The sequence below is a fragment of the Podarcis vaucheri genome (assembly GCF_965113315.1).
Source record: "Podarcis vaucheri genome assembly, chromosome: 7".
Lineage (NCBI taxonomy): Eukaryota > Metazoa > Chordata > Lepidosauria > Squamata > Lacertidae > Podarcis > Podarcis vaucheri.
The window spans coordinates 91,308,301-91,452,479 of NC_138765.1; the positions used below are offsets into that span (position 1 = coordinate 91,308,301).

The following is a 144,179-nucleotide window of genomic DNA, read 5'->3' on the forward strand; positions in this document are numbered from 1 at the left end:
GGGGGGAAGGAAGAGCTATCGAAGCCTCCGCCCCCTGCCCCATTGCTGCCTTCCTCAGGTCAAGGAGGGAAGTGATACATCTCTTTCCAACCTGTAAGCATTTTAGGGGTATTTATTAATGGTCACATTTAAAGTAAGTGGCTGGCTGTGACAAGATTATTTAAAAAATACATTATATAAAAAAACTTGCTCCTTAAAAAGTGAGGAAGTCACCAAAATAAAGTTGAGAAATTGAATTTTTAAATACGTGGGGTGGGTGGATGAGGGAATCTTAAAAACAAAATTGGAGCAATTTTTTTAAAGTGTTGGGGTTTTACTTTTTCTTCTTTAAATGCAACTGGTTCACATTCTGGGATGTAATGCCATCAAAACCAGGCAGCAATTTACCACTTGAGTTACAGAGGCGTTTTAACCATCTCGTGGGATGATGGGATTGAAATGCCTTTGCTTAAGTGCTGCTGGGAGCATTCTTAATAGTTACCTTGTAAGGAAAATAAATAAATCACACGTCAACCTGGCTTATTTACTTGGCAGAATGGGAGAGGGGCACAGCGGGTGGGAAGAGGGTGGCTTGGAAAAGGGGTGATTTGGTGCATTGCGAAGCCTTTTTTTGTGTCTCTCTGGCTGACAGCTAGAGGGCAACCTGAACAGAATGTGCCTAATCTGCATTCCCCCCCCCCCCTTTGTGCAACACTCCCACAAATCATTTTAAATACTGTGGAGGCTTTTTTTAAGACACACCTAAAAATGTAAAGTGTGGTTGCAATGCATGTGCAGCTATGCTGGTGTAGGAAACAATAAGGTGTGGAAGTGCAGAGGTCCAAAACAGCCTGCCATCTGTGCTGCTGCTGGCACCGTCACCCTGTGTGAGTAGGCAGAGCGACAATCCTCAAAGTTCCCTGGGAAGAGGGATGGATGGTTCAACCTCTCTGAGAATTGTAGCTCTGTGAGCAGAGCAGCACCCTTAACAATCTACACTTCCCAGGATTCATATGGGGAAGCCATGACTGTTAAAGTGGTGTGATAGCATTTTAGTGCAGATGTAGCCTAAGCATCTTATTGACTCTACTGCCCATGCTGGGCACAACATGTACGCATTGTTACCTTCCTTCCCATGCTCCTGTAACCATAGTTCATCCCAGATGGTAAAGACTGCTGAATAACTTGGGTTCCACCTGTTGATAAGCCCAGTCGGCTCTTTAGTGAAATTCTAAAGGGGTTTTGATTTAAAGAGAAAGCTGTAACTGTGTAAAGGATCTTGTCAGATGTTCAAATGAATATGTGAATGTCATGGGATGTCTGGTCTGATGGTAGCTAATATGACCAGGTAACTATCAACCTGTGAGCTTGACATCGATACCAGGAAAGGTCCTAGATGAGATAATTCAACAGTTGGTCTGTGAGCACTTAGAAAAGGATGTTGTGATTACTAAAACCGAGCATGGTTTCTAAACAAAAAGTCATGCCAGACGAAACTCATTTCTTCTTTTGATGGAGTTACAAGGGGAATGTTGTGGACATAGTGTATCTTGATTTCAGTAAGGCTTTTGACAAAGTCCCCCATGATATTCTCACGAGGAAGCTGGTAAAATGTGGGTTCAATGAGGTAACTGTTAGGTGAATATGTAGTGACAGAACCCAAAGAGTGCTCATTAATGGATCGTCGTCATCCTGGAAAAAAGTGACAAGTGGAGTGCCACAGGGTTCTGTCCTGGACACATTGCTGTTCAGCATCATTATAAATTATTTGGATGAAGGAATTTAGGGATGATCATCATGCAGTAACAATCACAGATATAACAAGCAGCAGAAATTACCTTCTTACACTACTGAGGTCATTTTCTCGGCTGCTGCAAATGCTCGTCTCATCCTGAGGGTCAAAGTATGCAGAAGGTGTTTTGGTTGATTTGTGTTAGCTGGCAAATTCCTCTTTCTATTACTATGGGCATTCTGTAAAAATCCAGGGGTGGTGAAAATATATTGGAAAGGGATGCATGAGCGTAGGGTTTGCTTTTGCAGGGCTATTGCATATAAAAGTTATCACAGAATGGATCAGGTTCCTATTGTTCTTGAATTGTTCCAGTCTTTCTTTACCACTGGTCTGGAATACAAAGATGTTGTCAATCTCTCATTATCACCAGATGAGTGAGTTGTAGATGGGATTTTTAAGGATGACTTGTTCAAGTCATAAGATGAAGACAGAGGAATGAATCCAAAATGTGTGGGAGGGAGCAGGACTCGCTGCTTACTCAGAGATCAGTGAAGGAAACACTCTGAAATTTCTCTGTTCATTATTACGTACCTGTTCTAGGTTGCTGCTTGCTTCTCATCTGGGCCATAAAAACACTGGCTGAAATGAAGCCTCTCTCTGTGTGTGGAGCACCCAGCTTTCCTTGGTTGGTGACAACTTTTGAGAGCAGCCTACATTAGGAAGGGCTTTGCATACTCTGCTTGTGATGAATTTGCTTCACAAGAAAACAGATACATGTTCTGTTTATTTCAGTTTTCCAATGGAGTTCAGGATCCAGCAGGCTCAAAGCACAACCTGAAGCAGACTTTCCCAACCTGGTGCCCTGCAGACCTTTTGGATCACGACTGTCCCATCTGTCCCAGCCAGTATGGCCGTATGATGCTAGGGCTGATGAGAGACTGGCCATGCTGGCTGAGGCTGATGGGAGTTGTAGCTGCAGACAGTTGGAGGGTACCATGTTGGGAATAGAGTAGTTGCTTTGGAATACGATAATCAGGCATCCAAACAACATTACCAGTCCAACAAAGTTGATGTTGAAGAATCATTGCTTTGACACTGGTGATCTTTGCTTCTTCCAGTACGCTGGCATTTGTTTGCCTGTCTTCCCAAGTAATATTTAATTTTTCGGAAACTCTGTTGATGGAATCTTTCGAGGAGTTGGAGATGGCGTTTATAAGTGGTCCATGTTTCGCAAGCATACAGTAAGGTTGGTAGTACAATGGCTTTGTAAACAAGCATTTTGGCTTCCCTGTGAATGTCCCACTCCTCAAACACTTTGCACTTCACTCGGGAGAAAGCTGCACTCGCAGAGCTCAGGTGATGCTGGATTTAGGTACTGATGTCAGCCCTTGTGGAAAGATAACTGCCCAGGTAAGAAAAATGATCAACATATTCCAACGTTGCACCATTAAGCTGGATTTGTGGCACTGCAGAGGGGTTGTTTTGTGCTTGTTGGTGCAGCACTTTGGTTTTTGGGGTACTGAGCAATAGGCCAAGCTTTCTGTAAGCTTCTGTGAAAATATTTAGAATGGTTTGAAGGTCATCCCTTGACTGTGAGCACACTACGCTATCATCAGCATACTGAAGCTCTATGACAGAAGTTATGGTAACCTTACTCTTTGCTTTCAGCCTACTCAAGTTAAATAGCTTTCCATCTGTTCGATATTTAATTTCTACCCCGGTGGGGAGTTTCCCTCTGATGAGGTGTAGGATCATGGCGATGAAAATAATGAATAAGGTTGAGGTGATAACATCCCTGTTTAATGCCTGAGCCCATGGTGAATGATTCACTTTGAGAGCCATTATTCTCCGTTATTCTTTGAGAGAGGATATCCCAGCAGACTTTAGACATGCCATAATTATCAACCTTTTCAAAAATGGTGATAATACAGATTGTGGAAACTATCAAGGCATTTCTTTATTAGCTGTGGCAGGCAAAATCCTTGCAAGGAGTTTAGCAAACCATCTCCTAACTATATCCAAGGATATTCTCCTTGAATCCCAAAATGGTTTTCGACCTTCTAGGGGGACAGTGGACGTGATATTTACTGCTTGACAGCTTCAAGAAAAATGCAGGGAGCAAAACCAGCCTTTGTACATGGCGTTTATTGATTTGACTAAGGCCTTTGACACTGTAAATCACACTGCCCTGTGACCTGTCCTTCTGAAAATCAGTTGCCTGGATAAATTAGTATACATCCTGCGGCTCCTCCATGATAATATTATAGCAACAATCTGCCAATATACCTATATCTCTGTGGGTAATATGTAAATGTGTACCATTATAACAAGCCAACGTTCAATTGAAGTGACAAAGAAGCCCCTATTCAGTAAAGATAAACTGCTGCATGCAGGGGCTTATGAGAGCTGCATGGAACTGATGGAAACCCAACTCTCCAGCAGCACCGGAGTTGCCCTTCAGAGAGGAAAGACCCCTGAATCCCAGTGGTACGATTGTAAAATCATTTTTAAAAATTGGTAAATGATATAAAATGAATTGAAAAAAATGTTTAAAATAACTTTTGTGGGAAAACCAGAAGCCTCTTTTTTGTTAGGTATTCTAAGACAAGAAATGCCGAAGAAAAACAGGACATTATTCATGTACGCTACTACGGCAGCAAGAATCCTAATAGCACAAAACTGGAAGACTAGAGAAATACCATCTAAAGAACAATGGCAAGAAAAATTGATGAACTATGCAGAACTGGCAAAATTAATGGACAAATTGCATGAAAAGGACAATAGTGACTTTGGAAAAGAATGGGAACACACTTGCAGAAACAAAAACAAAAAAAATGGACTCGTTGGCAGGATTAAAATAAACATTTACAACTTTATTTACAGAGAACAAGAAATATAATTAGTGATAACAGAACATTATGTATAAACAGCAGAATGTAACATTTGGTATAACAAACAGGGAGGGGAAAACTACAAAATGGATGTTAAATGATGATACTGAATAATTGTTATGAGAAAAGAAAATCAATAAATATTATTATTATTTTTTTTAAAGGCCCCTGAATCCTAACTGGAGTTGGAGGGAGCAATGGATGACCCAGGCCTGGGAACCAAGCAGCAGCTGAATTGCCACAGATGGCAGCCTTTTGAAAACTGTCAGTGGCTTGGACTCTATTTTGATAGGCATGACATCACTGGTGGGGATGCAGCCTGGGAAGTGACAGGCATTTCTTGATAGGGGAGAGTTGCTGTAGGTCCTGGAATTCCCGGACATGTCCTCTTTTGGGGGTCCTACATGCAAATGTCCCAGATTTGAAGTTTCAATTTGTGTGTGCGCGCAGGTGGGCGGTTCTGGTTCTGGCATGAGTGTGGTCAGATCTGGCTTGGCTCAACAACGTTTTGTGTCTGGATTTTTACCTCTTAAGACACGGCAACCCAATTACAGGGCTTCAAGTAGCTACACTTGAAAAGAGGTCGCTTCTTTATGAAATAGCTGCTACGAAGGGCTTCTAACGTAGGCATCATCTGCACCAATTTCCTACCACTCATGGTCAACTCTTTGGGCTAAATACAGTCAACTCTCAACTTGTGCACATTCCGAGGGATTGCACAATATGTGGAGCTGGTTGAGGGGGCATAGGCTCAATGCCAAGACCTTTCTAATTCCTGGAATAGTCAGGTTAGCTTCCTGGTGAGGTAATGGGCCATTAAGGAAAAAAGGGAGTGGCTCTGTGCTAGATAGCAAATGGGTGCCCCTCCCTCAACGGGCTGGTAGTTAGAAAGACAGGCGAGAGGGAAATTATGTGAGCTAGAAGGTGGCAGCAGCAGGCTAGGAAGCCAGAGAGACAGAGCAATGCTTGGTTTTTGTTTGAACCCAAGGCTGCAGCTAAGGGAGTATGGGGTGTTAATGCTGTGAACCCCTTAATTGTAGGCTCTGCTGTCCTTCATTCCAAAAGAAAACACGCCTGGAATCCCTGGAACCCTGCACCACTGGGAGATTGGGGTGCTGGGCAACAAACATTAACCCAAAATTGCATACAGTCAAAACAACCCCCAAAACTCACCGCACAACCATCTCTACGTTTCCGGATCTGGGGCCCTGAGTGAGCCTTCCTTGCACAGGCTCTGTGATCATGCGGGTTAAATGACTGCAAGTTGGCAGTTGACTGTATTGAAGAAGATAAAACTTCCTAGGCCTTCTTGTCTTTTATTCTTCCGTTATTCCAATATCACACAGGCAGAGTCTGCAGCCCTGCAAGGAACCATGCGCCACTCTGACCAGAAACAGAGACTGCGTTCATCAGTCAAAACAATTTCATTGCTGCAAAAATGTGTGCCAAAAGAAAGCTGGAGAGTTTACAGGGCAGAGTTCGTGCTTTTCCAGTTTCAGCCATCCATGCCAATGTTTGTAAGTAACAGAGAGAGCATCCTTAAGCGTTTCAACAACTGGTTCGTAATTTATTTTTAACTACCAGCTTTGCATAAACTGCCTTGAAGATGTGAGAAGGGCTCCTTCTGTTCTCCTAAAAACAGGAAAGAAGAGAGAGAATAAATTTCCACACGTCTTCTGCCTCCACCAGTGCTGGGGCTCAAATGGAAAAGGTGATATTCAATGCAAAAGACAGAACACCACGATTTATTTGGTCTCTGTCTTTACTGCATTTAAAATTACTTTTTAATAGTTTTGCATGACATTGTGATTATGAGTTTCACTAAGCTGTCCTGCTTATGGCATAGGCCCTAGATGGGTGGTATTGAATTTTTATATAAATAAAGCTATTTTTTAAATTTATTTTTAATTTCATTCAAATCAGCAGGAAGTCACAGGCACACAAGTCATATTGATCTTTCAGTAATTCAGGAGTGGCAGTTTTTGTTCCCCCTTCTGCAAGAGAAAATTGTATTTTGAAGGGCCTGAAGTCATTGCCTTTTGATTAATTGTTTAATGCCATTACACAGAAACATAATATTTAAAAACAAAAGTGTGCATGGTGGGGGGGTGTCTTTGTATAGAGCTGAAATGGCCATTTGCAAATATTTAAAAGTTACCTAATTTTCTGACATTGCATCTCAATTTTTGAAAGTAAAATCCTGCATTCAAAATAAAATGAGCATTTTGATTGCCAAGATAATGTTTACACGTGATCTTGGCCAAAGATATGAGCAATGCTCAAATGAGCAGTTATTTTAAAAAAAATTAAAAACATTTCAGCATTTGAAATGTAAGTGCCTGACAGCAACTGTTCCTAGCTTCCATAGGCATGACATGGGAGCTTCATAAGCTGATGGTCATCAAATATTGTTAAATACAAAACATCACAATGTGTCATCAATCCAATGCAGCCAAACATTGCATGTTAACTATCAGATGCTGCCAGCTATTACATTATCAGATGCATGCCAGCTATAGCATTGCATGTCAACTATTAAAAAACATCAAACATTATTACATGCCATCTATCAAATACTGACAGTATCAACCATTGACAGGCTGTCAAATCTGGACATCACATATTCAGCAGAGATTTCAGTACCATTGGACATCAGCATCTGCAGGGGAGAGTTATCAGGAGAATGGTGGGTGCAGACATGGCTCTGATCCTGTGAAATCAGCTGTAAGGAGGTTTTAGGTGCTTTCCTCTTGACGTGCTCTAGCAAGGGGAGAACGCAGCAGTAGCCTAAAGAGAGCTCACTGCACCATAAATACTTCTGTGCAACTGAACTGTACGGACGAGCAGGCAAGTCTGTGGCTGCCTTCACACTCCCATTTCCTCTGCACTTTCTGCATTCCCCATCCCTCTACCATTTCTCCAGTGAAAATTTGTTGTTGTTGTTTAGTCGTTTGGTCGTGTCCGACTCTTCATGACCCCATGAACCAGAGCACGCCAGGCACTCCTGTCTTCCACTGCCTCCCGCAGTTTGATCAAACTCATGCTGGTAGCTTCGAGGACACCGTCCCACCATCTCGTCCTCTGTCGTCCCCTTCTCCTTGTGCCCTCCATCTTTCCCAACATTAGGGTCTTTTCCAGGGAGTCTTCTCTTCTCATGAGGTGGCCAAAGTCTTGGAGCCTCAGCTTCAGGATCTGTCCTTCCAGTGAGCACTCAGGGCTGATTTCCTTCAGAATGGAGAGGTTTGATCTTCTTGCAGTCCATGGGACTCTCAAGAGTCTCCTCCAGCACCAGAATTCAAAGGCATCAGTTTCTTTGGTGATCATGTGATCTTCCCAAAAATTGGTGCTGATGGTGGAGCGGCTTCTGCACCAATGATGGATGCGGCAGACAGTGTGGAGCAGGCAGTGGCAGAAGCAAGGATGGTGCTGGTGGGAGCAGTGGCAGAGCAGCACTTCCCATTTCTCCTCAAGCGGTGAAATGGGACACACCACTCCTGCTGCCTTGGGTGGCAGAATCCACAGACCTCCAAGGAATGATCCACAGACCTCTAAGGAATGCACCAATTCTGATCATGCCTCTGCTGTGGTAGCACCTATGGCTGCAGTGCAGTCCTTGAAGACTGGATCTGCTCCCTCCTCAGCAGTGCCTTCCCCATCCTGTCTCTACAGCTGCCTCTTAGAATCATAGAATTGTAGAGTTGGAAGGGAACCCAAGGATCATCTGTTCCAACCTCCTTCAATGCAGGAATCTCAGCTAAAGCATCCATGACAGATGGCCATTCAACCTCCAAGGAAGGAGAGCCTGCAACCTCCCGAGGGAGACACCGTTCCACTGTCAAACAGCTCTTACTTTCAGAAAGTTCTTCCTGATGTTTAATTGGAATCTTCTTTCTTGTAATTTGAAGCTCAGGTCTTCCCCTCCAGAGCAGGAGAAAACAAGCTTGTTCCATCCTCCATGTGACAGTCCTTCAGATATTTGAAGATGGCTATCATATCTCCCCTCAGTCTCCTTTTTTCCAGGCTAAACATACCCAGCTCCTTCAACCACTCTTCATAAGGCTTGGTTTCCAATTGATCATCTTGGTTGCCCTCTTCTGCATACATTCCCACTTGCCAACATCCTTCTTAAATTCTAGGTGTGGTCTGACCAAGGCAGAATAGAGTGCTACTATTACTTGCCTCGATCTGGACACTAGACTTCTGTTGATGAAGCATTAGCTCCCCCCCCCTGCTGTATCACACTGGTACATGATGCATGGTAAGTTTATGATCCAGTAAGACCTCTAGATCCTTTTCACATGTACAGTCATACCTTGGAAGTCGAACAGCTTAGTTCCCAACATTTTCGCTCCTGAACGTCACAAACTCAGAAGTGACTGTTCCCATTTGTGAACGATTTTTGGAAGCCGAACACCTGACAGGGCTTCCATGGGTTCCAATTGGCTGAAGGAGCTTCCTGCAGCCAATCAGAAGCCGCACTTTGGTTTTCGAACATTTTGGGAGTCAAACGGACTTCCGGAACAGATTCCATTCGACTTCCAAAGTATGACTGTACTACTATTAAGTCAGATGTCCCCCATCTTATATTTATGCAGCTGGTTCTTCCTACCTAAGTGCAGAGCCTTACATTTGTCCCTATTGAAATTCATTTTGTTAGTGTGGGACCAGTTCTCCAATCTGTTAAGGTCATTTTGAATCCCAATTCTGTCTTCTGTGGCATTAGCTACCCCTCCCAGTTTGGTGTTGTCCGTATATTTAATGATCATCCCTCACCAATATGCTGATGACACTCAGCTCTATCTGCTGATGGATGGCCACACCGACTCGGCCCCGGACACACTGACCAGATGCTTGGAAGCTGTGGCTGGATGGTTTCGTGGGAGCCGATTGAAACTAAATCCTTCGAAAACAGAGGTCCTATGGCTGGGTCGGGATGGTATGGGGATGAGGGACCAACTCCCTTCTCTTGAGGGGGCCCACTTAGTGCCATTGCCTTCCGTTAAGAGTTTGGGTGTAATCCTTGATGCCTCCCTTTCCATGGAGGCGCAAGTTACAGCAACAGCCAAGGCGACATTTTTCCACCTTCGCCGCATCAAGCAGTTGGTCCCTTACCTTTCCCGCCCCGACCTGGCCACAGTGATCCATGCGACAGTCATCTCCAGGCTTGACTACTGTAATTCGCTCTATGCGGGGCTGCCCTTGAAGCTGTCCCAGAAACTCCAGCGGGTACAGAATGCTGCAGCGAGGCTCCTCACGGGGTCTCTGCCATGGGAGCATATTCATCCAGTGCTTTACAAGCTGCACTGGCTCCCGGTGGAGTACAGGGTCCATAAATAACAACACCCTAGTGGTCCCAGGCCCTAAGGAAGTTAGATTGGCTTCAACCAGAGCCAGGGCCTTTTCAGCACTGGCCCCAACTTGGTGGAGCCAAGACAGAGTTGTTCCGCCTGGCCTTTGGCTTGGAGCCAATTTGATTCCCTCCCCCCCATTTTCTTTTTTCTTTTCCTTCTCCTGCACTGAGGCTACATTTTAATATTTTAATGTTCCATTATTTTAATGTTGTATTTTATTTTTGTTTTTAAGTTGTAATCATTCATCTTGTTTTTATTATTGCTTGTAAGCCGCTCTGAGCCCGGCCTTGGCTGGGGAGGGCGGGGTATCAATAAAAAATTATTATTATTATTATTATTATTATTATTATTATTATTATTATTATTATTATTTCCTTCATCCAAGTCATTTATGCGGAACAGCAACGTGTCCAGGACAGAACCCTGTGGCACCCCACTTGTCACTTTTTCCCAGGATGACGACAATCCATTAATGAGTACTCTTTGGGTTCTGTCACTACATATCCACCTAACAGTTACCTCATTCAACCCACATTTTACCAGCTTCCTTGTGAGAATATCATGGGGGACTTTGTCAAAAGCCTTACTGAAATCAAGATACACTATGTCCACAGCATTCCCCTGATCCACCAAGCTTGTAACTCCTCATGAACAGAAGGTTCTGCAGAAGGCTCCCCGCCTGTTCCTGGTGTAGATCTTTATTTCCCTGTTTCCCTGTCTGGGGAGGTGGCATTTTGTGGTTCACCTCAGGTGCCAGATTGTATTGGGCCAGCCCTGCAAATGAAGCGCTGCTCATGTGAACAGTTGTGGGGGGTGGGGAAAACTATGAAACACGGGGCGGAACTGCCCTCTAAGGAGGTAATGTGGACCCAGCCTGTGCTTCCCCACCCCCCACAGCTGTTCACATGAGCAGTTTTGCCTACTGTTGATGGCAAAAATGAACAAGCTCCCCGCAGCTAGACACACATCCAAGCTCGGATGCGCTGGGCTGCAGGGCACTTTGTTATTTTCCCTCAGAAGGTGCTGGAGGCGGAGGTTGTGGAGGGTGGGTCTGACCGTTCAAACAAGCATTTGATTTGCTGGCATGGTTGTCTGTCATTTCAGCTGTGCAAACAGCATCCTTGGAAGCCCCTTTAACACTATGCCTGTATTCTGCCCCTGTTTGAGAGATGAAAGTTAGTCTGGACAGAGCATCAGCTCCTCTCTCTCAAATTTCCTAATTGCACTCTTAATATTTAATGCACATCTTGCAAAATATTTGCGTTTTCTGGATGTGTCTGGCCTGACAAGAGAAAGGATGCCTGATGTCCACCAGGGAATGCTGGTCACGTTCAGGCTCTCATCTCATTCAAAGTTGCGGCAAGTAGCAGAGCGTTTCAAGCCTTGTACTGCTCTGCAGAGTTCTACAATGCTGCCTTTTTTCTTCATTTTTTTGCAAGTCCAGCACCCATCACTCAGGCCTAATCTATTTACCTCTTAATCTCCCACTGACAAGTTCATGATTTCCACCACCACCTTTATAGGTGGGTTTTCATCTTGATTCAATAGTGAGTTTTGATGGCGGACAAACACATGGCTAACACTTGGCCACAAACACCTGCAAGATTATTTTATTGGGCTAAACCAGACCCTTTGCACGCACACAAAAACCCTGAGTTATCATATTTGGCCAGACATTGGTCTTCCTTAAAAACTTTCAGGGTGTCGGTTTATACTTTTTGAAATATGACATATGACAACCCTACCAGTGGGTCAAAGGTAAACTTTCTTTTGAACCTGGTTCTACTCTGCAACCTCTCTCTGAAAATTCAGCCGGCATCTCGAGTCCTCACTCCTTGCAGCTGTGTTTCCTCTTGGGCTGTGAATGTGCCATACTGAAAAAGTTCGTCTGATGTGGCCCGAAAGCAGAGCCTAGAAGTAAGGACCCAAACAGATGCTTTAATTGTGTAGCCAGCTGTCAGGGGTTCAGGGACAGAGGCACAGGTGAGGGGGGAGACGGAGAGCGATGGGGAAGAAACCCAGGACAGTGAGGAAGAGGATGACAATGACTTGAGGTCTTCCATGAGTCTCTCAAGTGAATCGGAGGATTCCCAGAAGGGGGCGCCCCTGGTCAAGCCAAGGGGGGTCACAGGGGGGACTTGCCAGGAGCAGGGAAGCAGCAGGGAAACCCCGAGTGGGAGTGGGAGATCGGGGTCGGCTTCCCAGGAGGAACGGAGTGAGAAGGGTGGAGTTCCCAGTGTGACACACGGAGCAGAGCAGGAAGGAGACAGGGGAAGGAGATCGGGGCAGGACGTCCTGCCGGAAGGGGCGGAGAGTAGTACAGGGAGTAGTGTAAGTGTCAAAAGGAAGGTCAGGGGTAGCGAACGCGCGCCAAGTTCAAATGTGGAGGCGCGCGGAAATGCAGAGAGCCCGGAGGAGGAGCCTGGCCCCAAAGCACGAAGGAGGGGGGAGCAGGCATCTGAGGGATCCGCGTCAGGGGAAGGCAGGAGGGAAGGAACCCAGGGGGGCAGAAAGACCCTGCGGAAAAGAAAGGACAGGAAGAGGTGGTCTAGCACAAGCCTCTTAAACTGGTGTAGAGGCGGGACCGATTCAGAGGGGACTTCAAACGTCTAGGCTAAGAGACGCGGGGCTGCGCGCCTCGGTTGTGGAACCAATAATGAACTGCAATAAACATCCTTGTATATAAGAAGAGCTTGGCGTTGGTCTTTTGTGAGCTGAGACCTGAGGCAGCCCCTGACACCAGCATACAAAGCAAATCTTTAAAAAATGTAGTATAAACACCGACAACAGGGAAACACCGGCCTGTGAGCGCTCTAACTGGAGAATAACCTCTACCAAAGGCACCGTGGATTTTGAAGAAGCACAAATTCAGGACGAAAGGGAGAAATGAGCTAAGAGGAAAGCACGTTTGGCAAAGCCTCGTTGTGATCTACTCCTGCCCAGAACCCTATGACCCCACTGTGGCAGGATGTGCGGATCCAGAATTGGCCTCCACAATCAACTACAGACACACTGGTAAGGTCACATTCATGGAAGACAATCTTACTCGGCTACGAGTGATTGCCAAAGAAGAAGTTACCATGAGTTAAACAGAATATGATACAGGCTCTTCCAGACTGTTGGTGTTTCTGGGTAGGGAGTTCAGTTGGCACAACTTTAGTTGATGGGGAGGTCTTGTGCAACAGACCTGCTTCCCCAAAGTAGCAAACTTTTTACAAGAAGTGTCGGGGAAATGCACTGGTGTAAGGTAAGACTTGCTTTGATGCAACATCATCATCTAACATCCTTGCAAGCAAAGCAGACTGAATGCTCATTAAATGGCCCACATCATTTAGTCTCCTACAAACAAATCAGGATGAATATTCAATAAACTGGTTGTAAGTATGACAAAGGCAGCAATCAGGTTTTTAAAAAAATATTTACACCAAACTTGGACTAGAAAGCAGCAGAGGGCTACATCAAATGGAGGAGTGTCCTCTGTAAAGTAGAACATATGCCCACCTCACTCTGTCAGTATAATAATAATAATAATTTTTTATTTGTACCCCGCCCATCTGGCTGGGTTTCCCCAGCCACTCTGGGCGGCTTCCAACAAAGATTAAAAATACATTAAAATGTCACACATTAAAAACTTCCCTGAACAGAGCTGCCTTCAGATGTCTTCTAAATGTCAGATAGTTCTTTATTTCCTTGGCATCCGAAGAGAGGGCGTTCCACAGGGCGGGTGCCACTACCGAGAAGGCCCTCTGCCTGGTTCCCTGTAGCTTTGTTTCTCGCAGTGAGGGAACTGCCAGAAGGCCCTCGGCGCTGGACCTCAGTGTCCGGGCAGAACGATGGGGGTGGAGACGCTCCTTCAGGTATACTGGGCCGAGGCCATTTAGGGCTTTAAAAGTCAACACCAACACTTTGAATTGTGCTCGGAATCGTACTGGGAGCCAATGTAGGTCTTTCAGGACCGGTGTTAATATGGTCTTGGCAGCTGCCCCCTGTCACCAGTCTAGGTGCCGCATTCTGGATTAGTTGTAGTTTCCAGGTCCCCTTCAAAGGTAGCCCCATGTAGAGCACATTGCAGAATCCAAGTGGGAGATAAGTAGAGCATGCACCACTCTGGAGAGACAGTCCGCAGGCAGGTAGGGTCTCAGCCTGCATACCAGATAGAGCTGGTAGACAGCTGCCCTGGACACAGACTTGACCTGCGCCTCCATGAACAGCTGTGAGTCCAAAATGCTCCTAGGCTGCGCACCTGGTCCTTCAGGGGCACAGTTACCCCATTCAGGACCAAGGAGTCTTCCACACCTGCCTGCCTCCTGTCCCCCAAGAACAGTACTTATGTCTTGTCAGGATTCAACCTCAATCCATTAGCTGCCATCCATCCTCTAATCTATATGATACCGTATAGATGATACTGTCATAGGTGGGAATTGGTTTGGATGATGCCTGTGCTTCTGTGACAGCATGAGTGTTGTTTTGTAGTTGAAGGGACTGGTGAAGTGGTCAAATCAGCACCCTCTCTTTCCATGTAAAAGAACAGCTGGTAAAGAACAGGTGTGTTCCCACAGACACAGCTGGGTTGTGATGCTCATTCAGGACCCTCCCTGCCCCCAATCACCAGGCCAAATGCTCCACCATCCTAGGGCTGGGAAATCAAGTCGCTGAAGAGCTCGCCTTTGTTTTTAGGCTGAGTTGATGCTGGAACTTGGAAAGCACTTATCTGTGTGCTGAATCCAGAGCCCTGGCTTTGGGAACCCTTCTTGAAGCCTAATGGGAAAACAAGATCTGCTAGAACAGTAGTTCCCAATTGGTAGTCAATGGACCCAAGGAAGTTAATGTAACCCATCCAGGGATCCGTGACACTATTCACATAACAAAAACTACCATAGAGATATCAAAAAAATTAAAAGTAGGGGGTCCATGGCTTGGCTTTTGAAAAACAGCCCTTAGCTAATTGGGAACCACTGTATTAGAATGTTTAGAGATTAGGGTGCGTGCAACAATATTGAATCTGGTGGACTAATGTTCTGACTCAGTAAAAGGCAGCTTCCTATATCCCTAAATATATTTAAAAATAAATGTGTAAAATTGGCCAGATTGAAGAATTAATTAGCTCTTATCATGCAGTGAGATATACAGATATAGATCTATTAGCAGAAACATCTCCAATGAATGTTATCTGCGCCTGTGCTGGTTAGGAATGAAGAAAGGGAAGACATTTGCATACATTTTCAAGGACTGAGAACAAAATGGGAGGGAGGGTGTTGCTTATTCCTTTGGCTAATGCCAGCAGTCCCCACCCCTCTTAGCGAGCATTTTATTATCCAATACATAGACTGTGTAAATTTTCAGCTACTCTTTGCACAGGGCAAAAGAGAGCTATAAATAAGTATATTTTTTCTGGCAAACGTTGTTGCAGCAAAATGTGGGTTTTTGTTTTCCTTCGGAAACGTAACTTTGGAAATGTAACTTTGGAAACATTCCTTTGTATACCTGATGAAATAATATGAACACTGAAAAATTAAATCTTACATCAAAATCACAGCTGGCTCATTTCTAATCTACAAGGAAAACACTCCGATAGAATGTGCATCAGTAATAACACACCAGCCAAGAAAGATAAAGTGCCTTTCAGAAATAGAAAACACTCTGCTTTTGCCTTTATTTTCAGAATGTTGTTGCATATTTGCATCCTAGCTGTAAAACCCATAAAATAGGCAGCACTATAGGAGGAGGAAAAAGAAGAAGAAGAAGAAGAAGAAGAAGAAGAAGAAGAAGAAGAAGAAGAAGAAGAAGGAGAAGAAGAAGAAGAAGAAGAAGAAGAGGAGTTGTTGTTGTTTGGATTTGATATCCCACTTTATCACTACCCGAAGGAGTCTCAAAGCTGCTAACATTCTCCTTTCCCTTCCTCCCCCACAACAAACACTCTGTGAGGTGAGTGCGGCTGAGAGACTTCAGAGAAGTGTGACTGGCCCAAGGTCACCCAGCAGCTGCATGTGGAGGAGCGGAGACGCGAACCCGGTTCCCCAGATTACGAGTCCACTGCTCTTAACCACTACACCACACTGGCGGTCTGGTCTAATACAGCTGCCTTTCCCTACCTGGTGCCTTCCAGGTATTTGAGACTACATTTTCCATCAATCTGCTGTGAAAAGCATACTAACCAAATTCCGGTTCTGGCCTCAGTTCCAATCAGTTGCTCTGTAAGAACCAAACTTGCTCCAAGCTTCCTTTCTGGCCAATGAGAACAAAGGGATGTGCTGGGATGACTGACAAACACTTTGCATTTCTTGAAGCTCCAATAAAAGTAATGAACCATCTGTTGGAAATATAGCTAGCAAGCTTAGGGCTAGTTAATGCATGCAGGGGTAAGGCGACAAAACTGTATTCCTAGATTCAGCCTACTCCCACCCCTCACCAGGAAGGAAGGAAGTAAGTTAGTAAGTAAGTTAGTTAGTTAGTTAGTTAGTTAGTTAGTTAGTTTCCTCCTTTGTTCACTCTTTCCCACCATGTGAACCCACCCAGATAGGATGTACCTGAGATCAGACTGCATGTTTGGAAATCTTTCACTATATTTTGTATCCCAAGAATTTCTACCAGTGTTCTTCTTGCTGCTGCATGAAAAAAGCTATCTACATTGTATAGGTGAGGATTGCATAGGATCTATACTACAGGTGATGGGGATATGGAGTGGTGTTGGCAAACAAAGGTAGAACCCCTAACCCCAGTGGAGAACTGCATTAAGTGCAAACTTGCAATGGCTTTGCTAATGCTATCAATACAGTGTCCAGACAAATGGAGGCAATTGTATTGCTGTATTTCTTTTATGAACAGTATGTTACAATAACGAGGGAAGCTCCCTGTTAGAATCAGGGCTTTGCACCTGATCCATTATTTATGCAGATAGATAGGATCAAAAATCCTCTGTAGCTTTGGTAGCCAAATCAACCGAAGTAAACTCAAATTTAGGGTAAAGGTAAAGGTAAAGTTACCCCTGACCATTAGGTCCAGTCGCGGACGACTCTGGGGTTGGGGCACTCATCTCGCTTTATTGGCCGAGGGAGCCGGTGTTTGTCTGCAGACAGCTTCTGGGTCATGTGGCCAGAGCAGCACACGGAAATGCCATTTGCCTTCCCGTCGGAGCAGTACCTATTTATCTACTTGCACTTTGACGTGCTTTCGAACTGCTAGATGGGCAGGAGCTGGGAACGAGCAACGGGAGCTCACCCTGTCACGGGGATTCGAACTGCCAACCTTCCGATTGGCAAGCCCTAGGTTCAGTGGTTTAGATCACAGCGCCACCCGTGTCCCTAAATTTAGGGTAGACAAGTCCTATATCTGGAGTCTCTTTTCTTTAAGTTCCCTCTTTAATCAAAAGGCTCTTTACAAAAGATTATTCTTTGGTGGAACAGTAGCATGAGACAGTCCTGTAACCAACTCAATGGAAATATTCAAAACAATGCTTTCTTCAGGTCTGAAGAAGCAGGTTGTGAACTCAAACTCATCATCATCAACTCACACTCAATTTTTTGTATGCCATATTGGGGGCAGGGGTTGCACTCTGTTTTCAAAATTATTTTCAATCAAATCTGAATGCCTGTTTGGAGATCCAAGTGTTCAGTGAAAATTGGAATAACTGTTTCCACTGAGCTCTAAACTGAGATCTAATATGTTTTCCCTTAGCAATTATTTGGGCCATGAGGGGAAGAAGGATCACTGCCTTGTTCTGCTGAGAAGATTGTCCTCTGGCTGGAAAAGGTTCACCATGCCTGGGCTAGGTACTACTTTGTTGCGCAAGGGCACCCTCGAGGCGAAGCTGGTCAGCAGACTGCCCACCCGGTGGAGAGGCACCGGGGTCTGTACACAACCTTGTCTGTCTGCCTGACCAATGTGCCGCCATGCCCCCTGTGCCAGAAAACCAAAACTAGAGAGCGAAATCCCTGACCAATCGCTGAATACAAATGAACAGATGAAGTCAAGGTCTAGATGAACAGACTTCTTCCTCATATGTTTGAAGAATTTAAAAACTGTACCAAAATTAGATCCATGGCTAGTAGCCAATAGAATATGCAATGATTACCAGATGACCTTATGAGACGCTGCAATGTTTTAGTACAACTACAGCATGTGTTTTCACAGAAATTGGTTCTGAGCTCTAGCTGTGGTAGCTAAATATGTCTTTAAATGCCACAGCACAACAGGAGAGAAAGGTGTTACCATCCAAAGCTTTGAACTCTAGGATGAATAATGGTTACACAAACTGCATTCCAAATGATGCATCTATTTGAAGGGCTTCTCCTTGTGCATGGACTAAAATATTCCGTTCTTTAATACGTGAAAAATACTACTGTGTGCAACCCGTATACTGCCAGGGGTGGGGATCCCAAAATATATTGGTGTGATCAGATGCATTGATATATCAAGATGCTTTCTGTGCAGACTTTGACCTATGCATATGGGCATATGACAAAACCATCATAGCCCAAAGCAGTGATGTGATTGTACATAAAGTTTATTAAGATTCTAATGCACACAAGTGTGTGTGAGTATCATATTTGCTATCCCATCAAGACTGGGTTTTTCTTTTTCTTTCGCAATGTTTCATTGATGCAAACATCTCATGTGCATTGATATTCAGGAAGAAGAGAGATACAAATGAAATAAGGGATCTGAAATTGGTGCTTGTTGCAATTCCAGATTTAATTTTAGCAATTCTAGTTAACCTGGAGTTCAGGAGCAATAGAGTAAATAAAATGGATGGTGGCGGGGGAGGAAAAAAGGGTTGGAATGAGATGCCTCACATAATGCCTTATCCTACAGATTAGGCTGGAAGCTGCTATCTCTAGCATCCAATATTCCTCACTTATAGCCACTCATGATAATTAACAGCTATGTGCCTTGTTAGGAAGTGGTATATGTGACAGTTCTCAGAGAGCCACTGGCCCGGCTGAACAGCTGTTCGCCAGTACTAATTGGTTGTAATAACAGAGTCTGCTGCTGAGTAAATTGCCTGTGTACACAACTGAAAAATCAGCTGCTGACGGCACTCTTGTTAAAGACTTGAGCATCACCAGCAAATATCAGGACCTTGATATATGACCCTTGGTGGAAGCAATAGAAGAGAATGTGCTTGCAGCTGGATCCACTTTTAGAGAGTGGGGGTGGGGCGGTCTGCAGCCTGAATAGATGTCACAACAGGGGCTGGCCCACACCAGACCAAAATCTGGATCTGTACCAGCCTATCTCCCCATTTGGTGCCTGAAAAATACTGTTCCTGCTAACCCTGGGATCATCGGATAGAACATGGGCAGGCAAACTAAGGCCTGGGGGCCAGATCCAGCCCAATCACCTTTTAAATCTGGCCTGCAAATGGTCCAGGAATCAGTGTGTTTTTACATGAGTAGAATGTGTGCTTTTATTTAAAATGCATCTCTGGGTTATTTGTGGGGCATAGGAATTCGTTCATTTCTTCCCCCAAAATATAGTCCAGCCCCCCACAAGTTCTGAGGGACAGTGGACCGGCCCCCTGCTGAAAATGTTTGCTGACCCCTGGGATAGAACAATGTTTTTAATTGAAACTGATTTTAAATGTTTTTAAGTGTAATTGTTTTTAGAATGCTGTAACTGTTTCAGAATGTTTTTGCTCTGTTTTTGTTTTTAAGTTGTGTGCTGCCCTGGACTCCTTGGGGAGGAAGTGAGGGGTATATAAATCCAACAAACAAACAAACATATAAGTGCAGGGGTATCCACATTATGGCCTTTCCAGTTCCAGTGGTGTCTGAGACCTTTCCCTCTTTAAATGTAGGGGTTTTTTTAAATCCTAGGAAAATCCAAAATGGCCAGGATTTGAAAAACCCACATTTAATGGAGAAAGGTCCAGAACAACGGAGGAATGTTGGACTGGCAGGTTAAATGATGAATTATGCAGAACTGGCTAGACTAACAGGAAAATTAAGATAAAAAAAATTCCTTCCAGTAGCACCTTAAAGACCAACTAAGTTAGTTCTTGGTATGAGCTTTCGTGTGCATGCACACTTCGTGTGCATGCACACGAAAGCTCATACCAAGAACTAACTTAGTTGGTCTTTAAGGTGCTACTGGAAGGAATTTTTTTTATTTTGACTATGGCAGACCAACACGGCTACCTATCTACTACAGGAAAATTAAGAGATCAGGACGAACAGAAGTTTCAAGAAAATTGGAGTAAATATTTGATGTATATAAGAAACAATTGTAAATCTTTGAAGACACTGGTAGGGTTGGAATAACTCTTTCAGCGTATGGTAGATAAATATGTAAAATACGAGATTCTAGAATTTATTTGATACTTACCAAAGGAATGGAGGGAAGTCTGAGGCTCGGCAGAGCCTAGTTTAAATATGTAACTTATATATGTAATATATGAATGTATGTATGTTTACTAAAAACTAATAAAAATTATTCTGCAAAAAAACACACACACACAAAAATGGAGGAATGTGGTCTATTTTTCCTCCGGTATGGAAAGCTCTCAGTTGAGGATAAGGAACATAGGTAGGAGACAGATGGTAGCTTCTAAGAAGCGGGGAATCATTTACTTAAGTACACATATCTTGATCAATCCATCTCGCCACATTGTCATCTCTGCCTCACTTTTCAGCAGTTGCCATTGACGTGAGAGAGAGACCCTTTTCACATGTCTAAAGAGTTGGTCATGTCTAAACTGCAAGTAAGTACAAGTGAAAAAATATATATAAATAAAAGTTATTCCAGTTTGGAAGCTGGATATAAAATGTGTACTTAACGGTGTCCTCTTCTTATGCGACCCCCAAGCCAAGGAGATAAGTAACTATGCAACCTTTAGAAGACATCTGAAGGCAGCCCTGTATAGGGAAGTTTTTTAATGTTTAATGTTTTATTATGTTTTATATATGTTGGAAGTCGCCCAGAGTGGCTGGGGCAACCCGGTCAAATGAGTGGGATATAAATAATAAAATGATTATCTATTATGGAATAGGAGGAATGTTGGAGGGTATGTCCTTGTACTTCAGGTGTGTTGCCATAGCAACAACTGGTTAAGGACACCTCCTTTCCCTCCCAATGACCTGGATGATCCTCACATCCTATGGATAGAAGCACAATGGGCCAGGGAAAAGTCTGAGCTGGTCTCATCTGGAGATGGTAGCCGGGAAGGCACAAAGACTTGCTCTCTGTACAGAAACCAAAGGTTTGGGGGAGTCTGCCTTCCTCCCCTAGAAATCTTGGGAGCTTTTAATGCTGTGAGCCCTTCCACCTTATGCGCAGGTTGTATATATGTGCAAATAAGACCATATATCAAAAAGACACCACAGTCTCCCGTGACCTTCATTCCAAGAAAACTGAAACTGAAGTAAGAGCAGGCACTCCTGAAGTCTCCCACCACTTGGAGATTGGGGTCCTCATAGCAGTATGAAAAGCGAGAATGGATTTTGCACAAGTGGGAGGGAGGAAAAGATTTGCCAAGAATGCATAACGACAACCCACCACATCCCTTGCTAATGAGCCATTTGATAACAAAACTCTCCCAGTATTGGTTTTTAGTAGTTGCACTACAGGAATGCCCGAAAGGACTGCCATTTAACTGATTACCTGGGATCACAACAAAGTGGGTGGGGATTTATTGTTCCCCTGCCTTGCTGAAAGAAAAACTCATTCCTTTTCTCCCCGCCCCCCACCCCCTTCAATAACAAATGTGATTCTATTCCACCTGAACAAAAGACAGGCAAATAGCACTAGGAATCTCTGCATGAGATTCAGCATACAAACCAATTCCCCACCCCCACTGAATTTCTTAATGTTAATGAGTTAACCATTCTGCCCTTATATTGTGGGAAAGTATGCAGAGAGGGATTTCCTGATTCATCACCAAAGCAGGCCTCTTTGAGCCTAGGCTTTCCCATGGGTGTTCCTGTGAGGTGGGGGCACCACCAGATTTAGGGTCATGCAGGTGATTCACCTGCACAGGGCATAAGCTGGGGGGGGGGGAATTGAGAAGACCCACAATTGAGAAGATCCAATTGGGAGCGCCAAATTTTGGCATTGCTTAGAGGGCCATGTTACTAAAGACTACCCAGGTTTGCCCCTGGCCACGCAGGACATCATTCCACCAGGCACTTGAGAAGAGTTAGAAGCAGGCTTGGTGAGAGGGAAATCGCCCAGGGAGAGGCCTGAGGGCCAGACAGTGAGTCTTGGAGGACCACACTTGTCTCCCGGGTCAGAGGTTCCCCAGTTGCTGCACTAAACCATGGTTCACAGCTCAGTGCTATGTGCAAACTGAGTCACATCCTGTTTTTTGGCAAGCCTCACAAAGCAGTTTACATAGAAATGGTAAACAATAGTCATAAGTTAAAACTAAATGAAAAAAGATCAAGTCAACCTATGAAAGAAATATCTTTTTTGAAGCCCAGATCTGTCCTCCGCTCTGGGTAAGGTGTTTCTCAGAGAGTTCTTTGGTGACGTACTGCAGAGAGAGAGAGCAGCTCAGGGAAGTGAGATGCTGGGCACCTCTCCTCCTGGCTGTTACCTCTCCTCTCTCTACCTCTGTCCTCCCTCAGAAGGATGGTGCCTGAGTAGCCTGGAGGTAGCCAATGGGGTACCCCCACAGATGTAATGACCTACAACTTTCATCAGCCCCAGCCGGTATGGCATAGCAGGGGCATGGCCCTGGGCACAAAATTCTGAGGGGGCTCAACCAAGCGCCCCTTGACAGGCTCCCTCCTCTCCCTCACTGGGCCAGAGCTGCACTCATGCTGCACCTTTGGGGCTGGGGCGCTGCCACCGCCTCCTTCTCCTCATGGCCAGAGAAGGAGTGCCTGCACGTGCCCCTGGGCCAGCCGAGAGGGAGGGAGAAGGGGGGTGCTGCCGCTGCTGCCGCTGCCCACCAAGGAAGGAGGGAAAGCACTGCCAGAACCACGTGCAGTGCCCCAAGTGCCTCGCTGCCAAGACAGGAGGGTGAGGTGACACAGGAGGGCTCCTGGCCTTGCATTTTTTCTCTGCCTTATCTCCATTCCCAAGTTGGGGTTAGTTTGCATGGAGAGACTCCTTTGATTAGACACCTGCTGCCCAGTCCACGGGGTGTGTGTGTGTGTGTGTGTGTGTGTGTGTGTGTGTGCAACACCTGCCCCGCCCTGGGTGCCAGCAACCCAAGCTATGCCCCTGGGCATGACCAGTGGTCAGAGCTGATGTGGAGCACCAGGTCAGCTAACCCTGCCTAGGAACTGGCATCTCCCACACCAGCCATTAGTTTGCACCTGAGACATAGACCACATGGTTGTTGTTTAGTCGTTTAGTCGTGTCCGACTCTTCGTGACCCCATGGACCAGAGCACGCCAGGCACTTCTGTCCTCCACTGCCTCCCGCAGTTTGATCAAACTCATGCTAGTAGCTTCAAGAACACCATCCAACCATCTCATTCTCTGTCGTCCCCTTCTCCTTGTGCCCTCCATCTTTCCCAACATCAGGGTCTTTTCCAGGGAGTCCTCTCTTCTCATGAGGTGGCCAAAGTATTGGAGCCTCAGCTTCACGATCTGTCCTTCCAGTGAGCACTCAGGGCTGATTTCCTTCAGAATGGAGAGGTTTGATCTTCTTGCAGTCCATGGGACTCTCAAGAGTCTCCTCCAGCACCATAATTCAAAAGCATCAATTCTTCGGCGATCAGCCTTCTTTATGGTCCAGCTCTCACTTCCATACATCACTACTGGGAAAACCATGGCTTTTACTATACGGACCTTTGTTGGCAAGGTGATGTCTCTGCTTTTTAATACAGGATACAGGAAATTGAATGCAGATTTCCAAAGAACAGCAAGGAGAGACAAGAAGGCCTTCTTAAACGAGCAATGCAAAGAAATAGAGGAAAGCAACAGAATGGGAAGAACCAGAGATCTGTTCAAGAAAATCGGAAATATGAAAGGAACATTTCGTACAAAGATTACCATAATAAAGGACAAAAGTGGTAAAGATCTAACTGAAGCAGAAGACATCAAGAAGAGGTGGCAAGAATACACAGAGGAATTATACCAGAAAGATATGGATGTCTCGTACACCCCAGGTAGTGTGGTTGCTGACCTTGAGCCAGACATCCTGGAGAGTGAAGTCAAATGGGCCTTAGAAAGCACTGCAAATAACAAGGCCAGTGGAAGTGATGGTATTCCAGCTGAACTGTTTAAAATTTTAAAAGATGATGCTGTTAAGGTGCTACACTCAATATGCCAGCAAGTTTGGAAAACTCAGCAGTGGCCAGAGGATTGGAGAAGATCAGTCTACATTCCAATCCCAAAGAAAGGCAGTGCCAAAGAATGCTCCAACTACCGCACAATTTCACTCATTTCACATGCTAGCAAGGTTATGCTTAAAATTCTACAAGGAAGGCTCAAGCAGTATGTGGACCGAGAACTCCCAGAAGTGCAAGCTGGATTTAGAAGAGGCAGAGGAACCAGAGACCAAATTGCAAACATGCGCTGGATTATGGAGAAAGCCAGAGAGTTCCAGAAAGACATCTACTTCTGCTTCATTGACTATGCAAAAGCCTTTGACTGTGTTGACCACAGCAAACTATGGCAAGTTCTTAAAGAAATGGGAGTGCCTGATCACCTCATCTGTCTCCTGCGAAATCTCTATGTGGGACAAGAAGCTACAGTTAGAACTGGATATGGAACAACTGATTGGTTCCAAATTGGGAAAGGAGTACGGCAAGGCTGTATATTGTCTCCCTGCTTATTTAACTTATATGCAGAATTCATCATGCGAAAGGCTGGGCTGGATGAATCCCAAGCCGGAATTAAGATTGCCGGAAGAAATATCAACAACCTCAGATATGCAGATGACACAACCTTGATGGCAGAAAGTGAAGAGGAATTAAAGAACCTTTTAATGAGGGTGAAAGAGGAGAGCGCAAAATATGGTCTGAAGCTCAACATCAAAAAAACGAAGATCATGGCCACTGGGCCCATCACCTCCTGGCAAATAGATGGGGAAGAAATGGAGGCAGTGAGAGATTTTACTTTCTTGGGCTCCATGATCAGTGCAGATGGTGACAGCAGTCACGAAATTAAAAGACGCCTGCTCCTTGGGAGAAAGGCGATGGCAAACCTAGACAACATCTTAAAAAGCAGAGACCACATGGTTACAATTACAAAAAAAGGAAAGGAAAGGAAAGAGAGTAGATTAATCAAATCTGAAGTCTGCCCACCTTTGGTATAACATATCCATGGTAGGCCCATAACTTGTGTGGTGGTGGGGTGGGGAAAGGCCACATATGGTGAAAGGTTGCAGGTCGGTTGCAGAGCACCTGCTCTGCTTGTAGAAGGTTTCATCTCCAGCTGGGAAAACCCCCTGCCTCAAAACCGAGAGATCCCCATCCAGAGCTGATCAAAGTGCCTGTCAATCACACAGCGTCCGTCTTAAATGCTTTACAGGGTTTATGATGCCCTTGGGGTACCTTACATACCTGGGGTACTATCAAGGCCCACCTTCCTGCAGAAACGAAACTGGTATTGTGCGAGTCCACATTAAGGAGTAGCTTCAGTTGGAAAGTTTGGTTCATCAGGAGAAATGGTAATATATGCCTAGCAAAGTGTTTTAAAAAGTATTTTCCTTTGCAAATGTTCCTCCACTTTAATCTGCAATTCAATCTCTCACACAAAAGGCACTTGTTAAAAATGTCAGAGAGCTTTAGAGAACAAACAAAGACTTCCCATGTTTGCCGAAGCCTTCAGATTCACCACGTATTGGAAAACGCTTTACATTATCTTAGGTCACCTGGTATCTAAACATTGTTCTGCCTGATGGGGGGGGGGCACAGATCCTGTAAGAATCTTTAAAAAGATTTCTTAAGGAGAAAGGAGAGAAAAAGAGGAACCGGGGGAAGCAATCGAGATGAACCCAATGTCCACATGACTTTCATTCCGCCTGTCCCCTTCTCTGCAATGCATGAAGCGTAACCTTGAAAGGTCTTTTAAGAACCAGGTTTGTCCCACACCCCTCCATCTCTTTCTCCCTTTGGAGAAACACCACTCAGTAGCCCTGATCAAAGAGGCAAAACTGCTCACATAGAAGACACAAGTGGCTGCCATTTCTTTCACTGTTTCTATTTAACAGCTCCTTAAGAGTTCTCAGTTGGAAATTTCTTTAATTCTCACATGACTTGACAATCATTAAAAAGAAGATCCTTCATTTACTGGAAGCGCAGAGTGATTTGGAGACTGACATGTTCATGCTGAGAAGAATAGGAAGGTTGAGAGGTTATTGGCATCACTTTCCCAAAGACATGCATTTAATATCTCTTCATCCTGCTCTTGAGCCAAAAAAGGCCTCCGCCCCACATTCAACTAGGCTACCAAAAGACATTACCTCAGTTCAATGACTAACCCCCAGCCAGGGTGCAGAGCAGAGGCAGAGAGGGTCATGGCCTTGTGAGTCTCCCAGGGAGCAGAGAGAAAGGTACTTGCATGTGACAGAAGGGTGCTGTGCAGAGAAGAAAGGCAAACGCGGGTGGAAGGGAATTAGCCTGAGCCTCCCTGCTCTTTCAGTTTCGCTGGGTGTGAGATAATTACACAGTTAGCACACGTGTCTTGTCCTCAGTGACACTTTGTTGTACTGAAGCTGATTAAATTCACACGGCATCCACAGCACTGTAATCAGCTTCATTATTTGCCGGCTTTGTCCCATTTATTGCTTATGAAATAACACTTATTAAGCCAGAGGAACAGAATGAGAAAGAACAACTCCAGGAGGATGGGAGTCAAGCAGAGGGCTTGTTAGGGCCCCCGCAATGCTCCTTGGCACAAAAGTTCAATCGCCTTGCAAAGCTTAACTGAGCAAGCAGCTTAATAAGAAGCGCCTGGTGGCCAATGTCACGGAGGGCTGAGAGAAGACACCAGAAAAGAAGCTAAACAAGGACCTGATTACCTCTCTTGGACAAGAACAGTGGTCCATAAATCCAGCTATCAGCAGCCCCCAGCAAAGCCATCTCAGGGATCTCCAGAGTGCCTTCCTGCGTCATTGGTGTGACTGCCGCTAGGACAGCCTGGGCAAGGAGGGGTGGGGGGAGCTCCTACAGAGCAGTGTTTATCAAATTTGGGTTGCCAGCTGTTGCACTAAAACTCCCATCATCCTTAGCTAGCAGGACCAGCGGTCAGGGATGGTGGGAGTCTGAGAAACACTGTTCTATAGCCCCTTTTCAAAAGCTGTTCCCCTTCATGTGAGCCCCAGCTCGAGGGCAGATTCACATCATGCACACCCAACACACTTTTAAAGCACATGGCATCCCTCAAAGAATTCTGGGAGCTGTAGTTCCCCATTGCAGTGTTCTTAACAAACTACAGCTTTCAGGATTCTTTGGGATGTAGTTTAATGTATTTTAAATATGTGTCAGGTATACTTTGAATGCATGGTGTGGATCTGCCCTGACAATCACATCCTTCTTGCTGAGTTCTGCCGTGACTCACATTGGCAGAGGCCGTCAGGATGATTTTGCCAGTGTTTAAGGCTGCATGGGGAAATCACAGGGGCTTTGCTCCTCCGCTTGCTTCTGCTTCTGCTGGGAGCTTAACCATGGCTGAGTATCACATCTGAACAGAAAATGGTGGCTCCCCTCTTGGCAAGCCAATAACAAATGGCTTGCTTGGAGAGAGCTCAGGTTGGAACTTTGGACCATGCCTTGTTTCATGGCAGCAGAGCAGAAGCAGGGAAAGAGCAAAGCGCTTTGATTTTAGCCCTGCACACCAGCATGCTAAATGCTCCCCTTCAAACCTCAGGTTAGTATAGTGATGGTTTAAAGTAGGGCTGGGGGACCTTTCTTGTCTGGTGGCCAGATCTTTATGTCCTCCAGCCCCCATGGGCCAACTCTGACCACCCACACCTCAATCATCTGATGCCACAATGACATTAGGTGACGGGTGGGATGTCCCAGCCACTTGTCAAAGTTGACCTGTGTGTTGTGGAGACAGATCAGCTTGGCCAGACAAAACAGCCCATCAGCTGAGCCCCGGCTCCAAGCCCTGGTTTAAAGGGCCTGTGTATCAGGCCATACATAAAATGCATAAAGCCCAATGCTGTCATGAAGCAAATGATTCAGCAGCACAAAGACCACCTTCTCTAGCTCTGCCATCTCCAAAGGCCTGCTGGGAAATAAAGGACTTGACATTGAAAAGCTGTTGACAGGGAGCCGCCCAGATCTCCAGTGGGAGGGAGTTCCACAACTGGGGGGGCCATAACAGAAAAGACCCTCCTCAAGGTTTTCACGCTATGAACCGAAGCCCTTGATGGAACTACAAGCAAAGCCTTGCTGACAGAACGTATGTCCCAGGTTGAGGTGCTCCCACAAATACTAGGTTCCCCAAGCACGATTTCTGATCTTCTTGCAGCATGGGGAACTGTCTTGTGCCCCTCAGTGTGGAAGCCTCTTCCACATAATTAAAGCTGGGGGGAAAGGTAGTTTCAGCTAATCGCTGGCTGTCAACATGGGAGTTCCTGACAAGCCTGACTGACAAACTGCCCATCTGAAAGCTTTCAAGAAGACAAAGCACAAGATACACCTGATGTGTAAATAGACCTTTCTGGGGGTGTTACAAAGGAATATGAGAAGCTTTTGGAAAGGAACAATGCCCATCTAGAGGTAAAAGTGGTCACAGAGCACCAGGCACAGCTTGGTTTCTCGGGGGAAACTGGTGTGGAAATGACAGAAGCCGAAAAATCACAACTTAATTGAATCAGAGGGAGAGGAAGAGAGGAAATGATTGCATAGCAATTTTAGTGGGTTGCAGCAACTGAGAATCATTGCTTGATGGCTGAGGTTGTGCTTCATCGTTGGCAGTGCTGACTCCGTTGTGCAACCAAAATGGGAAAGGGCTAAAGCTAGAGCGTTTCTACACCCCACACCCAGTCTGGGTCAAATCAAAGCTGGTTTTGGGGGGAAACACATCAACACTAAAAGACAGGATACAGCATAGATGTGCATTGTGGTTAACAAAGGGCATCCCCACACTGCGTGATAATGTGCATTCAGTGCTGGATGCAGGGACCTTTTTGAGGTGCTGTACACACAATGTCACTCCGCTGTCATCTGTGTCCCACACTATTTGTCAGTCTAAAGCTGGAACAATTGTGATATGTTCTGTGCCACTGAGAATGCATTTCTCATGTGCTTGCAGCAGAGATGTGTCCACCTTCTCAGGTCACATCCTTTGGGGCAGACCCATGGACTTTTGAGGGCTGTGCCCTTTCACCATGTGCAACTGGCCTATGGGTGAAAGAGGCAAAAGAGGAAAGTATACAAGCTTAGCTGCCTCAGTATACCAATATATATCCTTTGAATAAATTCCTGCATTGCAATTCTATGTTTCTATGACCAATTCCACAAAACCACAATGTAACAAAAGCATTTCTCATACACTAGTCCCAATAGTCAAAACATAAGTTGTTTTTTTGAAAAGTAAATTGCTTCTTGGCCTAGTCTGTTTAGGACCAAACTAGATTTCACAAACTAAATAGGTCTTTGCAAGTTTTAGAAAATCCAAAGAAGCTGATAATGATCCACATCAGATCTCCATGCGCCTCCCTTCCTTCAAAAGCAAAGAGGGGAGCTTGCTGGGAACAGAAAGACAGGGTCATCACCAATGAAGAGCACACCAGTGCCTTTCAGAACCAGATAAACAAATTCCACAGCAGAAGCAGATATAAAAGCCCTTGGAATAATTTAGTATCACTGGAAAACTAGGACAGCAGTTAACAGGCTCTAAAATTTCCTGCCTCGTCAGCAGAGGAGAGAAAAAAGTCTAGGGAAGCCCAGGTCTTTCAGAAGACAGCCCTGCAAATCCAGTCTGCTCGCGTCACTCTCTGTGGAGCCAGCCAGGGCCAGATTTGCTGGTGGGGAGGGGGCTTGTGGGGGGGAGCTCTCTCTTGGATATTCCAAGTCCCTTTCCTGAATATGCAACACTCATTTAAACAGAAAGCCTGTAGCTGCCAGCTGACATCTAATTTTTAACATAAGCCAAATTTCAGCTAAGCAAGTTCTGAAGGACCAACTGCATAAAGAACATCAGATGAGCCTGTTGGATCCAGTCCAGAATTCTCCTCTCAAGGCGGCCAAGCAGATGATTCAATGATTCAACAACAAGTGTGTTGTTCTTGTATTAATAACTTGAGAATCCATCGGGGTGCCAACTTGAATAAAACGGGGGGGGGGGCAGGTAAGTCCCCACGGCCCTTAGATGTTGGCTCCCATGAAGTCCATAAACTTAAGGTAAACCTTTTAAACTGTTTTCAGAATGAGAAGTTTCTGCTCAAAAAATGCATAGCTTCTCTGTTGCTGAATCATTTCCCTGCCCAGAGACCCTTCCAGTCTCACCTGGTTCACTTAAGCAAAACCCACTTAAAGTGAAAGGGTCCTCACAACGAACAGGACCGGAGTAATTTGACAACAGGCCAAAGGAAAAACTCAACCGTTGTTTGCACTGGAAGAGAGAGCTCTCTGTGTCTCAGCTCAGAAGAAAGTGACTGAAACATGTTTGTTAAGAGAGGAAGTCCTTGGGATCAGGACCCATGTTGGGGTGGGGACATATGAAGATGTATTTGTGCCATCCATACCTACCCCTTTGCCCTTCCTCAATGGCAGTTGGTGTGGTTGTGGAGCATAACTTTGCATTTGTATGTATATGGGAAGAAATACACTACATCATTTTTAAAAACCTGTTAAAACAATACTCAATATCAAGACAATAAAAATTGTGAAAACACACACACACTTAAGCCCCGAACATAACAGGAGGTGCTTCCAGATGGGGGCTTAAGACTGGGTTATTGAGGTATGGCAAATTGGGATGTTGACAACAGTTACCAGAAAGGGAAGGTTCAGATTAAATGGCAGGGGGCGGAGGACACAGGCTGGCATTTTGATGCTAACAGTGTTGTGTGGACTCTTCAAATTAATAAATAATACAAATAATTTTTAAAAATGCTTGCCTGAAGAGCACCCATTCCACAATCAACACCCATCTGGAACCACCCAAGGTCTTTGCAGCAAAGTCTTTGGCCTCACCCAGACCACATTTTCAGATACCTGGAAAGAGAATCTGAAGAGTCATTAGGAACTGAAGGTGTTCAGCACCATCCAGGACAGAGCCCAAAGATGGTGGGAAGGAGGAGAAAGAAAACCTGTAGGTGGGGGAAGGAGATCAAAGGGTGCTTTCATCTGACTTTCTCTCTCCCATTTAACAATTGAAAGATTGGCTCTGGCGTCCAGCTGGGGTCTAAGTCCTGCCTTAGGCACTTATCCGTGACAAGCCAAAGGCAACAGGAAATGGAAAGGGCTGCCAGACCTGAGAGTTCATTTCAAGTGTCTCCCTGCCCCAGTGGAGACTGCTTCAGAAGCCAAGATCAAAAGGGGTTTTGAAGTAGCAGAGAGCATTCTGAAGGCACAAAAGTGACTTTGAGGCTGAGGGAAGGATGCCCAAAGGAAACAACGGGAAGGCTCAGAGAAGTGTGTGGTGAAAGGTAAGAGAGGCTGCTCCTGCTTTATTAACGTATTAATTATCTCACCTTTTCCTCCAAGGAGCTCAAGGTATCATTACTGGTTCTCCCTGTCCCCAATCCCCCCCCCAACAGCCCTGTGCAGGAGGTAAGGCTGAGAAGCAGCAAACGACCCCCAAGGCCACACCCATTGAGCTTCATGGCCGAGTGGAGCGAAGCCTGATGTCTCCCAGGTCCTAGCCCAACACTCTAACCACTACACCACACTGGCAAGTGTTCGGAAAATCCTTAATGATCCAGTATATCTGGCATTAAAAAGGATGCTTGCAACTAGACGCACTGTTGCTGATAAAGGGCAAGCAAGAGCAGGTGGACAGGTTCTAGAGTGACGTGCTGCCTGACCTGGTGACAGGTCCATCTCACAGTCTGTAGGATAAGCCCCCTCATATAACCAACTTGCTTAAGTCTAATTAGCTTATGAGAGGGTTAATACTATAGAGGAAGCTGCTTGGATAGGCTTAGCTGTATCACTTCCCTCTACTTGGGGAGGAAATGGGTAATCAAGCTTATTATTGTAACCCCAGTTCACCCCAGAAACTCAGCATGTGGAGAGGTTTGAGCTGGTTGCTCCAGCTCAACCACAGGGCTCTCACCAGCTACTCTTGAGTTCCTATACCAATATTCTAGGAACTTTAACCACTTTGTAACCAAGCTAGGTTTTATTGCCTGTGCAACTTCTCTGACAGATGTATGGGAAAGCATATGAATCTGACCTTTGGAGAGTTTGTAAGTAGACTATTTTTAACTTCCCAAATGTGTGGTCTTTTTCTATGCTTGGGGAAGACAGAAACTTTGGAAAGAAACTTTTTAAGGGGAAATTTTGGAACTCACTCGGAAGGACACATTTAAAAGTCTAACAGCTTATATTTCCACATTTTACTTTGCTGCATATTTTGTGACTTTAAATTTGTGCTGGGGTTCTCTCACCAAAGAGTACAGTGGAACTTCAGTTTTCAAACGTAATCCGTTCCAGAAGACCGTTTGACTTATGAAATGTTTGAAAACCAAGGATCAATAGGCAGTTGGCAAAATCCATTGGAAAAATGGAAAAACATGCAGCAGAAGCCGTTTGACTTCCGAGGCACATTCGAAAACTCCGGGTTTTCAGCTTTCAGGTTCCGAATTGTTCGGCTTCTGATACGCTTGAAAACCAAGGTTCCAATGTACTTGGATCTTGGCATCCGGGAATTCATTTGCAAAAAATTATGCATGACTGCAGTGTCCTCCACACACAAAGTTTAATCATTCTATAAGCCTCCGGATGCACATTCATTTCAATAACGAAAGACTCAGTATAGAAAACAAATCGGTCAATGGTAGCAATATGTTTCTTTCCTTTGTGGATAACCTGTGGCCATCCAGGTGCTGTGCTGGCTGCACAGTGGGATTTGGAGTTCAGCAACATCAGGAGCACCTACAGTTCCTCACCCTCAGCTCAGTCCCATGGAAAGACATCTAAACATTAGCCATCAATTGCAATTTTCATTTGGCATCTAAAGTCAAACTAGCTTCTAGAACCTTCCTGATGTCTATCACACTCCTTATGCCTTTTGCATATTCCCGTTGCTTCTTAAAACCTCAAAAGGCAGATCAGGGGACAGGGATTTAATTTGTGTGCGTGGTCAGAGGGCTGATGGGAGCACATCGGCACTGCCTGGGGCTGATGGGAGTTGTAGTCCAAAACATCTAGAGGGCACCAGCATGTGGCATAGGCATGGAGCTATGTAGCCTGCTAGTGGCTCCCTGGAATCACCTAACCTTGGTCCTGAGAACAAGACGATTCTTTTGAGAGTCTCTCTTGAACTGCCTGCAAGTCTGCAGTGGCCCCTGACACATCACCCAAAAAGGGGGCAGGAGGGGGCAGAGAAGACACAGAATTGTATAAAAGTTGCATATGCTGAGATGCAACTGTAGCAGTAGTTGCTATGATAGAACTACAAGACACCCACCGTAGTGGAAAGGCTCTGACCAGGTGACAACAAGGATCCCTGTGCTGGTCTGCTGTTCCAATGCTGTTGAAGGCCTCTCCTGTTAGCCCTTCATAGGGTTACTTCTATTGAACATGGACTTGAAACAGAGATCCCTTCGGTCCAAGACTTCCTTCAAATGCATGACTGCCCTTCATAAAGCACTTACATGACGTTCCATGCTGTTTCCTCCTTCTAGTGCAGGGAGCAAGGAACTGGTGTCAGGGGTTTAAGGTTCCTGCTCCACGCTTTGCAGTGCCCAACACCCATATATTCTTTATTTTTCCTTTCTCCTCCTGTGATGACGCTGCGTTTTAATGTTTTTATGTTGTATTTTAATCTTGTTTTTTAGGTTGTATTTCAATCAACTTGTTTTTTATTGGTTGTTAGCCGCCCTGAGCCTGGTCTTGGCTGGGGAGGGCGGGGTATAAATAAATTATTATTATTATTATTATTATTATTATTATTATTATTATTATTATTATTATTATATTCCACCATGGGCTGTGAGTAAATGGCACTCCTTGGGCCTCTGGGTCCAGTGAGCTGGATTTGGCACAGTGGCCTCCAGTTGTTGATCCCCACCACAGAAGCTAATCAGAAATATATTATGGGGTCTTCTCTGCTGCTGCTGTTCTGCATTTTAATCAGTGTTTTTAATTTACTCATGTCTTTAAACTTTTAAAAACTGTGTATCTTATCTGATTTTTAGACAGTTTTATTATATTAATGCTTATGAGTCCGTGCAGATTATTTCCTGCTGTGACCTTTCTTTCTGTTAGTTGCCTTGAGTGTTGTTGTTATTTTATGTGGAGGTGAGGTATAACGGGCACAAATGGACGCAGACCCTCCAACATTTCTCCAATGAAAATAGGGACATCCAATTCCATAAAGATAATTTTACTATGTATACCCCATAAAACTTACTGGGTTGCCCCAGCCACCCTAAGCAGCACCCAACATATGTAAAAATGTAATAAAACATTAAACATAAAAAACCTTCCCAATACAGTGGTACCTTTGGATGCGAACGGGATCCGTTCCAGAGCCCCGTTTGCATCCAGAAGCGAACACAACCCACGTCCACGCGGGTCGTGATTTGCCACTTCCGGGCATGTGTGTGACATCATTTTGACCATCTGCACATGCGCAAGCGGCGAAAACCGGAAGTAATGCACTCCGTTACTTCCAGGTCGCTGCAGTGTGCAACCCGAAAATACTTATCCTGAAGCTACTTCAACCCAAGGTATGACTGTACAGGATTGCCTTCAGACAACTTCGGGGTTGGATAACTCCATACCCTCCAATATTTCTCCATTGAAAATAGGGATATCCTAAGGAAAAAGCCTTTGACTGTGTTGACCACAGCAAACTATGGCAAGTTCTTAAAGAAATGGGAGTGCCTGATCACCTCATCTGTCTCCTGCGAAATCTCTATGTGGGACAAGAAGCTACAGTTAGAACTGGATATGGAACAACTGATTGGTTCCAAATTGGGAAAGGAGTACGGCAAGGCTGTATATTGTCTCCCTGCTTATTTAACTTATATGCAGAATTCATCATGCGAAAGGCTGGGCTGGATGAATCCCAAGCCGGAATTAAGATTGCCGGAAGAAATATCAACAACCTCAGATATGCAGATGACACAACCTTGATGGCAGAAAGTGAAGAGGAATTAAAGAACCTTTTAATGAGGGTGAAAGAGGAGAGCGCAAAATATGGTCTGAAGCTCAACATCAAAAAAACGAAGATCATGGCCACTGGGCCCATCACCTCCTGGCAAATAGATGGGGAAGAAATGGAGGCAGTGAGAGATTTTACTTTCTTGGGCTCCATGATCAGTGCAGATGGTGACAGCAGTCACGAAATTAAAAGACGCCTGCTCCTTGGGAGAAAGGCGATGGCAAACCTAGACAACATCTTAAAAAGCAGAAACATCACCTTGCCAACAAAGGTCCGTATAGTAAAAGCCATGGTTTTCCCAGTAGTGATGTATGGAAGTGAGAGCTGGACCATAAAGAAGGCTGATCGCCGAAGAATTGATGCTTTTGAATTATGGTGCTGGAGGAGACTCTTGAGAGTCCCATGGACTGCAAGAAGATCAAACCTCTCCATTCTGAAGGAAATCAGCCCTGAGTGCTCACTGGAAGGACAGATCGTGAAGCTGAGGCTCCAATACTTTGGCCACCTCATGAGAAGAGAGGACTCCCTGGAAAAGACCCTGATGTTGGGAAAGATGGAGGGCACAAGGAGAAGGGGACGACAGAGAATGAGATGGTTGGATGGTGTTCTTGAATCTACTAGCATGAGTTTGATCAAACTGCGGGAGGCAGTGGAGGACAGAAGTGCCTGGCGTGCTCTGGTCCATGGGGTCACGAAGAGTCGGACACGACTAAACGACTAAACAACAACAAGGAAAAGTGGGACATTCCGGGATCAAATCAGAAACCGGGACGGCTTCTCTAAAACAGGGACGTCCCTGGAAAACAGGGATACTTGGAGGGTCTGACTGATGCAATCATAAAATGAACCAGAAGGCTTCCACTGGATTTGGGGGGAACGTGAAGTTATTTGGACGATCTGCGCTGCCAGATTCAAAAAATGTGTGATTAATATTTCCTCTTAATTAACCTCTCACAAGCACTTACAGTCCCCAATTTTGTATGCCAAGATATAAATAATATACGAGAAGAGGAAGGAGATAACCCCAGGTCAGGAAAAAATATTGCCTGCTTAAACTGGAGGTCAGCTGAACTCAGTCTCAGGGGCTGTTAGGAGCAGGGCTGTTTATGTCAAGGCCAGAGAGAAAACAAAATCCTCAACTTGTCTCTCCAGCTAATGAGAGCAGTTGCTCAAGACAGACAATTCTGCAGCCAGCGATTTGTCAGAGACTTAACAACAGATAAGTGACTGCTTAACCCTGGCAGTTTTGCAATGATTAATCACAAGTCTTAGTTAGCACCAGAAATAGTATTACAGGCAAGATAAAACAAAACAAAGAGATACATGCACTTTCTTCCAAGGCTGGGTGTGCCTCCTGAACTGGAAGTGACTATCATCCCACCCCAGGACAGATTATTTTATTTTAAAATAGCTTTAAGGCCATACTTTGGACTGTGCTAAACCTGAGCGATGGAGGGACGTCATTCTTGACAAATTATTTAAGCAGCAAAGGCCCTCCGTCACTTGCGTGCATTGAAAAACAGAAACAGTCCTGGTGAGCCCCCTCCCCCCATTTGTGAAGTGAGGAACAGCTTTTTGGTGCCATTGTTATAAGAATTTAAGGTCTCAAATATATAAATTAAATGTTCATAAATGTACAAGGCAAACACGTACAGAAGTATATAAACCACATGTCTGAAATAGTATAGGAGAACAATCGTGAAGCCATTTTGACTCAGATATTTCTCTGCAAGGAGGAAGAAAATGGGAAAGCCTCCCCATTGTCTCTTTGCTGTCTTAAGGGCATATCTGTGTATGAATGAGGTGAGCCTGTGACCTGGATTCAGGAACTGAGCATTTACCATCACAACAGAATGGCCATGATGCCCAGGTAAAAGCAATCAGTGATCATTATCAGGTATCCTGGCAGAGAGGATTCGGCTGTAGACTGCCTCTTCTGTGATGTATGTATGATGTATTTGGGGGGGGGGTCTTGGGCTACAGGGTGGCAATTTCAAAAATCCATATAAGGGCTTGTACCTCATTGTTCTGGGTTCAGTCCAGTCAGACTGGACTATGGGGTGTGGCGCTCATCTCGCTTCAGGCCGAAGGTGCCAGCTTTGTCCACAGACAGATTTTCAGGTCCCGTGGACAACATGACTAAACCGCTTCTGGCACAACAGGACACCGTGACGGAAACCACCATGCACGGAAAGAAAGATGTGATTAGGTAGTGTGATTCCCTTCTAATGTGACACTCTGACTCTGTCCTCTAGCACCACCTTCACCAACCTGGTGCCCTCTGACCGTGCTGCTTAGGGCTGATGGGAAGTGTAGACACCATCTTGGAGAAAGCTGAATTGTGCAACTGGGCTGAATTATTAACTAGCTTTGAGCCAGGAGTAGTCAGCGTGGTGCTCTTCAGATGTACAGTGGTCATGGAGGATGGAGGTCATGGCCCAACAACATCTTGAGAGCACCATGTTGACTACCCCTGCTCTAGGATGCAATTTCCAGAGGGGCAATTAATCTGTGGCAGTAAGAAATGAGAAAACCGTTCCTGCCCTGTGATATCTGAGGCAGGGATGCGGAAAGTGTGATCTGATCCTCAAGATGTTGTTGAACTCTGTCTCCCATAAGCACTGACCATATTAGCTGGTCTCATGGGAGCTGGAGGCTAGCACCATCTAAAGGGTCATATCCCTGTTCTAAGGATAACCATCCCTGGCCTGCCTTAAACTCCCACTAAGGTACCAAGGCAAGACTCTCTCTTGCTTTTGGCTGAGTTCCACAGGGTGGAGATGAATTATTATCATTGTTCTTTAAATAGCCCTTCATTACTGCTTTTTGTTTCCCTTTGGGCTACTGCTTTATGTAAGGAATCATGCCTGACACCACTGGATGTCCCAGTTTTGATTTTGCTTTAATCAGTTGGCAACTGAGGTAGAAGTCTGACTCAGACCATTCCATGTATTTTAATTTATTTTCCTTGTTTGAACAAACCCAGAGATTTCTTTCCTGTTGATATCAGATCAGCTTAAATAAAAATATACATTTCCTTATATGCTGAATGATGCACTCTCCCTCTTTCCCAGTTATCTCTGAAGGGCAGAAGGACTTGCTAGATATCAGCAGCTGCAACTTTCCAAATCGGCATTTGCTGAAGTAACACACACATGGGGGGCGGGGCGGAGGGAGGAGCTAATGGGGATGGAGGAGAGAAGTGCTTGGCACTTTCCATGTTTGCCAAGTCTCCTGCAAATAACACCAAGGGTGGTTCCCCCCACCTAAGCTGGGCTAAACAACCCTGTTTTTGGAGCTCAGCCAAGGAAAGCTCTGAAATGGCAGGAGAGAACCAGACGTTAGGTACTCATCCTTCTTCCACCCACCATGTCTCCCATTCAATTGCCCCTTCTAAGTGTAAGAGAAAAATTGGGGGTTAATCCTCATAAAATTAGTTTGACATCACATGCATTAGCTTTATAAAGGAAAAGTGACAGCCTATAGAACTGATATATGCCCCTTGTGATGTGAAGAGCTGTCTTGAGGATTCAGGAGCAAAGGTTCCCAAACTTATTAGGCCTACCATCCCCTTTTCAGAAAAAAAATTACTCGGTGCCCCCTGGAAATCTGCCTTCTTTAAGTGAGCAAACAGTGACAAATTTATGTTCTTTTATGTATCTCTATTTCTCCCTACCTCCCACAACGGAGTAAAGAAAGATGTTGTCAATAAGACACGTTGAAGCTTGCAATTATAAAATTATTTATTAGAATCAACCATAGTAACATTCACATTACACACAGAAAATTAAGATAACAAAGGATAATATTAAAATAAAAATCATGAATAACATTAAAAATAATCCTAATGAGAAGGACGAACCTGGTGTGCTGCTATTTATTCATCTTTGGCTCTATTTTTGTCAGCAGCATCAGTGTGATTAGCTATTTACCCAACAGATGAAACACGTATGGATGGTTTTTCAAAACTGGACATGGAGGTGGACTAGGCCCCGAGATTAAAAACCCATGGGGTGGACCAGAGTGAAGCCTGCCAGCTCAGTCCAATCCACCCCAGGGGCGGGGCCAGCACCATAGCCCACCTGCCATTGGCCAAATAGGCAAGCAAGCTGTGATCCACTTCCTGGGGCTGGGTGAAGCGAAAAGGGTTTACCCAAGCCCAGGAATACCCCTCACATCCAGGACGACCACTGGATTCGGGGGAGGCGTTGTCGCCATCCCACAACGATACCCAAACTGGCGGGAAACATCATTACACAACAGATGAAACATGTATGAGTAGTTCTCCCATTTCTTCTTCTTTCTTTATGCTTCCACCCCCATTATTTTTACTCAACGCCCCCCATTGTACCCAAGGCTAATACCACCCCCTTGGATTATTCCAGCGCCCCCAGGGGGTGGTATCACCCACTTAGGCAAACACAGCTCAAGAAAGTGGTGGCTCACCTGTGGCCCTCCAGACATTGGTGAATTACAACTTCTATCACTTCTGACTAATGGCCATGCTTTGATCATTTTCAAATGCTCTATCTTTCCTCTTTAACTGATGGAGAATTAAAAAATGCTGAAGAACTTTTCACACCCACAAATTTTCCGTGACCAGGCTCTTCTCTTAATGATGCAATCACCAGACCACACAATGTTGGGCTTCTGTGGGTCTTCAGATACCTTTTCCTGAATTATTCTCAGATGTGTTCAGCAAAGAAGGCCTTCTGAAGGTAGATATGGCCCATAGCTAGCAAGCAGGGGCACTGACTTGGACCCAAGTTATGGGTCCCCAGGGCACATGACATGATGTCATGATGTCACATTGCAACATGACATCATGACGTCACATGCCCCGCAGCCTCAGAAGTACCAGAAGTCAGATTCCAAGGTCTCGTAAGGCCTTGGACAGCATCTCCAAGGTCTTGCAAGGCTCAGATGTGACTTCCGGTGCTTCGCAAGGCACCAGAAATTGCATTGGGGGCCCTGTGGTGCAGGTACTGAGCACCCACAACAAAAATTTTGTGGGCGCTCGGTTCCCCGGGGCCCCTAGGGATGGTGCCCCTGCTAGCAAGTATAAACCAACACACAAGAGAGCCAAGTGTGAGTAGTTGGGAATGCTTAGTCAAGTTAGTGGAGTGCTCATGTAAGATACTCTAGGGTGCAATGGTAAGGAGCGGAAATAAAAGCTTATTCTAAATGATGTTTTATTGAGAAAATATTTTAAAAGATTAACTTTGAGGGCTTCCCTGCAAGGAACAAAGAAAAATATAGGGCAAATCATGGTGCAGTTTTGCAGTGGAACGTTGGGATAGAGGAGACAGAAGGAGTGGGGTTTACAGTCAAACTTAGAAGAACATAGAAATAGAGATTTCAAGAAGAAAAGGGAGAATTGTTACCACTCTTTATGTCCTGCCTGAAACCTAAAGACAGGGTGCAAAGCTAGATACACAGCAGGGAGCTCATGAATTTTGCTCAGGGGTAGAGCATCTGCCTTGCATTTCTAAGGCTGGAAATGATGAAAACTATTGAAAAACATTTATTTATAAATCATTTACGTTGTTCATCTAAATGGTGTATGTACAACATAACAACAATAAACAGTATCATTATAACAAAGATACACCACAGAACTATTTGGGGAACTTTGTAACATGTCAGCAATACCTTTCTCATGCTGTGTTTAAGCCTCAAGCTGAGCTTTCTTTTAGTTCGCTTGCTTTGTTCTGCTTTGCTGGTTTTAAATCTTCAGTACATACAACCTTGTTTTTATTCTGAAAACTGTTACAGAAAAGGGGCGGGGGATTGCTTTGTCAGTGCTGTCAGATAAGAGATGTCCTGTGGGTCCTGCTGCTGTGATTCCTCTTCTTGCCTTCAGCAAGGGACTCTGAGTCAGGGTGACTTTGGGCACAGTGCCTCGCAAAGGGGAGGGGAGGTGGCACAAACTGAGGGGTATTTTGAGTGTAATCACAGGCACTAGTCTTCCCTAGTTCAACTTGGAACCTCGGTGCCAATTGTCTCTGAAACCATAAAGCAGCTTTTGCAATCCTGGTGTCAGGGAACTGCCACCAGAGGCAAGAGGAGAGGTAAGACGCTCCAATGATGCAGGGGAGGGAACTAGCAAGGAGAGAGAGAGAGCTTCCGCTGGGGAAGGAAATCCAGGGGACACCAGGGAGAAAGGGGAGGCTGAGAGTACTGCGGAGGGGAGGCTCCGAGACTCTTCCAGTGAAATCAGCGGAGAGAGCACAGGACCTCCGCTTGGCACGCCCACGCTGCGCAGAAGGCTTCCGCGCAGAGAATCTAGGAGGAGACTTGGCGTCAAAGAATTTCTATGTTGGAGGAAGTTTAGGAGACGCCCACTCACGGATTCTGCCAGTGACTAAGACAGTCGCGTTGTAAGGGCTGCCAAACCAGGGAAAGGGTTTAGCTATACGACCAGCTTGGAGCAGTTTGCAGTTTACGCACAAGCAACCCCAATTCCCATTACACCTGGTGTCCTCCATATGTTTTGGGCCACCACACATCAGCTTCAGTTAGCACAGCTGGTCCCATGATTCCTAGCAGCAAATGCATAGCATACAGATTTGAAAATAAGGGATCAGCAGCCAAAATAAGGGATTTTCCGGGCACAGGTATGTTCAACTTCTGAGCCCCTCTGAGCCAAAGGCAGAAAGCCCAGCCAGCAGCCAAATGAAGCTTCATCAATAAGGGACAGCAGCGGGACATGGCGCTGGGATAAGGGACTGTCCCGCCAAAGAAGGGACACTTGACAGCTATGAGCAAATGGCCGTGCTATCTGAGGCTGATGGGAGTTATCGTTCAAAACATCTTGAGTAGGGTTGCCGTATTTTGAAGAGCAAAAAAGAGGACACTTTGACAGCACTCAAAGCAAATAAATGCAATTTGTCTTGCATTTTACCCCTGAAAAAGAGGGTGTGTCCTGGAAAAAGAGGACATGTGACGATCCTATCTGGCACCAGGTTGGAGAAAGTTGCCCTAACAAATATTTAATTTCCAGAGCTTGCACCAGGGCAGAACAAACAGCATGCATGTCATGAGGGTGGTATCAAACCATTTTGTTCCTCTAAAAGCTCTGCATTTGTCTTTCCCCCAAGAAGCAAATCATTCATGGCTAGGAACTCCCTGTTCAGGAAAGCCATGCTCCTCCCGCCATCTGCCTTCATGTCTCCAATGTGCTGGTTCCAGTCTCCTCTCAAAGATCCATGTCTTGAATATACAGATGCCAGAGGGTCAAAATAATATAGTGGCTCTAGTAAAAGTTGTTGTGGTTATGGAGGTAATCCAAAGACGTGAGATGGATACAGAACAGAACTGTGCAGTCTCCTCCATATTAACAATGCAAAACTAGATGGAAGGCATTTTCCTGGAATCAGGGATCGTAAACAGTGCCTTGTGTTCCCTCTGACCAACAGCCAGCCATCTGCCGCGTGGATCCCTCCTCGCTCTGCTCCTTTGCCTTTCAGGCTGTGGCCTAATTCTCACTGACGGAGTAAATTTGTGCCATTGCTGTATGAACCAAATGCTCATACAAAATAAAATGCCCCTGTATATAGAAAACTGGCACGTCAAGGGAATGGTTAGGCTGAAATTCTCCCTGGCAGGCTATGCAGAGGTTGCTCCTTGTATGGAGAAGCAATTCCTCCTTGCAGTGTGAAGTATCAACAACTCCTGAAGACTTGGGGCATTTTTGGCCACTGTTTTTGAGTGGGATTCAGACAAATCATGGCAAATTCACATTGCACAACTATAGTTGATTGGGAGGCTTTGTGCAACAAACCAGCTTCCCAAAGATCAGTGATAAGAAAATGTGCAGGAAAAGTGTAGAATAACCCTTGCTTTGATGCTGCAGCAGCATCTAACCTCCCCACAAACAAATTAGAATGAATGCATGCTTGGAGCTGATCTGCCAGACACCTGAAATGCAACAGGAAGGCAACGGAGCGTGGCCCTCTCACTAGCTGGGAACTGAGCTCTCCTGTTCTTACATTTCTGAACATGAGAAAGAACTCTTAATCTGAGCTTTTTGAATCAGAAACAACATAATTCCTTCTGCTCTCCTTCTACCCAAAGCACAACAAGCAGGATAATCTGTCTCCAATGGGAAAGGCTGAATAGGTAAATAAATAACCGAGAAAGCAATAAATAAATGAAGAATAGAATACAGAATAGAGTAGAATCTTATTTATAAAGATGATTGTGATGCATTTAATCACAGCAACAGCCTCATCTTGATGCACAGCTTTAATTGTTGATTATTTTCGCTGTATTGAATTACCTAACTATTCCCTATGTGCGCCTGTGTGGGTTTTTTAAAGAAGTGAAAAGCAGCAACAGAAAGGGAAAGCAACATACAGTAGTACCTCAGGTTAAGTACTTAATTCGTTCCGGAGGTCCGTTCTTAACCTGAATCTGTTCTTAACCTGAAGACCACTTTAGCTAATGGGGCCTCCTGCTGCTGCCGTGCCGCCGGAGCACGATTTCTGTTCTTATCCTGAAGCAAAGTTATTAACCTGAAGCACTATTTCTGGGTTAGCGGAGTGTGTAACCTGAAGCGTCTGTAACCTGAGGTACCACTGTACTGTATTAGCCAAATGGTGCTTTTTGCTGGTGATTTTGAGAGAGAGAAATCCCCAGAGTGGAATACAGAGAAAGGTGAGCCCTATGCAGACCTTTTCTATGCATATAATAAACATTTGGATAAGAATGAAAATGCGATCACGCCACTGGCCCCTTAGTGTTATCCATGCCACAATCCCCACTTCCTCAACAGCTCTGCATTCAGCACAATGCCTTCAAAGGGCAGCTACTCATGTAGCTGGATGCACACAGGGGCTTCATGAACTCAGGGCTCCTGATCCTGAGGGGTGCCCAGGCACACACAACTGCAGAGAAGCGGGTGGCCCTTTGCAGATGTCACCTTTAGGACACACAAGGAGAATATCTGAGCAGATCAACCGTGAAGCCAACATGAAGCATAGGACTGCCACCCATCCCCTCTTCCATTTAAGTCTACCTTATGAATTCTTTTTAATCAGCTGTGGGGCTGACCTGAAACCCAGACCCTCCAAGTGTCCCTATTTTCAAGAGACAGTCCTGGATTTACAGAAGTCATCCCAGTTTCTGATTTGATCCCAGAATGTCTCGCTTTTCCTTTGGGCATTCCTATTTTATTAGAGAACTGTTGGAGGATATGGCAGGGTGTCCCTATTTGAAGTTATGTGATCTCCGAGCCAAGGAAATAAGTAACTATACAACCTTTAGAAGGCTCTGTGTAGGGAAGGTTTTTTTAATGTTTAACATTTTATTATGTTTTTATATACGTACAGTGGTGCCTCGCAAGACGAAATTAATTCGTTCCACGAATTTTTTCGTCTAGCGAATTTTTCGTCTTGCGAAGCACGGTTTCCCATAGGAATGCATTGAAAATCAATTAATGCGTTCCTATGGTCAAAAAAAGTCCAAACAAAGCCAAATTTGGTACAACAAGAGTTTATTAAGTGCTCTTTAAAGTCACACATACAGTAAAGAGCATTTCAAAATTCAAACCCAGAATTTTTTTTAAAAAACAGCAGAGTGGCCCAATGGTCACAGAAAATCATAAAAATGCAGAAAAAAACCACAAGCTTCCAGATTCTTGCAAGCCCCTTCCCAACACCAAGTCCTTGAATTCCAAACACCCCAACCCAAAATCCAACCCCCCCAAAAAAAAAAAGTTTTAAAAGCTTAACTTACCAAATGGCTGCAAAAGAAGTTTTGGAAAAGCTTCAAAAATCACCAAAGTCTTTAAAAACCTCAATAAAGGCTACTATGTACACTGCGTTCTATGAGTTGCTCCTCAAAGTCAAGTCGCAACTGTATTAACAGTGTTAAGAAAAAGGAAACAAACTTGCAAGACGTTTTCGTCTTGCGAAGCAAGCCCATAGGGAAATTTGTCTTGCGAAGCAGCTCAAAAACGGAAAATCCTATCGTCTAGCGAGTTTTCCGTCTTGCGAGGCATTCGTCTTGTATGCTGAAAGCCGCCCAGAGTGGCTGGGGTAACTCATTCAGATGGGTGGAGTATAAATAAATAAATAAATCATCATCATCATTAAATAGGGTGTCCCTATTTTCATTCAAGGAATGTTGGAGGGTATGGAAACCATTTAGTGATTTTTGTGCGAACATTTTCAGCAGCATCCAAAATGCCTTCTTTTCCCAACAATTTTGGGGCCCTCTTCCTCTCTCAGAGCTACAATTGCCAGGGTTCCCTGGGGAGAGAGACTGACTGTTAAACCACTATGAAAATTGTAGTCCTAGGAAGGGATTAGGGGGATCTCCTAACAATTCTCAGCACCTTTAACAAACTACAGCTCCCAGCATTCTTTGCAGGAAGCCATGCTGGTTTCAATAATGTTTCAGATGTATGCTGTGAATCTGGCCCAAGTCTGGTTTAAACATAACCTAAAGGAGGAGAGCAGGTAATGTGTGCTGATGTTTCCCATCCAAAGTTAGCAGCACCTGGACAGCAGACTGAGCAGGCACACTGAGGTCACCTGGTCACAGTCTTGCCCATGATGGCCAGATGGATTGCATTTCTATTTCAATTATGGTTTCTAAATTTGCATCTATACATATTAATTAGTGCATGCAGACCAGCATCTTATTTTTTGGCAATGCATAAGTAGCCGCTCTGGGAAGGACTCAATAAACCTCCCATCTTCTTTCTGGAGACTGCGATAAACCAGGGGAAATGGCCGAGCACCTGTGAGGGCCCCATTGATAGGTTGTGGGATGCCTTCAGATTAGCAAGTCAGAGAGCAGGTGGAAGCCATTGTAAAACTACCAATTAAAAACATTATCCAAATGAGACAAAAGCGTGTTTGGAACACTGTTCTGTACTGTCTCGGCTCCTGAAAAGTTTGCCAGTATTCATTTATTATTGAGATTCCAGACAGCAAGTGAGATGACAGGAGAGTAGGGGGTTGCTAAGAAATTGTTTTGAAAGACAAAGGCATTGGGAACTTTGTCCAGATGAGTAAGAGGAGACTTACAATTATGCAAGAAAGCCAGTAAATGTACATTGACTGGGGGCATTTTCCTGGGCCCGGATCCATATTGCATGTGTGCTGGCCTGGATGCAGTCGCCTCAGCTCTCCAAACTGATTTGGAGTTATCTTAGCTATTGTCTGAAGAAGTCTTCTCAATGGATATTGATTGGTGGAAGAAATTTGCTGAAATCTAGCATTGTGGCTTTTGATGGCAGGAGGCCGATGACACTTGCATGCCAAAGTGTGGCGGGGTGTGTGTGGCTGCTCTAAATGCCTACTGTTGGGGGAGGGGCTTACCATTTCTTGAAAGGTGAACCCTTCCACTGATGCCCCCTTTTCATTCCTGGAGGGAGTTTTATCCATGGTTCAAACAGTGAAGCACGTCACCCTCAACCTACAATCCAAATTGGTATGGTCCTAAGAAGATATTTAGCCCTTGATGCTGCTGATTGTACAAACCAGCCTGAGAAGAATAACAATTCAGAACATTTGGGTTTCCCCAAAGCACACTAGGTCTAGGCTGTTAAAAGATAAAGCACATAATTTAAGAAGACAGCCATTTCCTCTAGAATTTGGTCTATCACACTCAGGCTTGTTAAGATGAATTGCATTTCATTTTAATTGTATTGCAGTGAGCAGGTCACATCTCTGTGTTTACCCCAATTGCAACGAACCTTAAAAGTTAATTGAGTTTTCACCACCATCCTTCCCTGGATCAATATTGGTGTCCTGGTCGGCTACCATTTGACAGAGGGACAATATTAACCTTCCTGGTAACCAGTGTGATTGGCAAGTGGAAAAAGGAGGTCTGTCACCTTTCAGCCTCATTCCCAGACGTGTTGCCAGGAGGTCCACGTCTCCTGAAGCGCAGGAGCCAGCTGTCTCCATCAACCCACAGTTTAATAACTCCTAAGCACTGTTCTCCAGAACCGCTTTCATGTGCAAGGAGCTCAAGACACATAAAGCAACTGCAGACAGCTGAACTGTGGCTAGAACACAAGGACCATCTGCCAGCTCTGCTTGTGTTTGTCGTGGCCAGACTGGGAGGCAAACAGCAGCTGTTTCTTTATTGGTTCCAGGACAAGGAGATCATATTGTTGTATTTTATATTTTTATTGCACACAGATTTGGAGGCGTCTTGTTGTTGAAGCCATTTACAAATCTGAAAAATTAATATTAATTAATTAAACAAACAGGTTTCTTTAAAAAATCCCAACTTAGGAGAAAGGGGATTCAAGGCAGCAGCCCAATGATCAGCATCATCCGCACCTTAGTTTTCAAAGGCCTGTCTGAGCAGAAAAATAGCAGACTCTTCAATATCTGGGAGAGCTCCAAGGGAAAGCAAACGTTGATCCATCAAAGTCCAAAACTGGGGAATTCAAAGAGGAAGCTCTTCATCATGGAGTCATGCACGGTGGTGTTGAACGGCCTTGGACTGCGACCTTTGCCTTCTGCAACACAGACCTCTAGGAGAGTGGGCAGCCTTGGGTGGTGGGTGATGCAATTCTACTGCTTAGGATTTTGAAATCTGGTAAATTCCTCCTCCTCCTCCTCAGAGAGGCCCCCGAAGAATTCACCTGATGACTCTGGCCTGGCCAGTTCTGGGGCTGTGAGTGTTCCTGGGCCGATGATCCTGGGCCTAGATCAGCCACTCTCAGAGGGGTCAGCCGTCTGGGTGACAACACCCAAAGGTGGTGCATCATTTTAACTGAGCTCCAACTTTCTTTCACCAACAACATTCCTTCCTAACTGCCATTCTTCCACAACATGCTCTTAAAAATTAAAAACCTCACAAGTCGTCGTCCCCCTTTCTCCTACCTAATATGCTCCATGCTGGTACTTGTCAAATATATAGAAATGCATGAGCAGGATGCCACCCTGAGGTCCTCATGACCAAGACAAGGGGAGTATACGAAGCAGGGTAATTCAATTTCCAGACAGAAGCAGAAAGAGGGAGTAAGGGAGAGCAGTATTGCCTAAGTGAGGGAAAACGTAGGAAATTACCTTCCAAGATAATGATATTTTGTTTTCTTCAGACATCAAGTTACTCCAGTTAGACCCTGGGGGCTCTTACTGAAGTGGTGAATCAGAGCCTGCGGGAAGAGAGACCTCAAAAGGGGCCTCTTTAAGAACTTGCCCCAGTGGAAGACTTTTGGGTATCTGGGAATAAACATGGGAGTGCTCAGGGGCTCAACCTGGGACAATTCGTTGCTGGGTCCCAGTTCCAGCAAGCTGAGTGAGTCACTGAACTGTTGGCCCAGACCTTTTGCACCCCTCCCTTTGACGCGGGTGGAGCTATAGCATTGCTTGAGGGTGTAGCTGCCAGTTGACTTACACTGAACGCTCTTAATGGATAGTGATTGTGCTTAAAGAGGAAGCAAAGGTGAAAAGAGTCACGTGTATCTCCCTGTTGACACTGGAAAGTTCAGAGCTGTCTCGTCTTTGTACTCTGAGCTTTCATTAGCTTTTCCTTGTCTCCAGGCAACTCAGCCTGGGAGCTGCTTTTCTGAAACAGAGCATCAGAGCCCGGCTGCTAGGTCAGGCCTGAAAAGACAGAGATGTTATGTGGCCTGTGTTTTCAAGTCCGGCAGTTGGGAGAGCCAACCTGCCCTGGGTGCGGTTTCTCTCCCCTGGAAGGAGCAAGTCTATAGTTTGGGGATGCTCCTGGATTCCACATTGTCATTGGAGGCTCAGGTTAGGAGTGCCTTTTCCCGCCTCTGGCTGCTTCACCAGCTACAGCTCGCTTCAGACAGAAATTATTTGGCCCCTTTACTCAATGCTCTGGTAGCTTCCAGAGTGGATTATTGTAATGTGCTGCACATGGGGCTCAAGGCCGCTGGAGGCGCCACTGCTGCATTCCCACGGCCATGCAGCTGCTGCTACCTGCCCACTGGCAGGTCTGGTGGTCAAAGGAGGCCAAAGAGGAGCAGGTGACGGCAGGTGCGCAGCAGAAGATGGGGAGGTGAGTGGGCAGCAGCAGGCGGGCAGGCTGGGGCAGTGCCAGAGGAGCTAAGCTTCTCAGAGGCTAGATCTGCCACACCTCACAGCTGCCCTGAGGCAAATGCCTCACCTCACCTCATTGACAAGCTAGCATTGACAGAGCTGCCCTTGATGACTTCAACTGGCCCAAAATGCAGCCTCCCCTAATTCCCAAATTTTCAAAGATTTGCTGCCCCTAAAGAAAAGTTCACCTCTTTTTCCAGAAAAAAAGCACTGCCCACAGGTCTCAGTTTTTATCACAACATCAAAACCCAAAATACATAATAAAACCCAAAACAACCCAATAAGCCCCTCTCCCATATATACAAAATCTAGTCATGGGAAAAGATTGTTTCTTTGGGTTTAGCCAGTGTTCAAAAGGCAGCACACCTCTAGCTGGCTCTGGCCTCCCATGCGCTGGGACTGGCCTTGAAGAACAAGACTGTGGCTCCAAAGACCTTTGTTGCCAAAGACACGGTGTCAGCAATGAAGGGCTTTTGCCTGAAGGCCTTTGCTGCAAGAGAGAGAGAAGTAAACTCTCCTACTTTAATTAATAAACAAAAAGCATATGAAAATAGGTCAGTTGAAAATGCACAACTTGGAAAATGAGGCGCTCCATTGGGAATAGACATCACACTTTCCTTTCTTCCTTTATCAGCCTACAGCTGCTTCAAGTGCTCTATAACTTGGAAAAACTTTCTTCTTCTTTTCCTTTTTAAAAATATTTTTTATTTGAAAATTTAAATCTAGATTTTGAAGTTAGCTTACAAAAGAGAACCATAAACAAATATACAACAGATCAAAAACATTAGAATAAAAGCAATTATCGTAGCAACAATAAAAACACAAAAAGCAGTACTGTATTGGCCCGAATATAAGCCAACACAACACCCCCATGGCACAGCTTTGCTCTGGAGCAGCCACTGGGAGGGATTAAAATAGTGTTGAAATTTGCTCAACACACCTTGGGTGGCAAGGATGAAACCATTCCTAATTCTGTTTGCAAGCCCAATTCCAAGTGCTGGCTTTCACCTATAAAGTTATGTATAGCTCGGGACCCAAATAACTTTCAGAGCAGTTCTCTTAAAGGGAAGAGCTGAATTGTTCAGGCTGACTTGAAAGGAGTGCTAAGTTTTCATAACCATTCTCAGCACCACCACCAAACAGCACCAATCATTTGGTGTTGTGTAGTTCTTCGTGGGAGCAGGAATTTCTGAAGGTGAGGGCAGTGACTTCTAAAAGCTACTTCAGTCAATCTCAAACCTTTATTGGCATACAGACAAACTTCTGAAAGGTTCAGTACAATAAAATAACTCAGCAAAATCTGTATCTAACAATAAAGATATTATTGCAAAACATTCATGAATCCGAATTGTGTGTTGCAGAAACCTGGCTACGGTACTTCATTTGTGTGGTCAACTCTGCCTGGCTAATCCTGAGATTAGTATCCACTATCATTTACTTCCTTGTGATCACTGGCAATTGCAAAACAGGGAAACACAGTTTAGATTTGCAGTGTCACAGATAATAAACATGTGATGGATTAACCTGCTTCAAAAAGTGTAGTTATTATTATTATTATTATTATTATTATTATTATTATTAGTCAAGATTGGAAGGTTTAGAAACTCAAGCAAGACCAATTTCTATAAAACCATACACAAACTTTATTAAAACAAGACTCTACAAGAGAGAGAAACTTCAACAGATTAAAACTGCTCAGAGGCTAAAAATAACAAAAACTGCCTTATCTAGCTAGTTAACAGAAAAACTTACACAAAAATCTTACCAGGCTAAGCAAAGAAGCAAGATATCTTCAAAGGTCTGAGTACTGTAGGTGCTGGCCTTGGCTGCCCAGAGTTCCCTCCAATCCAGGTTTTAAGGTAAGACTGACTATGGGCGCTCATCCCTTCCACCCAACGAAATTAGTGCCTGCTCCCTTCATATTGTTGTTTAGTCGTGTCCGACTCTTCGTGACCAGAGCACGCCAGGCACTCCTGTCTCCCAACATCAGGGTCTTTTCCAGGGAGTCTTCTCTAATTACCTTTCGACATTGGCCTTGAAGCCTTAATGGCAGACAGCTGTGTGTAAGCTCACAGGAATTCTGGCAAATTCCCACACACCCCACAAACCAATCTTAAAGGGATAATATCACCACAAAACACTATACAGATTTAAACATAAAACCAGGTATAAAATTAATAATGCAAAATGAATAATTGAGCAATAAAAGCATCAAATGACAAGCTGGCCTTTAAACCTCTGAGTCAATATGGTCCCCATAATCCATATAATCATATTTTGTGGAGCAAACTTGTTTCTAACCTTTTGCACTTCCAAATGCAAATATTAGATGCCATATGAGTCACATATTTATCCCCAGGAGGAAGATTATAAACATTTTCATAGCCCTCCTATTTTAGGCTTTCCATCTTGAAATTTTGCCAATTTTTTTGTTAAAGGGTAGTGCATAATGAGCAGGGAAACAGGAGCTGGACAAGTTCATGTACCTCCTGAAAGTCACAACCACATCTGTACTGGAATTGTTTTTCCAGATTTTTAAAATCTCTGATTCGCCACCCTTTGAGAGAACAGTGGGATATGTTAGTTAGTTAGTTAGTTAGTTAGTTAGTTAGTTAGTTAGTTAGTTAGTTAGTTAAATCAGTCAATCAATCAATCAATCAATCAATCAATCAATCCCTTCTCAAATGGAAAATTCAGTTCAAATAGATATATTGCAACTTCCCAATCTGATTTTCTCCTTGAGAGAATCTTATTAATACAGGATTGTAGCAACTTTATTCATATTCAGTGTTGACCTATTGACATTAATGAACATAACATAGATCCATTCATTTCAATGGGTCTATCTTGAGTACAAGTTCATAGGATAAAACCCATCATATTTTGCTATGGTGATTTCTGTAATCCAGAATTTAACTGGCTTTGTATCAGTTCAGTCGGCACCCTTCAACTCACAAACCATACACATTATTAACACACTGCAGTTCTTGAAGCCCAGAGGCTGCACTCAGAGTAACTCAGAAGCCCAATCTGCTGCAAATAGCACTCTTCTGGTAACCTTGCAATTAAGGGCTGCTGGGGTGGCTAACCTGTGGCCCTACAGATGTTGCTGACTCTAACTCTGTTTTTAAGCTGATCATCTGCTGCTCCGGGGGCTACTTGGATGAGTGGGGGCTGGGGCCCATTGGGACTCCAGGGGTGGAAAGCAGGGAGTTCCAACAGGAGGTGTAGGAGCCAGAGGAAATAACAGCCAGAGCCAATTCATGCTAGTTTTGTGCCCATCCGCCTCTCTGCTGTGTTCTAAGGGACAACATGGAGACAGAGGAGGAGGAGGAGGAAGAGGAAGCTGGTAGGCAGGATGACACCCTGGACTGCTTATAGATAAGAGGAAAAGCATCATTTAATTCTCACAACAAACCTGTGGGTTAGGCTAAGAGTCCATCACTGGCCCAAGTGAGCTTCACTGCCAAGTGGGAATTTGAAAGCTGGTCTCCCGGGTTGTAACGGCTTGGTAACAGTTTGTGAGCATTTCTGTAATTCTAACTGCTGTTAAGCCACCCTAAACTCTTTTTTCTCCTGACCCTCCCCACCCACTGTAGAACCTTAAATCACAACTCTGGTTCTGCCAAAGGTTTTTATTTTCAGATTAGATTGGTGCATATTGCACATTACAGTTTGGAATAATTAGCAGGTGCACGAGATTAAATGCATGGCTAAGTGTGAGCTAAGACCTGGGTCCAACAAACAACACCCCCCTCCTGGACCTTCCTTGTTAAGAGCAGGCAGGCGGGTGGGCACAGCTTTCATACAGCAAGCGGCTGGAGTGAGTGGGCACTCCTTTGGGTGGGCTGGCCTAGTGAGGTTTGCTCACCCTGGTGTCTTCATGTCTGGGTAAAGGACACAGATACATGGCCGGCCTGCCATCAGGCTTCCTGCTGGCCACATCCCCAGAGGATTTGGGCTCCTGAATTGCAGGAGGAAGCACCAAAGGCAGTTCTCAGCAAGAAGCATCAGCGTAGCATTGGTTGCTGGTGCCCGGGGTGTGCGCGCACACATGCGCCATGTAGGGGTACATCAGCCCAGCCCTTATTGCTGATGCCACCAGAGTAACCCCCACCCTCACCAAAGCAAAGCGGGGCCACGCCAAGCCACCTGCTTGCCCACGCAGGGGGGAGTCTGGCTGGCTGACGTGGTCCTTGGAGGACGGAGGGGAGCGCCAGGCTGGGCTGCGCTGGGGGAGCCTGTGAGGGGGACACCTAATTTGTGCACCTCAAAAATTGTGTGCCCAAGGACACAGTCCCCCCGGTGCCCCCTTCACTACTCCTCTGGCAAGAAGCGAATGACTAGGTGTCTGCAGAGCAAGCAGGGTGGAACGGTCCTATGTTTAAAAAAAGGTAAAACCGTAAAGTTTTTTGAGAGTCTCCTCAAGAGCAGTATGTAAATAGTTAAATATTTCAAATAAAAATAAATGAATGGGTTGCTGTTGACATTTGCCAGTCCCCATATGTCTCCACCATAAATCATTTGAGCAAGTAGTTTAGTTTCAAAAAATCTTTACAGCTGAAAGCACTTGCATAATTACCTCCGTTAGATATTGCAAAGTCCTTAATAACGTTCGTGGATTTGAGAGCCTGGAGCCTTCTGGACTCACCGTGGCCCAAGAACGCTGCTTATGAAATGGGGCACCAAGATATTTAAACAGCCAGACCTGTTCTATATCAACAGTTCCAATTTAATCTGAGGGTTTTTTCTTTTCTTTCCAAATTCAATAAATTTGATTTTAGGGTAATTTCACAATAACTGTTCTTTCCGGGGGGGGGGGGGATCCCACAGAGTTTTGAACAGCCAATTCTCTCCATTAAAGTTGTGGAAAGCAGGCCCATGACATTCACTTATAAGAGAACAGTTTGCAGTTGAGGGGGGAGGGAGGGAAGCACTCCAACTGCAGGCGATATATTTCATCAGAAAAATGTAGCCTGCTAAATGTGAAGCTTTGGTTTGCATTTCTTTTGGTGACCTGATCTCCCCCCCCCCCCTTGTCCTCTTAGCTTGTATATTGTAAAAAAATGAGGGAAGTGCTTTCTAGTTCAGTTCAGTAGTGGTCTGTTGTGTAGGACAACATGCTCATTCCATGCAACACAAGGCATGTTTGTCCAAATTGGGCTGAGACTGTGTCTTCTTAGAGTTCTGTTTACCCAAGAGTCACGACATTATTATCCATCCAGCATGGGATCCCCAACTGGCTGAGATTGACCCTGCAACTATATCCAGGAAGACCACCCAGTAGACAAAGGCGAAAATGGCACTGATGCAGTAGAAGAATAGGGAAACTGTTGGAACAGAATAAATGGTGGAGGTGCAGTTTATTTCTGGTAGAAGTGATGGGGATTCTGGGACCAGATGTGGTGCAAATTACACAGACTGTCCTTTAATGCTTGCCCTACCCAAATCAGGATGTTACTGAATTTGGATAAAAATGGACCAGTTTTACAAATCAGATTTTGCTTTTCAAAATCTGACATCAAAATTCAATATTCAGAAGCTCTAACTGAAATTAGATTTCAAAATATAGCAGCTTGGGGTTCATCCCATTTTCAGTGGCATTATTTCCTGATTGGTTAAAATTCAGCTTTTAAGTGAATGAATTACATCAATATAAAAATGTATTAAATCCTGTTGCAAGCCAGCTGTCAGATACTGTGGAATACTGACCACCGTTGCATGTCAGCTGTCAAACACTGCTTGTTGCTGCATTCCACCCGATTAGATGCTACTAATAAAAAATTGAATGCAAAATCTACTGGTGCTAAATGTTAAATATTCACAAAAGAGAATTGGGCTGTGAGGGGTTGATAGAGAGACATTTATTTCAGTTCTGGCTCACCCGTTCCTGAATACATATCACTGTGTGCCTGGCAGTTCTCACGCTGACTCTGCAACCTCTGTCCATCACTCTTTTCTGCAGCTGTGTGTCCCAGATGCTGGCATGTCCCTCATGATGGACTGGACTCAAGCCACCACTTCCTGTGTGCTCCAGTCCATCTCAGGGGATGCTCAGCAAGTGGAAAATATTCCAGAAAGCGTTGCCATGGAAAACAAAACATCAGCATTTTATTCACACCCCCAGATGATTGTTTCCTTGTAAGACATGTTGATGTAATTAGATCTGTTGTAGCTACTTAGCTCTTTTACTGGGAGGCAGATAAAAATGACTGAGACTTCACCCAAAAGTTGACAACGTCCAGCCTTCATTTCAACCTCCTTAACTCTCAGCCTCTGCCACATCCCCAGAGAGCCAGTGTGGCCTGGGAGACCAGAGCTGGGACCCACACTTGGCCATAAGCTCACGTGGGTGACCTTGCGTCAGTCGCCATCTCTAAGCCTAGCCTAACCCCAGAGGGTCATTGGGAAATAAAACGGGGGTCGGGGCAGAAATCAGGCATGTCAGCTTGATCTCCTTGGAGGAAAGGCAAGATAGAAATTACATCTTGGTTATGGGTGGATTTAGAGCAAAGGCCAGCTCTGCTGAGCTGGTTACGTTTTCCTCATTTCTGCTTGTCTAATACAGTCAATGCTTCAGTAAATGGATTATTCCAAATTAGGTTCTCTACTTCCCTTAGCCAGGGCTGACAGGGTGAGGCAGTCCCCACCAGGCAATGTAATCTGGGTGTCATGAAAGAGCAGCAGCAAGTTGTTGCTTATTTAATTTATTATTACAAAAAAAAATTAAGCCAGGAAAGGGGAGAAGCGCTTCTGGGATTTTCTGCCTCAGCTGCCAAAATAACTTGGCCATCCCTGAGGACTAAAATGCATCTTGACTTGTGAATGCGAAGCCCCACTTGCAAGCTGCTTCAGGTGGCAAAATGTCTTTCTTGGGGGTCCTGCCCTGAGGAGAGGGAAATCTGAGGGGCAATATTTTTAAGTTTCCTTGAGAGAATAGAGCATTGGCAGTCCCTCCAAATGTCCTTTATATTGAGCATGAATCATGATTTTTGCTCACTATGTGATTAGGGTGGTTATACACAAACGGGCTTTCATCACTTGTGCCTGCAAGGTTTTGGGAATGGCTGTGTTGCTTCATTTGCAAAGGGTACATGTCCCATGGCTGGTTTCCTGCAACTTTTTATTTACTTATTAAAAAACATGCTGTTATGTGGACACTGCTCAAAGTGGTTTACAACAAAAATCCATAATACCATATAGTGGGGGGGGGACCCATATAAAAAAGTTAAAAACAGACATCAATTAATGATTGTGGAATGACGTTAATTGCTTTTTACTCCTGAATCAAGAATCATCAGCACACCAAGAAAGCAGGGATGGTGTCTCCAAAGATCCACCAGCCATCATCAAGCGAGCATCTTCTAGGTACTTGTGACCCAATGAGGAAGCATCATTACTAGCTCATCATGCCTCCTTCAAAGCATAGAAGAAAAGTCAGCTGCAGACTTTACATGAATGTTGCAGGGCAGCTGCTGTTGTGTGAGCAAAGAACTCATTGAAAATAGGGCTGAGCAAAACGCTTTGACGAAAGCACCATCAACTTTTCACAATGCTCCCCAAATTTTCAGAATACTATCAGGAATTGAGGGGGAAATAATATTTTACCTGAGTGCTAATTTTGACTTGAGGGTTCTCCCTCCCCCCTAAAACGCCTTGCTCAGCCTCCCACTTTCCCCGCCCTGATTCTGGGGAGATCTGTTATCATCCATCCTCATAGCCCCATCAATTCATCCTTTCTCCTGCAGTGGCAAACAACATCACCTGCTCTGTTCTCTTGGGAATATACAAAGAGTTTCCTTCTCTTGCATTGTCAGTCCTCCTTCCAGTAAAGATTAAACTAATTATAGCAACAGCACAGACAATAAAGGAAGGAACTAGGGGCTCTACAAATGAAACCAATATATTTATTGGTTGGCTGAAACAGAGTTTAATATCTCTGTGTGTTTACGCTAGACAGTGGGCTAGGGAAGCAGGTAACTGATGTCTATCTTCTCTGACGCCAGCTGGCTCTGCCAAAAACCACATGGACAGTCTATCAATTGTAGGCTAAATCCCCCACAGAGATCAGGGGCTGCTTGAAAGTCTGATATGATTCTGATGAGAGAGAGAGAGAGAGAGAGAGAGAGAGAGAGAGAGAGAAGATGATGATGTACTGTAAATTCTGTTTAAAACCTAGCCAAAGATCTCCTTCCAGGATATAAATAATTGTGCTATAGTTGTTAGAATGTTCTAGAAGTGGACAGGAATATGTTAAAATCCACACACAGCCATGAAGCTCACCGGGTGCCCTTGAAATATATAAGAAATATATAAGAAAATAATAAAAAAAAATTGTCCAAGATCTCTCAACCTAACAGTTCTAACCTATTCCTCAGGGTTGTAATGAGGATAGAATATTGGGGGGGGGGGGACGACGACGACGACCATGTATGCCCCCCTGAGTTCCTTGGAGGAAAGGCAGGATATAAATGAAATAACAAATAAAAAAAGCAATTAAAAACAAACTTTTTGTTTTTACTTTAGTCTGCAGTGACCACCAGGCTTTCAAATGGAAGAATTAGAGGTAGGTTTTGCAGCTGCCCTTCCGAAACAACTGTCAGCAAAGTCCGTATTCCAACTTGACAATGTTCTGCAGTTCCCTTGCAGCTAATGATACAGAGCGGAGGAAGGAGCTACATTGGGGGGGGGGGCAGACAGAGGGGCTGCTCAACAACAGCCTCTGTGGTCTTTGTGACATACCGTAGCTGAGTCTCTGTGGCTCAGTCTCTCATTTGCAATATGAGGGCAACAGCAGCAATCCACCTGCCTTAGAGGGCTGCTGTAAATGGATAAAAAAGACATTCATTTCTTGGCAATCTCTGTAAGGAAGCACTTTGAGCCCCCTCCAAAATCTCTATAAATGTGAAATATTGTAATTAAACTGGGGGAGGGGTGGGGAACTGTCAAGATGAAAAGCTCAAGTTCTGGTTTAATTCTGTTGTGCAAAAAGTTAATGGTTTTCTGACTTTCCATCCGCAACTCTTTCTTAAAACTTCCTTTAAGTCGAACTGGGGGGAGGGCATTAAAAGCAAGCAATTAGCACCTTTATTTTTAAAAATCAACAGAAAAGGATGGTAGCATATTCAGGCCCTGACCCTAATCAGATCTCTCTCAGACATCCACACACAAAATGTTTCAAATTTGCAAGTGCGACCCTATGTCACTACTTGCAATTATAATCATTCAGCGAGGAAACCAACCAACTTCTTTTAAAAATAAAGGAACTAGGTAATTGCCAGTGAAATCTCACATCTGGAACTGCGGGTGTGTTCTTCTAGGCAGGAGGGAGAAATTGTGTTGCTCCTGGGTCATGTTTCTTCCTGGCTCCTGATCAGCCCCCTCCTTAACTCCTGCCCCTCTCCCCAGCCGCCTTGACCTCTTCATTGCTCTCCTTCAACGCTCTCAAGAAAGGGAGGCCAGGAGAGAAGGGAGGGCCCCATCAGCAGCATGGACAAGATGTCTCTTGAGAAATGGTGCTTTACCATTCCCAGGTCGTCTCAGTTTAGTTTCGAGAAAAAACAAGGAAGAGGTGACATGACAAAAGTTCATAAAATTATGCAAGGCGTGGAGGGAATAGAAAGAGAACACTTTTTCTCTCTTTCTCATAACACTACATATCACAGACAGATTTAAAAGAAAGTACTTTTCCACACAGCACATCTTTAAACTACAGTGGTGCCTCGCAAGACGAAATTAATTCGTTCCGCAAGTTTTTTCTTCTTGTGAGTTTTTCGTCTTGCGAAGCACGGTTTCCCATAGGAATGCATTGAAAATCAATCAATGCGTTCCTATGGAAACTGCCTTTAGACCAGGTCCGGGGACAGTCTGTCCCCCGACCTCTTCTGAAGGCTGGGGGGGGGACAAGGGCTTTTCTTCCCACCGCCAGCCTTCAGAAGGCTGTTCTGAAGGCTGGCGGTGGGAAGAAAAGCCCTTCTCCCCACCTCCCGCCCCGCAAGCTCCGGGGACAGGAGGGCTTTGCTGCCGCCCACCAGCATTTTAAGATCGTCCGGGACAGCAGAGAAGTTTCCGCTGCCCCGGGGGCTTTTAAAATGCTGGGGGTCGGCAGCGAAGGTTTCGCTGCCACCCACCAGCATTTTAAGATCGCCCGGGACAGCAGAGAAGTCTCCGCTGTCCCGGGAAGGAAGGTGGGGGGGGAGCAAAGACTTTTGCCCCCCGCCGGCCTTCAGAAGACCTCTTCTGAAGGCCGGTGGTGGGCGAAAGTCTTTGCTCCCGACTGCCAGCATTTTAAAAGAGGTCCCCAGAGATTTCCCTATGGGCTTTCTTCTTGCGAAGCAAGCCCATAGGGAAATTTGTATTGCGGAACGACTCAAAAACGGGAAACTCTTTCGTCTTGCGAGTTTTTTGTTTTGCGAGGCGTTCGTCTTGCGAGGTACCACTGTATGGGCCTCACTTCCACAGGAGGCTGTCATGGCCACCCACTTGAATGGTTTAAAAAGAGGACTGGACAGATTCATGGAGGAGGAGGAAGCTACTGATGGCTACTAGCAACAATGGCTGAGCAATGTTTCTGAATCCCAGTTGCTGGAAGCCACAGCTGCTTGTGGGCTTCTCACAGGCCCCTATGAGAACAGGAAGCTGGACTAAGTGGGCTTTTGGTTTGATCCAGCAGACTCTGCCTATGTACTTAGCCAAAGCAAGATCAAACTTTAGTAATATGGACAACGCTCCTTTTCTTATTTTCACAGAAATTCCTTTTTCTAAAGTCGCTTTTAATGGATCTTCTCAGTAGCTACCCATATAAATATAGGCTGTTACTTCTATTGCTATTGTTTTGCACCCCTCTGCTTGGCACCCTGTATGGGGGAACTGCCCTCGCTGCCCTAAATCTGGCACTGGCTACTACATGCATGGCTTACATGGGAATTTGCCTTATACTGGTCCACCTAGCCCAGTATTGTTGCTACTGGCTGGTAGCAACTCTCCAGGGATTCAGGCAGGGGTCTCTCCTAGCTCTAGCTGCAGATGCTGGGGACTGAACCTGGGAGGACCTTCTGTATTCAAAGGAGATGCTCTGCTGCTGTCCCAAGAGCAGTTCTTGAATTGGGTGCAGGGGCCATCTCAACCCAAGGACTGGATTGGAAGAAGGGAATGGAGCAAAGGGTTACTGCCCAAACATGTTTCTTATTCAACTGTGGCTTAGAACAGGGATAAGGAACCCGTGACCCGCCAGATGTTGCCATCAGTACCAGCCACAGCCAGCTTGGTCAATGGTAAGAGATGATGGAAACAGCAGTCTGACAACATCCCTGCTTCAGAATGATGTTGCTAAAGTCAGATAAAGAAATATGAACCTTTGGAACTGGGTACTAAATAGACTGTGACAAAGTTATTAAACATTAAGGACATTCTATTGTATGTAGATGGATCCTAGGGGAATGAAATTCTAACGTCTTCTGTGGAGGGCAAGGAAGAGTATGAAAACATGGTGTTCTCTTTCCTGCTCCCCCAACCAACTTCCTTTCTCAGTGGCTGTGCTGCAGATTGATCCTGAAATTAAACAGGACTCTTGGGGATATTTATATCTTCCCAGGCACTTTAGTAGCATGCTTAGAGATAACCATATTACCTCCAAGGGCCTCAGGCAAGTCAAAGCAAGCTTCATCCTCATTATTTGCTTCAGAGCAAACTCAATACACCCTTGATGCAACGCAACATGGAATACAGTGGTACCTCTGGTTAAGAACTTCATTCGTTCTGGAGGTCCGTTCTTAACCTGAAACTGTTCTTAACCTGAGGTACCACTTTAGCTAATAGGGCCTCCCGCTGCCGCTGCCACGTGATTTCTGTTCTCATCCTGAAGCAAAGTTCTTAACCTGAGGTACTATTTCTGGGTTAGTAGAGTCTGTAACCTGAAGTGTCTGTAACCAGAGGTACCACTGTATAAGAAAAGACAGCATAATATAAATGGTACACACACCCATCCCACCACACACACTCCACCTTAGTTGGTCAAGTTGTGAGTTGCCATAACAGCTTGAGTCCAACATCCCTAATGTTTGTTCTATTCTGGAAGAGCAACCCCTTAGCTACCACCTGTGCTCAACTGAGGCTGCTTGCTCCAAGTGCCAGCAGGCAGCAAAACAAAAACAGTAGCAATGGGAGGATTCCTGTGTTTCTTTCCCCATCCCACATTTTCAAAAATGTTTCTCAAGCAGCTTCCTTATGGCTGTTCTGCATGGCCAGCAGGCAGCAAAATGAGCAATTCCCACACTTCTTCCCCTACCCCATTACACTTTTTTTTAATTAAAAAAAATGGCTCTCAAGTAGCTGTCTGCCTCCTGCTCCATGTGCCTGGCAGGCAGAGAACAAAACAGAGCAGCAGCCAGGAGGATCCAAGGGCTAGAATGTGAGAGCAAAGCAAGAAAAGTGTGCTGGAAGAGGCAGCCCTTTAGGATCCTATTGCCTGGTGTTCAAACAACTCACTTATATCACAGCTCTGACTTCACACATTGGCAAAAAACACTGAGAAACAGGAGCAGTCAGGCTGCTTCATTTCATAGAATACAGTAGTACTTCGGGTTACAGATGCTTCAGGTTACAGATGCTTCAGGTTACAGACTCCGCTAACCCAGAAATATTACTTCGGGTTAAGAACTTTGCTTCAGGATGAGAACAGAAATCACGCAGCAGCAGCAGGAGGCCCCATTAGCTAAAGTGATGCTTCAGGTTAAGAACAGTTTCAGGTTAAGAACGGACCTCCAGAATGAATTAAATTCTTAACCAGAGGTACCACTGTATGCTTAGAAAGGCACATGCATATTTTGCTTCACAACTTTATTTCTTTATTTCTTAAAATGACAGCTCAGAGCCTGGGCCCAGTGTCTGGAGGCACCAATGAAGGCTTTGTTTGGCAAACCTGGCTTAACAAAATAATAATAAACACTCAGGATTTGCTCCAGACTTAGGCTGTGTACACACCATACATTTAAAGCACTTTTCCTCTCTGCCACAAGAACCTAACCCTTAACAAACTGCAGGTTTCAAGATTGTGTTGTGTGTGTGGTGGGGAATGTGCTTTAAATTTTATTTATTGAATGATGTACGCAGTTTCAGTCATGCCTTGAGTAGATCAATGGGTTTGCTTTAAGCATGGCCAAGTCTGGATCCAATGTACTGCTTTATCATGTTAAAGGTAAGGGGACCCCTGACTTTAGGTCCAGTCGTGACCAACTCTGGGGTCACGACTCTGGGCTCATCTCACTTTATTGGCCGAGGGAGCCGGCGTACAGCTTCCGAGTCATGTGGCCAGCATGACTAAGCCGCTTCTAGCGAACCAGAGCAGCGCACGGAAATGCTGTTTACCTTCCCACTATAAAGTGGTACCTATTTATCTACTTGCACTTTGACGTGCTTTCGAACTGCTAGGTTGGCAGGAGCAGGGACTGAGCAACGGGAGCTCACCCCGTCGCGGGGATTCGAACCACCAACCTTCTGATCGGCAAGCCCTAGGCTCTGTGTTTTAACCCCCAGCGCCACCCGCGTCCCTTGTTTTATCATGTTACCAACATCTTAACCCCCACTTTTTATCCTGCACTTCCAAGGGTGGCCTAAACAGGTTACAAATCTCGCCACAGTTGCTGAGCAAAGAGAGTCTTCAGTGGTCAGCAACTTATTTGTTTCACTTATTTCATTTATATCCCACCTTGGTCTCCAAGGAGCTCCAGGTGGCAGACATAGTTCCCCTCTTCTCATTTCATCTACCCAACAACCCTGAGAGGGAGGTTAGGCTGAGCGGGAGTGACTGGCCGAAGGTCACCTTCATGGCCGAGTGGAGATGTGAAGCCTAGTCTGCCAGGTCCCGGTCTGACACTCTAACCACTACACCACACTGGTTCTCCGGCACAATATTCCTCCCGCTGCAAACAAAACTGTTCTGGAGCCAGGGTTGTTGTAGGTTGCTACCAATAACAGCCACAGGGATGAAAGTGATTTTTCTCCAGGAGAAGGCTTTCAGATCATCAGATAATTTCCCCTCATTAAGTCTGACATTTCCTACCCCGATATAGTATTGCTGTTAGCAGTCAAGCACATACAAACCCCGCCAGGCTTTCATTCCTCCTCACATGATGACTACACCTGTTTCATAGCTTTTATTTCAGCAATTTCTCTATTGATTTGGCCCAAGCCCTCTGCCTCCAAACTGCTGTGCGAATGAGAGAATTTTGGAACTACTACCACAATAATGAGGCCAAACTCTTATCACGTGTGGGCCCCATGTTGTCATGCCACTGACATGACAATGGCCATGCAAGCTCTGCTTAAGAACCTGTAAGGGAGCCCACCACCTCTCCATTAGGGCTACTGAAATTATATTGGAATGGAAGTTGTCCCAAATCCAGTTCCACTGTTTCTTAGTTAGTCTCTGATCCAAATCTTGCAAAAAAAAAAAAAAAGTTTCGTTTTATTTTTCTGTGAGTTTGTTAAAAGAAAAGAAAATCTTTTCTACCAGCCTCTCTTTTGCCTCTCACTAACGACCGAAAGTGAACAATCATAACAGATGCTGTGACTGGAATCTCCAGTGAGCAGGAAGGAACATATGACAGCAGTGGTTTTCTTTCCAAATGAAAGCTCAATGATTCCATCACCTTAAACCACTGAAATTTATTAACACCGACCACAATCAACTAGGAAGTTGTCCTGTGAAAACTTCACTGAAATGAACATTCGTGTTTTGCACAGCTCTTGTTCCTTTCATTAGAGGTGGCAGAAAAGAACATCCTGATTGAATGTGCAGCACATCCATGGCTTACACTGGGCTAGCTTTAATGGCACCTATAACCCATGACTAGAGCTGGCCACTTCCCCTTTGCCCAATGATAGGGCCGCTGCTGTGCCATGGGAGTGGGTGCATGGCTCAGTGAGAAAAATATGCCCTGCACTGATGGGAATACATTAATGAGAGAACTATAGACAGGCTGACAGACAGACAGACAGACAGACAGACAAGCAGACAGATGAGGGAAATGGGCTTCCAGTTCCAGAATTTTTACAACGTTTGTTAATATGTTGTCATGACAACAGATGTACCATTTAGAGTAATTATTGGTGAATAACAAAACAACCACAAGTGATGAGAGATAAAAGGCTAGTGAGACATTGTTATTCACAGCTAAAGCGCTTTTTGAATTAAACATGTCGGTTTCAGTCAGCATTACTAAGAAGGGGCAGCAAAGGAAAAATAATCTTGAGTTTGGGTGGTGAGAAAATGGCTTCATTCAACTCATCATAGTTCACCTAGAACAGAGGTTTCAACCTTTTTGAGATCATGGCTCTCTTGACCAACTACATTTCTTCTGCGGTTCCCCTGTGTGGAAACACACTTCAAGCCTCAGAGGCCCAGCTATGTCCCCCCTTGTCTACAGAGCCGGCAGCCCCTCACCCCTTTTTAACCCCCTCCCTTGTGGTGTTCCCTCAGCCTCCTCTCCCCTCCCCTGTCCAAGGGAGTCCTCCAGGCAGCAGTTGCCACCACCCCTGGTCTCTGAGCTGCCCCTCTGCTGCACAGCAAGGAGCCTCCTCATGTGGTCCCACAGGGGCCTGGAAAGAGGATGCCATGTGGGAGGCAGCTGTGGCGGCAGCAGGCGCCGCCAGGCTTGCATGGTGGAAAGGCTCTCCTTCGGTGCCAGACACTCAGCTCCCAGGCAGGCATTGCACACAGCAAGCACAAGAAAGGCTAGTGCAGTGTGTCCCTGCCTGCCTGGCCTCCCACTTTCCTGTCCATTCCCAACAGCAAGGGCTGGAGGACTGGCTAGCTGGGCTTCCTTGCCCGCTTGCTTGCTTGCTCCAAGGCTGCCTCAGGTCCCAGCAACCAGCACCCCCTGGCCAGCCCCAGAGACACCATTCGCCTGGGGAGCTTGTAGCCAGGGCTGCTGCAACCAACAGTCGCACAAGCCTTTGGGAGGCAGAAACATGGCATCCAAGGAAGGAGGGAAGGAAAGAGGGACAGAGGCTGGTTGAAAACAATTGACCCAGAAGGATCCCTCAAGTGTTGAATAAGACTCAAAGTTGTGGAGTTTAGTGAGGTTCTCTTTTAGTGCCACAGAATGTGGATTTGTCAGGCCTCAGAAGTAAACCTGGGAAGAACATGTTATGTTTCCATATCCAAGCAGCAGTGAGGACACTGACCCAGACTTGGGGTTCTTGCATGTGTGTTTGTATTCAGCAACATGTCATGGATTCAGTAATGGTGAATTAGTGCTGGATTTATATTGGGCCCGAACGGGAGCAAATAGTATGGAAAGTGGGATCGCTGATAACTGCCTCAATATGATCAAGAAGCACGGATGGCCACCAACTTGGGTGACTTTGAAAGGGGATTAGACAAATTCATGGAGGACAAGGTGATCAGTGGCCACTAGCCCCAGGATTTCAAAGGCAGAGCTTTGTTGAGTTTTTGTAAAAAGCTCAACAACTTTTTTGGGGTGTCCTGGTTTTTACCTTTTGAAGTAAATACCAGTGATTCTGTTTTCCATACAGTGTCAGAGGCAGTATGCCTCTGCATATCAAGAGAATGAACAGGGTTGGGGGAACAGGTGCCAGAAAATACCCATCAGAAGCCTTCTCTGAACCCTAATGGCAGCTCAGGGACATTTGGCCACTAGAGGCACCCCTCCTGCTGCCCCTGTGGCCTGCGGCATGCACAGGCCTGCTCCACCACCCTCACTCCCTTGCCCCTGCCCCCTTCTCCTCTGCAGGTGTGTCCCCACTGCTGGGAGTGGGTGGGGCAGTGGGAGAGGCCTGCAGCAGTAACACCCACAGAGGAGGCAGGGGTGTAGCAGCTGGGGGGCACCTGTGGCTTCAGAGGGGGCAGTGGGGGGAGCCCACAGAGAATAAGGCAGCCGTGCAGCCATGTAGGAGGCAGTGAATGGCATGGGCCCAAATCTTCTGCCTGAGGCTACCGCCTCACCTTGCCTTATGAGTGGGCCAGCCCTGCCCAGGGGAGTTTTCAGTGGGGCAGGGGGAGTCACAGCTAGGGACAGAAGAGTTAGCTCTCTCCTCCTAGCAACCCTCTTGAGTCCCCTTTTGAGAAGTCCATGTGCTGGAGTGAGCCCATCTCAGATCAGCCACACCATACAATTGGGCAAGATGCAGATTCCTCTTCGGTGCAAAACTGTAGAGGAAGAAGCTGTACATCAAGGGATTCTTGCCTCCTTCTTGCAGGAACAGAAGGAGGATGCAGTGCTCCTAGTGTGGGGCTCTCAGAACCCTTTCTGGTAGGAGTAAATGGCTGAGAAGAGGGATTCGATAGGTGCCCCCTGCTCCAAAAGGCATTATGCCTTCATTCTCCAGTTTCATTTGTCTTTGATAGTAGGTCAGAGTCACATGCATTGCTCTGCTCTCACTTGCCTCCATCCACACCCACCACTGTTATGTGGCCATCAGAAGGTTCTACACAAAGGGCTGCAGCTCTTGGGTCAAAAAAAGGTTCCTTGCCCCGATCTAACCTTACTCTGAATTGCAAGGGCTCCGCAAGGTCCCAGCAAGAGAACAGGCTTTCCAAACAGCTGCTACCTGACTTTCTAGCTGGAGATGCCAGAGATGGAACCTTCTGCATGCAACACATGTGTGCTGTGCCACTGAGCTATGACTCACAGCCTGTACAACTGAAAGCAAAGCCTTTAACCGGGACTCAAAGCTGTGTTTGTGCTGCTGGTATGCCATTATTAGTAGCGTTATTTATCAGCATTAATTACAAGATGACAGACACAGAATTTGTTCTACCATGAAATGTGAAGAAAAGTGCAAAAAAGACAAGATGTCTGGTAGAAATGCAACATCCACCCAAGGAAATAAGACTGTTGTGTTCCTTCTTACTTTGCATTTAAAAACTGACTGCTTCTAGGGCTGCATTGACACTGTACGTTTAGGCTCTATTGATACCACCTGAAACAACCAAAGAAGTCTGAGATCTGTAGTTTATTAAAGGAGCTGAGAGTTGTTAGGAGGCTCCCATTCCCCTTCCAGAGATACAATTCCCAGAATTCCCAGTCAAAAGGGATTGGCTGTTAAACTAGTCTGAGAATTGTAGCTCTAAGATGGCACTAGGTGGTCTCCTAACAACTCTCAGCAGGGACGCGGGTGCTGTGGGTTAAACCACAGAGCCTAGGGCTTGCCTATCAGAAGGTTGATGGTTCGAATCCCCACAACAGGGTGAGCTCCCGTTGCTCGGTCCCAGCTCCTGCCAACCTAGCAGTTTGAAAGCACATCAAAGTGCAAGTAGATAAATAGGTACCGCTCCGGCAGGAAGGTAAACGGCGTTTCCGTGCACTGCTCTGGTTCGTCAGAAGCGGCTTAGTCATGCTGGCCACATGACCCAGAAGCTGTACGCTGGCTCCCTCGGCCAGTAAAGCGAGATGAGCACTGCAACCCCAGAGTCAGCCACGACTGGACCTAATGGTCAGGGGTCCCTTTACCAACTCTCAGCACCTTTAGCAAACTACAGCTCCCAGAATTCTTTAGATGAAATGGAATCATAGCCCCTTGAATGTATGGTGTGAATGCGGCTTAAAACCAGGAACCTATTATCCCATAGCATAACAGTCCTGTAGGGTAAAACAATAAAACCATCTGTCTTGCCAAATGCCAGGTGGTTCTTCTAAAATGAGACTCAGAAGTAATACAAAACACAAGTGAGTGAGAAGATCAAAGATTTTATTCTAAACAGCAAGCAATATATACATACCAAGCAAGCACCTCAAGAAGTGGCGAAGTGACTCCCCCAGGTAGCCTCAGTTTACACGGCTCTGCGGCCGTCAGTCCGTGCACAAGCTTCTCTCTAAACTCTGCCCAAAACCATCTGATTTATAGATAGCTAACCTGTCCACCCCTTCCCAATGTCTCACTTTCTCAAAACAATGTTCAACATCAAAGATGATGCTCATCACTCCCTGAAGCCACTCAGGTTATGACTTCCAGGCAAGAGAGTGTTTCCAATAAACTGAGACCACAAAGGTTTATGAAACAAGATAAAAGAAAAGTTTACTCAAAAGTTACAGAAAGCCAGCAAATTTCCCAATCGAGCAAAGTATCAAAATAAAGTACCGTACTATAGACTGAAATGCTGTCCCTGAACTTAAACATCCTCTCATCTTCCAAGACCCTCAGAAGCACCTTACTCTCAAGTAGCAGCCCTTTTGCCTCTTTCCCAGGATCACAAAGCTTCTTCTTATCATGCTGAGATCCCCTTGGAGCTCTTCTTTCTTTCTTCTTTGGTGATCCCTCGTTGCCAAGTAAGATTGTCTTCCATAAACACGGTTTTAACAATGAGTCCGTAAGTGACTGTGGAGGCCAATTCTGGATCCACACGTCCTTCCACAGTGGGGACATTGGTTTCCAGGTGGGAGTTGATCACGGGTGTGGATTTGCCAAGCGTGCCTTCCTCCTAGCACGTTTCTCCCTTGCGTCCTGAGTTCAAGTGTCTTCAAAGCATAGCGGTCAACGTTTTCCTTTTTTTAAGAGAAATTCCCTTATTCCAAATAGGATTCCTCGCAAGAAAAGGGAAAAGTTGACAGCTATGCTTCAAAGTCCATGACACTTTTGGTAAAGGCTGTTCTCCAACTGGAACACTCACAGGCCAGTGTTTCCCTGTTGTCGGTGTTTATACTACATTTTTTTAGATTTGCCTTGAGACAGTCTTTAAACCTGTTTTGTTGACCACCAGCGTTACGCTTTCCATTTTAAAGTTCAGAATAAAGTAGTTGCTTTGGAAGACGATCGTCAGGCATCCGCACAACATGACCAGTCCAACGAAGTTGATGTTGAAGAATCATTGCTTCGACACTGGTGATCTTTGCTTCTTCCAGTACACTGACATTAGTTTGCCTGTCTTCTCAAGTGATGTGTAAAAATTTTTGGAGACACCATTGATGGAATCTTTCGAGGAGTTGGAGATGGCGTTTATAAGTGGTCCATGTTTCACAAGCATACAGTAAGGTTGGTAGTACAGTAGCTTTGTAAACAAGCATTTTGGTTTTCCTGAGAATGTTCCGGTCTCAAACACTCTGTACTTCAATCGAGAGAAAGCCGCACTCGCAGAGCTCAGGCGATGCTGGATTTCGGCATCAATGTTGGCCCTTGTGGAAAGATGACTGCCTAGGTAGGAGAAGTAATCAACATTTTCCAACGTTACACCATTGAGTTGGATTTGTGACGCTGCAGAGGGGTTATTTTGTACTTGTTGGTGCAGCACTTTGGTTTTTTGGATATTGAGTGATAGGCCAAGCTTCTTGTAAGCTTCTGCAAAGATATTTAGGATGGTTTGGAGGTCATCCTCCGAGTGTGCACACACTACGCTGTCATCAGCATACTGAAGCTCTATGATGGAAGTTACGGTAACCTTACTCTTTACTTTCAGCCTGCTCAGATTGAAGAGCTTTCCATCTGTTCAATATATGATTTCTACCCCAGTGGGGAGTTTCCCTTTGACAAAGTATAGGATCATGGTAATGAAAATAATGAATAGAGTTGGGGCAATAACACAACCCTGTTTAACACCTGATCCCACTGTGAATGGTTCACTTTGAGAGCCATTGTTATCTGCAATTGTTGCTGTCATATTATCATGGAGGAGTCAAATGATGTTTACAAATTTATCTGGGCAGCCAATTTTCAGAAGGACAGTCCACAGGGCATTAAGATTTACAGTATCGAAAGCCTTAGTCAGGTCAATAAATGCCATATACAGGGGTTGGTTTTGCTCTCTGCATTTTTCTTGAAGCTGTCGAGTGGTGAAAATCATGTCCACTGTCCCCCTAGAAGGCCAAAAACCATTTTGGGATTCAGGAAGGGTCACGGATATTGTTAAGAGATGGTTTGCTAAGATCCTTGCAAGAATTTTGCTGGCCACAGCTAATAGAGAGATGCCTCAATAGTTTCCACAATCAGTTCTGTCACCTTTTTAAAAGAGATTGATAATTTTGGCATCCCTAAAGTCTGCTTGCTGTCTGTGTTATCTGACAAAGTTTGTATATTCCATGTTCCAAAGTTCAATTGTCTTTTACAACCACTAGGTGGTGACCCCACTGGGTGTGGCAATCCAGACAGGGAAAAAGGGACGCAGACTATGTTTAGGGCATCTTTTCTAGTCCCTCCCCCTTTTTGGGGTAGCAGAATGGATCCTAAAAAGGGCTGTTCAGTCATGGATGCAGCTGCCAAGCTGCTCAACTGCCTCATTCCTTGAGTCAGAACAACTGAATCTGTATCCACCGCCCATGTGCCGGTTCATGACTAGGGGCTTCCAGATTTCACGATCCTGCCCCCGTTACCATTTGCCAATCACCATGGGACTTTTGGGGTTTGGTTTTTGGAAGACGCCTATGTGTGAATTTGTTTTATGTATGTAGATCAGTTCACGCTGACCAACGCACAGTCTTCGCAGTAGGGCTCTGTTCCAATAGCATGAAGTAGTCATGACAAACCGGTAGATTCCTATCTGCTGCAGCCTTCATCCACCTTCACAGCCGTTGTAACATACCGCTTGTTATCATCCGCCTGTTCTGCCATTGAGGACTTCTTGGGTCATTCTTTGTCTAGCTCCTTCCCTTTGACCTTACCGCCTTGGGTGACCCTGCTGGGAGTACGAGATTCCCGACGGATTCACTCACAAGAGCCATAGGAACATGCAAGCCCACTCACCATGACAAGGTGATGATCCAGCAAGTAGGCCCTTGGATCTACCTGCATCTTCCATTCTTAGGCAAGGTGATTGAGAAGGAGGTCACTACACCTCCCTGCATCCTCCAGGCATGTCTGGAGGATGCAGACCATTTGGATCCCTTTCAATTGGGATTCAGGTCCCATCATGAAACTGCCTTGATCACACTGGTCAATGGTCTCCAGCAGGCTAGGGACAGAGGTGGAAGCTGTTTCCTAGTTCTGCTGGATCTCTCAGTGCCCTTTGTTACCATTGACCATGGTATCCTTCTGGACCATCCAGGGCACTGGCAGCTGGGGCCACTGTAGTGCTGTGGTCCTGAGCCGTGTCCAGAAAGTGGTGTTGGGGGGGTGAGTGTTCAGACCCCTTGGCACTCACCTGTGGGGTGCCTCAGGGCTCTGTCAACTCCCTCATGCTTTTTAACATCTATATGAAGCTGCTGGGAGAGATCATTAGGGGGTTTGGGCTGAGTGTTCACCAGTACGTGGATGAGACTCGTCTCTACCTCTCATTTAAATTGGAACCATTGAAGGCTGTGAATGTCTTCTGTGGGTGTCTGGAGGTGGTTGGAGGATGGATGGCAGCTAACAGATTGAGGTTGAATCCTGACACGACAGAAGTACTGTCCCTGGGGGATGGGGGCGGGCAGGTGTGGGGGTCTCCCTGGTCCTGAATGCGGTAACTGTGCCCCTGAAGGACCAGGTGCACAGCCTGCGAGACATTTTGGACTCACAGCTGTCCACAGAGGCTTAATTTTGTGTCCAGGGCAGCTGTCTACCAGCTCCATCTGGTATGCCAGCTGAGACCCTATCTGCCTGCACATCTGCCCTGGTTATCTCCCACTTAGACTACTGCAATGTATTCTACGTGGGGCTACCTTTGAAGGAGATTCAGAAACTACAACTAATCCAGAAGGGACCATATAACAGCAGTCCTGAAAGACCAACATTGGCTCCCAGTATGTTTCTGAGCACAGTTCAAACTGTTGATGCTGACCTTTAAGCCATAAACAGCCTCTGCCCTGTATACTTGAAGGAGCGTCTCCACTCCTATGGTTCAACCTAGACATAGGGTCCAGCTCTGAGGGCCTTCTGGTGGTTCCCACATTGCAAGAAGTGAAGTTACAGGGAACCAGGCAATCACATGCTTTGCCCCTCCAGGATTACAGGCTCAGTTTGGGCCTTTTGATTTTCATGCCCTTACACACGAGATCTGCAAGGGAGTTCTACTGCCTTCACAATTTAAGCAGATCAAGAAAGTCCAGGCTTCACAAATTAGCTCTACAATCCTCAAAGCAACATACAAGAAAAATATCCATTCCCATCTAATTCTCAACAGTCCATTAACAAAGTCCATGCAAACATCCAGGACTGCAAAGTTCAAGGTCTTCAAGTCCCCCATCTTCTCTGCTGAGTTCTACAGGAGCTGTAGATGACGACTAGCCATTTGATGGTTAAGTCCTGTTAACCACAAAAGGGGAGAGCGTTTGGGTCCTGCTTGTGGGTTTCCCACAGGTATCTGATGGGCCACTGTGAGTCCAGGGTGCTGGACTAGACGGGCCATTGGCCGGATCCAGCAGGCTCTTCCTTCATTCTTAACAGCAACACTGAGACTAAGAAGGAAGCTGATAGATAGTGCCATCCCCTTGGACTGGATGTAAGTAAGGCGGCAGACAGATGGGGGATCGCTGGGGGAAAACTGAGACTGGTGGGGCAGAGTCCCATTTATCCTAATGGAGAAATCTCCGTTGAATACTATTCAACATTTGCAGAAGAGGCTAGCTATTAGTTGTAGGGCTTGCAATTAACTCAACCCTCTATTTGCATCTTAAAACAAAACATGAGTCCAATGATTGCAGTGTCAGCACTGGCCCTAAGGCTACATCCAGACAATGACCATAGTATAGCGCTGTGCAGCAGTCTGAAGCAGACAAATGCTGGCAAAGCACCATGACATTCCATCCAAAGACTCCCCCCTCCTTCATCTCTAGAAGTGGCGGAACCCTGCCAATTATGGACAGAAATAATTTGAACCTACTCAATTATTTTTCCAGGCCTCCACTCAATGCCTGGCTATTAACCCAGTGAGCCTGGATTATTTTGGGACAGGTTATGATTCCCCACTGCCCCCTGGCCACTTGGCACAGACCAAGACCCAACAAGATGAGCGAATGCTGAGATATAAAGAGTTTCATTACTGCTTCTTTTTCTTTTCACCTGTAGTTTGTATCTGTTTCTATGCCCACCTGTGGCACTGATATGGGAACATATAAGCGAAGGAGGAGATATGGGGAGGGCGGAGACAGGCTGGAGAGTGAAGTGACGAATGGGGAGCACAGAAGAAGGCAGATGAGGCTGCTAGACAGAGTTCAAATTCCCTGGCAAGCACAGTAGCTGTGACCCTTGAGGGCAGGATGGGGGCGGGAGAGTTGATCCTGCACACACAGTCTCTTGCACCAGATTCAGTGGGATTGCAAAAGGGCAGGCGTGTTAATAAATATGTGTGTCATTAGTAACATTGCCGCTCCCTTTCACATGCCCTCTGCTACACACACAGTAACCCTGGAACTTTTCCCAAGTGAGAAAGATGCTCTGTGAACAGGACTCCGTGTACTCTCCAGCTAACAAAAATGGGTGTTTTTCTTCTCTTGCTCGGGAATCTTTAGGCTGAAAAAAGGATAGGGAAAAGATAATTAATACTAAAAGTGCTTATATAACCTTAATGATTTAATGTTAGGAAGGAAGAGAGAGAGTATTGCTAGCTATTATATCATAGAAATGCAAAACTGCAATGCATACACACCTTTATTAAGGTATTAAGGGAGTTATGATTCATTTGCATGCAACCTGTGAGGAGTTGTATAGCTGTAGAAGACCTGGGCTATCTTGCATGCACCTGGAATGGATCAGTTGAGCAAGCAATTCTTGGAACACAAGTTGTCAATAATAGGTATAAAAACTGACAGCACCAAAAGAAGGGTCTGATGATTTGCATGGTTCTGCTAAGAAGCCCAGCAAATTGATGGTGTCGGCCTTAGGAACATATTATTAGGAAAGCATCTTTGGATGTTTAGCCAAAATCTGCTTCTCACAGAATACAGTATTTAATAGCTGCATTTAACAGACATATATATCTTTTCTTAAATTTATATCCTGCCCTTCCTCCCAAAGCTGCCCAGGGCTTCCATATTTGAGTTTCATATTTGAATTCTGTATTTGAAAATTGATTTGCTATGGTGTTTTTGAGTCTATGGCTTTCTAAATATACAAGTTTGAATATCCAGAAAATATCTGGAGGAAAGGTTAAAGCATTTGAGGCTTTTTAGTGTGAAGAGAAGGGAAGTAAGAGGAGATGTAACAGGAATGTGATGCTGGACACAGAGTTTAAGAGATGCAGTTTTCTGGGCACGTTTGAATTGAAATGATGAGGGAGATGAGTTAGTCTAACTAGGTTCCACAAGCAACCTTTTTTCTTTTTTGCAACAAATATAAATTGCAGAAGGGGATACAAACTTTATTTTGGTGGGTTACTTTTGAATTTCTGTTTACCTATAAGGTATCTCTCTTAAATTCTACCTCTGATAGCACAATCTTACCATATATACCTACTCAGAAGTAAAAGCCCCAATGAGTTCAGTGACACTTACTCCCAGGTAAGTATGCCTACTATGGCAGATTAGGGCTGTAGAAATAATATCTGAGTGGATATGGTTAGGATTGCCCTTCAAATTTCCTCTGAAATGATACTGTTGACAAAGAATTGAAGAAGGCAAGTAAAGTTAGTGCTTTTCTTTGGAAATATTGGGTTGCCATTCTGGTCAAAATGTATTTTGGTTTGAGGAAGAAAGTCGTTGTCATCCCCGCCACCGCCTGGCAACCTGCAAGCAGCCCTGTTAATGGTAGCTCATTAAGCTGTTGCAATCAGAATGTATTGCAGATGTTCTCCATATAATCAGACCTCAGATCCTCAAAATGAGGAACCAATTCCAAGTTCTTCAGCTTGTTCATGTCTCCAGAAAGGTCAAGGAGAGAGAACCAGTGACAGAACGGACAGATGGCTGCAAGTCACTGGGCAGCAGGAAAAGGAAGTGCTTCTCAAAAGTTCATTGACCACTTTCCTCATAGGGCAGGAGGAACATTCCTGGAGAAGAAGGGAGGGTGGGCAGCACAGCATGAACTCTACTAGGAAACACAAATATTTTTAATAGCAAAGCAAAAATAAAATAAAGACTGCAGGGCCTCTCCATTTGCTGGGCTGGAAAACCAGCTCCCTCAATTGTCATCTGCAGCCATTTGGCTACTACAGGAGGAGGAGGGAGATGAGGAACTTGGGAACAACTTGGGAACAGCTTAGGAAGCGGACTTTAAAGAGGGCGTCTCCATCAGCTCTGCTGAAAGGCCAGGGGCTTCTCCAGACAACCAGTTATTAATGAAGATACTTCTTAATTTACTTGCACAAAGCTTACAGAGAGGTTAGATTATAGGTTATAGGACAATAAGCATTCGTCCTGATTTTCTTGGTGTGGTGTATACACATATTTCAGTTAGTCATTCATGCACCCTACCACTTCATGCATTCCCTATCACTTTACAAACCACAAGAAGTCTGTTTCTTTTTTTAAAGTGGATTTGCTACCCCAACCCTCTCTCTCATCTTCCTCAACCTTATACAGTATAACATTAGTGTCTCACACATCAAATATAACAGATCTGTAGAAGAGTCTATGAACAGAAAACAGAGACACTGTATGTACTTTCGAGGTTCAAGAAAATCTTGAATAAAAGCATTTTTAAAATTAAAAAAAAAGTGGATTTGTCATGGCAGGGAGACAGAGCCCTTTAATTCACTTTATTTGCAGTAACCTAAAGCTCCAGTATGTGCTGAGTTGAAATACTGACAATCTGGAGCCTGCTCCTTTTGGCTTCTCTACCTCTCCTTAAAATATTTCCATTCCAGGTGGTCATTACAAGAACTGTAACTAAGAAATGGTTTTCTTTCCCTTCCTCCTCGCTCCCAGTTCCTTTTCCTTTTATGCCCTGTCTGGGCATGTTTAGCCTGGAGAAGAGGAAGTTAAGGGGTGATATGATAGCCATGTTCAAATATATAAAAGGATGTCACCTAGAGGAGGGAGAAAGGTTGTTTTCTGCTGCTCCAGAGAAGCGGACACGGAGCAATGGATCCAAACTACAAGAAAGAAGATTCCACCTAAACATTAGGAAGAACTTCCTGACAGTGGGAGCTGTTTGACAGTGGAATTTGCTGCCAAGGAGTGTGGTGGAGTCTCCTTTTTTGGAGGTCTTTAAGCAGAGGCTTGACAACCATATGTCAGGAGTGCTCTGATGGTGTTTCCTGCTTGGCAGGGGGTTGGACTCGATGGCCCTTGTGGTCTCTTCCAACTCTATGATTCTATGATTCTATGATTCTATGATTCTTGGAAGTAATCCCGAGAGGCAGAACTGTCTGATCATTTGTTAGCTCTCTGGGAGCTTTTTTTTTTTTGAGTTGTTATGAGAATACAAAGCAAAATATACAAACATACTGACTAAAGATAAAAAAGCAAAAGCAAAAAACTAGGAATAAAAATATAATAAAAAATAACTGTAATAAACACTTAAGACAGTTTAAATAATCAGATATACAAAGATAACATGTATTTCTTCTAATCATTATTTATCAATCAATAAATTAATCAATCTTTATTACGGTCCAGAGACCCAACAAATCATTACAAATCAATACACAATTCATACAGCCTACCTCCAGATTAATCAAGCATTTTGTTTAGAATATAGGGCTCATTTCTTCTTGCAACCACCGATAAAAACTTTGCCACTGCTAACGTTCTAGCATTTGTCCGGTCTTCCAGTAGGAACCTGACATAGTGAGTCTCTGATTTTCCCGGGAAAGATACCAGCAAGGGTAATATCACTTCAGCCCTGGCCTGCTCATATTTTGCACAATGCAACAAAATATGCTTTATGGAATCGATGTCTTGAGCACACGAGCAAAGTCTGTCCTGGTAGGGAACTCCTCTCAACCTGCCATCCAACACTGCAGAGGGGAAGACATTTAGTCTGCCTTTGGCGTCATTATTTATTCGTATGATTCTATGGGAACATTTCTATTTTATGCTGAAGAGCAAGATAAAAAAAATACTTGAAATAATAATGAAGAGAATGCACTGCTTGGAAAAACAGCAGGAGGAGGTGTTGGAGGGGTCACATAAGCAAAAGGCCCCTGGTTCTTCTCCAGCATTTCTAATACAGCTGCAAAGTCTCCAGTGTGAAGCCCGTGAGAGACGCTGCAAGTCCATATGGAGCTAGTTGAGCAGTGCACTGGCTCACTGTAAAACAGCTTCCAAACTGCCCTACAAAGAAGGAAATAGGATCCAGCATCAGGCCCCGCTGCTAGCTTGTCAAACCTGGCAACTGCACAGTCTCTTGGTGTTATGTACTGAAGTTCTCACCCTGGGCCAGCGGGTGGATACTGTAGATAGTTCAGGTCCACATATGCAAATAAGGGATCGAAAGTGACATTCAGTGATTGGATAGTTACAGAAAGTTGTTACAGTTACATTGTACTGGAGCTCTATATAAGTAGGCTGGCTGAACCCTTCAGTTCAGTTCTGGCCTGTGAATAAACAAGAGCTGATTGGAGAATCGCTGTGTCGTCTGATATGTTCACCCACAACTTAACACTTGGAATTATGATGACAGTGCAGGATGGATTTGTTGCATTTTGCTGCTACGGGCCAAATACATTTTGGTACATGAGATGAACTGCAAAATGATGACCCCCCCTCCTACTCACAAAGGAAGAAGGGGTGATTGAAACTCTACATCAGAAACAAGGGGGTGGGATAAACATTTATTTGGGATTTGCTGCCCGTGTGGATCCTGCCACCTGAGGCGGTCACCTCACCTCGCCACTGGGTGGGCCAGCCCTGTACTGACCTGCACACTGGTTATTTGGCTCCCCCAGCCTTTGGAATGGAACCTTCCCAAAATTCTGATTGCGCACCTTGAAAAATGGGCATGATGAGCTGAAGAAGGATCCCCAGACTGCAGAAATGCCAACACTGCAGTACAGGAGGTGGGGAATCTTCCACAGCCCTCCACCTCTCCAAGCCCACCTGGATCATCTGCCTTGGTCACAAGGACCCAACAGACTTCCTTCTTTGCTAAAAATGGTAAAACCCAGGTGTTGGGCATATGGCTTTTTTCACTTAATAGTATCTGTAGCACTAATTAAGTTTCATCCAAACTATTTGAGTACTGTAGAGTAACAGCTTCGCTTTTTTAACATTACATAAAACACCTTTTGCAATTACCTCAACCTTATTTTTGTTAGACTAAAAATGTGAAAAGGTGTCCTGATATGGATTAATCCCTTTTACAGCCACCTGGTTAAAAGAGTTCCCATTGCATATTACTAACAAAGTAGCTCATACATAAAAGCATTTAAAAAAACCCTGCTTTGCCATAATTGGTTGCTGTCATACATACACAGACACTCACACACTCCATATATATTGTGACACTCCATATATTTAATTAAAAAGGTAAAGGTAAAGGGACCCCTGACCATTAGGTCCAGTCTTGGCCGACTCTGGGGTTATGGCGCTCATCTCGCTTTATTGGCCGAGGGAGCCGGCGTACAGCTTCCGGGTCATGTGGCCAGCATGACTAAGCCGCTTCTGGCGAACCAGAGCAGCGCACGGAAACGCTGTTTACCTTCCTGCCGGAGCGGTCCTTATTTATCTACTTGCACTTTGACGTGCTTTCGAACTGCTAGGTTGGCAGGAGCAGGGACCGAGCAACAGGAGCTCACCCCGTCACAGGGATTCGAACCGCCAACCTTCTGATCTGCAAGCCCTAGGCTCTGTGGTTTAGAATAGATCACAGTGCCACCTGCGTCTCTCATATATTTAATTACATATTGTTTATCAAGTACAAAATTGTTTTTATCCTGTTTGCAAACTTGATCTGTCTGAATGTGGGTCAGTGAGGACAAAACCGAGTCATAGGAAAGGCAGGGGAATGTCTCCACTAGCGATGGTGACCCTCCTTACAAACTGTGCCATGCAGAAAACAGGGGGAGCTCAGATGGAGCCCTTCCTCCCATACAAACCTGAGCTAGAAAGAGGATAGCAAAAGGCTTTTGCTAAGGCCTGTGCTCTGATCCACTCACCCCTCCCGCTTCCATCTGCTCATGAAAAGTTGACCTGCCCTCAAACTTTTCAAAGAAGCACGTGGGGACACTTTTGCATGCCAATTCTTAGTCACGGTCTTGAGGCCTTTCCTTGCTGCAAATCGCAGGAGGCTGTTCTCCCATTTTCAATGTGCTGCATTTGTTCTGTGCGGTTGCCTGTTTCTCACAGATTTAAACGCCATGGCACCAAGGAGAGTTTGCTCTGTGTCTCTTAACTGGCCTACAGCAGGTTAAATTGAAAAACTGACAATCTACCTTGGCAGCAACTGCAGTGTGAAAAATGGCTGCGCACTGGAAGTATCTTAGTTCTCATGCGTTATCCCCTAGAGACAATGGCAACCTCTCTGGACTCTGAGAGCCAACTTCTCTTTGCCAATCTGGTGCCCTCCAGCCTACTGGGGAGTGGTAGTCCTAGACAGCTGGAGGGCATTCACATGGAGAAGGCTGCTGTAGAAGCCATCAACCCTCCAAGGCAAATAGGGGTGCTGTGCTGAGACACCAGGGACTGACCATGGTAAATGACTGGGGTACCTAAGATGGCATTGACCCAGCTCCTACATGCTGGTGAAACTGAATGCCCTCCAGGATCTAACACAAAGGCCCATCTGTGCTGGGGAGTTTGCTTCCTCAACCGCCAAGATAACAACAACAGCAAGCAAAATCCAGTTAAAATGAGTTAAGACACACAAAAACACATATTGTGTTTGTTCTGCTGCCCAGTGCATTGTAGTCCTTTTGTGTCCCTTGATCATTTTTGTTTCCTGAAGTTAATGAAGTGAAGACTCAGAAGTGTCGTTATTACAGACACACCCATCTATTTATAGGAGCTGGAAAAACACAGGGAGGCAGAGGATGCCAGGAGTTCCTCAGGATGCTGTGGTATTGTCCTCCGGAGGGGTGTGAAGGGAATGCCAACTGGAGTATTAAAAGGAAACTGGGTGCATCACCTCCGCACTGGCAGGGCTGCCCAGATCCAGGGGAAGGTCCTCAGGGGCAGAGTGCAGAGACACTGGAACCATGTGTACATTCTGGCCTGGAGGTGTTTCAAGAGCTTGGAGGGCAGCAGAGTATTCTGTACCCTGCACAGAAAGGGGCAAACTGGACTCAAGCCACCCTGAGGGTGTGTTTTAGGATGAGAAGAGAAAGGCTGGTCATGCTGCAGCCAGTGGCGACCTGCCCACTGAAGGGCCAATGCTTGTGGAAGTCAAATCTAGGAGAAGACACTCTAGAGAATGACCGCTCTGTTGTTGGCCCTTCTGGGACACCATTGAGGGCCAAAGGCTGCACTCGCATAAAAGTGGCAGGTAGATATCTGGTGGAAGGACCCTGAGTAAGAGGGAAGTGAAGAACTCCCAGGGTGAGGAGGTGGGCAAAGAAAGCCAGCTGGAGGGTCTGTCATTTTCTGTGAGGAGCCAGGATTCAAAGCCAGCTTTGAGAGAATATTCTGTATTCATGAACTGTTTTGTTGTGTGTGTTTTTTGTATTTTGCTGCTGACTTTCTCTTCCCTTATTTTTAATGCTGTTGCTCCTATGATAATCTGTATTTTATTTCATAATTCTGAGCTGTATACGGTAATTGTATTTATATAATTATTTTGATGCTAGTGTTGTATAGATATTATTATGTAGTGACATTTGTGCTGCATGTTGTAAACTGCCTTGTGGTCGGAGGCAAAGGGTGGTATATAAATTTAATAAATCATCATCATCATCTCTGGATGCACTGGTGATGATAGTCCTCAACTTAAGAGAACCCTTCGCCTTTTGACAGCAGGAAACCCTGATTTTGAACTCCAGGGACAGCATCATTCATTCATTCAAAATATTTATAAGCAATATTTCAAAGCTCTTGCAAGTGGGTTCCATACAACCACAGGTCAAAAATTAATAAATCAGCAATGATAAAACAAGCAGATCTTATCCAGCCCAGAACAAAAAAAAAACCCATAAAGAGATACAGTGTGGTGTAGTGGTTAGAGTGTTGGACTAGGACCTGAGAGACCAAGGTTCCATGAAGCTCTCTGGGCGATCTAACTCACAGGGTTGTTGTGAAGACAAAATGGGGGGGGGGGATGTACTCTACCCTGTGCTCCTCAGGGAAAACTTGAGATATAAATGTAACAAACAAACAAACAAAGCAGCAAAGAGCACTGGAAATATATATTTAAAAACCCTTCAATGTAGGGGTGGCTATAGATCCTTCTTTTAAAAGGACACTGTTAGAGGGGCTACCAGATAATAGTCCTCTGTGGAAATATAAAGGGCAGCGCTGTGAGTTAAACCACAGAGCCTAGGGCTTGCCGATCAGAAGGTCGGCGGTTCGAATCCCCGCGACGGGGTGAGCTCCCGTTGCTCGATCCCAGCTCCTGCCAACCTAGCAGTTCGAAACCATGTCAAAGTGCAAGTAGATAAATAGGTACCGCTCTGGCGGGAAGGTAAATGGTGTTTCCATGCGCTGCTCTGGTTTGCCAGGAGCAGCTTAGTCATGCTGGCCACATGACCCGGAAGCTGTACGCCGGCTCCCTGGGCCACTAAAGCGAGATGAGTTCCTCAACCCCAGAGTCGTCTGCAACTGGACCTAATGGTCAGGGGTCCCTTTACCTTTATGGGAAGATAACCCTAAGAAGGGAGATGTTCGGAGGGTTGGGCCTTGAATTTGTCCACCCACAATTAACAGACATAAGAATGAAGAGGTATAGTAATTACTTCTAAATTTACATATTTACATATATATCTGCAAATGCTAATCTGTATCTTATTCTGTCCTCCCCCCACCCTGTAATATATACAAGGCCACCCAATTTCAAGGAAAAGCCAGTGGCAACAGTCAAGGTTTTCAGGTCTTTCCCAGAAAACAGTCCCTAGCCTGTTTCAAGTGGTGGCACCCACCTTTGGGGCAGTGAGGTGACTTGGAGGGGGTGGTGGGTGTTGCCAGCTGCTCTTTTGCTCTGGGGTGGGGAAGGGATTCCTCAAGGATCTGTGGGAACCCTCAGAGGTGCAAAACGGGGAAGCTGTGTGGGAAGTTGTTGCCTGCTCAGAGCACATATTCCCATAGCGCTTGTTGTTGCATGGTGGAAAGCACCAGCCCCCAAGCTTCAGGATTTAACCCCTGAGAGGGATGAATGCTCTGCTATGAGAAACTTGAAAATAACAGTTGCAGCCTGTCCTTCAATCTCCGCTCACCCCACAGCTTTCTGCATGGAGGGAGAATGCATGGGAAAAACTGCACTGCAAATCTAAAACAGTTTCAAACCAGTTTAATGATCACAATGCTCTCCAGAGGATCCTGGGAATTGTAGTGCAGGGATTTTTGGTAGGTTCTTTCACAGGACAGGACTACAAATCCCAGAGTTCTTCAGTTCGGTAGTAGTCACAGTTAAGCAGGTTTCCTGGATGTTCATCTGGAAAGCACCAGGTTGCCGAAGACAGCCTTAAGCCACTACACGGCTTCTTCTCCCTCCCACTAGGATCTTTCAGATTGAAAGGAAAAGAAATATTTTTTATTAACACTTCAAGCTGCGTGAGCCCCCCACTCTCCCCCCCCGGGTATTTCCTGTTGCTGCTTTGTGTTTACGGAAGTTGCTTCCCCTGGCGCTTCACCAGATACGTTTCTATTTGGGACAGGCATTGAATGGCTCGGATTGGAAGCTATTTAAAGTGACCATGTTTTCCTGAACTATGTGTTGCTATTTCTGCTGACCATTTTGCTTTCCACCCTGCAGCTCTGTGATAATATAGTGTTATAAGGATTCTAAGGTATCCAGTATAAAATAAATGTTCATAAATGCACAAGGTAAACACTCGTACATAAGTATATAAACCACACATCCGAAATATTACAGGAGAGCAATCCTGAAGCCATTTTGACTCTCTCAAAGTGACCTAAAATGTTCCTCTGCAGTAGGAGTAAATGGGGAAAGCTTTCCAATTGTCTTTTCACTTGCAAATCCCATTAATGATACTGCCTGGAATCTAGTGCCTGGGTTTACCTGCAAATCCAGAATGGCAAATTTCTGTTAAGCTGAGCAGACTATCAATAGTTATTAATTTGTAAATAGGAGATTCAGGAACTGAAGTATTTACCATCTCAAAAGAATGGCCCAGCTACCCAGGATATGCATTCAGAGACCATTATCAGGTATCCTGGCAGACAGGAGAGAAGCAACACTCTCAAATTTTTGTAGGAGACCACCTCCTTCTGTGATGTATGTATGTTTTTTGGGTGGTCTTGGGCTAAAGGGTGGGCCATTTCAAAAGTCTTTAAAGGTTCCTGCATACTTTGCTCTTGGTCTCTCATGCCCCCTTGCAAGGAGGGGAGGGAACTCTGTTGCAACAGAAAATAAAGATCTGCCTTGCTTTCTCTGGATCCTTGACTCCAATCCATTCATCTCTGACTGATCATGGACTCAGTCGCTTGGGGAGTTTGGCAGCAAAAGTCAACCCCCTTGTTTATCAGTAGGAATGCAGCCCAAATAGATAAGGGAATCCTGAGGTCTAGAAACTTGATGCACTGCCTGTTAAAAGGAAAGGAAGGAAACCAAGTGCTGAATAGCTGTATCAGACACTCCACACAAGCTTCTCCACCCCTGATAATGAGCAGCGCTGATTATAGAGATAATTAGCACTTGGGTCTCAAGCTGCTGACATGCAAGGCTCCTTGAGAACAATTTGGATTCTGAGATTGTCCAAGGCTTGGAGGCTCCTTGAATGTGATGCTCGTAGTTAATGCTATAAATAACTCATCTTGACCATGGAAACATTCTGTTCTTTAAAAAAATGTGTATATATAATTATTATTTTTGCAAGCCTTCTTCTTGGCTCTCTTCCCATGTTACATTGCAGAGCTGTGTTATCAGCAAACTGAAATGTGTGTGCTTATCTTTAAATAAACAGAAAGGTCTCCAGAAAGTATCTGAGGGGTGTCAATGAAGGAATCAGGTTATGGCCAATTGCTGACTTCAAGCAAGGTCATGTACCGGTCATCACACATCACACTGTGGTCAACATCATCCACAGGAGCTCTTTCAGCAGCTTAATGACAGGCAGAAATAAAAGAAATGACACTTTCCTCATCACTGTTAGGGAGAGTTGCATCTGTTGGATTTCTGCCAGTCACCAGACTGAAATCAGCAACGGGCAGCCACAAGTTCTGTTGGCCTGTCCTAAAGGTACAGATATCTCCCCAGGAGAGACAGCAAAAGAAATAGTGATGGTACAATCCCATTTAACAGGCATAGCTGTTCAACCACCGTATCTTGGTTTTCAATCCACTAGCTGTCATGATTTCCCCCAAGGAACTGCGGGTTATAATTTGGTGTGGATTCAGAAACTCCAGCCAGCAATCCTTTGCAACCTCTTAACAAACCCAACCCGAGACCAAGGGTGCTCCCTGGTGACCTGTTTATTGAGCATTCATTCCAGTTTGCTTACAGAGAGTTGTGTCAAAGCGAGGGTTATTATCCCACACTTTCCAGTGGATTTCCCCATCATTTTCTGTCTTGCAAAAAGTCTGATCTTTTGGGGGGAAAGCGGGTTTGTTGTGCAAGAACTCCCAATCACCTTTACTTGCGCAACCTGAATTTGCACCCTCAGGTGCCTGCAGCTTTGTCCTCTCTCTGCCCCTTTGAACTATTTTCTAACAACACTCTTGGAGTTCTAGTTCCCACTTCCTTCATAGTAGCCCTGCTTAGTCAGAAAGGCAGCCACCCACAACCTGACCCGCTTCAGGCATTCAGAAGCATACAGCCAGGCTGGCTGGGACTGGCGGGAATTGTGATCCAAAACACCTGGAGAACATGAGGTTGGCAAAAATTGTGGTGCGTAAATGCAAAGTATTATTATTTAGAAGTAGCCTAGCAAATTCTGTACCTCCCTTCTCAGACTTGCTACCCAGAATCCTTAAATCCTGCACTGTCCACCCTTGTTGTCAACTGCAATTCCCATTCAGAGAAAATAAACTCTAATTTGTGCAAGAAAATTTGAAAGATAACTTTAAAAAATATTTCCTTCATATTAACTTGTCTTTAGAGGGCACAAAGCATTATACCTCATATTAAACCTGCTTGGCAGGGGGTTGGACTCGATGGCCCTTGTGGTCTCTTCCAACTCTATGATTCTATGATTCTATGATTCTATGATTCTAAACCAAACAGCTGAGCCACTCACGGCCGCACAGAGACAAATACCTTCCCATAATGAGACTCAACACTTACTTATTACAAAATATCTTTTATTGTTAAAATAGCTTGTAGGACTCCCCCCTCCCCGTTTTCTTTTTGCTAAACATCATTCTGTACATACAAGGGGGTGGGAGAAAAATCACATTCACGGAGTACATACGAGGGCTAAGAGAACCCCACCGTTACACATTCTCCAGCACACAGGTGAAGACGGAGGCAAAAGCTGGTGCAGTGATTTGAGTCTCCTCTAATTTTCAGTGATCTGACTTTTGGTTGGTGATCTGGCTGGATGATCTGAATGGCAGCATAATTTTTCCAGGTGTGTTTAGTTCAGAGACCAAATGTCCCCTCTGATCAACAAAGGGGTATGACTGTGGGTATATTGCAATATCAGCCACAATCTATATCAATCCCATAGTTCTTGACAAGTACTGCTGCTTGATGCATTCCCCCCTCAAACCAGCTTCAATCCAACTAGAAAAATTAAGCCCCCTTCACTTCCCACTTAGGGATAGTGTGTACATTTGAGACAGCCGTTGTGCATGCTTAGATGAGTGCATGTGTGCAGACAACAGCTTCATGGATAGGATTTTCTGTGGGCCTGGGAGGTACCAGAAAGGTCATGCACATCAGGTGAAGACACCCCTGTCCCCTCTCCGATGTGAGCCACACTGTGCAAATGCAGCCTTGAATGCAGTGGCAGAGGAACGAAGTCGTTGCATTTTAAGCTTGTGGTGCAGATACACTGAGTACAGGCTGGCCATTACCCATGAGAACAGCCCTTGCCAACCTGGCACCATCCAGATGCTTTGGACTACAACTCCCATAATCCCCAGCCAGCATGGCTATGCTCCCATCAACTCCAGCATCATGTAGCTTCGCTGGCTGGACCTGAAGGGAGTTGTAGTCCTTAACCTCTGAAAAGGTACCAGATTGGAAAAGCATTGGGGGTTGGCCAGGCGATAACCAAAAGATTACACTGTGATCTTTAACCAAGTATATGCAGCAGAGAGATGGCTGCCATTTCACTGCTTCCTCATTCTCACCAAAGTCCTGTCATTCCCCCTCCTTTCTGAAACTCCTTGGGATCTACTGCCACTCAACACAGGTCAGCCTTTGCCAGTCCCATGGCAGTTGCAGTCCAGCTACACCTGCAGGACACCAGGCTGGCAAAGGCTGATATGGACAGCAGTAAGCCAGATGGGGACGCGGGTGGCGCTGTGGGTAAAACCTCAGCGCCTAGGACTTGCCGATCATCAGGTCGGCGGTTCAAATCCCCGCGGTGGGGTGCGCTCCCGTCGTTCGGTCCCAGTGCCTGCCAACCTAGCAGTTCGAAAGCACCCCCGGGTGCAAGGAGATAAATAGGGACCGCTTACCAGCGGGAAGGTAAACAGCGTTCTGTGTGCTGCGCTGGCTCGCCAGATGCAGCTTGTCACGCTGGCCACGTGACCCAGAAGTGTCTGCGGACAGCGCTGGCTCCCGGCCTATAGAGTGAGATGAGCGCACAACCCTAGAGTCTGGCAAGACTGGCCCCTACGGGCAGGGGTACCTTTAAGCCAGATGGACCAACGGGCTGCCTCTACAGAAAAACAGCTTCCCATGTCTGCTAAAAGCAAGAGAGAGGGGTTTTTTGCCCCTCCTACCATAGTAGGTAAGGTTGCTAAGTGACAACCTAGACAGTGTGCATTTACTTTTTAATGCACAAATAAAGCAGGAGGCAGAGTAGCTCATTACACTCACTATCTTTTTCTGTCTTTCAGCCCCACCTGCATACACCTTGTTAAAAGGTAGATGTGATCTCCAGGCAACCTCCATTTCCATTGCAGGTGTCACATGACCTGCACAACACTGGCCATTAAAAAATAAATGCTAAAACCTCTTGAATTCTATGTATAGAGTAAAGCATGCAAAATTAATAGAATCAAGGCAAATACCCACAAATTCCCTAAAATTCAGCCTTGGCCGCTCATTAGTAAATCGTTTTCCTAAAGGATGCTGGCTGCTGAAGTCCTGTTGCCAGAGACGACACTCCCTCTTTCCTCTCTCTTCTACGTCCAACGTCTTCAGCATAAAGAGATTTGCTCACTGGGTGCTGCCCATTTGGGCTTGTAGGGCAGAAGACAGGGGAACCAACAGTAGGAGGAGCCAGAGCCAACAATAGGCAGAGCTGACTCACAGACTAAGGAGGACAGAGCTGACAAGCAGTGCCATTCCTTTGGAATGGATGCAGGTAAGAAGGCAGACAGGTGGTGACGGATTGAGGGCAGACAGTGTTTCGTGGGGCAGCGGCACCCCACTTGCCCTAAGGGACCCCTGTCCCCTGACATTTCTACAACTGCTTGAAATGCAGAAATTAGCAGGCTCTAGGCCCTAAAAAACAACACCTGCAAATTCTTGCATCTCAAGCCACTGTTTATGGCACAGCTACAGATGTCACTTGAGAAGTTGGCAACCTCATCCCATTAGCAAGGAGCAAGAGCGAGGCACTTCCAGAGCAAATCTTTCCACTTAATTCCAAGCAAAGTTTGCAGAAAATAAGCAAACTTGCCTTGTTTACTCTGAGCAGAGAATTTTGAGGTTTCTTTGGTTCAGAATATGCCTTGGCACATAGCATGAACTGCCATGATTATACAGCTTGACACTTGGCATGGGGAAAAACACTTCTGCCACAGTCACTCATTATTATACAAGGAATGTTGCTCTGTAAAGTGCATTGAACTCTACAGATTTGGAAAGGGACAGTACTGCAGTCACTATAGTCTGCTCTGAAAGCCATTATTTGTACGGAACACTTCTGATTTTGCTACAAGTATGATGGAGGATGCAGAACGGAAATGAATTCCCTGCTGTTTATAGCAATACAATCTTATATCACCATCTTGCTTAGTAGATGAGGGCAGGAAACGAGAAATAAACAGATACGCCAAGCTACTCTGTATGCCCAATGAATGTGCTCTCTCCTAACAGCAGATCTCGTCCTCAGCACAGTTAACTGGCTGTGTCACACTTTAAGAGCAAGCGCAAACAGCCTCCTTTGTTAAAGCAAAACAGCTTTGTCCTTTGCCAAGTGTTGTCCACTGGGCCAAACTGGACCTACTAAGGCAAGGATGGAGCACTGTAGGACTCCATCTCCCATCAACCCCAGCCGGCACAACCAATGGCCAGGGACGATGTGAACAATAGTCCAAGGACAGTTGGAGAGCTGCAGGTTCTCCAATCCCTGTGCCAAAAGGCAGCTTGCTGGCTCACAAGTTGCCAGCCTAGATGGATGCTGGTGAAGCACACTCATCCTGAGCAGCACCCATCCTCTGCCAGGGATAAGCTACTCTCTTTCACTGGTCTTGCCCAAAATACTGCTGCCCAAAACAACCACTTGGCTCTCTGGTGCTGTTGGGCAGAGTTCCCTGTGAAGAAGAATTGGTTGCTAAGGCACTCAGGGAACTGTAGCTCTGGGAGAGGAATAGGAGTTACCTTACGACTCTCTGCATCCTTAACAAACTACAGGTCTCAGAATTGCTTGGAAGGAGTCGTGACTGTTTAAAGTGGCAGGTAAAGATAAAGCAGAGACATCACCTTGCCAACAAAGGTCCGTATAGTTAAAGCCATGGTTTTCCCAGTAGTGATGTATGGAAGTGAGAGCTGGACCATAAAGAAGGCTGATCACCAAAGAATTGATGCTTTTGAATTCTGGTGCTGGAGGAGACTCTTGAGAGTCCCATGGACTGCAAGAAGATTAAACATATCCATTCTTAAGGAAATCAGCCCTGAGTGCTCACTGGAAGGACAGATCGTGAAGCTGAGACTCCAAGACTTTGGCCACTTCATGAGAAGAGGAGACTCCCTGGAAAAGATCCTGATGTTGGGAAAGAGAAGGGGACAACAGAGGATGAGATGGCTGGATAGTGTTCTCGAAGCTACCAGCATGAGTTTGACCAAACTGCGGGAGGCTGTGGAAGACAGGAGTGCCTGGTGTGCTCTGGTCCATGGGATCACGAAGCGTCGGACACCACTAAACGACTAAACAACAACAACAAAAGATAAGGGACCCTGCACAGTTAAGTCCAGTTGAAATTGACTATGAGATGTGGCACTCATCTCCGATTTCAGGCCGAGGGAGCTGGCATTTGCCTGCAGACAGCTTTTTGGGTCATGTGTCCAGCATGACTAAACTCCTTCTGGTGCGTTGGGACACTGTGGTGTGTGCCAGAACGCACAGAAACACCATTTACAGCAGTACAGCAGTACCTATTTATCTACTTGCACTGGTATGCTGTTGAACTGCTAGGTTGGCAGGAGCTGGGACAGAGAAATGGGAGCTCACTCCATTGCGGGGACTTGAACTGCTGACCTTCCAATCGGCAAGCCCAAGAGGCTCAGTGGTTTAGACCACAGCGCTAGTGTCTCAATCAAGGGAAGTAATAGTACCACTCTATTCTGTCTTGGTCAGACCACAATTGTGTCCAGTTCTGGGCACCACAATTGAAGATGGATATTGACAAGCTGGAATGTATGAAGAACCTATGAAGAAATGTTAAGAAAAACTGACCAAGGGCCCAAACTCAGACCTTATGAAGAAATAAAAAAATTATTCACTGGTTGGCTGCAATACCACCAGGTGAATGATTTGTTAAAAGAGGATAAGAGGAAGGCGGGTTTTGATGATAAAAAATCAAAATTTAATATAGAAGTAATAGAAGGCAAAAATAAAACCCTGTCCAGAATTTATGATATATTACTAGAGTGGTACACAAAAGATGAGGAGGTGAAGGAGGCAATGATTAAATGGGCAATTGACTTTGGTTATAATATTGATTTTGAAAGGTGGATAGAAGTTTGGAATTGTAACATAAAGTTCACAGCATGTATGGCATTGAGAGAAAATATCTGGAAGATGCTATATAGATGGTACCACACCCCTGTGAAATTGGCCAAAATGTATAGATTAAAGGATAAGAGATGCTGGAAATGCGGCGAGGTGGAGGGTGACCTATATCATTTATGGTGGACATGTAAAAAGGTGAAAGGCTTTTGGGAATTAATTTATAATGAACTTAAAAAAATATTTAAGTATACCTTTCCCAAGAGGCCTGAAGCCTTCCTGTTGGGAATGATGGATAAAGAAATTAAAAAGGAAGATAGGACGATATTCCTCTACGCCACCACAGCAGCGAGAATTATGTTGGCACAATATTGGAAAGTGGAAACCATCCCCAACATAAAGGACTGGCAGATTAGAACGGTAAACTATGCTGAGCTTGACAAACTAACAGGTAAAATAAGAGATCAGGATGAACAGAAATTTCTGAAAAATTGGAGTAAATTTTGGAAATATATTGGAATAAATGCTTAAAGTGAATTGACGGGGTTAGAACAATACGACCAGCGAGTGAATTTAAGACTATAGATTGAAAATCAAATACGTAATGGAAGGAGATATTTGATACTTATCAAAAGGACGGAGGGAAGTTCAGATTGTGTGTTTTTCTTTTTTCGGACGTGTGGTTTTTCTTTTTTTTCTTTTTTCTTTGTAATTTTTTCTCTGTATTTTCATATATGTCTGTTTTTTGTGTATAACTTCAATAAAAATGCATTAAAAAAAATAAAAAAATAAAAAAGACAAGCTGGAATGTATGCAGGGGAGGGCAACCAAGATGATAAAGTGTCTGGAAACCAAACCTTATTAGAAACGGTTGAGGGTGCTGGGTATGTTTAGCCTGGAAAAGAGACTGAGAGGAGATATGATAGCCTTCTTCAAATATACAAAGGGCTGTCAAATATATAAAGGGAGGTCCAGCTCCAAGAGCCTTCTGGCGGTTCCCTCACTGCGAGAAGCGAAGTTACGGGGAACCAGGCAGAGGGCCTTCTCGGTGGTGGCACCAGCCCTGCGGAATGCCCTCCCATCAGATGTCAAGGAATTAAACAACTATCTGACTTTTAGAAGACATCTGAGGTAACCTGTTTCGGGAAGTTTTTAATGTTTGATATTTTATTGTATTTTTAATATTTTGTTGGAAGCTGCCCAGAGTGGCTGGAGAAACCCAGCCAGATGGGCAGTGTATAAATTATTATTATTATTATTATTATTATTATTATTATTATTATGTCACATAGAGGATGGAGGAAGCTTGTTTTCTCCTGCTCTGGAGGGTAGAACATGAACCAATGGGTTCAAGTTGCAAGAAGGGAGATTCCGACTAAACACCAGTGAGAGCTGGTCAGTGGTGGATTCTCTTTCTTTGGAGGATTTTAGACTGTATTGAAACAGTTTTGTCTTGTATTTCAGGTCTTCCAAGTTAGGAATCCTCTCCAAATGCCTGTGTTTTGAAAGGGTGTGTGAAAGGTCTTCTAGTTAAGCTCTGGGTAGCCAAAGCACAGACAGATTCACACATTCATGTATATGTGTGCGTGTGCGACAAATTCCAGAGAGGCCGTCCGGTTAGGCTGCAATAGATTGTAATGGATTGCCAGAAGTCACTTCAGCGCCAGATTGGGGGGGGGGGATTGTCCACCAACTGCCCTGACCCACCCTATATTTCGCCAGAACAAAGGTGGCAACCCAACCCTAACCAGAGGCCTGTGAGAAGCCTGCAACCCAGGCACAATAACAGCCCTCCCTTCACTTGTGATTCCCATCAACTGAAATTCAGAGAAGCCTACTGTACTGCCTCCAACAGTGGAGGTGTGTGTAGCTTTGAGGAATAATAATGTCGCTTTTTCACAGATGTTGCAACTGCTAGATGACTAAAGATAGCACAGAACTGCTTATACAGTGGTACCTCTGTTTTTGATCGCGCCTCGGAAGCCAAACATGAAACACAGCTTCCGTTTTGAATTTTCCGCTTTGAATTTTTCATTTTGAGGCTTCCGCTTTCAGTTTTTGGCTTTCGAACTTAAACCGTCTTCCAGAATGGATTACATTCGAAAACGAGGTACCACTGTATTTAACGGTTTGTGGTTACAGTGCTCATAGATAGGACAGCTTGCAGCTGGATTACGGTTTATTTGTACGCTTCGGCAGATATAGAACTCGTTAGTGGTCCGTTAGTGGCTTTATCGTTTGAGTCAATGTGTAAAAACATAGAGACATGGACATGGACATAGAAACATAGAGACAAGGAGAAAGATAAACGGGTGATGGCTATCGAATTCAGAGTAATGGGAGATATCAACAAGGGCGGGGATTTTAGTAGTCTAATTAGGCCATGGGTAGGCAAACTAAGGCCCGGGGGCCGGATCCAGCCCAATCGCCTTCTAAATCTGGCCCACAGGTGGTCCAGGAATCAGCATGTTTTTACATGAGTAGATTGTGTGCTTTTATTTAAAATGCATCTCTGGGTTATTTGTGAGGCATAGGAATTTGTTCATTATTTATTTTTTCAAAATATAGTCCGGCCCCCACAAGGTCTGAGGGACAGTGGACCGGCCCCCTGCTGAAAAAGTTTGCTGACCCCTGAATTAGGAGGTCGTGATCGACTGTAAACCTTGCACATACCCGGCCAATGGGGAAACAAGGGAGGGAAGCTGTGCTTCCAGATATAAGCTTGTGTTTTGCCAATTTTGGAGTGTGCCTGCTGGACACCTGCTCCTGCAAGAACATTTTATAATCAATAAACTTTTTGCTGCTTCACCAACTTCATTCAGAATTTATTTTGTGGGTCTCAGGACCCACTTCTAACAGTAGCCAACTCTGCTGGGCCTTGATTATAAAAAAATTCCTGCTAGCTATTTTTTTTAATCACTTTTTTATCACCTTCTGACTGAGGAAGCCTCAGTAAGCCAGTTGATCATTTGGGGCAGAATCTCAAAAGTCCCAATTTAGAATATAGACATCACTTTATCCATTTCATATTTGCCTCCCACACAGAATTCAGAGAATTATTCTGAGATGTATATCAGAGATGTAAAATGCATTTTGAAAAAAATAATAATGTTGCATTTATTTTTGGGGTGAAGGGAGAGGAGATTTGGGACAGATCCATATACAAATCTTGCTTTTAGGACTCAGAAAAAAGATCAATAGGACCCATGTGGAACATAACCATGCAGATACAAATGAGGCACATATTTTAGAAAGAAACGGTTAGCAAATTTATATATTCAGCTGTGAGAGAAGTATTCCAGGAAATTGGTTTCCTCATTTTTTTCTTTAATGACCCATAGAAAGAACAAAACTATGAGAGAGAAGCTAGGCTTCATCAGCAGAGCTTTCCAGTTTTGTTATGCTCAGTCTTCCCCAACCTGGTGCTCCCTGCCCCACACCAGAAGTCTTGAACTACAACTGCCATCAGCTGTGCTGTCAAAAACAAACAAACTAGAAATGCACTAGGCTGTGGATGGCTAGTTTAGACTAATGAAAATGGTCAAAAGTACAAATCTCTAGAATTCACATTGCAAAATATTGGCATTGTGACTTCATTCAGTCACCACCACCCCCAAACTCTGAAGGAGAAACTTTTTGGCTGACCTGTTGTGATGGGGGGAATTCTGTTTGCTATATATCTGTTAAAGACAAAGGAACCTTGTCAAAAAGGTTGGCAAACCTACATTTGCATCAGGAGGACCTCCACCCTTTTATGTTTTTGCTGACCTTTTGTCCTGTACCTCAGGACAAAAATGAAGCAGGCAAAGCTTTCTCCTCCACTCTCTCCAGCTGAGGAAAAGCTTTTGTCTGCTTCACTTTTCCACATCAAGTTGCCCTTATAGGCACAGGAGCAAAACCATTAGAAAGTTGACAACGCTGTTAAGGGGAAAGAGGGCTCCCCCCCCCTACTCTGCAGGGCTATTCTGTGTCAGTCCAGTTCTTCCCCTCATGGAACTGGCTGGCGAAAGAGGAAAGTCTCCAGGGAAAAAGAGTTTCTAATTCAAAATGGTTGATAGCTAGTAGGAATGAGATAGGACACTCATTTTGAAAAAAACAGCAGCAGCAACCTGTTCAGGGTTAACTGAAAGCTAGAAATTAGGGCTATCAGCTGATGAAATAAATATTCCAGTACAATTGCAAGTATTACTCAGAAGTAAATTTCATTGGTTTCAATGGGTTCAGGCCAGGCACTTTGCTACCTGAGGAACAGCAGAAAATTTACCCCACCCCACTGGAATGTTGGCGCATGAGGTAGAAAATGCTACAAGCCCCTCTTCCTCTCCCTGCAATATAGTTACAATTATAATAAATTAATTAGCTAACAATTTGCTGCCTTTTCGTGACACCCCAAATCTTGCTGCCTCAAGTGGCTGCTTCACTCCGCCTAATGGTCGGGCCAGCCTGGAGTGGAATATATTCCATGGAAAGTGTGCTTATGCTTTCAACCATGCTTGACTGTCATGGGCCAGGAGTTGGCTTCACCTGCTGAGCAGCAGCCTGAAGGAGCAGAAGGTGAAGTGACTCCTCCTGCTGCTGATCAGCCTTCTTGCTCCTGAGGAGAACCAGCAGGCTCCAGCTTTCTTAAGCAGGACTTCCAGCCTCAGCCAGTTGCTGGGAACAACATTTGTTGTTCCTGGCCAGACTGGGCTGCTTCTTGCTTCTCGTGACTTCAGAACTTCAGCTTTCTTGACCCCTGGATCGGCTGACTATGTGAACTGAGATACTCCAGACCTTTGGACTAGACCGGACCTTGCATATGGACTCTGCCTTCAGACAAGTCCCCCCGGGTTTGGCTGGCTTCTTCCTCCACTGAGCTCTGCTGTGGCTGGCAGCACAGGACTAGGACCTTGATTAATCAACTAAAAGCACTTGAGGACAGGCAAGATTGAGACTGACCATGAGGCAGAGTTAGGAAACTGTCCCAGGTGGCAGATACTGGGGGGCAGTGGGGCAGCCTCATGGCTGTTCCTCCTGAGCCCCCTTTTGAGACAAGAGCTGCGCGAGCCACACAACTGGCTATAGTCTTGCCAATATTCAAGTAAGATTCAGCTACCAGTCCTGTTTGGCTTCTGCATGTGGAAGTGCGGGGAGGACCCCATCTTCTCCTTTGTCTCAGGCAGCAAAATGTCTTGGGGTCAACCCTGAGGAGAGGCATTCTGTCCTCCAGAGTAGAAGAGGGAAAAAGAGAATGAAATTTCATCCTCATTTTTTCAAATGTGTATATTTGAGGTGGGTAAAACCTCAGCGCCTAGGGCTTGCCGACCGCATGGTCGGCGGTTCGAATCCCCGCGGCGGGGTGAGCTCTCGTCGTTCGGTCCCAGCTCCTGCCCACCTAGCAGTTCGAAAGCACCCCTAAGTGCAAGTAGATAAATAGGTACCGCTTTCTAGCAGGAAGGTAAACGGCATTTCCGTGTGCTGCGCTGGTGCTGGCTCTCCAGAGCAGCTTCGTCACGCTGGCCACGTGACCCGGAAGTGTCTCTGGACAGCGCTGGCCCCCGGCCTCTTAAGTGAGATGGGCGCACAACCCTAGAGTCGGACACGACTGGCCTGTATGGGCAGGGGTACCTTTACCTTTACTTTATATTATACACAGACACACACATCTCGTTGCAATCATCATTTTGTTCCCCAAGTGATCTCGGCACTTTTTAAAGACAGATTGTGGCATCTAATAAATTAATCAGACTGATTAATTACAACATTTTGATTGATTAAAAAGAGTCCCCCATGTAACTGATCAGCAGATTTAACATTTTAAACATTATTTAAATGTAAGTACTTAAAAATACTGCAGGTGTCAAGCACCATTTCAGAATGTAACACTAATTTCCCAAAAGGGATCCAGGGGGAATCTGGGTAATTAACATCTGTTTCAGGAAAACTGGGGGAGAGCATTACTAGAGATAGAATTGGCAAGTATATGGGAGAGTTAAGTCTAGCTGAAGCCAAACCAGCACGATTTCTGCAATAGTCTCACTAACCTTTCAGAGTTCTTTGAGTGTCAGTAAGCTTAGAGGGTGAGGTGCTTGAGCCATCAACACTGTGTAGTTTTGCTAAAGATTTTTGTGAAGTCTGTCACCAAAGATTCCTTAGCAAGCTTAGCAATAGTAGAAGAGGAGGAGAGGACCTCTTCTGGATCAGAACAAAACAGGAATACAGAGACTGTTCTCCCTATGGAGTGATAGGAGAGCCCCAAGGGCTGGAACCAGGACTTGTGCTTCTTAAGTTGTTCATAAAGCATCCAGAATTAAGGGTGATCAGTGAGGTAGAAAAGTTTGCTGATAACTAATTGCTCAGCACAGGTAAAACATAAAAAGCAAAATGGCAAATGCACTTCAAAGTAGGCCAGCATGAAGTGATGCTTGGCAGGACAAAAAAACATTGTTTCACATATATGCTTTTTAACTGGTATCAACTTCCCAGGACTAGACCCAGGGCATAGAGGGCAGCCTTAAAAGAGGATTAGATAAATTCATGAGAATAAGGCTATATTCTGCCTCCATTATCAGAGGTAAGATGCTTCTGAATAAAACTTAAAGCTGAGACTCACAAGTGTGGAGAGGGATCTCACACTCTTGTTCTGCTTGCAGGCTTCCCATAGGCATCTGGCCAGCTACTGTGAAAATGGAATCCTGGACTAGATAGGCTCTTGGCTGTGTGGGAGAAGAGGGAGAAGGCCTTCTTTATGAGGGAGCCTGCTGTTATCCACACATGCATCCACTAACCAAAGCTGATGAACCTGTGGTCATCCTGAGTTTGTTGGCCTCCAGTTCCCAGGAGCCTGGATAATGGAGAGCCAACAAACTCTGAAAGACAACACGTTTTCCAAAAACCTGCTCCAAACTCAAAGAAAATATATTCTTTTCCCCAAAAAAGCACTTTGTTCTTTTCTCATACAGATAGCAGCTTTTGTTAAGCGATTAACTAAAACTCATAAGTTAATCAACGATGGTTTCTTTAACTGGGGAGCAGTAGTCAGTCAAAGGCTTCCATTCAATGCTGCAGTCCTTGGGGATGTAGGTCTGCATCCAATTAACTTCTACTCAGTGTAGACCCATTGAAATTAATGGACCTAAGTTAGACATGTCAATTAATTTCAATAGGACTACTACAAACCCATACCAACAAAACTGGACTTTGTGCTGCAGCGGGAACCCTCCTCTTCTGCCCACCTCCATGTGTGAATGTGTTTCCTCCTTCCACATTAACACAGCTCAGGCCAATTTTGCACACCTGAACCCTTCCTTCGAGCATAGTAACCTAGCTGCCAAATTTTCAAAGGGCCACTTCAGCTGTGCCTTCAATAGCCCTTTAAACTGTGTGCAATAGGCAGCCTATAGCTCAAGGGGACTTTGTCTGTTGATTTCTACAGATCAAGCTGCTCTTGAAGGTCAAAACACAGACCAGGCTGGAGTTTTCTTCTTAGTCAGTTGCCAATCCTAAATAGTAGCAAAAAGCCTCTGGTGTCTTAGAGGACTTTGCTTTCCTGATTTAGAAGCCAGTGCCTACCCTTCCATGAACATGTTCCGTGGAAAGAATTTGGAATCATAGAGTTGGAAAAGACCCCAAGGATCATCTAGTCCAACACCTCCAATGCAGAAATATTTGATGTTATCTGTGAGGACTCCAGAAGCAAAGGAATAGGAAACACAATAAAAACAACCCAGGTTGCTACTTTGCTGCTGCTATTTTTAAACAGGGCTGCTTTTGTGCTTTTAACAGCAGCTTAACTTGCATAAATGTAACAGCTGAAGTTTTTCTTGATGTGGAACCGAAAGAGCTACAAAAGCTTGCCTTTCTAAATTTCTCCAAATCATTCTGCCTTTAAAGGTACAGGGCTGATTTTTAAAAGTTAACAACCCTGCCATGTCAAAAAGCACCGTCCAGGGAATTTCCCAATAGCTGGCTGCAATCAAATACAACAAACATCAACATTTGGCTCAAATCACCCTTTTTTTAAAAAATGAGACCGTTTCAACCACCAACTTTTGCTTCCAGCCCTGCCTGCGCTGTGCCTTTAAGAGCCGCATTTCAATGTGCAGATGTTAGCAAGCAACACTATTTCCATGCTGACACCTGTATACAAATTTTCTGTCAAAGGCACAGGAGCAGTCCCATCCATTTTATTTTGGCCAGTTGGCAACCCGACTGTCTGCCTTCATAGCTGCCAACATGCCCCTGAAAGAGAATTTTCAGTCCTAGATTCCTGAGCAGAGAAATAGACACTTTGCAGATTTCTTCTGAAGCATGTTCAACATTTACAGATATAAACGGATTAGTTTTAGGCTGTTTAACTAGTTACTTTTTTGTGGCTTACCTGGATGGCACAGGAGGCTGCCAAGTGGTCAGGAGGCGAGGAAATTTGCCAGGGTTGCTCCTTTGCCTTGACAGCATCTTAGTCTGCAGGAATCGCACAGGAAGCTTTTTGCAGCATGGAGACAAAAACATTATCACCTGTTATCCCTGCAGATCAAGCTGCTGTTAAAGGCACAGCAACAGGGATAGTTTGCAAAGCTGGCAACCCTTGAGCACACTCTCATTCAGCCACAGGATTTAGGAAAAAAGGGCTCCTTTGACCCAACTAATCAGAAGATATTTGGCATTGGCACATGATCTTTTGGTGGAAAAAAATATGTTGGCGGAACATATGGGTGTGGGTCTGCATTATACACACACAGACAGAGATAGCTGAACTAAAATCGACTGCCTGAAAAGCCAGTTTCTATCCAGCACTCACCTCACTCCCCTTTCTACAAACACAAAAGCCAACAAATAAATATAGTTTTCCTTGTTTAGTTTAAATAGCATGATGAGTTCCGTTTCCACAAGGGTCCCCATGCACTCTGAATCGCTTGCTTGCTTGCCTGCCCTCACCCAGCCTCTCTTACCAGGCAGTCTGAGTCCACTGCCTGCAGAGAATCTTCCTAAAAGCCTTACGGAAGTCCTGATTGAAGATGGTATATATGACAGGGTTCAAGGAGCTGTTGCAGTAGCCAATCCAGAAGAAAAACTTAAAGGTGCTATCTGGGATTGGACAGTGCTCTGGGGGACAGATGGCCCGGAGGCTGTAGAGGAAGAAGAAAGGGAACCAACAGATGACAAAGACCCCGATCACCACAGCCAGGACAAAGGTGAACCTCTTCTCCCGGTTGAGGTGTGTCTTCCTCTTCCAGGGGTTGGCACTGAGGGTCTTCACCCTCCTCACCAGAAGGACCTCCCCTTTCGCAGTGGCCAAGGTGTCCATGCCCTGAGGGGAGCTCTGGGGGGGTCCATTGCCCCGCTTGATGCTGCTGGGGGGAAAGCACTCTGAAGATGGCTTCTTCTCAGGCAGGGACTGAGAAGGGCTGGTGGCAGTTGCTGGCTCTGGGTCTTTCTCCTCCTGGCTTACAAGAGAAAACTTCTCAGTAGAGAGGCAATGGGTCTCTGGCTGGTCACTTTCCTGAGTGGGTACCTGATGTCCATTTGGCTCCCCTTCTCCCTGAGGCTTGGATTGGTCCTGCTTGGGAGAGGTTTCGACAGATGGAACGGCGATGATTTGGGGCACCCCTTCTTCTGCCTTTGTCTTGGGCTTCTTAGCTTGAGTCCTCTGCTTGTTTCGACGCTTGGCTATGAAGTAGATCCTAATATACACCAAGATCATAATGACGCAGGGGGCAAAGAAAGAGCAGGTACTGGAGGAGAGGATGTACCAGGGCTCCTCATTCAGCTCACACCTCCTTGCATCCTCTTTGGCATTGTTTGGGTTTTCATTGAGGACCAGCGGAGGCAAGGAGATGACGGCCGCAATCAGCCACACCACAAGGATGGTGCACTTGATTCTCCTTGGCGTCCTCTTGGAGTTGTACTCAATGGCTCTGCTCACCGACCAGTACCGGTCCAGACTGATGGCACAGAGATGCACGATGGAGGCTGTGCAGAAGAGAACATCCAAGGCCAGGTAGGCTTTACACCATGTCCTGCTGAAATACCAGTAGCCCATCAACTCATTGGCAAGAGAGAAGGGGATGATGAGGGTGGCCACTAGGATGTCTGCGGCCGCAAGGGACACCAGGAAAAGGTTCTGTGGGGCTTTCAGAGACCTGCTGGTCAGCACAGCAATGATCACCAGAATGTTGCCAAAGATGGTGAAGATGATGAGGAAGGTGGTGACAGCTGCAATGGCGGCGGTGGCTTGGATATTGTAGCCGTCATGACCACCCATGGTAGCCATGATAATTTAGAAGGAGTGGCCCTACAGGTCCAGGTGGGATGTGGGGCCCACCTTCTCAGTTTCACATGTGCCTGAGGGTCCACGGATCAGAAGCCCCCCATTGTTACCTGAGTCAGAGGAGAAGCAGCAGTTCAGGGAGAGAGTTGCCAGGGCAGAGTTGCCGGCACTTCTTCCATACTGGGATTCTTCCAGCCGGAGCATTGGCTTCTCTTGCTGTAATGCTGAACTGCTCTGGATGCTAATTCACAGCACCACTCCCTCCAGTCCACAACAGCGATGCCTCTCTCCTTCTCTCCCTCTCCGGGTCTTTTGCTTCTCCAATGCCCAGGCACTTCTGATCACTGTAGCACTGCTGGCTCGGAATAACCCAAGAAGTTTTATTCCTTCTCTTCCTCTTCGCTGCTGGAAAAGTTGAGAGATCTGTGCAGCCTGGCGACTGAACTGCGCTCTGCCTGCCTCCTCTCTCTCTCTGCTTGACGTGGACAGACCAAGCCTCCCAGTGCCTTTTGAAACGAGCTGCAGGAGGAGTTGGGTTTTTCTCTCCACGAGGAATCTCTGACATGTGATGTCATGCAGTCTTTCAGCTTTTTGTCAGGCTCCAGGAGGGGAGAGAAAGGAATCAAGAGAGGGGTGTGCAGAACATGCAAACATACACACATGCAATCACAATCTAGCAGCCGCCAAGACCGTCCTGAGTTCTGCAAGAGCCACTCACCTCCTTTCAACTGAGTCCCTCCAGCTACTCAGCTGACTCTTCCGTCTTTCTCTAGCCTCCTGCCAGGAGAGCCCACCATGGCCTGCGAGTGTGTTTTTTACAATGCAGGTTGCTCTGTAACTAAATTACTCTGATAGCTGCTGTGTATATGATGACTCAGACCAGGCAGCTTTCCATCTGAGCCCTGCTGCGTTTCATCTCCCCTTCTGGAAACTCTGATATGGGGAGATCTGGTCAGACTTTGAAGAACTGCAGCTCTTGGTTCTTTAATAATAATTATTATTTAAAGAAGCAAAAACAGAGAGAGCAGGAAGGATGCTCTTTACAAAACGGGGCGAGAATTTAGTACAATGCTCCTCAAATAAATGGCCATCTACTTTTGCAATTATAATACAGCTTTCAATGGAACTTGGAACTTGTGGACCACCACAGAGCTCAGTCCAGCCAATGATAAGGACTTCTAAGATTAATGGGGGGAATTTCAAGCTCTTCAGACCCCCAGCTGCTGGCTTACCTCACACCTCCTCTCTGCACATTCTCTGTTCCTGCTCTGATATTGGAAAGGAGCCAGGAAGGCAGAACTATCTGAGAGAATAAGAGGTCCCTAGGAATGGAGACATTGGGGACGGCGAGGGGGGGGAGGGAGGGCCAAGGGGAGCAGGATTCCTGGGAAAGGAGAGTGGGAAACATAGGAGCCAACTACAAGGGCCAAGGGGTCATGCCCCCCCAAAAAATATTTGATGCTCCCCCCAAAGTTGATGGGCATTGTCATTCAAATGGTGTGTGTGCACCATGTCATGTGATCATGTGGGGCAGGGCTTATCTGCCCCCCGCATTTTGTTCACGTTGGCCCCCCTGGGGAGCACAGGCAATAGCCCCATGAAAAGAAGGGGAGAAGAAGGAAGAAAGTCCAGAGAGAAGAGTCTAGGGCAACAATGTACACATCACCACGTAAACAGGGGCAGCGGGGATATGGATTTCAATCAAAGTTGCATATGCTAATTTGTATGTATATAGGCTAATTTAGAAATAATAATAGAAATTAATGTTACCAGTGACTGGGTGACCTGTGCACCTGCTCAGCCTGCTGCTGCTGAGCAATTTCAAGGTCTCCCCTCTTATGAATTGTTAACATGATACCAGACAGATATTCAAATAAAACACAGAGCAGCAAACTCCAGACTTTTGTAATCTATTTTGCCTTAGGGTTGCCATACGTCCAGGTTTTCCCGGACATGCCCTCTTTTGGGGGGGCTGACATGGCCACCTTGGCAGATTTTTGCATTTTAAAGGAAATATTTGGTTTGGGGGGGTTGTTGGGGTTTTTTGGGGGGAGTGGCATTTCCTGTGCCCTGGAAACGGATGTGCCATGTGGAGCAGTCGCTTTGGCCACAGGAGAGCATGTGGAGGCCATGGCATGCAGAGCTTCCATCGGAAGGGGGAGAGCCATTGGAAGATCCGGTATGGTAGGGTCAGGGGGGGGCGGTCGGCGGCTATGCCATGCAGAGCTGCTCCCAGCCCATGCCGCCAACGCAGGATGCCGGGCAGGCAAGCGCCAGAGCCCAGAATGGCAGGGCAGGCAGAGGGTGGCCGAATGCTGCCTTCCACTGCCTCACATTCCTTGGGGAGCCATTGGCTCCTCCGTCAGCATCCGCCCATTGACGCACAGGAAGCTCCCAGGCTTGCGTGGGTAGCTAAAGCTACCCGGTATCGACTCAGCAGGTGGGAGTGCCTCACCGTTGCTGGGTCTCTTGCGTCCTGTTCCTGGGTGGGTGCAAGTGCCGATCAACATGTGGGGCCTCTCTCTCTGCTGGGCAAGGCATGCCAGGCCCCTTGCTGCTGGGCACGGCCCCATCCACCACCGAAGCTCCCTTGGGCACACCAGCTAAAGGGAGGGAAACTCTGGAGGCCCGCAGGAGGACGGTGGCCAGACAAGGCATGGGCCAGTCATCCTCCCCACTCCCACCTACAAATGTGTCCGGTTTTTTTGCTTTTTGAACCCTGATTTTGCCTTTTTGCTAAAACGCATAGGACCAGCTAGAGCCAAATGCAAAGTGAATATAAACCTGAATATAGAAGAGCAAACCAGTAACTCACTCACTTCTCTAATAACTCTAAAATCAGCTTGCAAAGCTGCAGGAATACCTGGTCACATATACTTGTATTTTACAGGTGAGGGAACACCAAGGATGATAGAGACCCAGTGGGTTCAAGGCACATGATGTTGGCTTTCTTTGCAATTTTCCTTGCCATTGTTGGCAGACATAAAGTTTTGCCCAGATACCAGAAATCAGCTAGAGAACTAATAATAATTTATTTATTTTATTGCATTTATATCCTCCAAGGGAACATACATGGCTCTCCCCATCGTCATCTAGGGCCTATCCACACTTCCTCTTGTCTAGCTGCTTTCCCCTGAGGAAAACTGCTCTTTAGCGCTCAATTGGAGCAAACAGCAATTCAGGTTTTCCATGGATTGATGTTTGCTCCAATTTAGAGCTAAAGTTTCCCTGGGAAATGAGTGGAGAAAGGGGAAACCTCTCAGACTTGCTCTTTGTAGGCACAGGACAAGCAAAAGTATGGATGAGGCCTCAGTCCCTGTAAATGAGGTTAGGCTGAGAGGCAGTGACTGGCCCAAGGTTGTCTAGCGAGCTTCACGGCTGAGTGGCGATTTGAACCTGCTCTCCCAGGTCCTTGTCTAACTCTCTAATCACTACCCCACACTGCCTCTAGATGCCAGTCTACCTACTCCTTCAAACAGAGGGCTGTCCTCTGTAATGCAGGACACCAGGCCAGCCTAGAAGGGTCTGAGGCAAAGAGTGAGAGTAGATCTCCAGAACCTGTGGAACAAATCCACAAACTACCTGTAACTTGATGGACACTGCAGGAGGCCTCACATTTTGTTTTTCTGTTCCCTTTAATTGCTTACTCTACGTACAAATGTGCCCCTACAAGCATACAAATCCTGTGAAATGTAACCATTGTGTGTGGGGGGGGGGATATTGAATTTTCCATGTTTGCTTCTCCACTGCACAACATTTGTACATGTGAGGAGGAGGCTGGACTGATAAGAGCAATTAAACTGTTGAAAATATACAAGGCAAATAGATTCCTGTTCACTCTCTCTGAGTTTGGTGGATATCAAACGCACAATAGAGGGGGATGTTTATTTACATAGCAGATATCACAGTTTTTCAGCAGTGAGGGAAGAAGCAAGCGACTCCTCTTCCTACCTCACAGTGAATTATAAAGAGAATTGGAAATTACCTGAGCCCACAACCTCTAGATACAGCTCAGCATTATTCTGCCAGGCTCAACCTTTTCGTCAGAGCCACTTTCTCCCCCATCAAGCAGAAAGGAAGTGTTTGGGGAACAGCAGAAATATGGTAATAATAATCATTAAAGGTCCCCAGGGATACTGAAGCCTGTTTGTGCTAAGTGCTGTAAAGTGCAGACGCTGAAAGGCAGACAGCCTCTGCCCCAGACAGCTTACAATTATAAATGAAGCCAAGAGGACAGGGAAGGCCGAAGAAAGGGAAAGGAGGGGCTGGGAGGCTGGCGGTCGCAAAATTGATAAAGTAACCGCTCGTCTCCCAGACCCAAATCCTCTTCATCTCACCACATTGCCTCATATTTTGGAGACAGAGAATTCGAAGAGGTAAATTCCCATCCATTATTGGCTTTCAAACAGATTGGAGCGCAGTGCCTGTCTTTTGCAGAAACAACAAGGTTTAAATACTTCCATTAAGAAGCTGTTAGGATGCTTGTCTGCCAACTCTTATGCCTCCGCCTTCCTCATCAGGAACACACTGTTTGCCTCACAGCCAAAAGGGCTTGCTTAGAGTTAAATGAAGTTTGCTCCCCAAAATTCTCACAATTCTCTTCCACAAATGTGAAATGTGAAATATTATTCCCATTATTCTCTGGATATTTGATTGCAACACAATTAAAAATAAAACAAGTAAAGACATTTAAAGCATTAGGAAGATCTAAAAGCATTTTTAAACCATCACATAGCCTCACCAAGGTGGCAGGGAAACCATCTTTCAGCCACCCAATGCCTAGGTGAACAGGCATGCTTTAAAATTCTTCCTGAACTTTAATAGTGAGGGAGACAGGCACACCTTGCCAGGGAGAGAACTACACAAATGGGGAGCCACCACCCAAAAGGCCCTGTCATGGATTAACCCCAGCAAGGGCACTACCAACATGTAGTGACATTTAATAATTTTAAAGTGGGCAAGAAATGTTGGATTTAACATACAAATGGAACAATGGGGACATATGTGGACAAAGGAGTTAAAATATACATTGTGTTATGACTTAAAATATTTTTTAAATACAATTATATACCGTTGGTATTTAACTCCTAATAAATTATTCAGAATGTATAAAAATATTCCAAATACATGTTGGAAATGTAAAGAACAAGAAGGGACATTTTCTCATGCTTGGTGGACATGTAAAAAAGCAAAAAAAAATGGCTACAAATACATAGATTGATGCAGAGAATTATCGTTTCTCAGCCTTTTGGCTACTATCAAGTGTAGTAGATTGATGCCGAAAATTATGAAGATTAACTTGCAACTGAAACCAAAACTCTTCCTGCTTGGATTCATGGATATACAATTAGAAAAAGACTATGGAATTTTGTTTCAATACAGTGGTACCTCGGGTTACATACGCTTCAGGTTACATACGCTTCAGGTTACAGACTCCGCTAACCCAGAAATAGTGCTTCATGATGAGAACAGAAATTGCGTGGTGGCGGCAGCGGGAGGCCCCATTAGCTAAAGTCGTGCTTCAGGTTAAGAACAGTTTCAGGTTAAGAACAGACCTCCAGAACAAATTAAGTACTTAACCCGAGGTACCACTGTATGTGATTACGGTGGCGAGACTATTGTATACACAAAGATGGAAAGACTCGTTATTACCAGCAATGGAAGAATGGTTGTTAAAATTAACGGACTTAGCTGAGATGACAAAATTGACATGCTAACAATGACCTTTCTCTGATTAAACTAAAGACTGGAAGCCTCTCATAGACTGTTTGTGTGAAAAAGAAAATGAAACAATGATATATGGATTTTGGGATTGATATTGGTTCATAGAAAGTAGTTTTGTTGGGTATTACCTTGCGATGAATGGACTTTTGTTTATATGTAGTGAAGAATTGGAACTTTAAAGTTCTTTTCTATCTCATCGTTTTCTCTCTTTTCTTTTCTCTCCTTTTCCTCTTTTCCTCTATGTTTTTATTTTATTCAGATTAATCTTGGATAAAAAAGATATTTGGTATTGTTTTGTAGTTCTCTTTATAAACTCTAATAAAATTTATTCAAAAAAAGAATTGATTCCACTTGACAGATAACATACAATGACATTCAGTATTTGACAGGTTATGCTGCTTCAGATTTGATGCATCAGAAAATAAGCAAAAGCTGCCAAACAAGTCTAAGGTCCCTTTCAGGTGTTTAATATTATTGACTAATCCCAAACGCCCAAAAAGGGATTGAAGCACAATTTAAAAGTACCAAGGTACAAATTCACATGAAGAAATTTGCAGCTATTAATTCCAAGATCTAAAGTGCTCCAGATTATTTATTTATTAAAGTTCTATGCCTCCCTTCATCTACCCCTCTTGCAATGAACAGACCACACAGAGTTATGTAAGTTTAAAATGAATTCATTACAAAACATTCCAAAGGGCAGATTCATGCATTTATCCAAGCAGCAGCAAGGGGAACACAGGCAGAATACTATTTGGTAGAAAGATAACTTAAAAGCACTTGCTCTAAGCTTGCTGCTTGCTTAGGCACTGTCTTCCTTGGTCAGTTACGTGGCAGCTTCACTTCCTCCCTCACAGAGAAGACAAGGTGTGACCTAGTTGAGTCTAGATCTTTCCCCCTTCATGCACTAACAAGCACTCAAGCATAGTTATGTTTGACCAGTGAGGGGTTCTCAAAGCAAAGGAACGATTGAACTCTGATTAATAAGAATACACACAGAGGCTTGAACCAGCAAGACTCTGGGAAGGGTGCGTATAATAATCTCTCTCTGTCTCTCCACCCCTCGGCCCAGGTCGTTTTTATTCACAAAAGAACTTTTACAGAGTGTTTGTAAGAACCAATCAGATTTCTTCTGGGCATTTCAACAAACCCCACGTGGGGACAAAGTTAAACTACAAACACTAGTTAGGCATGCATAAAGGTAAAGGTAAAGGTACCCCTGCCCGAACGGGCCAGTCTTGACAGACTCTGGGGTTTGTGCGCCCATCTCACATCTATTGGCCGGGGGCCAGCGCTGTCCGAAGACACTTCCGGGTCACGTGGCCAGCGTGACAACGCTGCTCTGGCGAGCCAGAGCCGCACACGGAACGCCGTTTACCTTCCCGCTGGTAAGCGGTACCTATTTATCTACTTGCCCCCGGGGGTGCTTTCGAACTGCTAGGTGGGCAGGCGCTGGGACCGAGCAGCGGGAGCGCACCCCACCGCGGGGATTCGAACCGCCGACCTTTCGATCGGCAAGCCCTAGGCGCTGAGGCTTTAGCCCACAGCGCCACCCGCATCCCTTAGGTTAGTTAAGTTAGGCATGCATACATTTGGGTAAATGAATGAAAACTACAAAGGAGTGCATTCAGCAACCCCTGAGGTCATAAACAATCAATACACATGATAAGAAGGATGGCCAGGAGGACAGCGATCATTATCACCTTATGTGAGACCTGTTTCCTGGCCCTAAGATTAACATCCTAAGATTAACATATCAGAAAAGCTACATCAGAGAAGATTGCCCACTATCTTTATGGCCCAGGACGCCTGCCTGGCAAAGCAACTGGGCTGTGTACATGCCTTGTCAAGCAAGAGAGATGGGCAGTAGAGGAAATGGCCAGAGGTGCAGAGGGTTGTGGGATTTGGTCAGAAATTATTGTCAATGTATCAAACCCAGTCAACACAATGCATTCATCGTGGACACAATGGCTTGATGCATATTTTATAATTCCTCATAGTAATCCCACCTGACCCCACACTCTGGATATTTGCACTCCTACAGACCAGGACCATCTTAAGCATACCTGGCGCCGTGGTGCAAAGCTCCCTCCACCCCGCTTCCCAGAGGTTTCTTAGGGAGGACGGCACTGCCAGCGGGGCTGGAGGAGGCGGACAGCGACTGGAGGGCGGCTCCTCCAGCGGGGAAGAGGTTTCTACCTCCCGTCTCAGCTGGCCGCTTCGTGCCACAGCAGATGGAGGCTCCGGGCGTGGCAATGCATGGTGGAGGCGAGCTAGGGCGGAGAGCTGATGTCCAGCCTCCGCCTCTTCCCTGGCACCCTCCAAAACTTGGCACCCTGGCGCCCTGCGCGACTAGCCTCTATGGGTAAGACACCTCTGTGTTTGACTGCTACCTCCCACAATCCTGAGGAAATAACATGGAGAGAAGCAGACAAGAAGAGCAATTCCTAATTTGTCCAGGTGCTTTGGCCTACGGCTGCCAATACCTTCGGCTATTGGCCATGCTAACTGCAGATGATGGGAGCTGTAGTCCAGAGCATCAGGTTGAGGAAGGCTGGCCTATCCAATCTAGTCAGCGAGAGATGACAACACTACTCTCCCAGTACGCAAAATGGCAATGCCATACTCCAGGCAGGAGTCCAGCCCCTGCAGAGGGCTCTGTTGTGGGGAATCTACAGCGGAGCAAGGGGCGGGTTAGTGGGGGCACTGCCACTGCCAGGCCAGTTGGTTTCTATTCATGGAACTGGGAGAGGTAAGCTTCTGCTTTGCCCCATGGAGATAACACTGCAATCCTACGCATGTCTACTCAGAGGTAAGCCAGCCCCCAGCCCCCCCCCCCCGAGTTCAATGGGACTCACTCTCAGGTCAGGTTAAATACTAGAACTGTATTGGGCCCTGTCCTGTAGCGTAATAGGAATCCCTTGTTTTTGGGTGTGCATTTTTCAGGTTAGAATCCTGTGTATATTTCACCCTCAAGGAGCAAAGAACAGCTTCAAAAGAAATGATGGAGAAGACAGTGAGCCAACCCTGACAATGCCTCCACCCCTCCCGTCTGGATCCCAACATATTTAAAAGGGGAAAAAGCAACCCAGGAGATCCTCATCACAAATCTATGTCGCCTATGACTGTGGTAAAATATCAGATATAACTTGTTTTTAAAAGAAAAGTTTATGTGAAGATGGGCTGAGAAGAATGGCCCAGGACCGCCCTCTGCTGGCTGAGGAGTTCACTAGCCAGAATGAGTGCCAAAGTACATCATGCGTGTACAGTACAGTGGTACCTCAGGTTACATTCGCTTCAGGTTACAGACTCCACTAACCCAGAAATAGTACCTCGGGTTAAGAACTTTGCTTCAGGATGAGAACAGAAATTGTGCTCTGGCGGCAGCGGGAGGCCCCATTAGCTGAAGTGGTACCTCAGGTTGAGTACAGTTTCAGGTTAAGAACGGACCTCTGGAACGAATTAAGTTCTTAACCCGAGGTACCGCTGTACCTCTCTATATGTTCCCTTTAATCACTACCACTACTCAATTTGTGGGAGGGCTGGTTAACCTTTTCCCCACCAGGTGCTTTTGATGCTTCACATTACCCCCCTCAGCTCCTTTTCTGTCTTTGATAGAGAGGAATACAGTATGGGACTTATATCTGCCTCTGGGTAGGGTAGAAGAGAGGGGAATAGCAGTAGCAGTGAAACGGGGGGGGGGTATGCAACCCTTCCTGTTCGCCTGCCCCTCCCTCCACTCTAGATTCCAACTTTGGGGGAGGGGGGGGAGACATTAATTGAAAATAATAATAAGAAATTTCAACATGTCACGTGTGGTTTGAGCATGAGGGGGAAACTCAAAATGGCACCCTTCCCAACGGCCGTTTTCATGCCTGAGGTTTATGACAAGATGGCATCTCCCTCCTGCTCCACATAAGTTGGCAGCTTTAAGTCTTCCACTGAAACTCTGGGCAGGAGGCTCTCGGATGTGCCAGACAGGCTTCATGGCGCACACAGCTGTTCTCCACCATGTCTCTCCCCCCCCCCCCATCTGCTGCCTGAAGTGACTGCTTCACTCTGCCTAATGATGGAGCCCACCTTGAATTCATGCCACACAGAGCTGGCTCTAGGTTTGAGGGAACCCTGTGCAAGTGTCCGGGTGTCCCCTTCTACATTGGCAATCCTCTTAGGGTAAGGTTACCAGATTTTTTCCAAAGAATCCGGGGACACTTTTTTTAAAAAAGAAAAAAAGTTATTTGAAAAGTTGTTGTTTTTTTAAGAAAAGAAGTAATATCTTCTCTTCTGTGGTCTCCTCTGCCGTGTAGCCTTCCTCTGGGCTCCAGCCTGCTCTCTTGGAGCGTGGCCGCTGTGGAGTAGGCTTGGGTCAGGCCTGGGCTCGGCCACATGTCCTTGCCCTCCCGGTACTCTCCTACCTCTCCTCCTCAGTGGTGGTGCTGGCAGTGGCGCAGCAAGGTCAGGGCTCCCCTCTTTTTTCTCCTTCCTCTTTCTCTCTATTTCTTCTCCTCCTCCTCCTCTCTGCATCGGCTCCAGGGCTTTCCTGGCCCCAGAGCCCCAAGTGGCCGGGCGCTCTCGCTCCTGGCTCAATTTGTGTCGTGGGGGGGTGTCAGTGGTTCCCCCAGTTGATGCACTGGGTATCCCCGGTTCCCCCTCAGCAGTGGCAGCAGCAATCTCAGCAGCCCAGAGCCAGCCTGGTAGCGCAGTTGGCTCTGGCTGGCCTCAGGAGCTGCTCGCTCCCATGGCACCCACCATTTTGCCTCGCCGGAAGTCCCCATATGATGTGTCTTGTGCCGTTGAACTAATCACGCAACATTCATTCCCTACTAATAAATCTACAACACTTAAAATATAAATCCAGGGACATTAAATGAAATCCGGGGACATTCCAGGGATGGATTTTGTCCGGGGACAGATTTGTAAATCCGGGGACTGTCCCTGGGAAGTCTGGTAACTATACCTTAGGGAATTAGTACTGGCAGCAGCAGTGCTGGAGGTTGGTGACAGCTGCCCGCCATTTTAATTACCCTAAATATCCCTGATGTCCAGGGCATTGGGGGCAATTAAAATGGACGCCTCTCGGATCCCAAGCACTAGAACCCTGCCCACCACCCAAGGATGCTGACAATGGCCCCGACTCCCCAGGAAGATGGATTGTCCTGTGTGAGCCTCATTGAAAAGAGATTGAGTTACTCTGTCAACTAAATCCACCCTCTTCTGTCCTTGCTCTGTGAACCAGTCAAAAAAGAGCATTTGACTTGAATGGGGAAGACCCAGGTGGTCAAATCTCCATTCCGCTATGATGATCAATGAACAACTTTTGGAGCCAATCGCTCTCTCACATCCTAACATTATTGTAAGGATAGCACCCAGATGTGGTCCTACCATTAGGCAGAGTCAGCTGCCTCGGGCGGCAAATGCAAGAGCAGCACCAGAAGCCTCCCAATCATTTCCCCAGGGCCCCCTAAACATGTTTGCTCTCAGGTATGATGGAAGATGTTATCCCGATACCAATGTTGGTAGTGGAATTCAACTGCTGGTCCAGCTGGATCCTTTACACAGAATTGGGGGGTTGGTACCATCTTGTCCTTTGCCTCAGGCAGCTAAATGTGGCAAACATTAAAATAATATTCATATATGCCCACCATCATTGAAGTGTCCACTTAGGCATCACCTAAAGAGAGGATGAACGAGGACAGATTTGCATAGAAGTTGCATTTGCTATGCTTAGATGCAAATTTAGAAATAATTACTATAATTTAAATCTCATCAGTGGGGAACAGTGACTCAGTGAACTTATCTGCTGTTACATGCTAACTATTGTTGGGCCCCTCCCTCCAAGGCTCTCTCTCCAGGCTCATGGCTCTTTACCAGCCTTCAAACAGCACGGACACCCTCTCCCCACCCCCACCCCAGCCACACTGCCATTTGACATTTCTTCCAATTCAGCAGCAAACCGCTGGTTTTCCTGGGGAAAGCAGGAGGAGGAAACACCCAGCCTCCTGGACCCCTGACTAGAAACCACAGGACAAATGGATGTGTGAGTGTACCCACACACTTTGGCAGGGGAGCAATACTGCTCAGCAGACTCACAGTTGGTTGCAAAATTGTACTCAAAGAACACTGTTCATGAGCGGCTCCTCAGCAAACTGCAGGAAAGCTCCAGAGGGTTGCTACTAGGGCTTCAGCTGGACTCACACTGGACAGCCATCTGTTGGAGCTGCTCTGGATCTCTTGCACTGTTCAGGCAGTGGGGCAGTTTTTAATTTTAAATTGTTGTATCCCATCCTAGGACCTGCTGGCAAAGGGCAAGTGATAAATTTACTAATACTACATGGCCAGCAAGCAGTGGTGGCTGGTGCCTATTGGGACTGTTAGGGCAGAAGGCAGGGAGCCCAGCAGCAGGGGGCGCCAGAGCCAACTCCTCCTACTCTTGTCACCCACCCCTTTCCTTCCTGCGGAGTTCCACAAGGTGCTACACTGAGACAGAGGAAGAAGAGGACGCTCACAACCAGTGCTGCCCCCTGGCCTAGTTGTAGGTAAAAAGGCAAGCAGGCCAGATTTGGCTGAGGGCAGACAGGGGGGCTGTCTACCCACATGGACCAGCTTCTATTGCCTACAAAGCTCCCTCTAACTCTGCTTGGAAGGTGCTGTACACACATTTGCTGAGGCTACACAGAAATGTTGATATCAAGAGAATGGCCTCTGTGACACATGGACCTCACTCTGTGCTGTTCCAACCTCCATGCTCCTTCCAGGCATTGCTACACTGAGGAGAATGGTTGCCAAGAAGGGGCAAGGCAGCAAAACCAGGGCAAACAAACCGGCCAGTAAGTCCATCCAGCTCTCAATAAAAGCATCACTTCTGACACAGCTCCAGTGTACTCCCCTGAGAGCCCCAAACTGAACACACAGCAAGTCTAATGTTTCTGGTAAAGTGGGAAAGGGATGTAGCGGCAGCAGCAAATAATCACCAGCTGGTAACTTGCCCATTTCTCTGCAGATCATAGATTGATGCCACAGGCTTCACGTCACAGGCTAAGAGCCAGACTCACACCACCTCCACCCAGGCACTACCTGGAGGACTTTGTAAAGAGCTACAGATGGTAACAGAGCATTCTCCCCAGCAGACTCCAAAAGTGTGAATTTTGAAGGACAGCTGTGTTTTGGTTCGCATATTGCTTCAAAAATGTTCATTCAATAGAGTTGCCTTTAAATGCCAACTGAATCAAATGTCTTTCCTCCGCCCCATATTCACTTTGTATCAGTGTTCTGCCAGTGTGGAGATGTCCTATATGTAGCACTTAGGTATTTTCTAGATTGTCGCCTCTCCTATACACCACTCCATATTTGCAACCAAGCGGAGAGGCCCACAGTGGCTGATGGTGCGATATGCAGCAAGAGGCACTCTCTACAGTGGCACTCTGACTGTGGAATACACAGATTTGATAGATGCCAACCCTTATGGGTTTTAGGCCTCTGGTAAAGGTAAAGGTAAAGGTACCCCTGCCCGAACGGGCCAGTCTTGACAGACTCTGGGGCCTCTGGTACAGACATATTTATTTCTTAGAGATTTGATTAAGTTGCCTGTAAACGCTTTGTCACTCCCATGGTGCTGTGATGCAATACAGCATGATTGTCAGATTTCACTTATTTTTATTATGTGCTCTGTATTTTTTCACTGTATCCTGATCTTGAATTGATTTTAATAAACGGTGTTCAACACAACATAGGAGAATACTTAGGTTTATTTTGTTCACTTGCTGCACAAGGAACGTGTCATACTGCTGTAACATTGGCCACACGGCTTCCTGCAGAGAAGCAGATCATCAATCCCAGCACCATGCCTTCCTTTGGGGCCGGTGACACCTTCCAGCACCACCTGCAGAGAGAGCAGAGTCTGTAGTTTCATTCAGCCACCTGAAGAAGCTCAGCTGCCTGCACCTTTTCAAAGTCCTAGAATTAAGAGCCAAACAGCACGCAGCAACGTGTGCGTCTTAAGCGTAAAGTTCTGCAGCACCATCTCTCACTCCCCAGGGTTTGAGACCCTTGCCCTGACTACAGTCCTGACACAACAGCAGAAAATAACCCCCCACCAAAAAAAACAACCCCTGCTTTTTGTCTGTGGAGGAAAATTGCCATCGCTATCAGTAGCAGCCTCTCATCTCATTCAGGGCTCACAGCACTCCAGGAGTGTGATGCCACCGGAAGGTGCTCTGTTGCAGAAGGTCTTGTACAGTTACCATGCAATACAATGCAGCTTCAGTAGGAGATGTTCCCAGTTCTTGCTTTATTGGCCGTGGGAGCCGGCGTACAGCTTCCGGGTCATGTGGCCAGCAACACTAAGCCGCTTCTAGCAAACCAGAGCAGCGCACGGAAACGCCGTTTACCTTCCTGCTGGAGCGGTACCTATTTATCTACTTGCACTTTGACGTGCTTTTGAACTGCTAGGTTGGCAGGTTGTTGGTTTTTTGTTTGTTTGTTTTATTTATTTTTATTTGTAGCCAGTATTATTACACAAAATTTAAAGTTCAGCGATGTCTGCTTCTCACTGGTTTGATCTTGCATGCTTCTAATGAAGTCAGAATCACCTGGGTCAATGATGGTGAGTGTATACACTCTGTAGCACTTTCCACAAGGGTACTGTGGTCTAAACCACAAAGCCTCTTGGGCTTGCCGATCAGAAGGTTGGCAGTTTGAGTCCATGCAATGGAGTGAGCTCCCATTGCTCTGTCCCAACTCTGCAGTTCAAAAGCATACCAGAGCAAGTAAATAGGAACTGCTGTGGCGGGGAGGTAAACAGTGTTTCCATGTGCTCTGGCACTCGTCACGGTGTCCTGTTGCACCAGAAGCAGTTTAGCCATGCTGGCCACATGACCCAGAAAGCTGTCTGCAGACAAACACTGGCCTGAAAGTAGAGTTGAGCACTACACTCCATGGTCAAGTTTGACTGGACTTAACTGTCCAGGGGTCATAGAATGATAGAATCTTAGCGTTGGAAGGGATCCAAGGGTCATCCAGTCCAACCCCCTGCAAAGCGGGAATCTCAGCTAAAGCACTCTTTACTTTTACCTTTAACTTTCCACAAGTTGTACCCAAATCAGTATTGTTACAGTGGGGCACACCAGTTTTCACCAACTTAGCATAGTACTAAGTCTCCGGTTTCCTTAGAGCTGGACAGCTGAACAGAGCTGGCTGTCCTGCCAGATCATTTTCAGAGTTAGTTTGTACCCCAATACATATTTTCCACTTTTCCTAACCAGCTGAAGTCTAGAATTTATGGACTCTGGGACCTTTTTGTCTTCTTAGCGACCACCATCCTGTCGGCTCACATCGACTCTGCCATTACCAGAGATGCACTTTCCATAAAGGGTCTTCTTAAGCTATTCCAACCAGTTGTGTCTTGAAGGCAGACCATAAATACTTACCTGTAGCTCACAAGTCTTGGAAATGGCTACAGCCACCAGATGCCAGCCAGTGCCTTGATTCCCCCTCACAGACCACACTTTGTGCCATTCAGAGGAATTCCGGAGCATTATGTAGACGTTGATTTCACCTGCAAAGAGAAGGCCACTCAGAAACAGGCGTCATGCTGAATGATAAACCGCCACCAAGTAGCATTTTTAAAAGTTCAACACACAGAGATTTGGCACAAATGTTCAACACTAAGCTATAAATGTATTTTTCCAGTTTTGGATAAAATGCACACTAGGAGTGGGGAATCTAACAGGATTGTCAAATGGGAAACTGCACTCACTCACGGGGGGCAGGGAAGATAGGAGAGTACAGTGGTACCTCGGGTTAAGAACTTAAATCATTCTGGAGGTCCGTTCTTAACCTGAAACTGTTCTTAACCTGAAGCACCACTTTAACTAATGGGGCCTCCCGCTGCTGCTGTGCCGCTGCTGTGCGATTTCTGTTCTCATCCTGAAGCAAAGTTCTTAGCCCGAGGTACTATTTCTGGGTTAGCAGAGTTACTGGGTTACTGAAGCATCTGTAACCTGAGGTACCACTGTAAGTGGATAAATGGAAAAGACCCCAGGTAGGTCTGGGAATGTTCCCCTTCAGAAACCCTGGAGAGTCACTGCCAGTCTTTATACAGTGGTACCTTAGTTCTCGAACTTAATCCGCTCCGGGAGTCCATTCAACTCCCGAAACCATTTGAAAAACAAGGTGCAGCTTCCGATTGGCTGCAGTAGCTTCCTGCACTCAATCAGAAGCTGAGTCAGACATTTGGCTTCTGAAAAACGTTCACAAACTTGAACACTTCCGGGTTTGCAGCATTCGGGAGCCGATTTGTTTGGGAGCCAAGCCGTTTGGGAATGAAGGTACCACTGTATACAGTTTTATGAAAGAGCAACCAATGATCTCACTCTCCGTAAGGCAGCTTCCTATGTAGGCACCTCACTTAAAGATACAGGGAGCAATGTTGTTTTCTAAAAAGATGGTTGTTATGAAGGAAACAACCCATTGTGTTATGGCTCTAACTCCGGCTTCCTGACAGGATCCCCTCAACCACAGGAACTAAGGTGAGGTTGAAGGCAAATATGCGAAATATACCTTTTTCTTTTGCTGTAGGTGGCCTACCTACAGCCCATCTAAGAGAAGGACAATTCTGATACTAAACTTCTGCTGCCTTGTGGGACATCTTTCGAAGAAGAAAACCCTACACCAATCCAGAGTGGAGTCCCTAAGATGGTTGAAAGGCTGTCTGCTTCCTTCCAGCACCTCCTGCAGCCAAGCTGGTGCCAAACGTACTTCTCTGCTTTCCTTTGGACCACATCAGTGAGGCTGAGATGGGGGTCTTGTTGTCTGTATAGCCCAGGACCTCCTAGGATTGTGCCCACTTTGGTGCTGATAATGCAGCAATTTTACTTTATCCCTGAGGCACACTCTGTTGTTTGTTGAGACAGATAGATGCCAACAACAGGTTACCTACAGACTAAGGTGCTTGTGTTTCATTTATTCCAGACATAGAATCCCTCATCAGCACTAGGGCCTTAGAGAACTTTGGGTCACCCAGTTTTGGGAAATTGGGAATTAGGGTCTCAGCTGGCAGTCCAGAACTGTGGCACAAAGACAAGCCAGCCACCTACTGCCAGTCTCATCCACACACACTCCCTCTCCCTTTTATACAGAAGCCACTTACTCATGAGAAAGTCCCCTGGGCTGTACCAGAATTTGAGGCACCTGATGCCCTTTACAGCTGGGCTGACCAGAACAGCCTTTTGACTAGAATTGTGGGCCAAAGGCATCAGGGAAAGGTAGCCACCTGGTGAAGAGATGACACAGGTATAATTTGGACCATCATGACCCTTCACATATGACTAACAATCTGGAGCTGATGTTGGGAAGCCCACCCCACCCAAGACAACCTGTAAATGGGATGGGAGGAAGAATGAGACGTCAATCATTAAAATGTTCCCAAAAGCAGAGGTCACTGCCACGAAGCAAAATGAAGTAACTGCTTCTCACAGCAGAGGGAGGAACTCTACACCACACATTTCCAGTTGCTTCATCAGCAGATTTCTACTTGCCATATAGAATTTTGCTCACAGGCCCATCTAAGTTCAGCACAAACAGCTGGGCCTGGTGAGCATTTAAGGGTCCCAACACTAATCTGCGGGTTGCCATTTGATTGGATTTCATTCTGATCCTGTTTTGATTTTAGGATGTATTTTAATTGATTGCTTTGTTTTATGTTAATGTGTTATACATTTGATGTTAACCTCTCTGAGCCCGGTTTTGACTGGGGAGGGCGGGGTATCTATTATTATTATTATTATTATTATTATTATTATTATTATTAACCTCTCCTATCCTCCCTCCACATGCTGTTCTGGGGCTCCTGACCCTCCAGAGAGGATACCAGAGGCAGGTGCAGTGGGGAACCCCCACTGTGTTTGTCATAGCCCAGGCATCAGCAAGGTTTACCTCGCCTGGGCCGGTTCACTCCAGCAGAGATCCCTCCGTGGGCCGGATCTTGTGTGTGCATGGCAGCGATTTCCAGTACCATGGAAGCGAGTCCCCGTGCCATGCCATGCCGCATCGGTTTAACGCAATGTGTGGGGACTCACCGAGCAGGCAGCTCAGTTTGGGAGCGGCTTGTGGGCTGGTTAAACAACCATGGGCCTTAGGTTGCCGTCATAGCCCTTGCAGAGGGCCAAAGTTTGGCCATCACCAAGAGAGCTCAAGTGAAAGATATGGAAACTCCACCAGCCAGTTCTCCTGATGCAAGAGTCCTGCTGGATCTGACCAAAGGCTGCATATAGTCCAGCACTTAGTCCCACTTGTGTGAAAAGCACTCTCCCACTTGAGTTCTCCTAGCAATTGGGACCCAGAGACTTACTGAGAGCGCAGGTAAAGTATAGCCCTTCTATGGCCGGTAGTCAGTAATGGTCTTATCCTCCGTGGATTTGTCCAATCCATTTTTAAAGCTGCCCAAATTGGTGGTCACTACCGCAATCTTGCTACAGTGAATCCCTTAAGAATTTCTTTTTGTCTGTCCTGAACTCCCACCACTCAGAAGACCCTGCAGCACACCCCAAAGCGGAGCAGGAGCTGCATGAGAGCGCAGGAGTCACTTACCACCTGAGGTTGTGCAAGGCATTCCAGGGGGGCTTCCACCTCCCCCGGTCCTAATGAGCTGCTCCTGCCCCTCTTCAAGCACCCAGTCCAGGTCATCCTCCTTGCTTTGCTCCCAGCCACACAAGTTCTTCTCAAAGGGACAAAAAGAGGTCAGAGGCTGTGGAGCTTTCACAGTTCCTGGGGGCCCCACTTGGTTATTTCCTGCCTTTTTCAGAGCAGAAGGCAGCCCTTGGAGAAGAGTGGACAACCTGGACATTCCAAATGACAATGGTTCTGCTGCCTCCGTTATGTCTGACACATTTTCGACTGGGGAAGCCTCATCCATGTGGCCTCTAAATTCATGATCAATTTCCTCTGGCACAGCAACACTCAGAGATGCTGGAGTTGCCATTATCTCTGCTAAAGACCTCTTGCCAACACGGTGGGAGAAGTTACGGTTGTCTATAGGGGACACCCCATTTTCCTTGGACTTCATTTTCTCTGTATGGTTTCCAGACATTTCCTCCAGATTCACTACAATTTGGGTCTTGGAGGAGTGTCTGGGAAATTTTGTAGAGGGAGCCTGTAGCTCTCCATTTCCCATTCCTACAAGAGTCCCGTTGCTTAAAGGAAACCTACTGTGTTCATACCCTACCTCTGGTCTTCGGGTTCCATGTTCAGGCTGGAATTGTGTTATTTTAGTTGCTACAGTATGCTCCTCATGGGATCCCAGGGTGGAAACTCCAATTGTAGCTGTCTTGTGCGATTCAGGAGCTAGTGTGCTGGCATAGATCTCTAAAGTAGTTTCTCCACTTTTCTTGGAAGATCTCCTTGTAGCCTCTTTTGCACCTGTCAGTAAGGTTTCCTGGTTTCCCCATGTGTCTAGAGGACTGGTACTGGATGCTGATGATGCTGACACCATGTCCACTGCAAGAATCTTTGCCATAGATGTCATGGTTTCTTTCCTGGGCTGGCTACTGGTAGGCTGTCCTCTTAAGTTTATGGGTTTGGGAGACTTTAGCGAGCCAATAGTCAGGAGCAGAGCCGTCCCTTCAGCAGCAACTTGGGGCAATCCTGTTGGTTCCATATCTAATGAGGGAGATTGTGCCCCATTTCTGCCAGCTGTGGCTTTCCAAGTAGAAGTTGTTGCCAAGTTCATCACATGGAGGGACATGTCTTCTGTGGCATTTGCTGGTTCAGTCATTTCCTCTTCTGAAAGGGTTTCTTTAACCTTAGAGGGAGGTTTTGTTTCCAAGAATCCTGTAGGTGGGCTCTCAGTCTTCATTACGGGTTCTATTCTCCTCAAAGGAAAAGAGCTTTGGGGCCCCTTTAAAGCTGGTTTGCTAGAAAGCAAGATGGTGGATAAATTGAAAGAGCCAGCAGTAACAGTCCTCTCTGGGGTCCTTGTCTGCATCAGTTGACTCACCATTGCTGATGAAGTGTGGTCTTTAGGAGGAGGACTTGCTCTTCTCACTGGCAGAGAGTCCCCTTTGGAGGTAGGGCTATGATCTCTCTTTTCTGATCCTGAATGTTCTTGGCTTGTAGTTTCCAATTTGGGCAACATGCGTGTGGATGTTAGTCCATATTCTGTCCCAGGTGAAGAGCCTGCCAATTCCCCATTGCATGGTCTTTGGGGTGCTGCTCCTCCTGGCCCATTAGGATTCCTGATCTGCACCACACCAGGGAGGCCAGTTGTTACTGAGGGGGTAGAAGAACGCTGCCATGGAGTACCTGCCACCTGGTATTTAGGTTGGGTGGATATCTGGTCCTCAAACGGCTCAGGGGAAAGCAAAGATGCTTTCCAGTGAGTCTTGGCTTCTTCAGAGTGTCCAGTTCTAACTTCTTTTTCATGGCTCACCCTGAATTCTTGTGCTGTAGATGGCCACATTGTTGTAATGGACGCTGTTTCTAAAGTGTGTTCAAATTCTTCCCCGTGTAGATCTGCAAAGGGGCCCGATCCTGGAACTTGAGCACTAGGGCCATAGACTTTGGTCTTGCTTGGCTGTTGCAACCATGAAGTTTTGTGTCTTGTTTCAGCAGGTCTAGAGGTGTGAGACAGAGGAAGAGGAAATGTTCCCTCTGTAGGATGTATAGCCTGGTTGGTTTCCACTGCCAGTGAAGCCCAATCGTGTAAAGTGGAAGTTTGGCTTGGCAGTTCTGCATGGACAAGGGTCTGCCCCTCAGCCTCCAGCTCAGGTTCAGTAACTTGCACTAAGAGAGGCCCTGGTGGTGTGTGTGTTGTAAGTGACTCTTTTCTGTAGCCCTTCCTGGCCAGCTGAGCAGCTGACCGATCAAACTGTTCCACTTGGGTCTGGTTGCTCTTTGAGTAAGTTGCTACATTTAGCTTGGAAACGGCAAGAGGGCCTATGACAGAAGCCCACAGGGATGGGGCTCCAGCAGTTGCCTGACTAAGGTGGCTTTCCTGAGCCTCTGAACTTCCAAGAGAGGGAAGTCCCTGGGTAGCAAGCATGCCAGGTTCCAATCTATGTCTTGTATACTGTTCTTTGCCACTAGAAGATAGCACATCGGTTGGCCTGCTCCCTTCCTTGGTGTGGAAGCTTTCCATTTCCTTTTTCATAATCTCACTCTGGCTCTCAATTGTGCCAAAGCTTCCCAGGCTTTCCACTTCACTGTGTTTGGTTTCTTCCAGTCCCACCACACCGGAGGCTGTGATCAAGTTCCTGGAGGCTCTTGGAGAGGCTGTTGTGTATGAAGACCCTGCTTCAGCCTGGACTATGGGGGTTGTAGAAGCAGTGCTACCTGTTTCATTTCTAAAGATGCTTATGGTCTGAAGAAATAGCTCAGCCAGCTGTTTCCCAGTTTGGTTTTCCATTGCAGAGAAAGGGCGGTCCTCAGCTGGGCTTGGGGAACCATGTCTATCCTCGGCCTCACTGCTTCTCATTAATGGGGAGCTTCCGATCTCCATAGCAGTAGATAGTTCTCCTCTCACCATAGTAGTAGGCAGTTCTGTTCTATGCTCCATGTGCATAGCTCTTGTTCCAAAAGGTGTCTGTTCCAGAGCTTTCTTACCAAGTCTTGTGGCAGCTCCCTGGACCGTTCTCATTGGAAAGGCGTCTGGGCTTTTGGTCAGAAAGGAAAGCGAAAGCTCCACCTCTGGAGCACTGCTTGTCGTTACTTCTACGGGGCTTTGGTCACTTGGTATGTCGACCTCCTCATAGTTTGGAGGCTGGCTTCTCAACTCCCTTGCACTACTGGTAGGATTCTGCAGAGTTTGCGGTTCAGAAGTCTTCTGGGCAACACCACTCACTGCCATTTCTCCAGATACGGTTTGATGCAGCATCTCTTCTGTAACCACTAGAGATTTTTCACTCCCTTCTGCTTTACCAGGGGTGTGTTGAGACATTGTCCTTTGCATTTGCTTCTTTGGCCCAGGTGACCAAACCTCCCTTGTCTGGGCTTCTGTGGTACTAATGTTTTCACCAGCAACCTTGCTTGATGGTGTGATGGTCCCCAGAGGCTCTCTGGCAGGATGTGGCATTTCACTGGACGACGCTATAGAACTGAGATTCCAGGCAGTAGATAATTTGGGTTTGTTTTGCGTTGTATGGGGCTTAGGCTCACTTGGAATGAAGTCCATTGCATTCTCTTTGATGACTCCCTTGGTAGATGCCTCTGAAAACAAAGCAATTAGAAGTTCTGTCATTTATCATACATGTTCCCAGCCACATGTTCCTCTGTCATGTCACATGTCCCATGTCAAAATCTTCCCAATTTCTGGAAAGTTTTCTTCCCTTTTGAAAGATGCTTCTGTGTTGTAGCCAACATTAGTCAAAGCAGACCCACTGAAGTCATTGGTTGTGTATGCAACTTATACTCAAAGAACATTCTTTCCCTCAAAGAATTCTGGGCACAGTAGAGTTTACAATTCCCAGAAACCCTTAAACTACAGTGCCCAGAATAATTTGAGGGAAAGAAAATGCTTTCAAGGTATAGCATGTACACAGCATAGACATGACTAACTCAGCTCCATTAATTTCAGTGAATCTTAGTTGGATACAACCCTCAATTACCGTATTCTCCCTCATTCTCAAGCCACTATAGAATTTTGGCAGGAAATTGTTCTGGATAATATTTTTCTCCCCATAAACCTTTCTTCAACAATCTGCAGCCTTCCTGGCTGCTCAAACCTCCTGATCTGGAAAAGCTACATAGGAGGCATTATCTCACAGGCACCCAGGAAGGCTGCAGAGTACAGATCTCTGGTGAGCAGATTTGGAGAATGAAAGAAAGGACACACCCACAACACCCTTTGGCTAAACTCAGAAGTAAGGCAAGTGCAACACAACCCCTGCACACACCCCCATGAGAATTTCACCAAACTATTCTCCCTTTTGATAATGTGCAAGTGCAGTTCCTTCTCTCATTAACTGAGGGAGAATGGCTTTTTAAAAGGCATAAGAAATTTAGCACAGCACTGCTTCACCCATTGTTAAGTTGTGTGCATCAAAAGAGATGTGTACATGAACACAATTCTGTTTATCATGCCAGACACATTTGGAGCATCATAGCTGACTGCAGCTGGGGACGCTCAAGAGCCAACCTGCAACTCCCTTGATATTTAAGGCGAGGAACAACCTTAGCTGTGTGGGGTAGAGAAACCAAGAAACTGAGGGTTCATTCAGACTTCTTTTAAAGCTCTGTGTCTGGGTTTTTTTAATTATTTTTGTCCCAGTGCCTTCCCTGGGAAAACCCGCATTTTACTACTAAATCAAAGCAAATGGCCAACACATGGAAAACTCAATTGCACGCATGCATATGCTTTCAAAATATAGGATTTGGGAAACTAAGCTTTGTTGAGTCTTCATTCTCTTACCTGGCTGTGCTGCAGCCTGAGAACATTTATAAAGCTTGTTGACTCTGGCAACATCTGAATTGCTCAGGTTCCACCTTTGTCCAAGAAGGGTCAGGGAACTGGAGAGTGGTATTATGGTGGGTGAGCCAGACATGCTGAAGGCATTCCTAGTGGAGGCAAAGAACAAGATAAAGCAGTGTGAGTCACTCTTGTACATACACAGGTGGATTTTCCTGGTTCTGCTTAACATAAGGTAAAGGTAAAGGGACCCCTGACCATTAGGTCCAGTCGTGACCGACTATGGGGTTGCGGCGCTCATCTCGCTTTATTGGCCAAGGGAGCCAGCGTACAGCTTCCGGATCATGTGGCCAGCATGACTAAGCCGCTTCTGGCAAACCAGAGCAGCGCACGGAAACGCCATTTACCTTCCCGCCGGAGTGGTACCTATTTATCTACTTGCACTTTGATGTGCTTTCGAACTGCTAGGTTGGCAGGAGCAGGGACCAAGCAATGGGAGCTTACCCTGTCGCGGGCATTCGAACCACCAACCTTCTGATTGCTAACCCCTAGGCTCTGTGGATTAACCCATAGCACCACCCACGTCCCTCTGCTTAACATAGGAAGGTGCTTTATATCTAGCACCATCAAGCTTAGTACCACCCACTCTGACCGGCAGCAGCAGCCCAGAGTCTCAGGTACAGAAGGGTCTTACCTGCTATTCAACCCTTTGAACTGGAATGTAAGAAGCTAAGAAGAGCCTGCTGGTGTCCAAGAACACATCCCGTCGGTGGCAGCCAGTGACTGGTATTCAGAAGCACTACTGGAAATCACCCATAGCCAGGATTCTTCATGCAAACAAAGTCATGGTCCCACCACAAGGGTCCCTATCACCAGCCGTCCCATCAGATAGCCAGTGTAGGTCACGTTCCTCAGACACAGTGGCTCAGACATGTCCCATGGCTTACCAAAGAATATGCATGTAAGAACAGGAGCACGAATGGCAGGCTCCAGACAGGTTGGAAAATTCTGCCCTTACTAGAAATGCACCTGCTTTTGCAGACAGTCACCCAGAACATGCAGCACCCCTTTGGCAATGTGGACATACCTGCCCTGGCCCCGCTCCACTGCCAACAAGAGGCAGCCCAGGGGGCTTCACATGTCCCCAATATTTTCTTTATAATACCTAGGAGCCTTCTTGTAGGTTTGCTTACCTGGCATAGTGCATTACAGAGGAGTAGTCATAATCCACCAGCATGTTGGTATTCCAAGACTTCATGAAGTTTATTTCAAAGCCTGTGAATCCAAGAAGGGGATTAGGTCTACAAGCAGGAGGGTCTCAGCAGCAGTGGATAACAAGCATTCAGAGTCCCTGGTCCCACTACAGGGGAGGAAGTCCCAAGTGAATTTGATAGATTTGGCATTAAAAGCGAATTGGGTTTAATTCCCCTAGTCCTGGCAGCTCAGCAGAGAGCCCAGAGAGCTGCATTTGGTCATTGAGCACAAGGTCCCCACCCCAAACAGCCTGGCAGCAGCTCTCCAGGTTTCAGGCAGGGGGTATTCCCTCCCTCATGCGCTGGAGCCAGGGTCTAATGAGGCAGCCCGTTGTGGGGGTGCTCGGTCATGCCCCCTCAAAAAAATACCCCTGGGGTCACACTGTGCCACTGCACAGAGCCAGCTAGAAAAGCCGAAGCACCCATTACCAGTCAAGATTTCATCCCAGGAGATGCTGATGTACTTGTCCCGGTCTGCTCTGGAGTGCTCATGCCAGAAGCCCACAACATGCATGAGCTCATGCAGTGCCACCCCCTTCCCCTTGCGGAGGCAAGCGGGCGCCAAGGAAACCACCTGCATCCCACCAATGCGCCCAACACTGGAGAAGCAGCTGGAGAGAGAGAGCGAAAGAGATGCGTCAAGAAGTTGCATTGCAACCAAACAACCTATCCCATGCCTAAGGAGCCAATGCTCATAGGGTACCAGCCTGCCTATTTAAATATAGATAGCCGTTTTGTGGTAGAAAAAGCAAGGGAACACAACAGTACATAAAATCTGCATCGGAAATCTACAGAAAGATCTAGCAATAAAAAGCAAAAGCAATATACTAAAATGGTAACAACTCTTCAGCAAACTCCAAGAGCCACAAAAAACACAATGTTCTAGTAACATTGTGAAGTAATCTTCAAACCCATCAATGCAGTAGGCCTTTTGGATGTCGCTGGAGAGGAAATTCTACAACCATGGTGCCACCACTGAAAAAAATATTCCTAGTAGACAATGTCTTGTACTCAGTAGCATTGTATGCATGTTAATAGTCTTACAAGTGCTAAGTGAACCGCATCAGAATATTTTCTAAATACAACATCCAGCAAATAAACAACTTCTGATCCACAAATTAGGTCCATCCATATGAAGTGCAGAAAACTTTATAAGCCAACACTCAAACTTGCTAACCTTTGACATGTACCCCCAAATGAAGTTTTGGATTTGAAACCGGGACTTCAAAATTTGATTGTTCCTCATCTGTTCAAGGGGAAATTCTACCAGCTGGTTAAAATCAAGACATTTATCTTTCTACAGAAGTGTATTACATGTTGTTAAAAGCAGCTCCCATATACCACCCAGAGTTGGCTACTATTGAAGAATGTCATCGCATGTCTAGCATAACTGCAAATATTCAAAAGTCAACATTTCCAAGATCCTTTTCAGCACATGGCCTATCCCAAAATTTTGACTGGTGCTCTCCAAATGATCTGGAGCTACAGCTTCCATCATCCACAGCCGGCATGATTATCTGCATATTAGGCCAGGAAGTTGAGCTGCAGAACAAAACTGGAGGAGGCAGAGGCACTGGAAGGAAGAGAATCTAGCTTTTGCAGGTGGTGGGTCATCCACTAGGAGACCACCCCATTACTCCCCAGTAAGAAAAATCTTGTAAGTCACTACTAACCCAGAGAGCGGGGCAATGGCAATGAAATCTCTCTGGTTGGAGTAAGGGACAAACTTGATGCACGTGAACTTTGAAAAGTCTTCAAATGCTCCCTTGAGTATCTTCACACTGGATTCGTCTGGCAGAAACAATAAGAATACAGGCAAGAGCAGTGTCAGAATGCTCAGAGCAGAATCCTTTCCCTCAGAATAAGAGCACTTAGCAAGTTCAGCTTATCAAATGCAAGACATTTAAGTAGGCCTGTCCCCTCCTGTTGCACACATCAACACACCCTCAGCCCCTTCCCTTGCCCCTGCCTCCCAATCATAGTCATCCAGGGGAGTCAACGCTATCCTGGTAGCTTGCTCTCATTCCAATGAGAAGCAAGGAGGATATCCTGGAGCCAGTAGTGGCGGCGGAGAGTCACAGAGTTAAGTCATGAAATCTGTTCCCACAGATGTCATGATGGCCACCAACTGAGATAATTTTAAAAGATAATTTGACAAGTTGATGGAGTATAAGGCTAATGATGGCTAGTAGCCATGATGGCTGTGTTGGAAGCAGAATCCTCATCATTATCTACTATGAGAACTATAGTTCTAACAACCATTCTCTTTTTCCCAGGGAACTCTGGGAACTGCAGCTCTGTGAAGGAAATAGGGGTCTCCTGACAACTCTCATCACCCTTAAAATACTACAGTTCCTAGGGCTTTGGATGCATAGTGTGGATGGGGGGGGCTAAGTTATTCAGCACCTTGATCATTCAAAACTTGGCCTCCCAACCCAACACCAGTAGCAGCCCCAGGAAAAAAATGGAGGGGGGCACAGAAGGGGCTAAGTATAGTTCTAGATGGACAAGCTGTTAAGAGCTCTGAAAGAAAAATAACAGTAAATGTTAACGTCAGGAGTCTTGCTTGGGGAGAGAAGGCGGTTTTGCCAGAAAGGTGGAAGATGGATCCACTTGCTCCTCAACTGGACTCCATCCAGTCTCCATCATCTCTCCCTCAGCAGCAAGGCTGGGCAAATCCATTCATTTATCTTTATTCTCTCACTGTCCCTATTCCAAGTTCAATTCTCCACATCAGTTTATGAATTAAAAACTGTTTATGAAAATTCATCAGCATTTCACTGCTAATTTCTCCCAAAAGGCACATCTTTGTATGCACTTTTGCCCAACTTAATGTCTTTCTGTATGTTAGTTTCACAAGCACGTACATTTTTATGCACACCCAACTTGTATACACATTTTTGCTGGTATTGCAAGCCTACAAAACTGCACTGAACAGTCAGAGAAGTGCTAATTTTGAAGAATGGCCATCCGCTTGTGTATTTTGGAAAGTGCTAATGAGCAAAATTTGCCTATACAGTGGTGCCTCGCAAGACGAAAATAATTCGTTCCGCGAGTCTTTTCGCCTTGCGATGTTTTTCGTCTTGCGAAGCACGGTCCGTCGCAACTGCGCCTCTTCAAGGGGCTTTAAGAAAAAAGCGCAAGACGTTTTCGACCTGCAAAGCAAGCCCATAGGGAAATTTGTCTAGCGAAGCAACGCAAAACCCTTTCGTCTAGCGAGTTTTTCGTCTTGCGAGGCATTCGTCTTGCGGGGCACCACTGTAAATGCAAAGTGTGGGCTTATCCACACTTACCTTTCCCTGGTCCATGCTTTATAGCTCCATGTCTGAATCCCCCCCCTTTTTTTGCTCTGGAGCTTTCCCCATGAAAACCCCCATTCTTTAGCACTCAATCGGAACAAATGAAAATCTGCAGAAAACCCAACTGCTGTTTGCTCCAATTCAGCTTTAAAGAGGTTTTCAAAGGGAAAGTTCTGGGGCAAAAAAAGGGGGGTTCTCAAACAGAGAGCTTTAAAGCGTGGAACTGTGCCTGGAAAGAGCAGGGCAAAAGGTAAAGTATGGGCAAGTCCTGAATCAGGTTTCTACCCTATCTCTATGTAACGAATGCCATGTTTGAATTGGCCGCAAGATGGCTGAAGAACGCCACACAAAATGGATGCTGTTAATGAACAATTGATGAACTATGTTGATCAAAGAGCTAATGGACTGTTCATGTTCTAGCAAAAGTACTGTACCTGCAAGGAAGCGTAAAGACCAAGCAATGCTGGTTACAAAAAATGAGTATCGTACTGTGCCAAAAGTTACAGAAGACCAGGTACAAACAATGAGAGTTGTGATATGCCAACAACATGCTAAAGACAAAGGACTGCCAAGAGCATGCTAAGGACGGAGGACTGCCAAGAACATGCCAAAGGCAGTGAGAAATGCTAAGATTCAGATGAACACACACACAAAAAAAACTCCCTAAGACTGAGTCTTTTCAGATGAGTCTGTGTGTCAGACGCAGCTGGGGCCTTGCTGTCTGATCACCCAGGACTCTTACTGGAACTTGATCACTTCCAGGAAAGAGGCGGTGAGTATGTTTGCTTGTGTTTTGCATGAGTGACTGAGTGCATGTTCCCTTGTCTTGTTATGTCTTATGTTAAGCAATAAAGAAATGTTATGTAGAAATTCCAATATATTGGTTGTCTTGTGTTCTTCCTGGAGTGCACTGAATCTCATTTATGCTAAACAGCTAAACAGATAAAAGAACCTAAGTTATTCATAACATCTATGCCCTGTTCCTACTGGAAGAGGTTCCAAAGTTTGTCACTTACCATATTTGTAGGAAATTACATAGGGAATTTGGACAATCCCTCTCTTCTTTGGCCACCTTGGGTTGGCAGATGGGAACAGCCTGAAAGGACTCTACATGGGAGAAAATCAGCACCACTTTCACATCAGAAGCTGCATTGTAATGTGCCAGACCGTTCCCAGCACTGGCTGGCAGCAGCTCTCCAGGTTCCAAGGAAGAGCTTTTCCAGGGACTGAACCTGGGACCTTCAGCTTGTCTGCCCACTGAGCTGCAGAAGCCCTTCCACAAACAGAATGCCAAGTTCTCCTGTTAGGGACACTCCTGAGGTCACACCAAGGATTGCAGTGACCTCATCGGTCTCTGGGCAGCAGTTTTTATGCCCTGCTTGTTCTTTTACTCTTTTAGTTTACAGAAGCAACCCAGCAGGCAATACCAAATTGTGGGCCAACACAGGCTGCCAACACAATGCCAAGTTGCTGAAGCAAATCAGGCTGAGCAGAGCACCTGGAAGCCTCATGTGTGGCTCTCTGAGATGCACAGAAAACAGGCAGGATAGAAATGCAAAAGGGTTGCTTTAGGCACCAGTCTTCTAGGGGCACAAAGCTAACAGAATCCCCTGGGCTGGTGAGAATGGGCTTCCCAGCAGTGCAAATGCGTAGCAGCTTCAGAGTTTTTCTCAGGACTGCAGCAGATGAATTCATGCAAACTATCAGTCATCCTCCTCTCCCACACAGTAGGGTTGCCATATTTTAATAGGTAAAAATCTGGACACAAAAGTTGTTGAGAGAGTAAAAAAGGAGGTTTTTAAGGAATATATTTTTAAGGAAATTCACCAAAATCTACACTTACATACAGATTTCAGCCATTTCCGTCCAAACATATTTTCTGACAACCAAATCCCAGCTATGTCTGGGAAATTCTGGACATATGGCAATCATACCGTACGGGTAGTTTGGTAAGCAAGCAAGCTGCTCCTGTTACCCGGATTGAATGGGATGCAACAGGATGTAGAGAGCAAGGATAGCAAGAGCAGTGTTCTTCAGTTGTTTGTGAGCTGCAGTTCTTATCACCCCCTGATCACTGTGATTGCTGGCTGGTGCTGATGTGAACTGTAATCTGAATGCAGCCACTCCTGATGTAGAGGCCCATGGGTAAATCAAGTAAATATATAAAAATACTTAACTGACCAACTGTGTTGCAGATAACTCGGTTCTGAACCCCCCCCCCAACATAAAGCCTGCCCCTAAAATAAATCCTGGCTACGCCCACAGCCTGGCCACACTCAGATCTTCCACTAAGTCATCTTAGGAAAGAGTCTGTCTCTTGCACCAGTTCTGCCATCATTACCTACCGCTTTGATGATATCCCCCTCGATCAGAAAACTGCTTTCTGGCGCCCCTGGAAAAATCAGCTCTGGGAAGAGAAAAATGGGCTCAGTACCTGGCAGAAGCCTTTACCTGATCAAGTAGCCTAATACGACAGACTAGAGCTGAAAGCAAATTGCTGCAGTTTTTAACTTCAGACCTGCCACTCTGGTCACTCACATTTTGGATGCAACATTTTCTAACAAAATTCAGGTTTCTCATACACATTTTTCCATCTCTGGGTTGATTTTGGCAGCATCAGAGGTCTTAGATGGTGAACACTGCATTTGATAGATGACACCCACACCATATGTTTGAAGAGCATGGCTTTCCCAAAAAGCACCCCAGGAACTAAAGTTTGCTTCTTACAGAACAAACAAACTACAGTTCCCAGATTGGGGGGGCATGGGCTTCAAATGTGTGGTGTGGATGTAACCATAGCTATACAATGGGATCCACTGCAAGAGAACAAAAGTTGCACACAGTGTCCCAATAACCATCTGTGCTGGATGTAGCAGGGATCTGCACTTGAGTAGAATTTTTGGAATTTGAAAGCTGAAAAATCCAGCACACCCTAGTGCTGCGGTTCCACCCAGTCACTGGCTGTGCCAGCCCTCAAGACTGGCAGCTATCCTTGAATGCATGCCTGGCAATATCAAGCCCAAAGTGTGGCCAAATAAGGTTCCCAGTGGCCAGGGTTGAGTGAGTGGTTTCAGTGCACCCCTGCATATAGCAGGGTCATGAACCCCCCTTTAGGCAGGGCAGCCTCTGCTTAAGGGGCAGTTCATTAAAAGAAACACAAGGCAAAATAAAGAAACACAAGGCGGAATAGTAGGAAACATGACAGTGACTATTAAGTTTGGGTCAATTTACTCATGAAAGTGACCCAAACCTTGCAACTTACAAAAACAGCAGACTGAACCAGGGCAATGGGGGAAAATGTATAAATCAGCATATTGAAGTGCCTGCTACTACAGTAAGTAAGTGGTTTCATCATTTATAGGCTGGGGGTGGGGGCATGTGCTCTTCAGAGTCAGCAGAAGTACTTACCTTGGTTAATGTCAAGGATGTCATCAGGGGGATCCCTGGCCTCGTCCCAGTCACTCCCTTGGGCGTGCTCAATGTAGAAGGTGTCTCCCCGGCCATGTACGGGCAGCGCTAGAGAGAGGCACACCCATTGCATCAACATCCACACCTCGTTGGAAGGACCCAAGAGGAGGCTAGCCACAGAGGAAGCCAGTGTGGTGGAAAGGCCAGGACCTGGAAGGCCTGGGTTCAAATCCAGGATTAACTGAGAGGGAGAACCGTAGTCTCTTTGAAGTAAAAAGTGGGATATAAATTCAATAAATATTGGAAATTGCCTTACACTAGGTCAGGCTTCTTATTCATTTAGCTTACCAACTTCTACACACTGACTTCCCCAAATCTCACCCATCACCACCTGTTACCTGAACCATTCAATTCAACCTGGGGCCTTCTGAATACAAATCAGGTGCTCTGCCTCTGAGCTATGCCTCCTACTGCTGTTTCAGGATGCAAAACAGCCTAGGTCATGTTGATGCTTTACTCACATCCCCACCATACATTTACAGTACATAGTTTCCCACCTCAAAGAATCCTGGGAACTATAGTTTGCTGTGTGTGCTGGGAACTGTGCCCTAATAGCTCTCAGCACTCTTAGCAAACTACAGTTCCCAGGATTCTTTGGGGCGGGTGGAAACCATTACTACTTGAAGAGGTATAAATGTGCTCTGAGCATATAGTGTGAAAGTGACCAAGGCATTACAGATTTATGGCTACTCAGGGCTTCTGAAGACAGGAAGGGCTTCTAACAAGTCCTGAGAATGGTGGGCTAATGGGAGTCGGTTCTTAAGGGGAAGCTGTGACCATTTTAAAACCAGTTTTAGATCTGCACCACAGCCAGCACTGAATAGCACAATAAACATAATGTAAATTTAACTCTGTATCCCTACTAATCACTCTTCTGCCACCAGTGACCAAAAAGAACCTTTGCTGTTCAGTTTGATTTGTCAAGAAGATAAATACTAGGCTTCACCACAGGATGGCAAATTTGCAAATAACACACTGAATTAGACACAGATTACTGAGCATTTTATATCATACTTTTTGCTGCTTCAAGTACCTACATTTCTCTATTTTTGCAACAGTCATCCTTAAGCAAAGCATTGTGCAGATAGAAGGCACGGAGTGTGAAAGCAGCCTAGCTGAACATGCTACCTAACCCAGACCCCAGGATAGCCCTCTATTGGTAGCTTGCTTAAAACATATGGTCACCAAAAGGTTTAAGAGTCATACCACAGAGAGAGCCCCTGGCCAAGTGAGGCCAAAGCACGCTACTTTCCAGAGCAGCAGACCCCACCCACCCAGGAGCAACAGCAGCCTGGGTCCCAGGATCTGCCAAGTGGTGGGGCGCTGCAAGTTCTTGGGAACAAAGGCATCCGTGTTTTGTTGAGTCAGAGCATTGGTCTGGCTGGCAACAGCTCTCCTGGGTTTCAAGCAAGGGGGGCGGGGTCTTTCCCAGCCCTTCCTGGTGATCCCAGGGACTGAACTTAGGAGCTTCCGCATGCAGCTAGCCCTGAGCTAAGGCCCTTCCTCTTCCACAAGGTCTACAAGCAGACGCACTGATGCCTCATTGTAAAAAAAATTAGCCCTTACCTGAAAGCAGCAAAAAAACACTTATAACCACAGTCCAAACATGAAGGAACACAGCCATAGCAGAAGAAAAAGCCCACTGTTACTGATAAATGTATGATAAATCTCCCCTAAACAAACTGCAAACAATACTTAGGCCACAAACAAAGGGGACCCCTGGATCTTTTATATAGAGCAGCAGTGAAAAGGCAACACCTGGCAAAAGCCTCTTCATTAGGAGGTGAGTTTAACCCCTTGTGTGATGAAGCCCTTCTGCAGCTTGAAGAGCTCACTCAACCAATACAGATCAGATTGCCACCTTTTCCCGTCTGGATCTGCTCCTGGGCCTTTAAGAGCAGCCCGCACTTTGAAGATTAGCAGGTGAAGCCTTTTCCTGTTGTGGGGATTGTAATGACAGAGCTTGTGATTTGGTGATGCTCCCTTAAAGCTAAGGACTTGGCAGTCTGAGGACTTGCCCTGCCGTTTCTTAGTCCTAGAGTCGTAAAGTTGGAAGGGACCCTGCAATGCAGGAATATACAGGTGGCCAATATGGGGATCAAACCTGGTTATCAACACCGTGCTTTAGCCAACTGAGCTGACTGCCTTCCGTTTCAGTTCTAGCAGAGGGTCTTAGAGGCCCCTCTGAATAAAGCCTCTTTTATAAAACTGCTCCTCATTCCTGGTGCTCAGAAACATTACAGAGATGTACTGATAGCAAAAGTTTTGCCCATTCAGGAATTGCCTTTGCTGGATCAGGCCCATAGCTGGCAACGTTTCCCTTTTTTTAAGGGAAATCCCCTTATTCTGAATAGGATTCCTCGCAAGAAAAGGGGAAAGTTGACAGCTATGGTAAGGCCCCCTAGCCCAGCTTTTTTCGCTTCTGGTTTTAGTGTGCTTATTGTGAATTGCATTTATATTTCACTGTTCATGTAAACGGCCCAGATTATGTGCTTGGATTGCTGACACAGCAATGTAATAAACAGACAAACAAATAGTTATTTATATAAATAAATAATAGGGGCGTAAAAGGGAGCGTTTCAGCAGGTGCAACTTGAGGCCAGGGATCAGGGCCTGGGGCTGGCATTGTCAGGGAGCTGCTGGTGCTCACTCCCCCATTTCTCATACCCTCCAACATTTCTCCGAAGAAAATAAGGACGTCCCATTCCATAATGATAATTTTATTATTTATACCCCACACATCTTACTGGGTTGCCCCAACCACTCTGGGCAGCGTCCAACATATATAAAAACATAAAAAGTATTAAACATAAAAAAACTTCCCTCTGCACAGGATTGCCTTCAGATGGCTCCGGGGTCTGATAACTCCATACCCTCCAACATTTCTCCAATGAAAATAGGGACGTCCTAAGGAAAAGTGGAATCAAATCTAGAATCAAATCAGAAACTGAGATTCTCTAAATCAGTGATGTCCCTGGAAAATAGGGACACTTGGAGGATCTGCTTTATTTCACCTCCTTGCTGCTTGCTTGCCAGCCTCATCCAAGCACATCATCAACAGCCAGGAGAAGGAGAAGTTGTTTTCACTGCCATTGCTCTCTCCTTCTGAGAAGTGATGGGGATTAGGTCATGATGGAGAGGCCAGTGGCGACAGTGGCAAGGAAGTGAGCCCACTCAGTGTCCACTATGGGCATTTTGCCCAAGGCCAGCCCCCATTCTTCATTTCCAAGCTAACACTGCCATAAGTCCATCTGCCTCAGTGCAAAGGTTTTGAACAGCCCAAAGAAAGAGGCACTGTGTCCCTGTCTTCCTGCTCTTATAAGCAGCATTTAGCCACAAGGGGGCAGACTCAGCTAAACAGAAGAGGATGTGCAACAGATGCTTCTATACATCATGTTTGGGGCTCCAACTCCCATCAGCCCCAGCCAGCACAGCTGTCTGAAACAAAACATCTGGAAGTTACCAGGTTGGCAAAGGCTAATATAAATGGACAGACACCTACACACATACCCCATACTAACCCAAATGTCCTTGTTCCCTCTCTGATGTGCTAAACAATATTGCAAAGAGATGGAGAACAAATATTGTTTTTAACAGGAGATTAGACAAAATCAGAAAAGTAAGACTTTTTGAGAAGCTGATATTATCTATACTTGGCATGGCTAGAAGTTTCTGCAGCCAATCGGAAGCTGCGCCTTTGTTTCTGAACATTTTGGAAGTTGAACAGACTTCTGGAAGAGATTCCGTTCGACTTCCGAGGTACCACTGTATATCCCACAAGTCCCTGGTTCAAAGTTCGCCTAAGCTATTCACTTGCCTCAGTAGCCTTTGGGAGTGCCTTGTTGTATCAAGCCCTCATGGAGGTTTATAATGCTGGCCTTGTGTGGCTGAGAGAATAATCGTGATGTGATGTGTAACGTTCTTTGAAATATATTATTACTGCCTTCAAAGGAAATAGGGGCCAGGTGCACACATGAGGGCAGTGGACTGTGTGTACGCATTCATGCGTAAGCAGGCCAGCATGAAAGAATATCTGAATGTTCCACGGCTATCTTTAGGACCTGTGTTGGTGCCCACAAGTGAGTGAACATCTGTGACTGGGATTTTCTAGCTGATTTGGGTGAGTGGGCTGAGATGAAGTAATGCTGCTGGGTAAATTTAGAGCAAACAGAATGTTTCTGGCTGTGGGGGGGGGTAACTGACACATAGAGCAGGGGTGCCAACTTGAATGAAATATTGTGGGGGCCCAGGTAAGCCCTGCCCTGCACAATCAATCACATTACACGGTGCGCACACACCATTTTAATAATAATAATAATAATAATAATAATAATAATAATAATTTATTATTTATACCCCGCCCATCTGGCTGGGTTTCCCCAGCCACTCTGGGCGGCTTCCAAAAGAATATTAAAATATTGTGATACATCAAACATTAAATGCTTCCCTAAACAGGGCTGCCTTCAGGTGTCTTCTAAAAGTCTGGTAGTTGTTGTTCTCTTTGACATCTGGTGGGAGGGTGTTCCACAGGGCGGGTGCCACTACCGAGAAGGCCCTCTGCCTGGTTCCCTGTAACTTGGCTTCTTGCAGTGAGGGAACCACCAAAAGGCCCTCGGTGCTGGACCTCAGTGTCCGGGTAGAACGATGGAGGTGGAGACACTCCTTCAGGTATACTGGACCTGGGAATGCCCATCAACTTTGTCGGGGCTCAGCCCCCTCAGATATTTTATTGTGTGGGCTGAAGCCCCCGCAGCCCCTACAGCTGGCTCCTATGACAGAGACAGAGTCCATTGGTATTTCTGATAGAGGTGAAATAGCAATAAATGAAAGTTCTTGAGAAGGTTCTAGGGTGCTCTTTCCTTTTCTTCACCCTGACTGTAACTTCTGATCTCCCAAATCTGAGAAGGGTTGCTAACTATTTTCTTTTACTGCCCCTGACCCTGTGCCTTTATAATCTGACATACAGAATTTAAATGGGTGAATCGCTTCCTGGCAAGATATGTGAAAGACCAGACACAGGTACTTAATCTTAACCTCTCTCTCTCTCTTATGCTGCTGTTAAAAAGGCACAGGGGAGGAAAAAGCAGGGGAGGAAATGGAAACCCCAAATTGGCACAATCTTGCCCAAAATTGGTGCCAATGGTAGTGCTGCTTTTCCACCAGTTCTTGTTGAAACTGCACTGAAAAGAACTCTGGCCAAAAGTTTCAATATAAGGAATAATTCCTACTCAAGAGTTGAAAAGAAAAACGTGTACTCCGAAACAGGGCCCTGTCCTGGTCACCACTACTGAGTCGTACATCTGATTCACACTCCGGATACTCCTTTTCGGCCCCATTTGATCCTTTATTCTTTACTCTTCATTCTGATTTTATACAATATGGACTCTTTTTGACTGCTATTGAGACTTGTATAAAACAATTGTTGTGCACTGGTATTTCATGTACCTTTGTACTATATCACTGTGTATTTGAAACTCATTATTTCTGTACTTAAACGTTGTATCCAAACTTACCATTACTTTAAAACTATCGTACTTACACGGTGTGTTTAATTTACTACTAGCTTCAAACTGTTATTCTTAGCAGAATACACACGTTTTTCTTTTCAACTCTTGAGTAGGAATTATTCCTTATATTGAAACTTTTGGCCAGAGTTCTTGATATATCCTTTTCAGTGCTTTTTCACCAGTGGCAGATGTGGCACTTCCCATTTCACCTCAGATGATGAAATGGGACGTGCTGCCCCTGTTGGTCTCTGAGGCATCGTTTGACACTCTAACCCAGGATAGACAAAGGCATGGCCCTTGGTGCCTTTTTCAACGGCCTTTGGTAATATTTGATGCCCCCCAAGCCCAGCCAGTGAGGCACTGGGCTTGGGGAAGGAGACACAAGGCACTGACAGGGGACAGGGTCCTAGAGTTATCCTGCTGATATAAGAATTCTAAGTTATCAAATATGGAGTAAATGTTCATAAATGTACAAAGCAAACAGACATGTAAGTACCGTATTTTTCGCTCTATAACATGCACCCGACCATAACACGCACGTAATTTTTAGAGGAGGAAAATCCGTAGGCATGCCACCCATAGGCATTTCCTCCATACACGCACAGACATTTCCCCTTACTTTCTAGGAGGAAAAAAGTGAGTGTTATGGTGCAAAAAATACGGTATATAAATCACATATCTGAAATAGTACAGGAGAGCAATCCTGAAGCCATAGTCTGGCAAGTATCTGTTAAGATGAGAAAACTATCAATATGGGTAAGAGATTCAGGAACTAAAGTATTTACCATCTCAAAGGAATGGCCAGGCTACCCAGAAAATGCAACCAAGTAAGGTATTATCAGGTATCCTAGCAGAAAGGAGAGAAGCAATACTCTCCAATTTCTGCTGGAGACTGCCTCCTTCAGTGATGTATATATGATGTTCTTGGGGGTGGCCTTGGGTTAGAGGTGTGGGCAATTTCAAAAGTCTTTATAGGAGCTTGTGCACCATTGTTCTGGGTCTCTCCTACCTCCTCGTAAGGAGGGGAGGGAACTCTGTTGTGACAGAAAAATAAAGCTCTGCCTTGCTTTCTATGGATCTTGCCTCCATCCATTCATCTCTAACTGATCATGGACTTAGGGGACTCAGTACCTTGGGCAGCAAAAGCCAATCCCCTTATTTTTTCTACAACACCGCCTCCTTCCCAAAGCCTAGTTAGTGCTTTCCCAGATTTTGGAAGGAGATCAAAAACCATGGCTGAGAGACTAATGGAGGTTGCAGGTATAGCTTTGCCTCTACGCAAGTTAGGATGTCAGTGGGTTTTCAACACACCAGACCTTAGCTGCTGGACTCTGCTGATCAGCTAGTGGCAGGTGTCTGTGATATGCCCATGGTCCTGTATCAGTTGGGTTTCTTTTTCCTGGAAGAGGGAAGGATTAGAAAATGTACTCTTTCCCCCTCCTCCCCTCCATCTCAATATCCCACCTGCCACTCACAGCTAATTCCTCCTGCTGACACACAGCCTGGATTTCCCCCCCCCCCCCAGGGATGGCTCTGGTCTAGACAGGGCAACTTGCCAAGATCCAGGGATGGACTGATTGAGGGCAAGCAGAGGTCAACTAAAGCTCTTGGCCTCTGCGAGGAAGGGGGCATCAATCTTTCTCTGCCAGCTGCCTTGACAAAAACATCAGAGGTAAGGTCAAGCCACATGGCCACAGCTAAGCTTCCACGAGCTTATTCTGTAATCAAATCAAAGTTCTGTACCAAAGGAACACCAATATTATTTTAAGCAGCTAGCGCGGAACAGCAATGAAGCATCTGAGCTAGACTCCTGGGTTCAAAGCTTACATCACTGCAGCCATAAACTCTTCAGGACTGGTGACATGACCGATGAGAACTTTTGACAAATTGAAGGGTTTTATTTTTAAAAAAGAGACCACTTGCAGTGTGGATGCATCCTACTTTAAAGATAAAGGTAAAGGGAGCCCTGTCCATTAGGTCCAGTCGTGACCGACTCTGGGGTTGCGGCGCTCATCTCGCTCTATAGGCCTAGGGAGCTGGCGTTTGTCCACAGATAGCTTCCAGGTCATGTGGCCAGCATGACTAAGCCGCGAACCAGAGCAGCGCACGGAAACGCCATTTACCTTCCCACCAGAGCGGTACCTATTTATCTACTTGCACTTTGATGTGCTTTCGAACTGCTAGGTTGGCAGGAGCATCCTACTTTAGCCTTTGCTAAATGGGTTTTGCCTTGCCTTCCAGGGTTCAAGACGTTGTGTCAGCTGGGCAAAATGTGTGTGTGTGTACAACATCAAACTATATATTTGTTCAACTTGTCTAAAAACTTGTTGCATTGGTTTTACCTTCTTCCTCTGTTGGTTTTACTTGTGTTCCAGAAGATAAAAGTGGGCTACACCTATAAAGATGTCTTGGCCATGGCTTGCTGACTTTCCAGCGCAGACATAGAAATTGTTCAAGCCAGTCATCCTTGGCAGCAAGGGAACATACAGCAGGGACAGAGCAAGGGCTGGTCTGCTCTGGGAGTGACCTCTCTGCATACTTGGAAGCAGACTGGGAAGGGTGATGGGGAGCAGCAGGCAGCCAGGAACCTTAGCTGGGAACGAGCCAAATCCCAAAGGCATGAGCTTCTCCATCCTGGCTGGGGCTCAGAGGGCTGAAATGATATTCTGATACCCAGGACTCCTGTTCCTTTTCATACTCAGGTATCAACAATCCTTGGGATGCAAGGTGCTATTAAACCAATACTGTGATAAATAAGGAAAAGATTGAGCCAGTCTCAAAGAGACTCAAGAAGCAATATAAAAAGTGGTTGTTTATTGCAACAGGTAATAATAAATATAAAGTGCAAAAGACATTTACAGTCAATGTCAGTCGAGAAAGAGGTGCTCCTCTTTCTTCCACAAATGTACAAACTGTATATTGCAGGAGAGGGGGCAGAAAGATGTCACTGGGCACAATCCCCCAGAAAGTTTGCCTGTGGAAGCCTCATTGAAATGAGTGGGAGGTACACAGGACAGCCCAGTGAGTTTACGACAACACCCTGGGGAAGGGAAGGAGGGGTTTATTTGGCTGCAGTGGGTGTTGTCCATTCTCAGTGCATTCAGAAGAAGAGAGCCCCTTCCCCTACCCCCCCTCCATACCAGAAGGCAGGATACTTGCCTGTTCTTCCCCCAGGGCTGGGGGAGGGGGACAGCTGTACAATTGGCAGAGAATTCTCCCCTCTTGATCTGGGGATGCGGAACCCAACTCTCACCCTAATAAAGCTTATCGACTCCCAGTTTCACAGCATATATGAATAACGAGCAATCCGTTACGGATGGAGCTTGATGATCTATGACTGACCTGCATAAGGCTGGAGACCAGAGGCAAGCAGCTCATACCGCTTGGACAATGGAGACAGAGTAGTTCAAGTGTATAATCTTACTTCCTATGCTTAAAATCTGGCCTACAGTTGACTTGAGGATAGTCAGGTGAAGATAGCCAACCAAGCTTCTTTTTAAAAGGACTTCTCACTTACATATTACTCAGTCTTTAAAGCTTCAGTGAAACACCTTCAGTTTTTCTGACAGAAGGCAGAGAGAAGCCTTTAAATGGGGAAGTGTGCTATCAATTCCTGCATAGGGCCAGCTGATCAAGATGTAGAAAAGGAGGGACACTGGAGTGCCTTAGCCATAGGACTATCAAGTCACCTCCATTCAACCTGAATTCTCATGCTGAAGGGAGAATTAGGCCAGTTGCAGTTAAGTCTTATTCAGCTTTTTCAAACCTGGGACTCACCTTAAGTCCAAACAAGCATTGAAGGACATACTTGTTTTGTCCTTTTGGCCAAGCCACAACCCAGCAGTGATTCCCAGTGCACCAGCTGAAGGGGTGGCACAATGGTGAACAGACTGTTGGGGCACGAGCAAGGCAGACTCAGGTTCCCAAAGGCCAACTCAGCCCATGGAACTTAGAGGGTGTCTAGATGCCAGTCACCTTCTCTGGTTAACCTCTCTCTCAAAAGCTGTTGCGAGGGTCAAATGAGAAGAAGCCTTCTTCATGCCACCTTAAGCTCCACGAAGGAAGGGTGAGATACACACCGGCAACGGCTATCCAACTATAAGCCTCTCGCTGGCTTGTTCACATTTTATACTTCACTTTGACATCAGCATACCATATAGGGTACAATGGCTTAGCCCAGCCTTTGCTAACTTGGTGTCCTCCAAATCTACAACTCCCCCAGTGTCCGAAACATCTGGAGAACATCAGACTGCTGAAGGCTGGATCAGCACAATATCATTGCATTATGATAATCAGTTCCCACTTCCCCAAGCAGCTTCAACCTCAAAAAAAGAAAACCTTCTGATAATCCTATCAGGAGTTTGCAGCACAGCGGCATTACCATGCTAGGATATGATGCCACAGCGTTAAGCTGCAATTATTTGCATTTGGGGTGAGTGTGGAAAGTAATGATCAATGAGCACTGGCTTTGGACTGTAGCAGATGAAGAGATCTGGCCTTAAAGCTCTTCCCCAACAAAGGGACAGGACAGCTTCCCAACACACAGTTGGAGCCACCCTCTTTTCTTCACTCCTGATACACTCTTGTTTTGCTTTTGTAGTCATGAGATTGAAGTCAGGATTTAGTGCAATAGAAAACAAATGAACAAAAACCACAACATTGTCCTTTGCTGCAGCACCCGCTTGGAGATGTAAACAGAAACACACATTATCAGTCTTTTTGTCCTCAGAGAGGAAGGTTGCCCCACCCTCCCAGCTGGGTCTGTGGGGCGGCTGGGCTAGTGACACAGCACCTCCGTCTCGAACTGCAGGAGCTGCCCCATGAAGCCAAAGTTGGGAGAGATCACCCCACGGCGCTGCTTGACAAAGTCGAAGGCCTCTTCCAGCCGCACCCGGCGACTCTGGATCAAGTAGGCAAGGCAAATGGTGGCCGAACGGGAGATGCCAGCTTGGCAGTGCACCAGGACGCGCCCACTGCTGTTCTTCACCGAATCTGCAGGAGAAGCAAGCAAGAAGAGCCACGTAAGAGACAGCCCACAAGAGCAGCGCAGCCCTAGAGCCAGAAGCAGCCATATCCAAGGAGCAAGGAGCAAGGAGCATTTATGGGGCAAGGGGGCCATTTTTGTTGCCTGCATGGTAGGAGCAGGATGTAGCTGAGTGGTAGAGCATCTGCTCTGCATGCAGAAGATCCCAAGTTCAATCCCTGGCATCTCCAGGGAGGGCTGCAGCCACTGCCAGCCAGTGTACCCAATATAGATCTAGATGGGCCAATATGAGGCAGCTTGCTGTTTTCCTAATCCATAAGACGGGGAATCTTCTACCAAGTTACTTCTCAAAAGAAGGGGGGTGCATCTGTGTGTTTGCTTGGCATTCTGCGTGGTACAGCTTTGGAGGTCAACCCCCAACTGTCTAAAAAACTGTCTTGCCACTCACAACATTAAGCAAAATAGAGGTTCAAAGAATATCAGTGTGCCATGGGAATAGCAAATCTCTTCCACTATCACCAGGGATAACTTAATCCTCTGGAATATGAGGCAGGTATGGATGACAGTTTCTCTACCACACATCTGCCCCCGTTTGTGGCAAAATCTTCCCTACAAAGTGGCAAGATGATGCAGACAACCAAGCTCACCATCAGGGAATGAGAGTTCTCTGCGCAGAAAAGGTTTGCCTGACTGGTCACCTGCACTTACCAATGAAGTCAATGGCTTCCTGGAACCACACACTGATCTCAGCCATGTGGTTGTCTTCCACTGGGATGCTCTTGTACAGGAACTGGCCTTCGAAGTAGTTGGGGCAGCTGGAGGAGACGTTGAGCACAGCAGTGATTCCGAGGGACTCCAGAACCTCCCGGTTGGAGGAGTGGTAGCAGCTGCCCAGGTAGAGGAATGGCAGAATCTCCACTGGGCCCCCCTGCAGAAGAGAAAGAACAAGGAGAGTGCACCCATCAGTCTTTGTGCCAAAATAGGATTGATGGTGAATATTGTAGGGATGAATCAAGTACTGTTACTACTATGCTATCAAGGTTTATTAGTAGATTAATAAACTAAGCTAATAATGCCAAGGTTGCAGGTTCAATCCCTGTATGGCATATTCGCACACTGCAGTGGGTTGGACTAGATGACCCTCAGGGTCCCTTCCAACCCCACATTTCTTAGATTCTATCATTTAGTTGGTTAATGGGCAAGAGCTTTGAGCTGAAGACACTTTTGCTTTTTTAAAAAAAGGTTATTTGAGTCTTGTATGTTACTGCAAAGGGGAGGAAAGAAAAAAACATTACAGATAACCCTTCCTTCTAACAAAACTTTTGCTGATTAAACTATAAACTCTTGGACTTCCTTGGATATCTTCACAACCATCTATATAGAGGTTTCGGTAATACGCAATCGTAAAAAAAGAATAACTGATTTAAGTTTTTAAAATTCATCTGTTGCTAGACAGACCATAGGAACCAACTAGGGGGCCGGGGGGGCAGAGGGCCCCCCAAAATGCTTGAGAGCTGGGCCTCAAAAAAAATCTGCAGTTGCCATGTGCGCATGCTGGGGCAAGGCAGTGCGCTTGAGACAGACAGTGCATCAGGTGAAATCCTTAAAGTAGGTGACAGCCTTGGTGGTTACCAGCTCCAAGCCTCAGGGAGAGGGTGGACAAGCACACCTGAATAAATATACCTTTATTCAGTCTCAATTGTATTTTGTCATGTGAGCAGTAATTTTACTAAGATTACTCACATAGCAAAGTCTAGACAGTGCAATTAAATGGCCCAGAATATAAATTTTAAAAAATATCTGCTTAGAGTAATATGGGGGGAGGGGGGAACTGGTATTTCGACTTCTCACTGCTCTGGTCTCCAGATTCACATGAACTTACCTGGTCATACAAGGGAGTAACTGCTTCTGTGCTGTTGTCTTCAGGGCTTTGGAGAGCAGGAGATAGAGACGGAGGCGATGTAGGAGGTGTTGGCGACGTCAAGCACAGTTCTGGAAAATTGGCTTGGAAATTCTCAAAGCCACCTAAACATCAGACAAATGGAAAGTTTTTAGTGTGTATCTCAGTTGGGGGATGAATGTTATACAGATGCGACCGCTAAGGGCATATCAGATTAGAATAGTTTATAGTGACCACACATTTCATTCAGATCTATTCATAATAGTGCCTTTAAAATACACTTTCATTAAAAAGTACCTGCAGTGA

At 45.7% G+C, this 144,179-nt stretch overlaps 4 protein-coding genes and 1 long non-coding RNA gene across 8 annotated transcripts in view; 1 reads left to right on the top strand and 4 right to left on the bottom strand.

Moving 5' to 3' along the window:
• Positions 1-5,830: 5,830 nt before the first annotated feature.
• Positions 5,831-101,034, bottom strand: ADRA2B (adrenoceptor alpha 2B). 4 transcript variants are annotated; one of them, XM_082230257.1, is made up of 3 exons: positions 98,454-101,034; positions 74,843-75,025; positions 71,719-73,551 (listed from the first exon to the last, which is right to left on the bottom strand). In XM_082230257.1, exon 1 carries the CDS (start codon positions 100,344-100,346, stop codon positions 99,021-99,023), a length of 1,326 nt encoding a protein of 441 aa, XP_082086383.1. In that variant the 5' UTR covers positions 100,347-101,034; the 3' UTR covers positions 71,719-73,551; positions 74,843-75,025; positions 98,454-99,020. The 4 variants fall into 4 exon arrangements, with proteins under 4 accessions (XP_082086385.1, XP_082086383.1, XP_082086384.1 ...); XM_082230259.1 differs by lacking the exons at positions 71,719-73,551; positions 74,843-75,025 and adding an exon at positions 5,831-6,234; XM_082230258.1 differs by lacking the exon at positions 74,843-75,025.
• On the top strand, positions 94,080-98,090 carry LOC309536540. The gene is made up of 2 exons (XR_014221596.1): positions 94,080-95,369; positions 95,730-98,090. It is a non-coding gene; the product is annotated as an uncharacterized lncRNA (long non-coding RNA).
• Positions 101,035-113,820: 12,786 nt separating the features above from the next.
• Positions 113,821-120,014, bottom strand: LOC309537605 (uncharacterized protein; the record flags this gene model as incomplete). The annotated part of the gene is made up of 4 exons (XM_082232501.1): positions 118,653-120,014; positions 117,214-117,336; positions 115,493-115,620; positions 113,821-113,946 (listed from the first exon to the last, which is right to left on the bottom strand). The coding sequence occupies exons 1-4, from the start codon at positions 119,914-119,916 to the stop codon at positions 113,821-113,823; spliced, it is 1,641 nt and encodes a 546-aa protein (XP_082088627.1). The 5' UTR covers positions 119,917-120,014.
• A 525-nt stretch (positions 120,015-120,539) lies between these two features.
• On the bottom strand, positions 120,540-126,226 carry ASTL (astacin like metalloendopeptidase; the record flags this gene model as incomplete). The annotated part of the gene is made up of 6 exons (XM_082232502.1): positions 120,540-120,673; positions 122,073-122,264; positions 123,466-123,611; positions 124,656-124,737; positions 125,145-125,326; positions 126,174-126,226. 6 exons carry the CDS (start codon positions 126,224-126,226, stop codon positions 120,540-120,542), a joined length of 789 nt encoding a protein of 262 aa, XP_082088628.1.
• Positions 126,227-139,783: 13,557 nt separating this feature from the next.
• DUSP2 (dual specificity phosphatase 2) overlaps positions 139,784-144,179 on the bottom strand; it is a 5,965-nt gene continuing 1,569 nt past the window's right edge. The window contains exons 2-4 of the mRNA XM_082233586.1: positions 143,856-143,998; positions 142,682-142,901; positions 139,784-141,981 (exon numbers count right to left, since the gene is read on the bottom strand). Of these exons, the coding sequence (XP_082089712.1) occupies positions 141,767-141,981; positions 142,682-142,901; positions 143,856-143,998 (578 nt within the window). The 3' untranslated portion in view covers positions 139,784-141,766. The remainder of the gene's footprint in view (positions 141,982-142,681; positions 142,902-143,855; positions 143,999-144,179) is intronic.

Excerpts from the sequence above, each read along its gene's own strand:
- ADRA2B (XM_082230259.1), bottom strand. The coding sequence starts at position 100,346 with ATGGCTACCATGGGTGGTCATGACGGCTACAATATCCAAGCCACCGCC.